We start from the raw sequence: 144179 nt of genomic DNA on the forward strand, positions 1-144179 counted from the left end.
CATAGTTAAGCACTTAGATTTTGATAAAAATTTGATTAAGTACTTAACTTAAAAAGGGTTTTGTCATAAAAACATAGTCAAATCCTTTGCTTAAAAAAAAAACTTAGTCAAATTTAAAAAGCTAAAGTTGAAATTCTTTGAAAAATATTTAACTAAATTTGAAATGCTTTTGAAAAATACTTAGCTAAATTTTGAAAAACTTTTGAAAAATATTTTGTTAAGTTCAAAAAGCTTTTTTGAAAAAAATACTTAGCCGAAAAGAAACTTCAGCTTTGAAGATGATTGTTTTGAAAGGTACTTAGATAAATTAAAAATGTAAAAATACTTAGTAATTTTTCCTGAAAAATAATATTGCCAAAAGAAACTTTATGTAGCTTTCTGAAAATAACTTTGTTTAAAAAAGAGTTTTAAATATAAGATGATGAAGGTATAAAGCTTAATTAAAATGGATTTGCTTTAATTTTTTTTTCAAAGAGTTTAACTTTTTAAAAAATAATTGAAACCACACAATTTATTTTAAAGAAACTTAGCTTGACTCCACTCACCCCCTTTATTAATGCCAAAATAAGTCCTTAGGGTCCAAGAATCCAAGCATGAAAAAACATAATATATATTTCTAATTTTTCATCTCACCCATTCTAGGTTATCAAACTTGTTTAGATAATGAGTGAGTGTGAGATGGAATTAATTTAACTTTATCACTATTTAAATATATTGTCATAGAAATTTGTATTGTTAGTGATTTTTAAAATATGTTACAAATTAATTGAGTTTGCAATCCAAATTTGAAAATATGATTTGAGGATTAAAATTTTGTAGATAATGAATTTGAATTTTGAAATAAAAATAATTGATACTTTGATTGAAATTAATTACTCTTTAGAAAATAATTATCAAAATATTTTTTTAATGATTTTCAGAATGATTTTTAAAGTGATTTTAAAATATTTTTTGAAATGATTTTTTTAAGATGTTTTTTTTAAAAAAAGATTTTTAAAAGATGTTTAAAATAGTTTTAAAATGATTTTTAAAAGATTATTAAATAATTTTTAAAATAATTTTCAAATAATTTTAATGTTTCAAATAATTTTAAATTTTTTTTAAAATAATTATTTAAATAATTTTAAAATGATTTTTAAATAATTTTTCAAATAATTATAAAATGATTTTTAAATAATTTTTCAAATAATTTTAAAATGTTTTTAGAATAATTTTTTAAATAATTTTAAAATGTTTTTAAAATAATTTTTCAAATAATTTTGAAATGATTTTTAAATAATTTTTCAAATAATTTTGAAATGATTTTTAAATAATTTTTCAAATAATTTTGAAATGATTTTTAAATAATTTTTCAAATAATTTTGAAATGATTTTAAAATAATTTTTCAAATAATTTAAAAATGTTTTTTAAATAATTTTGAAATCATTTTAAATAATTTTTCAAATAATTTTAAAATGATTTTTTAATAATTTTTAAATGTTTTTTAAATGAATTTTTAAAGGTTTTTAAAAGAATTTTTAAAGTAATTTTTTAAAGAATTTTTAAAATAATTTTTAAAGGATTTTTAAAAGCATTTTTAAAGGATTTTTAAAATAATTTTTTAAAGAATTTTTAAAGCATTTTAAAAAGATTATTAATTATTTATTTAATTTAATTTGATTTAATTTGAGTTTTAATTTGAATTTTAAATTTAATTTGATTTAATTTGAGTTTTAAATTTATTTTAATTTACTTTTTCCTTAGTCATCTCACCCAATCTAGATTTTCAATCAGGAAATTTTATAATATTGTGAGATGAATTAGGTTCAATTTTAGGGGTTGGTTTAACTTTGTGTTAGATTCAGATTTAGCTTTGGGTTCAACAAATAGACATTCTTCGGATAAACTTCTGGGCTATAGTGAGTCACCTGGACATCATTAAAGTAACCATGCCTTCGAGGTTTTCCAAATAGTCCTACTCATTGAACTTAGTACAAAACCTTGGTCTAACTAGTTAGAATCCATAAAGGGTAGCTTCGGTCAATTCCACTTAGCCAAATACATCAGGTCGAAGTCATATCTTCCTAGACATGCGATGACTAAGCTTCCCTAACGTACTATCATCCAATACTTCACCAATACCGTGGGTCAAGTTAAACCTGACCCTTTTTATTCTAACCTTAATTACCCTGCCGGGTAGTCTACTCTTGGTTACCCTTGTCGGGTAAATTAAATTTTGGAGGTGCCAGCTATTCTGGAGCCTGCCCTTGGATTTTTAAGATTTTATAAGAATTTAATTTATAAATTTGATTCAAATTTTGAATTAATCTGAATTTTCAATTTGAATTGAGTTTTAAATTTAATTTTAAATTTAATTTGATTTAATTTGAATTTTAATTTGAGTTTTAAATTTAATTTGAATTTTAAATTGAATTAAATTCTTTTTATTAATATAATTTTTCTACTAGCTCCCCCTGGATCATAGCCTCGATATGGTCCATCGAGGTAATGTATTTGATCCTTGGGGATCCAATATTGACCAAGTCCATCTTGATTAATCAGGTTGGACTTGGGTACCCATGCTTAGACTGATTTACTATTTGGTCTGTTTACTAAGGATAGATAAGATCTATATTTCCTTTTGTTTTTATATCCTAGCCCAGTTTTGTTGTAAACGGCTCTTTGTGTCCTAAGAATTAGGTTAAGGTTCTTGGAGCCCAAAGAGAACCGTTCCAACGTGTTCTTGAGTTCTTTAACTTGAGTTTTCAAATTGGAGTTTTCTTCCTCAAGTTGTTGGACTTGGGTTGAATTTCCAATTTGAACTGGCTTAGTTAAAGGACTTGAGTTAGTCACTTCCTTAAGGGTTGTTACCTCCTTTTGGAGTGACTTGACTCGTATGTTGAATTTATCCAACTTCTTTAGTAAGGAAGTAAATTTTCTGAATCATCTAAGTTAATACTAGAAATTAAAGAACTTACAGTGGGTTTAGAACCTTCATAAACGGATACGGATCCGTGGCTTTTCTCGTACTCGGATATGGATTCACTCTCGATATCTATCTCATATTCGGACTTAGTTTCCGCCTGTGAGATATGGCAAAGTAAATAACCTATAAGAATTTATGAGAATTTTTAGGTATTTTTCTGGAATTATTTGGAGGTTGTATGGAGGAGTTTAAGGGCATAAATTTTTAAACATAAAGTGGTTATGAAAATTTCCGATTAAGGAGTAATAACAACCTAGATTAATGAAACCCTACCTCTATAAACCCTACTGTTTGAGAAGCTACAGTGCCAAGCCTTAAAACGCCGACTCCCCTCATTTTCGTGTCCTTTCCTCCTGATCTCGCCGACGGACTCGACCTCGACGCATGCTCGCACCTGATCGCCGACGCCTTGCCGCAGATCGAGCCTCCGAGCTTCTCAACCCCTTAACAGAGGTCGCGACGGTGGAGCCTTCTTCAGCGAGCCGTAGCGTGCGAAGAATCTCTGGTCGGAAGGAACAGATTTGAGCTCCGGAGTCGCTAAGGAAGAATCGCCGATCCCTAGGGCCCGATCTTGGTGAGAAGTACTCCAAACGGTGGGTTCGACTTCCCGAGCTCTAAAGCTGAGTTTATCCGTCGGGATCTCTGTGTCGGTTGAGGTGTTTCCTGTCGTGGAGGTAAATTGAGGTGAGGATGGTTTAGATTAGGGTTTCTTAGCTATGAAGACCTGTGAATTGATGCCAGGTTGGTAGGATTGTATTGATTTAGATGTTGTTATGGCAGTGGCTCACTGAGAGGGGCTCGGCCACAACTTCCAGCAGCTGTTCTTCCTCCGGGAAGCAATAGGTAAGGTCTCGATCACTCCATAAGTTTAATCTGTAGATCTAAGTGTTGGATTCAATGTGTACTGGGTACTGACCAGTGTGATGGTGTTGTTGGTAGCTCTGTAGGAGTTTCGATCTGTGGATTTGTGGCGGCGGGCAGCACCGGTGTGCTTGTGCTGACGATTACACCTCCTCGGCAGTGTATTCCCGGCTTCAATTCATTAGGTAAGGCATCTTTAGTATTGGTTACAGATCTATAGTGTTGATGTTGGGTTTGGCAGTGAGCATGTGTTTATTGGGTTGATTGCGTATGTGTGTAGCCTTGTAGAGGCTCTATTGTTGATCTTTGGTAGTAGGCAGTGCCACTGTATGGTGCCAACAACATCTTCGGGCAGTGGGTCGTCCAAGGTGAGTTATTGTAAGGTTAAGTGTTTGGTTTCGAATCTTTAGTGTGGATTGATAGTTGTAGATGTGGTTAAAGAATGTGACCATTTCTTGTACTGTATCAGTTCATATGGAATCCATGCATGCTTAGAATTCCTCGGGTTGATCAGTTTCAGCTGGAATTGTGGGATCTGTGGGCACAGATAGATTAAGGATTGGGTCTAGTTTTAAGTAGTTCAGTGTGGTTGCGTTTGGATAATAAATGGAACTCGGAACCAATTCACCTGTCATGTACATTAGTACAGTTAATTAGTTGCATATATATATATTTAGCTAAAATTGATATGTTGACACAGGACTTTGATCGGGACGAGCGTCGTGACGAGATTGGCGTCGATTCAGCCTACATTTGAGGCGGGTACTTTTTACTTGTTTCTTTAGTTATTGTTCTTGGTGCATGAGTAACCCAGATAAAGTAGAGTTTATCTTGACTCCACTCATTTTATTTCTTGTGCTTGATACTTTATCCACTCAATCTTCGAGATGCTCACTTTCGTATCTATACAGTCTCTCATTGTTATTCTTGATAACTAACAGATACTATATGCCATGTTTACCTGTTTGACTACTGTTTATTTATGCTTAGTATTGAGCATGCGGATTCATGTAGCATACCTGATTTCCTGTTATATATATATGATGACTGTTGCATTATTCGCATCATGTCATTGCATGCATAGCCAACGACTTTGGCTCCCTTGTGGTTGAGACGGTCGTTGGTCTGGGCCGCACGCTCGGCCACTCATGGGTAGTGGTAGCTTGGAGCGTGTCGCATGTCCTGTCATGCCCCCTCTCGCACACTCATGGGTAGTGTCTGCTGGAGTCGCGGGCAGTAGGGACCCCGTCGCAGACGTAGCTATTCAGCTACTATGCAACTGTCCCCTCGGCCACTCGAGAGTAGTGGTAGTTGGAGTGGTGTACAGTCTGTCATTGTCCTGGCCTCTCGTCCATACTGGGGTCATGGACTTGAGGGGTGGGCGGGAGTGACCATCCGTGCATACGCTACTTTTTGATATACCTGCTTATGTTGTTTATGCTTACTTATGCAGTTCTGTTATCACATACCTGTTATATATGCTTGGACACTGATTACTATTACAGTATACTTTATATGTGATTCTGGTAGTTATGAGCAGTACTTTAGCAGTTTATTTTATCTCAGACCTTACACTGTTAGCCTAGGATATGGTTTCAGGTATGGATATATACTTTGTTTATCCAGTAACATCTGCTATTTATCTTTTCAAGACTCTATCCTTTTGTATTCCTGTTCTTTATGATACTCATGCACTGTCTATTCTATTACCCGCTGAGTCTTTATACTCACCACCCACATTGGTAATTTCACCAGGTAGTCGATAGATGATACCAGTACACCGGAGGAGGTTCCCGATTGCCGGTCTCACGTCGCTTCCGAGGATGGTTTTATGATTTTGATTTTCATTTTATTGTGAGGTTAAACCTTTGTTTTTAGCAGTGTAATAATTGGGCTGTGGACTTGTTATTTTGTATTTGGTTGTTTTGTTGAGGAGTCAAGCCGGGTCGGCCCGCAGTGAGTTTTCGTTACCTTATACTTATTATTTTTGTTTTCCGCTATGTTTGATTTTCCAGCCGTGTGGGCTGCATATTATCTGTGTGGTTGTGATTTAATTTGCATATGCATTATCTGTTGGTGATGTATACCGGTTTCATTTTTCACTGCTACAGGGGAGGTGTTGTCCGATTTTCGTCGGACAACCTTACTCTCGGGGCGTGACAATTTATTGGTATCAGAGCTAGCAGTTTACGATGCCAAATTCGTACGTTTTGGATTTTTTTCGTGATTTTATTCCTCAAAGTGACTTTTTGGGATTTGGGACCAGGCAGTGGCAGAACACCTCCAAGTTATAGGCTGTAAGATTTGTAAGTATAGTTATAAATTGTTGGTAGTATTTATTGATTGTTGCTATCAGGTATGAGACGAGGTCGGTCAGCAGCCGGTTCTCGTCGTGGTCCGGGACGACCACGGAAACAACCCATTGAGGCTGAGGAACCAGAACCAGTGACTCAGGAGGCAGATTCTTCTAGGGATCCAACTGATGTTGAGACGGTTAGTCGAGGACAGGCCCATCAGACTCCTCATAGAGATCAGAGATGTCAGCCTTAGGAGATCCCTTCGGTAGTACCACCAGTGAGAGATCAGGGATTTCAGACACAGGGGATTACTTCTGCAATACCATTAGTGGAACCTGCACTTGCTACTACAGATTGGATGCAGGATAGAGCTCGTATACCGTTGTTGGCGAGGTCCGTCAAGGATAGAGTTACCTTATACCCGGGCGGAGCTGACCCTTGGGCTGCTCGTAGTTGGTTGAGGAATTTAGAAAGCACTTTCGGATACATGAGCTGTACAGATGAAGAGAAGGTGGAATTGGCTGCTTATCACCTCCGAGATCAAGCAGTCACATGGTGGGATATGCAGAAGACGATCTTCGGGGGGCAACACATCACATGGATGATGTTTCGTGATGCCTTCGAGAGACAGTACTTCCCTGCTACTTTTTGTCTGGCTCGCCGTCAGGAGTTTCTGAATCTCAAGTAGGGCAATCGTTCAGTATTGGAGTACAATGTAGAGTTCAGTAGGTTGGCTGAATTTTGTCCTCAGCTAGTGGCACATGATTACGATCGGATGCATCAGTTTACTCAGGGTCTTGCTGCATACATTCGGATCCGGATGTCAGGTTTTCCAGGTAGTTCCAATCGGGAGGTGTTGGATCGAACACGCGACCTTCAAATCTTCAATCTGAAGATGACTCAACAGTAAGTGAATCAGGAGAAAAGTAAGGACAAGCAGCTGTCGCAGAAGAGAGGGAATAAGGGTCAAGACTTGCAAGTTATTTCCGAAGGATCTTCTCGGCCACAGAAATCAGGGCGCACCACGGACGGGTCTACCTTTTCCCCTAAGAGAAATAGGAAGAATGATAATAGAGAAACCAGGTGTTTCCAGTGTGACTCAAAAAGTCACCTCAAACCCGATTGTCCGTTGGATCACTCTATATGCTTCTATTGTAAGCTTCCGGGCCATGAGAGTCGGGAATGTACCCTGAAGGCTCGGTTGGAGACTACTAAAGTTACCTTTCAGGGAGATCAACCCACCCAGCCATGGCAGCAGAGAGGATCTCAAACGAATCAGAGTGCTTCTCGTCAGCAGAGACCCCAACCTTCTCAGGGACAGATATATCATGTGCAGGGTCAGGTACCAGCGATTACACAGTATTCTGCCGCAGTATCTTCTCATCAGGCATTTCCTGTACAGTAGGATTTTCATCCACCTCAGCCCTACTCAGCGTTCCAGCAGCAGCCTCAGTCTCAGTATCAGCAGCCGGTTCCTGCACCTTCGATTCCAGCACAGACCACCCTAGGCATGCCTCAGCTGAGCTCAGAGGAGGGTCGCGTTTATGCTGTCACACGAGAGGAGTCACAGGGAGCTAAGAGATCGGTCTTCTGAGGTATTATTTTACTTTATACGTTTATTATAGGACTATTAATAGATGCTAGTGGATCCCATTTGTTCATCTCTCAAGTATCTTTTCGGGGGGTGTTACCTACACGCTAGACACGTGACATAGCGGTATCTTTACCGTCTGGAGAGGTACTTGTAGTATGTCAAGAAGTCAGAGGTTGTTATGTGGATTTCGATGGTTAGACACTAATGGTGGATCTATAAGTGTTGGAAGTGGTGGGACTTGACATTTCCTTGGGCCTTGAATGGATGGCCGGGAAACATGCCATTCGTGTTTAACGCATTTAGGTTGTAAATTTGGGGACCAAATTTTTATTAGAGGGGGAGAATGTGAGATACGGCAAAGTAAATAAGCTATAAGAATTTATGAGAATTTTTAGGTATTTTTCTGGAATTATTTGGAGGTTGTATGGAGGAGTTTAAGGGGGTAAATTTTTAAACATAAAGTGGTTATGAAAATTTCCGATTAAGGAGTAATAACAACCTAGATTAATGAAACCCTACCTCTATAAACCCTACCGTTTGAGAAGCTATAGTGCCAAGCCTTAAAACGTCGACTCCCCTCATTTTTGTGTCCTTTCCTCCCGATCTCGCCGATGGACTCGACCTCGACGCATGCTCGCACCTGATCGCCTGCGCCTTGTCGCAGATCGAGCCTCCGAGCTTCTCAACCCCTTAATAGAGGTCGCGACGGTGGAGCCTTCTTCAGAGAGCCGTAGCGTGCGAAGAATCTCTGGCCGGAAGGAACAGATTTGAGCTCCGGAGTCGCTAAGGAAGAATCGCCGATCCCTAGGGCCCGATCTTGGTGAGAAGTACTCCAAATGGTGGGTTCGACTTCCCGAGCTCTAAAGTTGAGTTTATTCGTCGGGATCTCTGTGCCGGTTGAGGTGTTTCCTGTCGTGGAGGTAAATTGAGGTGAGGATGGTTTAGATTAGGGTTTCTTAACTATGAAGACCTGTGAATTGATGCCAGGTTGGGAGGATTGTATTGAGTTAGATGTTGTTATGGCAGTGGCTCACTGAGAGGGGCTCGGCCACAACTTCCAGCAGCTGTTCTTCCTCCGGGAAGCAATAGGTAAGGTCGCGATCACTCCATAAGTTTAATCTGTAGATCTAAGTGTTGGATTCAATGTGTACTGGGTACTGACCAGTGTGATGGTGTTGTTGGTAGCTCTGTAGGAGTTTCGATCTGTGGATTTGTGGCGGCGGGCAGCACCAGTGTGCTTGTGCCGACGATTACACCTCCTCGACAGTGTATTCCCGGCTTCGATTCATTAGGTAAGGCATCTTTAGTATTGGTTACAGATCTGTAGTGTTGATGTTGGGTTTTGGCAGTGAGCATGTGTTTATTGGGTTGATTGCGTATGTGTGTAGCCTTGTAGAGGCTCTATTGTTGAACTTTGGCAGTAGGCAGTGCCACTATACGGTGCCAACAACATCTTCGGGCAGTGGGTCATCCAAGGTGAGTTATTGTAAGGTTAAGTGTTTGGTTTCGAATCTTTAGTGTGGATTGATAGTTGTAGATGTGGTTAAAGAATGTGACCATTTCTTGTACTGTATCAGTTCATATGGAATCCATGCATGCTTAGAATTCCTCGGGTTGATCAGTTTCAGCTGGAATTGTGGGATCTGTGGGCACAGATAGATTAAGGATTGAGTCTAGTTTTAAGTAGTTCAGTGTGGTTGCGTTTGGATAATAAATGGAACTCGGAACCAATTCAGCTGTCGTGTACATTAGTACAGTTAATTAGTTGCATATATATATTTATTTAGCTAAAATTGATACATTGACACAGGACTTTGATCGGGACGAGCGTCGTGACGAGATTGGTGTCGATTCAGCCTACATTTGAGGCGGGTACTTTTTACTTGTTTCTTTAGTTATTGTTCTTGGTGTATGAGTAACCCAGATAAAGTAGAGTTTATCTTGACTCCACTCATTTTATTTCTTGTGCTTGATACTTTATCCACTCAATTTTCGAGATGCTCACTTTTGTATCTATATAGTCTCTCATTGTTATTCTTGATAACTAGCAGATACTATATGGCATGTTTACCTATTTGACTACTGTTTATTTATGCTTAGTATTGAGCATGCAGATTCATGTAGCATACCTGATTTCCTGTTATATATATATGATGAATGTTGCATTATTCGCATCATGTCATTGCATGCATAGCCAACGACTTTGGCTCCCTTGTGGTTGAGACGGTCGTTTGTCTGGGCCGCACGCTCGACCACTCATGGGTAGTGGTAGCTTGGAGCGTGCTGCATGTCCTATCATGCCCCCACTCGCACACTCATGGGTAGTGTCTGCTGGAGTCGCGGGCAGCAGGGACCCCCGTCGCAGACGTAGTTATTCAGCTACTATGCAACTGTCCCCTCGGCCACTCGAGAGTAGTGGTAACTGGAGTGGTGTACAGTCTGTCATTGTCCCGGCCTCTCATCCATACTGGGGTCATGGACTTGAGGGGTGAGCGGGAGTGACCATCCGTGCATACGCTACTTTTTGATATATCTGCTTATGCTGTTTATGCTTACTTATGCAGTTCTGTTATCACATACATGTTATATATGCTTGGACACTGATTACTATTATAGTATACTTTATATGTGATTCTGGTAGTTATGAGCAGTACTCTAGCAGTTTATTTTATCTCAGACCTTACACTGTTAGCTTAGGATATGGTTTCAGGTATGGATATATACTTTGTTTATCCAGTAGCATCTGCTATTTATCTTTCCGAGACTATATCCTTTTGTATTCCTGTTCTTTATGATACTCATGCACTGTCTATTCTATTACCCGCTGAGTCTTTATACTCACCACCCACATTGGTAATTTCACCAGGTAGTCGATAGATGATACCAGTACACCGGAGGAGGTTCCCGACTGCCGGTCCCACGTCGCTTCCGAGGACGGTTTTATGATTTTGATTTTCATTTTATTGTGAGTTTAAACCTTTGAATTTAATATTGTAATAATTGGGCTGTGGACTTGTTATTTTGTATTTGGTTGTTTTGTCGAGGAGTCAAGCCAGGCCGACCCGCGGTGAGTTTTCGTTACCTTATACTTATTATTTTTGTTTTCCGCTGTGTTTGATTTTCCAACCGTGTGGGCTGCATATTATCTGCGTGGTTGTGATTTAATTTGCATATGTATTATCTGTTAGTGATGTATACTGGTTTCATTTGTCACTGCGACAGGGGAGGTGCTGTCCGATTTTCGTCGGACAACCTTACTCTCGGGGCGTGACAACGCCACAGATGCTAGTACCGGTAGTGCGAGGAAGCTTGTCGGTTCTTTTTCGTCAGTCTCGGATTCGTCTGAAGACTCGAACCATGTTGCCTTCATCATTTGTTTCTTTCTAGCTTCCTCTGTCTTGCTTATACCTGCAACCAACGTATTACCTTCCTCGGCCAAAGTAGTATCATACTGTTCATCTAATTCAAATAAATCATTTATTAAATTATGCTTACTTACTTGGGTACCTTCGTGTAACTGAATTAGATTCTCCCACAGCTCCCTGGAGCTTGAGAATGGGCTGACGTGATTCAGCTCCTTATTCGTTAAGCCGCACTGAAGTGTATACGTTGCTTTTGCGTTTGCTTATACGTTTTTGATAAGGTTCGTGCTCCAGTTCTCGTACGGTAGTGGCATGCTGGCGTCGTCAGTTGGTATTTCGAGTCTGGTCTTGGTGATCATCCAAACATCGAACTCGGTTTGTAGGTACGACTTCATTCGGCCTTTCCAGTAGCCAAAGTCTTCGCCGGAGAAGAGCGGTGGACAAGTGGTGCTATAGCCTTCTTGGAGAGCCATTGAATCTTGCATGAAAAAGTGAACACAAAACTTGTCCCAGGACTTAATCCTGGATTAGTAGTGTGGTAGAAGGATAGAAATAGAAATTTACGAGTTTCGAGAAAAAAAAAAAATAATAAAATATTGTTAAAAAATATTTTAAAAAATATTATTTCAAATTTTGCCAAATTCAATATTTTATTAATACTAATAACCCGTGAAAAGATGAAAATGAATTTTTTGAAAATAATTTTGGAGGGAAAAAATTAAAGGCGTAAGGTTTTATTTTTACCCTATAAGAGCGAAAAAGCGATGAAAAAAATGCTCGAATGGTAGTTGTACCAATTTAGAGCAACCCCGCTCTGATACCAATTGTTGGATCGAAAGTGCTAGAGGGGGGGGGCTGAATAGCGCTCGTGGCTTTCACTCGTTTCGTAATCGTAAAACAATCGAGAAGTAGCAGCGGAAGAAGAGCAATACACAAAAGACACCAAGATATTTACTTGGTTCGGAGCCTAGGGCGACTCCTACTCTAAGGTCCGCAATCGTTGATCGCTTTCTGTGGCCAACAACTATATCACGCAAATTCAATTACAAAGGTATTACAGTAGTGCAGTAACAATAACAGAGTTATACCGACGACAGAATCAAAGTCTCGAAGGTTCGGGTCGTCGAGGACTTGTAACAGCACTTCAGGGTGTCTTTTGGAGCAGCACGTTGTAGTAGATATCTCAAGAATTCGTTGAGTTAGCTGCTGCCTCGAACACTCCTTTTATACACTATTGGAGGCGCCTCCAAGACCATCCAAGGCGCCTCTAGGCCTCCAAGTCACCCGCGTGGATCACTGCTGAACTCGTCGCACCTTATCAACTTGAAGGCACCTTCAAGCCACTCCAAGGCGCCTCAAAGCCTTGGTCCAAGGGGCCTCCAGCTCCATCCGAGGTGCCTCCAGCACTGCTTCGTGGCCAACTCACATTCTGCACCCAAGGCACCTCCAAGCCCCATGGAGGCGCCTCAGACACTGTTCATCCGAGGTCAAATGTACTTCTTTGTTCCTGCAAAATGTGTTAGTCCGAAACACAAAACCCTGCAAAACAAAGTTAGCACAGACATATTATAAGTGATATAATTGACAGTCATCGGACTGTCCGGGTCTGACTTCGAGTTTCCAACCGGAAACCCTAGGTCGACCCGACGCCTACTGTTCCCTCTACGGGGAACGCGTCCTCACCTACTCCACTCAGGAGATTGACCTATTGCCAGTGTGATCCTCCAGATCGACTGGACTTTTGCTCAGCATTCAAAGCTTCCAGACTTTCTGCTGGACTTCCGCTTCCCGGCCCGTCTAGTCTTCCACCTGGTTCGCGACACCAGGACTTTCCACCTAGGGTTACCCCCTAGGACTTTTGCCTGAAGCTCTTGACCCTCCAAGACTTTCCGCATAGGGTTACCACCCCCTATGACCTAGGGTTACCACCCCCTAGGGTTTTCCACCTGCCTAACCGCAGCTAGGACTTTTACCTAAGTACCACTTAGGACTTTCCTGCAAACTCCATGAACTTGTTAGATAACACCACAGATTAACTTTGAACCCTTTGCCATAATCAAAATTCAGGTTTGATCATCTGGTGCTCACTGCACCAACATACCGCTCCTTCAGAAGGCCAACGCAGGGACCCTTAACGAAAACCCTGGTTGTTAAGGAAGAGATTACTATAGAGAGACCCTCTGCACCAGCATCCCTGGCTACCCCAGCTTCTTAGGCCAAGCCTTTCTCTTGCACAATGCGACCTTTTGCGCCAACATCCCAGTCTACCCCAACTGCCCAGGCCGAGCCTTCTACGCCAGCCTCCCTGGCTACCCTAGCTATCCAAACCAGGGCTTCTTCCTCTCGACCATCTACCTCTACTCAACCTGACCCCAGCGAGACCACTACTAGGCCATCACAATCTCAGCCTTCTTGCCATCGCCGTTTCTGAGCCTCTAAGCCCTCAAAATGGGGATTGTGCCATCACCCAGCTGCTAAGGATAACACTATCTTACTACGGGGACAACTAGCGACTCATTGGGAGGAGAGTTTGCATTAAATGTATACTCTTCACCTGCCAGCTCAGTTGGACCGATTCTCCGAAAGAGCTACTGCAGTAAGCCTTCACTCTCTCTTATTGCTCCTCTTTCTTTTATTCTAACTACTTGCTTATCTGCACAAGCATTTGCCGAGTCGCTACTACTGAATTAGATGTTCTCCCACATACATTAGTAGAATAAGATCTTAAAGGATCGTGTTGCCGACTTGGAATCTCAATTATCTGACCCTTCCTCGATTGTATTCCAGTTAAAAGTAGAAGTAGAGACTTTAAGAAAAGTAAATGCATCCCAAGAATAGCTACTAAGTGAAGCTTTGATAGAGGCTAACCGGCGGCGGGATGATAAGAAGAGATTGGAGACTTTGCACCAGTCAGCTGAGGCTAAATGCCAAGAGGTGCTGCCCCTCAAGGAGAAGGCCCAATCAGAGTTGACCCACCAAACTGCAGCCCTGGAGGACTTCAAGCTTATGCATAAGCACGAGATGGGTCGCCTGATCCAGGAGATGAACTCTAATAATATGCTCCTTATAAACCCTAAACTATAGAAGGGATCTGGAGTCTCGAGCAACAGAACTGGGCTCCTTGCAGGAAGAGTTGTCTCAAGCCCAATCTGCCCTATCTAGCTCCGTTATTGCCTTAGAGACTTATAAGGTCCGGGAGAGCGATCGTCTACAAGAGAGTCGGGAAGAATACTTACGTTCTTCAGAGTTTGGCTCTTAAGTGGGGGATCGCTTCGTCCGGTTTGTTGCCTATGGTGTAGTAAGAGCGATCCAACAGCTCAAGGAGGGAGGGTATCTATCCCCTGATCCTCCTAAGGACTTTCTAGATCATCGTCGGATCCTCAAAGAGATGCCCGATGATGTGTTTTTTGAATTTAAATAACCCTTCCTATTGTATATGGCACATATGCCTGATGTACTTATAAAAGTTAATTTTCGCTATCCTTGGTACTACTCCCTTTTGGATTTTATATATTTTCCTTAGTCCTTACTCAATGGAGCTTGAGTTATTTAGCACTAACACGGGGACCTGAGTAGGTCTTAAAGAAGATTCAACAATATTCTAGGTCGAGTTACCCCGACTGGGCATTTTATGTCTAGACTAGTCATGCCGTCTCGATCTCAAATCTTACAAAGGAGTGATCTACTTAGGAATTATAAGGCTGGAGGTAGTAAGCACTCCATGGATGGCCCAACCTCCTACCTTGAGCATCTTGTAGGTAGTAGGCACCTACCACTAACCTTTTAACGACTTTATACGGCCCGTCCCACTGAGGTGCTAACTTAGTTACCTCTCCTACAGGGTTCGTCCTTTTCCACACTAAGTCCCCCTCTCTGAAGAAATGGGGAATCACCCTCCTATCGTAATTTTGATACATCTGCTGCTGATATACAATTAATCGAGCAGCTAGTCATTCTCGAGTTTCACTGATAAAGTCCAGTTCTGAAAGTCGTCGCTCAACATTTTTCGTGTCATACAGTAACCTTCTGATGGATGTTACCCCAACTTCTATGGGCACAACTTCTTCACTATCATAGACCAGGTGAAATAGAGTGAGCCCGGTGCTTTCTCGTGGAGTCGTGCGGTATGTCCAAAGGATGCTAGGCAGTTCTTCCACTCAATCGTTGCCTACATGGTCCAGCTTGACCTTTAAACCCCGAACTATCCCTCTGTTGGTGACCTCCGTCTGCCCATTACTTTGAGGATAAGCCATGGACGTGAAGACCTAAGTTATTCAAAATCACTGACACCATTCCTGGATCTTGCGTCCTTGGAACTGTCTTCCATTTTATGAGACCAGCTTGTAGGATGTTCTTCCATATAAATTGAATAACGACTCCCTCAATAATCCTAGCTAGGGCTTCTGCTCCCACCCATTTGGAAAAGTAGTCCACTACTGTGAGCTATTAGGTCCACCCAATTAAATAACAACTCCCTCAATAAATGATCCTTGGGGCTCTCTAGTCGATCGACTCTTCTATATTTTTCTGTAGGTCTATCTGAGCTATTAGGAAGCTTTGGGCTATCGACTTATCCAGCACCCAAGTGACTAAATAGCTGGTCATTTTATCTAGTTTATCCATCCTTTGGTTATCTGCCCAGGAATCTTAGTCACTGTGACTTCCTTGAAACTCTCCTTCATTTTCTTATATGCTTCCCTAAATAATTGTAGCTTATCACTGTTAACCTCAAAGTTGCCCGCTACTTACTGAGCTACCAGTTGGGAATCAGATTAAATGACCACCCGGGTGGCTCCAACATGCCGAGTTGCTTGTAGCCCTACCAATAGCGTCTCATACTCTGCCTCATTATTGGTGGCTCTGAAATTTAGCCTAACAACAAGTTGCATGATATCTTCCTAAGGGAATATTAGAAGTATCCCAAATCCACTTCCATGCTGGGTGGATGACCCGTCTACATAGACCTTCCAAGTTTCTTCATAATCAGGTTGATGGACCTCCATCAAGAAATTAGCCAAGGCTTGTGATTTAATCGTCGTTCAGAGCTGATACTGTATGTCATATTCTTCCAGCTCAGTTGCTCATTTGATGAGACGACTGACCATCTCTTGTTGGCGCAACGGGGTCGGTAAGAGGACGCAGCGTCTGTAAAGAAAACAAAAGCCTTTCTCTATTTTTCCAACTAAAATTAGTAGCACTATCACAATAATTATAATCTCAAAAATGAACAACTAATAAAAAGAAGAGGTAAACAAATTTGACTTGGTTACAACCTAGGTGGTTGTTAACCCAAGGTGGTTGCAAAGCTCTAATAGAAAAATCTTCTTCTCTGTAGGCGGAGAAGTCTCTTACACTCTTTGAAAAGCTTAGAAAAGACTAGGAAATGATTATAGTAGTTGTTCGCAAGTTCTTGTTCTATTTCCTAACTCCAGGGGCCTTTTTATAGCTCCTAGAAATCCAATCCTAAGCTTGAGGGTGCCTCTAAGGTGGATGGAGGGCGCCTCCAGCAAGGCAGTAGCGGATAGGGCTTTATCCGCTGCAAACGGTTAGTTTGACCGGCCGAAGGCGCCTTCCATAGCCTTGGAAGGCGCCTTCACACTATTCATCGAAGGCGCCTTCCACAGAAGGTGCAGAGGCGCCTTCAACAACCTTTGAAGGTGCCTCCAGCAGCACTTACAACTCCATTTTACTCCTTTGCTGTTACGATTTCCTAGGTGATTTCGACTACCGGAATAGGGGTCACTCGAACCCATTTTCTGACCTTCTCCTCAAGCAGGCTTTCGCTCCAACTTCTCATCCCTCAAATATCGCATACGTTCTTCTTGTCCACATGTGTACTCTTCCACAGCCCTTTCATCCATTTGATACACCGAGCCCGTTGGCTCCCTTCCCATGCCATCCTTCTCGCTACCTGCATCTTCCACTCGACCTCCTATGCTCCTAAGCTCCTGCACACTTAGATACAAGGATTAAAATAAAATAGAACCCAACCTAACTTGGTTGATCATATCTAAACAACCACGGGGTCCAACAATCTCTTTCTTTTTGATGTGCATCAACTCAAGTTAAAGTTAGGGTAATAATAAATAGTAATAAAAGAATTTGCAAATAAAACATTTTAAATAAAAAGTTTGCAATAAAGAAATTGTAAACTGACTTATAATAAAGTTAGCAAAAAAATTTAAAATTTTGATAAAATTCTAACTCCTCCTAAACCCCCTAAACTTGTACTTACTCCTCCCCCTTTGATCACATCAAAAAATATGAAAATTTAAGTTTTTTAAAAAAATACTTGTTTCAATAAAAAAAGTACAAGGAATTTAAAATAATTTCTAATTTATGGAGTTTTCCAAAAATTGAGAAACATTGAAAGCAATTATCTTAATTAATTTCGTAAGCTTATTAGTTTGTCAATTAAATATTTAATTCAACAATCGGCTTCCAGGCTATGGCGAGGCACTAGACCTTTTTGGTTATTGGATCATCAACCACTTCTAGATAAATCCTTTTTAAAGAATTTAAACATTTAATATTTTCAGAAAGCCTTAGAAAAAATATTTAATCTAAGTAAGACTTTGGAATCCAATATAGGTTCCTTCCTTTTAGGTTAACTAAGAATTTGGGGGGTACATATTCTTTGAAAATTTTTCTAAGTTGTGTTTGGTGATGTCTAATATACCAATTTAATCTACCATAAATTCTAAGTTTCGATTTTTGAAAGTTATTTGGTTTCAAGCATGCATGGTCATTTTTTAATTTTTCGATTTTTATTTTCAATTTTCAATTTTCTAATTTTTTATTATCATACAATTCTAGAGGACATGCCTTTGCTATGTTCAATTTTAACTCAGCATTTCCCTTTTCTAGTTTCACTAGATCTTTAGTAAGACTTTTAATAAAATTAAAGGGCTGCTTAGGAGATAAAGCACGTACCTCACTTACCTCAATTTCTAATGCTCCCTCTTCATCGTTACTTTCTCCTAATCATCCTCCCTCTTCATCTATGCATATTTCTGAGCCGGTCTCATCTTCTTCTTGATGGATTGCCATTAGGTCTAGTCCGGCGTATGCTTCGATTTCAAATTCAGAGGATGACGACTCTTCCCACGTGGCTTTGAGGTTATGTTTGAGCCGAGCTGGCTTCTTATTATTTTTCTTGTCTTTGTTCATCAGTTTCGGGCAGTCATCTTTGATGTGCCCTTCTTCATTGCAATTATAGCATCAGACGGCCCTTTTATTTCGAAGATGCTTTCTCATCTGTGATTTAAATTTATTAGACTTAATAAATTTATTGAACTTTCTTACCATAAGAGCCGCTTTAACTTCATCAATGGATGCTTTGGAGTCTTGATCTTCCATCTTTGCTTTTAGGGCAACATTGAAATTTGTCTTTTCTATTTCTTTAGGATCTATAATTTGAGATTCGTGAAGTTAAAAAGTGGAAAACAAGTTCTCTAGCGTACTTACCTCAAGATCCTTAGAGATGTAGTATGCATCTACTAAGGACGCTCATTCTGAAGTTTTCGAGAAAGCGTTGAGCGTATACCTAATTGAGTCTCGGTTTGTTACTGATTCTCCTAGATTGTTCAACGGAGTAATTAGTTCATTGATTCATGTTTGGAGTTGCGCTACCTTTTCTCCATTGTTCATCCTCAGGTTTGTTAGCTGGGTTCAGAGAATGTCTCGCCTTGCCAACTTCACTTCCGAGGTGCCTTCGTGGAGTTCTAGAAACTTCTCCCAGATATCTTTGGTGGAGTTATAGCTATCAATTTGATTGACCTCCTGGAGCAGAAGAACGCTGAGCAGATGGAATTCTGCTTTACCGTTCACTACGAAATTTGCTTGCTCCTTCTTCGTCCACTGATATTCTTCTTTCTTGGCTCCGTGCTGATCCGAAGGTGCTACAAAATCATATTTCATAATTAACAAAATTTTGAAATATGTTTTGAAAATACCTCCATCCATCATTTTCATTGTGTGAAGTCTCCCTCGAATTTTGGTGGGTGAATGCTTGCACCAGCCATCGTCTCGATCTTGATACTTCAGTCGGCAGTTAGTCCTTCTGAGGTGGTTGGCCTCTAATACCACTTGTTAGCGCAACGGGGCCGGTAAGAGGACATAATGTCTGTAAAGAAAACAAAAACCTTTCTCTGTTTTTCCAACTAAGATTAGTAGCACTATCACAATAATTATAAACTTAAAAATAAACAACTAATAAAAAGAAGAGGAAAACAGATTTGACTTGGTTACAACCTAGGTGGTTGTTAATCCAAGGTGGTTGCAAAGCTTTAATAGAAAAATCTCCTGTGTACGTGGAGAAACCTCTTACACTCTTTGAAAAGCTTAAAAAAAGACTAGGAAATGATTACAGTAGTTGTTCTCAAGTTCTTGTTCTATTTCCTAGCTACAGGAGCCTTTTTATAGCTCTTGGAAATCCTATCCTAAGATTGAGGGTGCCTCCAAGGTGGATGGAGGGCTCCTCCAGCAAGGCAGCAGCATATAAGGCTTTATCCGCTGCCAACAGTTAGTTTGGCTGGCCGAAGGCGCCTTCGCACTGTTCATCGAAGGCACCTTCCATAGCCGCCTTCAACAGAAGGCGCAGAGCCACCTTCAACAACCTTTGAAGGCGCCTCCAGTAGCACTTATAACTCCATTTTGCTCCTTTGCTGTTGCGATTTCCTAGGTGATTTCAGCCACCATTATAAGGCTCACCCGAACCCAATTTCTAGCCTTCTCCTCGAGCAGGCTTTCGCTCCAGCTTCTCGTCCCTTGAACGTTGCATATGTTCTTCTTGTCCACAGGTGTATTCTTCCATAGCCCTTTCATACCTCGGATACACCGAGCCTATCGGCTCCCTTCCCCTGCCATCCTTCTAGCTAGCTGCATCTTCCGCTTGACTTCCTATGCTCCTAAGCTCCTACACACTTAGACACAGGGATTAAAACAAAATAGAACCCAACCTAACTTGGTTGATCATATCAAAACAACCATGGGTTCCAACAATCTCTTCCTTTTTGATGTGCATCAACCCAAGTTCAAGTTAGGGTAATAACAAATAGTAATAAAATAATTTACAAATAAAACATTTTAAATAAAAAGTTTGTAATAAAGAAATTGTAAACTGACTTATAATAGAGTTAGCAAAAAAATTCAAAATTTTGATAAAATTCTAACTCCCCCTAAAATATGGAAATTTAAGTTTTTTTTTTTAAAACTTGATTTAATAAAAAAAAAGTAAAAAAAATTAAAATAATTTCTAATTTATGAAATTTTCCAAAAATTGATAAACATTGAAAGAAATTATCTTAATTAATTTTGTAAGCTTATCAGTTTGTCAATTAAATATTTAATTCAATAATCGGCTTCCAGGTTATGGCGAGGCACTAGACCTTTTTGGTTATTGGATCATCAACCACTTCTAGATAAAGTCTTTTTAAAGAATTTAAACATTTAATATTTTCAGAAAGCCTTAGAAAAAATATTTAATCTAAGTAAGACTTTGGAATCCAATATAGGTTTCTTCCTTTTAGGTTAACTAAGAATTTGGGGGGTACATATTCTTTGAAAATTTTTATAAGTTGTGCTTGGTGATGTCTAATATACCAATTTAATCTACCATAAATTCTAAGTTTCAATTTTTGAAAGTTATTTGGTTTCAAGCATGCATGGTCATTTTTTAATTTTTCGATTTTTATTTTCAATTTTCAATTTTCTAATTTTTTATTATCATACAATTCTAGAGGACATGCCTTTGCTATGTTCAATTTTAACTCAGCATTTTCCTTTTCTAGTTTCACTAGATCTATAGTAAGACTTTTAATAAAATTAAAGGACTGCTTGGGAGATAGAGCACGTACCTCACTTACCTCAATTTCTAATGCTCTCTCTTCATCGCTGCTTTCTTCTAATGATCCTCCCCCTTCATCTATGCTCATTTCTGAGCTGGTCTCATCTTCTTCTTGATGGATTGTCATTAGGGCTAGTCCGGCATATGCTTCAATTTCAAATTCGGAGGATGACGACTCGTCCCACGTGGCTTTGAGGTTATGTTTGAGTCGAGCTGGCTTCTTATTTTTTTCCTTCTCTTTGTTCTTCAGTTTCGGGCAGTCATCTTTGATGTGCCATTCTTCATTACAATTATAGCATCGGGCGATCCTTCTATTTCAAAGATGTTTTCTCATCTACGATTTAAATTTATTAGACTTAATAAATTTATTGAACTTTCTTACCATAAGAGTCACTTCATCTTCATTAATGGATGCTTCGGAGTCTTGATCTTCCGTCTTTGCTTTTAGGGCAACATTGAAATTTGTCTTTTCTATTTCTTTAGGATCTACAATTTGAGATTCGTGAAGTTAAAAAGTGGAAAACAAGTTCTCTAGCGTACTTACCTCAAGATCCTTAGAGATGTAGTATGCATCTACTAAGGACGCCTATTCTGAAGTTCTCGAGAAAGCGTTGAGCGTATACCAGATTGAGTCTTGGTTTGTTACCGATTCTCCGAGATTGTTCAACTGAGTAATTAGTTCCTTGATTCGTGCTTGGAGTTGCACTACTTTTTCTCCATTGTTCATCCTTAGGTTTGTTAGCTGGGTTCGGAGAATGTCTCGCCTTGCCAACTTCACTTCCGAGGTGCCTTCATGGAGTTCTAGAAACTTCTCCCAGAGATCTTTGGCAGAGTAATAACTATCGATTTGATTGACCTCCAGGGGCAGAAGGACGCTGAGTAGATGGAATTCTGCTTTACCGTTCACCACGAAGTCTACTTGCTCCTTCTTCATCCACTAATATTCTTCTTTCTTGGCTCTGTGCTGATCTGAAGGTGCTACAAAATCGTATTTCATAATTAACAGAATTTTGAAATCGATTTTGAAAATACCTCCATCCGTCATTTCCATTGTGCGAAGTCTCCCTCGAATTTTGGTGGGTGAATGCTTGCACCGGTCATCGTCTTAATCTTGATACTTCAGTCGGCGGTTAGTTCTTCGAAGGTAGTTGGACTCTGATACCACCTATTGGCGCAGTAGGGTTGGTAAAAGGACGTAGTGTCTGTAAAGAAAACAAAAACCTTTCTCTATTTTTTTAACTAAGATTAGTAGCACTATCACAATAATTATAATCTCAAAAATGAACAACTAATAAAAGGAAGAGGCAAACAGATTTGACTTGGTTACAACCTAGGTGGTTGTTAATTCAAGGTAGTTACAAAGCTCTACTAGAAAAATCTCCTTCTCTGTAAGCGGAGAAGCCTCTTACACTCTTTGAAAAGCTTAGAAAAGACTAGGAAATGATTACAGTAGTTGTTCTCAAGTTCTTGTTCTATTTCCTAGCTCTAGGAGTCTTTTTATAGCTCTTGAAAATCCTATAAGCTTGAGGGCACCTCCAAGATGGATGGAGGGTGCCTCCAGCAAGGCAGCAACGGATAAGGCTTTATCCGTTGCCAACGGTTAGTTTGACTGGCCGAAGGTGCCTTCCATAGCCTTGGAAGGCATCTTTGCACTATTCATCGAAGGCGCCTTCCATGGTTGGAAGGAGCCTTCCACAGAAGGTGTTGAGGCACCTTCAACAGCCTTTGAAGGTGCCTCCAGCAACACTTACAACTCCATTTTGCTCCTCTGCTGCTGCGATTTCCTAGGTAATTTCGACCACTGGAATAGGGCTCACCCGAACCCAATTTCTGGTCTTCTCCTCGAGCAGGCTTCTACTCCGACTTCTTATCCCTTAAATATCGCGTACGTTCTTCTCATCCACCGGTGTGCTCTTCCACGTCCCTTTCGTCCTTCGGATGCACTAAGCCCGTCGGCTGTCTTCCCGTGCCATCCTTCTCACTAGTTACGTGTTCCGCTCGACTTCCTGTGCTCCTAAGCTCCTACACACTTAGACACACGGATTAAATCAAAATAAGACTCAACCTAACTTGGTTGATCACATCAAAACAACCATGGGGTTCAACATCTCTATGTTAGCAAGGGCCTTCCTCATGGTACTATTGGTCAGGACCGTGATCGGGTGTGCTAAGAAATAAGGCCATAGGCAATGGTCCATGAGAACCAATCTGTAAACTAACTTCTCTAGGACTGTATACCGAGCCCCATCTCCTTTCAATAGATGACTGAAGAAATACACTGGCCGTTGTACATCATCCTGTTCTTTCACCAACACCACCCCCACGGCCCTAGGGGTAGCTGACAGATAGACCTAGAATGGCTCTCCCGCAATAGGTTTAAACAGTGAGGGCAAGGTCTCTAGGTGCCTTTTTAACTCTTCGAAGGCTTGGTTGCATTCTTCATCCCATTGAAACTTGGTCGCTCTTCTGATTACCTTGAAGAAAGGCAGTGCTTGATCTTAGACTAAAATATAAACCTGGACAGCGCAATTATTCTACCCACCAACTTCTGTGCTTCTTTCAAATTCTGAGGCACTTTCATGTCTCGAAGTGCTTGAACCTTCTCTGGGTTAGCCTCAATTCGCCGCTCGATAACGAGATATCCAAGGAATCCCCCCTCCCCGAGCTCCAAACATGCACTTCAATGGATTTAATTTTAGCCCATATTGCCGTAGCATGCCGCAAGTCTCCTCTATGTCTGAAATCAAATTTATGGCCAAGGTGGATTTGATGAACATGTCATCCACATAGACCTCCACATTCCATCCTATCTTCTCTCAGAAGATCTTATCCATCATTCTCTGGTAGGTAACTCCTGCATTTCGTAATCCAAAAGGCATGACAGTGTAACAAAAAGTACCATCTACATGATTAACCTGACTTTCTCCTGATCTTCCAGCACTAGAGGGATTTGGTGGTATCCCTGGTAAGCATCGAGCACGCAGATCCTTTTGCAACCCGAGGTTAAGTCTACCATCTTATCGATATTGGGTAGCGGGTAACAGTCCTTAGGGCTAGCCCGGTTAAGGTCTCGGAAGTCAATGCAAACTCTCCACTTGTTGTTGGGTTTGGACACCAGGACCATATTAGAGAGCTAAGGTAGAATTTGCACTTCTCCAATGTGCCTTACTTTCAAGAGTTGATCCACCTCATCTTGGATTATCTTATTTTGCTCAATCGAGAAGTTCCACTTCTTTTGCTTGACTGGCCGGGAATCAAACAAAAGATGTAATTTGTGTTTAGCTACCACGGGCTTGACTCCGGGTAGCTCCTCGGGGGACCAAACGAAGACGTCCCTATTGTGTGTCAAGCATTTGACCAGATCTATCTTAATCTTGATCGGCAGGTCACTAGATATTCATGTGAGGCTTTCCTGATGCTAAGGATAGAGTTGGACCTCCTCCCAAGGGATGAGTTCCTTTGCTATAGGTAGAGGTTCCTCTTGAATGACATGGATCCTGCCATCCTGGGTTCTTTGAGCCTTATGAGCCTCCATTTTCACTATGTCGATGTAACACCTACGAGAAACCAGTTGCTCTCCTCTGACTTCCGACCTGATCTCCCACAGGGAATTTAACCTTTTGATGAACGGTGGAGACTGCCACTCGGAACTCGTGCAATGCTGGCCTTCCCAGGATGATGTTTTAGGAGGATGGAGAATCCACCACAATGAAAGTGCTTCTTCATGTCCTCAATAGGGGCTCGCTACCTAGAGAAATTGCTAGCTTAATTTGACTCATGGGTCTTACTTCATTGTCGGTGAAGCCGTATAGTGAAGTGGCCACGGGCTAGAGCTGACTACATCAATTTGCACGCCCTCGAATGCATTCCTGAACAGCACGTTGACAGAGCTTCTGGTATCAACAAAATCCCTGGTCACACAACTGTTGCCTATAACGACTTTAATTATTAGGGTATCATCATGAGGGAGCTTCAACCCCTCCAGGTCTTGTGGCCCAAAACTGATATAGGCTTGGCAGCTTACACCCAACTGCATCCTAAAACGTGTATCTCTAGGCGACACTCATGAGATTTTTAAGCCCTGGCGGAATCTCCATCTGTGGGCCCCCAAGAGATCAAGCCAATCTCTCGGATGGCTGCATTTCCCCTATTCTCCTCCTCCAGGGATTCCCCTGGCTCCTTGCCCTGGCCTAACTGCTGGCTTCCTTGACCTGCATTGCAGAGCAGGGATTTACCTGACTGACCTACTGCGGCTTGTTGGCCCGCCAACAACCTCTGAAGTTGGGGCGCGATCTCAGGTGGAGGCAGGCCCAGTTCAATTATGCGCTAGGAATCATGAGTGAACTGGATGTAATCCCCGGTGGCATGAGTATAGGACTGGTGGTAAGTGCAATAGCGAGGTCCCCACTGATTGAGTTTTGGGGCTTGGATAGCTTCTACCCTTTGGGACATCCGAGAGTCCTGCCTGGGTAGGAATCTCCCTCGGGAATCTCTGGCGCACGGAAGAGGCTGAGGCGGCGATTAGGGCGGGCTCTTCTCCAGTTTGTTGGCAGGAGCAGACACCTTATCTGCTTTCCGTTGAGCCGCCTGAGCTTCTTCTACGTTGATGTAACTGGTGGCCTTCCCTAGCATCTCATCGAAGTTATTCACATGGTCTCGGATGAGGACTCGGAAGAACTTCCCTCTACCAGACCATGGGAGAAGGTGCTCATCAGTATTTTAGAGGTAGCGGACAAGACGTTCTGGGCTACCTGGTTGAAGCATTTGATATAGCCCCTCAAGGGCTCGGTAGACCTTTGCTTGAGGACAAAGAAACAATTGTCTGTCTTCTGGTACTTCCTGCTACTCGCAAAATGGCACAGGAAAATAGTCTTGAACTCATAGAAGTAGGTGATGGACCCATTTGGCAGTCCATCCAACCATTTTTGTGCCAATCCGAATAGAGTGTAACGTCCACCCTTCCTACTAGTAGGGCGGGGTTACTGTACGGGGAACATACATGCATATTAAAATTTCTTTTCTAAAGCAGTGGAAGTACTTATTTATATATTCTTGTATACCTCTAAGTGAATGTGATCATGAAGTCAATTTCTATCATAAACATGAACAAGTGTCAAGTAATGTTAAGATAGACATAGTTCATATCATGCATAAATTAACATAAGCATACATAAATGAGCATATTACTTGTCATATCATAAAGCATGCATACTTGAGCATATAGCACATCATAAGAGACATTATCATGCATGGTTCATAAGCATACATAAATGAGCATATAACATATCATAGGGAAACATAATCATGCATTAAATCATTAACTAACATCTCTTAATTCATATCATAGCATGTGAGGCACATAATGAATCATAATTGGATCTCAATCACCAAATTCCATAGGGAGGCCGAAACATGCAAGGTATTACCCTAGGGTACAAGCAAAATAAAAGCATATGAACTCTAAATCAATTTCATAACATTCATAAAGAACATCATGAGCATATTTAGTTAGGTTTTAAGCTTCCTAGGTCTTTTAATCTAGTTATGGCCGAAACTTGTAAAGCATGAACCTAGGTTACAAGTGGCATAAAAGCATATGAACCCTAAACCAATTTCATATCATATACTATAAGGAACATCATGAGCATGTTTTGTTTAGGTTCTAAGCTTCCTAGGTATTTCAATCTTGTTATGGCCAAATATTAAGGAGCATGAAACTAAGTTCTAAACAACATACAAGCATAAGAATATCATGTTAACTTCATATCATATCATAAGGAAAGTCATGAGCATGTTAAATCAAATTTTAAGCTTTCCTAGGCCCTTAATCCCATCATGGCCAAAAGTTCAAGGAGTATGAACTAAACTCTAAACAACATACAAGCATAAGAATATCATGTTAATTTCATATCATATCATAAGGAAAGTCATAAGCATGTTAAATCAAATTTTAAGCTTTCCTAGGCCTGTAATCCTATCATGGCCGAAAGTTCAAGGGGCATGAAATTAAGCTCTAAACAACATACAAGTATAAGAATCTCATGTTAACTTCATATCATATCATAAGGAAAGTCATAAGCATGTTAAGTCAAATTTTAAGCTTTCCTAGGTCTTTAATTCCATCATGGCCGAAAGTTCAAGGAGCATGAAATTAAGCTTTAAACAACATACAAGCATAAGAATATCATGTTAACTTCATATCTTATCCTAAGAAAGTCATGAGCATGCTAAATCAAATTTTTAGCTTTCCTAGGCCTTAAATCTCATCATGGCCGAAAGTTCAAGGAGCATGAAACTAAACTCTAAACAACGTACAAGCATAAGAACATCATGTTAATTTCATATCATATCATAAGAAAAGTCATAAGCATGTTAAGTCAAATTTTAAGCTTTCCTAGGTCTTTAATTCCATCATGACCGAAAGTGCAAGGAGCATGAAATTAAGCTCTGAACAACATACAAGCATAAGAATATCATGTTAACTTCATATCTTATCCTAAGAAAGTCATGAGCATGCTAAATCAAATTTTTAGCTTTCCTAGGCCTTAAATCTCATCATGGCCGAAAGTTCAAGGAGTATGAAACTAAACTCTAAACAACGTACAAGCATAAGAACATCATGTTAATTTCATATCATATCATAAGGAAAGTCATAAGCATGTTAAGTCAAATTTTAAGCTTTCCTAGGTCTTTAATTCCATCATGGCCGAAAGTACAAGAAGCATGAAATTAAGCTCTAAACAACATACAAGCATAAGAATCTCATGTTAACTTCATATCATATCATAAGGAAAGTCATAAGCATGTTAAATCAAATTTTAAGCTTTCCTAGGTCTTAAATCTCATCATGGCCGAAAGTTCAAGGAGTAACCCTAGGTTTTTAAGCAATCTAACCTTATGGAAAAATACATGAACTACTTGTACCACAGGTGAGGGGATACTTACAAATTTCTTGCTTAGTTTTTCTTAAAATAAGGTACTCTTGTGAAGAGGAAGAAGAAGCTTCTCTTCCTAGTTCTCCCTTTTCTTCTCTTGCTTGTAAGGAGTAGATCTTGAGGATTCCTTCTTGTGAATTAGTTTTCTTAGCAAGAAAACCTTAGCTTGGATTTTCTGAAATGAGAGAGGGAGAGGTTTAGGTCTCAGTGGAGGAGGAAGAAGGAGAAGGAAGGAGGAGGAAGAAGAAGGAGGAAGAAGTAGCCAAACTTTCTCTCCTTTCTCTTCTCATTCCTATTTATTCTCAATGAGGATGAAACATGTCCCAATTCATCCCCTTGACTCCTCTACTCCCTCACCCTCTTCATTCCCACAAAAATAGAGAGAAGAAAGGAGAAAGGCAACTTGTCTTTTGCTTGCTTCTTCTCTTAACCAAGAGGAAGAGGAGGAAAGCTACTTGCTTTTCTCTTATTCCCTTACTTAATAATACTCTTACTTTTAACTACAATTTTCATTCTTTTCTATTCATATATCATTCATTACTCTAGTGGTTATCATACACAAATCTATTATGAGAGGTTCATGATTCAAGTCTTAACTTCTCTTTCTTTTTATTTCTTTTTGATTCTATTTCTATTTCCCTTTTTATTCTAAAGTAGAATACCCATATGTATAGCTCAAATATTTCATGGGTGTTACACAGAATATTCAAGAACACTCGGTACTTGATGGCATCGCTGTATTGGTGCAGCAGCGCAGCATTTTGAAACTTTCGAAGATGATCCTCCGGATCCTTTCTACCGTCATACTCTCCAATAGCTAGGGGCTTGTACCCCTTCGGTAGCTTCTCCTCGAGTACCCTTAGAGAGAAAGGTGCTTGCTCCTCAGACTCCCCCCGGGGCTCCTCCCTAAGGATTATGGCTTTCCCTTTCTTTGAATCTCTGGGCAGGGAGCTCTCTGTGATGGAGGCCTGTGGTTGCTCTTTCTTATTGTAACAGTCCAAACCCTTGTGGTAATAGTCTGGGCTAGGCTCCTGATAGAAGGCTTGAGGGAAATCCTTGGACTGTTTTCTCTTAGATCCCCTATCCGAGACGCGAGTCGGGTGCTTGGAAATTGCAGGCATCTTATACGACCATGAAGCAGTGGTTTGTTTTTTGGATGGTGCTCACCTCTTGGCCTCCTTGAACAGTTCATATTCTCCTACTGTCATGGTGACGTCGATTCTTCCGGTATTCTCCATCTTCACGTTCCAGAAAAGGTGAAGGAGATTCCCACAGATAGTGCCAAATTAATCCTGTCCGGAATCTGAGTCAGACGAAGGTCATATGAACTGTTACTGGTGTCGACAAAGAGACGACTAGGACACCCTTATCGTACATGCCCAAGAGAACAGACCCTCACATGGCGCTGACGAACGATGATCACTGAGCCGGCGGTACTTCAGTACTTGAAGCTTTGCGCACACCCAGATAAGCACATGGAACGTTAGAGACCATACACCAGGGAAAAAGTCTCTGGCACAGGCCCTCCGATTCTCAAGTCAGGTACTTTTTTCCCGGAAGAACAATATACGAAGGAAAAAAGAACTGTAGAAGACAAGTGCGAATGTGCGAGAAATCGTACCTGCTCAAGGGAGAGAACCTCCCATTTTATATGACAGTGAGTACCTCTGGAAACCGACCGATGTCAGAGAATTTCGGGTGTCAGGACCTGTCGGGTGATGGAGAATGCGTGACACCCTTCCATGGACCAAAAGAAGATTCCATTCGCAGATGACCATAGACCATTGGGATATTCCCTTGACTTTTGACTGTCACGTCTCCTTAACTTTTGACTGACACGTCCCCTTGACTTTTGACTGCCACGTTCTCTTGACTTCTAACTGTCTGACCTTATCGGACCCTACCATTATGCATCGTATCAATGCTGATTAAATCATCTTGAATTAATTAAATTTTCACATGTCTATAAGAGGTTACTCCTGATATATTTTGTTTGTCTGTTGTATTAGAATCTGAGCAGAAGTTTTGATTAGGCTTTATACCTCCTTTTTTTCAACTAACCTCTAAGTTTTGTGAGTCCTTTCTTGGCAGTCATGCTCTCCAATTCCCAAGTTAAAAATGCCTCCATAGCTCTTCACCGCGTCCACTGCACATCGACCTGCACATTTACGATTTGCTTTGATAATCCAAATTCTTCTATTCTTTTAGCAGCATCAACAACTTCTCCTTTCCAAAGTTCATGGACTTCGTCATGTACATTTTTCAACAAAAGACTTGCATCAACTCAGTAATATCGCTTACACTTGAAAATTATTGATTGTTTAAATTTAACAGGTTAATTAACTTTTGTACATTATCTATTTAACTCACATATTATTTTTTATATATCTTTATAATTACATCTATTTATTCTGTAGCTATTTTAAGTCATCTTATTTATCTAATTTTCTATTTGTTTTATCATTAGTTTGCCCCTATTTTCATTCATCTAATTTATCTAATTTTTTTATCTATCTCCTTATTAGTTTGCCCATATTTTAATTGTCATTTCAATTTTTTGATAAACTAGTATGCATAATATTATTATATGTGCATAAAATATTTCGACAGAGGTACTTTAAATTAAGAGAATATGACTTTTTTTAAATTAAATTGCTCCATGAGAATGGGAACTTAAATAAGCTTGAACTTGACATATGACTCATGACTCTACTATTCTTCCCAAATCGGTGTTGTAACGACTCGACCCCTCGGCCCCTTGGATGGTCACACTAGCGGTCCAACTTTGATCCTTTGGGCGGCCACAATGGCGGTCCAACTGGCGACCCCTTATGTCGTCAACCGATGACCCGTCGGTCATGCCGTTACTTAAAAGGACTTCCCACCCTTGGCTAGTGGATTTTTGCCTTCCCCAAGATTTGAACTCTAGATCTCCAGGTTAAATACTAGAGTTTATGAATCTTGGTAGCCAAGTGAGTGGTATAAATTGTCACGCCCCAGAAGAGTCCCTGCCAGAGGAAATTCTGGCAACATCTCCCCTGTACGGGTGACAATCTGAACCATTTCTATAGACACAATATACCTCAGCTATAGGCGGTTGGAATATACACACAACCACGCAGTTTATATGCAGCCTACTCGACTGATACAATAAAACTCAACCATGTAGTTATATGTAAATCTAACAGCCGACTCGGCTGTAACAAAACCAAATACAGTAGAAATACAATGGATAACACATATAAACTAAAAACGAAGACTGCTAGCCGGTTAGGCTTACACCACACAACAAAACAACACTCCAGAAACAAAGCTGGAACATAAAGCTAAATACACAAATTTCATATACCAAAAATAAAAATAAATGAAAGCGGAGACAGGTCTTCTGATGTGACATGGGAACCGACAGGCAGGATACTCCAAGCGACCATATAAATAACCTGGTACCTGAAAAATAGTGTCCACGGGGGTGAGATCAACAACTCAACAGATACCTAGTTGACATGTATAATAAATTATAACAAATAGTAATAACTATGGAGTACAATCTCCTGGACAAAAGCTGGAAATGCACAATAGAAAAGGGCTCAAGGGAACTGTACTCAGCAAGGCCTCCTATCAGAATAGTCAGGTCGTCAGACCGAGAGTATCATAAATCCTATATGCATGTCAAACATATGCATCCATCCAAATGCAACATATAAATGCAACAAACACAATCAGTAAATGCATCAATGCGTATGATGCCAATGACATGTCCTGGTCATCCCTACTCTCCAGTCAGACGTCTCACACACGATGGTGAGACCGAGTGGGTAGGGCTGTGACAATCGTGCACTCTGCCGTCACTGCTCCTGATGAGTGACCTAGTGGACGGGATGCTGTTAGAGTACACCTATGCTCCTACCCCAAATCATAAGTGGGGGAGCTCAATGCTCTCATCTCCCAAAGCCAGTCCAGAGGAGGGATCCCTGTCGGCTACCACACTGCGTCACACTACCCATGAGCGGACCAACGGAGCCAAACAGAGTAAACTGCCTGTCGGCTACCACGCTGCGTCTCTAAACCAATGGAGTCTAACAGAGCAGAACTGTCTGCCGGCTACCACGCTGAGTCACCGGACCAACGGAGCCTAACAGCAGAACTGCCACACACCTGCCTGATATATCACTAACCCATGAGTGGTGGTGTGTGCAGATCTATGTAACTGGCGATGTGCTCAACAATAATGGAGCCAACTATCACACAGCATGCAATCATGCGAGATGGTGCATGACACTAAGCACGGCAAAATCTTGAACAGCATAGCAATATCCATATATATATAAAATGTGTACCATAGGACAATGAACCAAATCAAAGGTACACAGATCAGATAAGGTATAAAAATCTAGATCCTGAACATAATGAACACATGGTTGTGTCACTACGCCTATAAGCATGTATAATCAGGTAGGTACTAACATGAAGTGCATAATAAGTAAACAAAACAAGCATGTAACAAGTATCGGGTAGTGACCAACCGAAGCAAAGACGAGCATAATCATTAATAAAGGTTATAACCTATTAAACATATCAACATGACATTATCAAAGATAAGTCAAGGTACCCACCTCAAATATCGCGTGTGCCAAAGGAAATCTCACGTAAGATAACTCGTCGCAAATCAGAGTCCTATAATACATGATATATAGATTTAGCTAATTACATATAAATTAATTAGCTAAATCAAATCTCCAAGAAGTTAACATAAATCCACATCCAATTATAAACCCTAATTGGATCATCTAACTCCTCCCCCACATCTGATAATCATTTCTATACTCTGAATAGTAATCATTAAATCATATAACCCACATGAATCACCTTCCAACGAAATACAATAAGATATGGTTTCATTCTATCAAAAAAAAAAAATCAGATGCTACCTCCTTACACATCCCCTTCTCCTCATCAAATTAGAACAATTTAACTACTGATATGTCATCACTCTTTATCAACCCGAAAGATGAATAAAACTCACCTCAATCTCTACACGTAGCCCTTCATGAATTGCTGTTGGAAAGGGTAGTCGATACCAGATGGAGCTACTGTCATCCAACTAAAATTCTCCAAACCAGCGCTGTACCTAGACCCATACTCTAGATCAATCAAGCTTTAGTTAATCCTATAAACTAATTCAAGTTTAATTCGACACCTTACCATAGATCTGTGTCAGCAGTGCAAGGTCCCACGGTGGTCCTAGATCGGCTGCATCTGGCGGGTGAAGCAGTAGACAACGCTAATCAAAGCTAGGGCACGGATGAAGAAAAAACTAGGGTCTGTAGGTGGCTCGGCAGAACCTGGTGCTAGAGCATAGGGTAGACGGTCGTCTATCGATGCTAGGGTAGAGGACGATCGACATCGGACTGGGGTGGTCGGCGATCGGGCGGCACCGGCAGTGAAGTCACCGCCGGTTGTTGGGTTCGGTGGCAGCACAGAGGGGAGAAGGGTGTTGGCTAGGGCTCACGAGGAAGGGAAAGAAAAGAGGAGGAATCAGCAGATGGGAGGAGGAGGAAGAGAAGTGTCGGCTTCTCTCTTGGTCACGGTTTTATTGCACGAGGAAGGGAACCGTGCGGCGCCGGTTGTAAGGGTGGTTAGGGCTCAGCGAAGATGAAGAAGAGGGAGCGTCGGGGAACTACTCGGGCACGTGGTGTTGATGCGGGAAGCATCCGACGATCGAACTCGTGTTTTGATAATGGCAAAGGATTCAAAGTTAAGGTGTCTTGTGATCTAACAAGTCTGCTTGAGTATTTCAGGAAAGTCCTAGCTGCGGTTAGGCAAAGGGAAAAACCCTAGGGTGTGGTAACCCTAGGTCATAGGGGGCGGTAACCTTATGCGGAAAGTCTTGGTAGGTCGATGGCTTCAGGCAAAAGTCTTAGGGGGTGGTAACCCTAGGTGGAAAGTCCTGGTGTCGCGAACCAGGTGAAAGACTGGACTAGCCGGGAAGCGGATGTCCAGCAGAAAGTCCGGAAGAGTCTAGTGCTGAGCAAAAGTCCAGTCGATCTAGAGGATCGCACTGGCAACAGGTAAATCTCCTGAGTGGAGTAGGTGAGGACGCGCTCCCCGTAGAGGGAACAGTAGGCGTCGAGTCGACCTAGGGTTTCCTGTCGGAAATCCGAAGTCAGACCCGGGCAGTCCTGAGACTGTCACAATATTCTTGATCATATTTATACTGTCATTATGTGCTAACTTTGTGCTGCAGGGTATATTTGGGATTAATGTATATTACAGGGACCAAAGTGCAAAGATTAACCTCGGATGAACAGTGTCCAAGGCGCCTCCATGGAGCTTGGAGGTGCCTCGGGTGCAAAACCTGAGCCGGCTGCGAAGCAAGCTTGGAGGCGCCCTGAAGGAAGCCAAGGCACCTTGGACAGCTTGATGAAGGGTCCTTGGAGAGGTTGGAGGCGCCTTGAACCTGATAAGGTTCGACCAGTTCAGCACTTATCTCCGCGGCTAACTCGGCTCATTCAAGGCGCCTTGGTGAACAGTAGAAGGCGCCTTGAACACCCTTTATAAGGGATCTCGACCAGCAGCTAAAGAAATCAAGTTCCAGACTTCCCTTCTTCGACGTGCTGCTAACAAGATCATTCCGAAGTGCTGCTGCGATATTCCGACGACCCGGAGCTCCGTAACTTGTGATTTCAATACTTTTGTCGGTATAATCGTAGTTCTTTCTATTGTACTTATTTGCAATACTTGTACTCTATTCGAAATTATAGTTGTTGCCCACGGAAAGCGATCAAGGATCGCGGGCCTTCGAGTAGGAGTCGCCTTAGGCTCCGAATGAAGTAATTCCTTGTGTCTCTGTGTTTCCTTATTTTATTTCCGCTTATTCCGCTGCACGTTTTAACTCCGATAGTTTTCCGATAATCGAAAAATGAAATAGCCGCGAGCACTATTCACCCCCCTCTAGAGCGTCTCGATCCAACAATTGGTATCAGAGCGGGGTCGCTTTGAACTAGTGCAACCATCATTCAAGCATTTTTCGTGGCTTTGTCGTTTGTATAGGTTAAAAATAAAACCTTACGCCTTTCGTTTTTTTTCCTCCAAAACTGTTTTTGAAAAATTTATTTTCATATTTTCACCATTGGTTGGAATTAGCGAAATATTGCGATTTCAAAATTTTTGTAGTAATATTTTTTTAATATTATTTTAATAATATTTTTTATTATTTTTTCTCAAAATTTCTGAATTACTATTTTTTTTCTCTCTCCCGCACTACTAATCCAAGACTAAGTCTTGGAACAAGTTTTATTGTGTTTATTTTGCAAGATTGTCTTTCTAAAATGGCCCATCAAGAAGGTTACAACACTGCTCGCCCACCGCTCTTCTCCGGAGATGATTTCAGAGATTGGAAGGGTCGGATGGAGGCGTATCTCCAGACTCACTTTGAAGTCTAGATGATTGTCAAAACCGGGCTTCAACTACCAACTGACGGCGCCGGCAAGCCACTACCGTACGAGAACTGGGACGCGAACCTTATCAAAAAGGTAGAAGTAAACGCAAAAGCAACGTATACACTTCAGTGTGGTTTAACGAATAAGGAGCTGAATCGCGCCAGCCCATTCTCAAGCGCCAAGGAGTTGTGGGAGAATCTGATTGAGCTACACGAAGGTATTCCTGATACGAAAATAGGTAAGCATGTTTTAATAAATAAATTATTTGAGCAGACTAATACTATTCCGGCCGAGGAAGGTGTTGCGTTATTTGTAGGAACAAGTAAGACGAAGAAAGTACTGAAGGCAACTTGGTCCGACTCATCAGATGAATCCGAATCGGACGAAGAAGAGCAAGCGAGCCTTCTTGCTCTATCAGTTCTAGCACATGTTGAAATCGAGTCCGAGTTCGAGCCCGATTCAGAAACCGAGAGCGAATCAGACACTGAGTCCGAGCGAAGCCACGGATCCGTATCCGTTTCTGAAGGACCCAAAACCACTGTAAGTGCTCTAATTTCTAGTATTAGCTTAGATGATTCAGAAAATTTAATTCCTTACTTATTAAAGAAGTTGGCTAAATCCAACGTCCGGGTTAAGTCGCTCCAAAAGGAGGTAACAACCCTTAAGGAAACGACTGACTTGAGTGCTTTAACTGAGCCAGTTCAAATTGGAAGTTCGACTCAAGTCCAACAACTTGAGGAAGAAAATTCTAATTTGAAAACTCAAATTAAAGAACTCAAAGACACGTTGGAATGGTTCACCTTGGGTTCCAAGAATTTGGATCTAATTCTTGGAAAACAACGAGCCATTTACAACAAATCCGGACTTGGATTTAAGACCAAAACAAAATATAAATCATATCTGTCTCTAGTTAATAGAAATAATAGAAACATAATTCAAGCATGGGTCCCCAAGTCCAAATTAATCAATCAAGTTGGACTTGTTCAATACTGAGTCCCGAAGGATCAAATACACTACCTCGATAGACCATATCGAGGCCATAATCCAGGGGGAGCAAAAAGAAAAACGATCTTAAAACTTTGAAATTTAAATTCAAAATTCAAAAAACAAATAAATTCAAAATTCAAAATTCAAAAATCAAAATCAAATAAATTAAATTCAAAATTCAAAAATAAAAAATCAAATTAAAAATTCGAAATTTAAATTCAAAATTCAAAAATCAAATAAATCAAAATTCGAAAATAAATTCAAATTCAAAAAACAACAATCAAATTAAAAATTCGAAATTAAAATCAAATAAAAGATAGATGGAGGATCCAGAATAGCTGGCACCCCCAACTGAACTACCCGATAGGGTAACTGAACTTAATCTACCCGAAATGGGTAAAACAAGAGTAGATTACTCGGCAGGGCAATTAAGGTTAGATTAAAACGGGCCAGGTTTAACTTGACCCACAGTACTGGTGAAATTTTTGGATGATAGTACGTTAGGGAAGCTTGGGCATCACATGTCTAGGAAGATATGGCTTCGACCTGGTGCATTTGGCCAAGTGAAACTGACCGAAGCTACCCTTAAATGGATCCTAACTAGTTAGACCAAGGTTTAGTATTAAGTTAAATGGGTAGGACTATTAGGAAAACCTCGAAGGCATGGTTACTTTAATGAGTTCCTTGTGACTCACCATAGCCCAGAAGTTTATCCAAAGAATGCTTACTTGTTGAACCCAAAGCTAAACCTGAATCTAACACAAAATTAAATCAAACTCTTAAATTGAACGTCAATTCATCTCACAAAAATTATAAGATTCCTTGATTGAAAATTTAGATCGGGTGAGATGACTAAGTAATTAAAAACAAACTGATTCAAATTCAAATTCAAAAAATTTCAAAATTCTTTTAAAAATCTTTTAAAACTTATTTTTAAAATCTTCAAAACTTAATTTCAAAAATCTTTTCAAATTCAATTTCAAAATTATTTAAAAATCTTTTAAAACTTACTTTCAAAATTATTTGAAAAATCTTTTAAAAATCTTTTAAAACTTAATTTCAAAATTCTTTTAAAAATCTTTTAAAACTTATTTTTAAAATCTTCAAAACATAATTTCAAAAATCTTTTCAAATTCAATTTCAAAATTATTTAAAAATCTTTTAAAACATACTTTCAAAATTATTTGAAAATTCTTTTAAAAATCTTTTAAAACTTAATTTTAAAAATCTGTTAAAACTTAATTTCAAAATTATTTGAAAATTATTTTGAAAATCATTTTAAAAATTCTTTAAAAGTCCTTTAAAAATTATTTTGAAAATCATTTTAAAAAATTCCTTTAAAAGTCCTTTAAAAAATTATTTTGAAAATCATTTTAAAAATTCTTTTAAAAATCGTTTAAAAATTTATTTTGAAAATCATTTTAAAAATTACTTTAAAAATCCTTTAAAAATTATTTTGAAAATCATTTTAAAAATTCTTTTAAAAATCCTTTAAAAAATTATTTTGAAAATCATTTTAAAAATTACTTTAAAAATCCTTTAAAAATTATTTTGAAAATCATTTTAAAAAAAACAAAAAGGGAATTTAGCTAAGTGTCTCGCAAAGCAATTGTTTTCAAATGCTAAGTTTTGCTGAAAATGCTAAGTGTTTTACAAAGCATTCTCAAAATTTCATCAAAACAATTTTTTTTTGAAAAACTAAGTCTTTTTAAGGTTAAATACTTAACAAAACTATTATCTTCATAAGTTTAGCTAAGTCTTTGATAAAAGTATTTTAAAAGTAAAAATCTTAGCTAAACTGAGTCTTGATCAAATTTTTTTGCTAAACTCCCTCTTTAAAAACTAAGAATTTAAAGTGTTGTGATATCACAAAAATTTACTTAGTTACTTGTTAAAGACAAAAATAACCTTATCTCAGCTAAAAGTATCTCTCAAACTGGAAATATTAAGATTAAGCACGCTTGTACTTTAGGGCTCTGGTACCTGATCAACACCAATTAGATAATTTGATTGTTATTTAACTTGACTCATGCTTGGACTTAAGGACCAACTGACTTTGAATAAATAACCTAAACCATGTTTTTGGCTACTCTACTCCCTCCTTGTCCTAAATTTAATAAGTATTGTTTAAAATTAAGCTAAGTTTTTTTTTTAACCTAAGCTATAGATTTCAAAATCCAATACTTGCAAAAGAGCTAAGCTAAGTTCCAATCTTTATTTTCAAAATTTTAAAACTTAGCTCACTTTGAAATCTAATTTTGTAAATTCTTGCTTTCCTAAGTAAAGCACAGTTTTGCAAAATTCAACTCATTGCTTTAAAAAAATTAAAAAGCGACTTCAAAAATATTTTCTCCAACAAATTTTCAAATGTATAGTTTTACTAGATTTTCAAAAAGGTTCCACCTTCTAGTAGTTTTATAATTTCCAAAGAGCTAACATCATTTTCTCACTTATCTAAACTATTAAATGTTTTCAAAATTTTGTTAAATCAAATGACTATTTTTGCTTATTTTTGATATATGGCAAAGGGGGAGAGTAGCAAATTCAAATACTTCAAACTTAAAATAATGAATATTAAAGGGGGAGAAACAGTTAAGGGGGAGCCTATACTTTAAATTCATAAAGTTTACCTTAGCAAAATAAATTGCTAAGCTTGCTTTAAATGTTTTTTGTTTGATATCTGTTTACTTAACTTTGAATTTGAGTTGTCATAATAAAAAAGGGGGAGATTGTTGATGCGGGAAGCATCCGACGATCGAACTCGTGTTTTGATAATGGAAAAGGATTCAAAGTTAAGGTGCCTTGTGATCTAACAAGTCTGCTTGAGTATTTCAGGAAAGTCCTAGCTGCGGTTAGGCAAAGGGAAAAACCCTAGGGGGTGGTAACCCTAGGTCATAGGGGGCGGTAACCCTATGCGGAAAGTCTTGGCAGGTCGATGGCTTCAGGCAAAAGTCCTAGGGGGTGGTAACCCTAGGTGGAAAGTCCTGGTGTCGCGAACTAGGTGAAAGACTGGACTAGCCGGGAAGCGGATGTCCAGCAGAAAGTCCGGAAGAGTCGAGTGCTGAGCAAAAGTTCAGTTGATCTGGAGGATCGCACTGGCAACAGGTAAATCTCCTGAGTGGAGTAGGTGAGGGCGCGTTCCCCGTAGAGGGAACAGTAGGCGTCGGGTCGACCTAGGGTTTCCGGTCGAAAATCTGAAGTCAGACCCGGATAGTCCTGAGACTGTCACAATATGCTTGATCATATTTATACTATCATTATGTGCTAACTTTGTGCTGCAGGGTATATTTGGGATTAATGTATCTTGCAGGGAACAAAGTACAAAGATTAACCTCGGATGAACAGTGTCCGAGGCGCCTCCATGGAGCTTGGAGGCGCCTCGGTTGCAAAACCTGAGCTGGCTGCGAAGAAAGCTTGGAGGCACCCTGAAGGAAGCCAAGGCGCCTTGGACAGCTTGATGAAGGCGCCTTGGAGAGGTTGGAGGCGCCTTGAACCTGATAAGGTTCGACCAGTTCAGCACTTATCTCCGCGGCTGACTCGGCTCATTCAAGCCGCCTTGGTGAACAGTAGAAGGCGCTTTGAACACCCTTTATAAGGGATCTCGACCAGTAGCTAAAGAAATCAAGTTCCAGACTTCCCTTCTTCGATGTACTGTTAACAAGATCATTCCAAAGTGCTGCTGCGATATTCCAACGACTCGGAGCTCTGTAACTTGTGATTTCAATACTGTTGTCGGTATAATCGTAGTTCTTTCTATTGTACTTATTTGCAATACTTGTACTCTATTCGAAATTATAGTTGTTGCCCACGGAAAGCGATCAAGGATCGCGGGACTTCGAGTAGGAGTCGCCTTAGGCTCCGAATGAAGTAATTCCTTGTGTCTCTGTGTTTCTTTATTTTATTTCCGCTTATTCCGCTGCACGTTTTAACTCCGATAGTTTTCCGATAATCGGAAAACGAAATAGCCGCGAGCGCTATTCATCCCCCCCTCTAGCGCGTCTCGATCCAACACGCGGGACAAAAAGGAAAACGGAGAAGAATAAAAGAAAAGATAAAAACAAAAGAAAACAAAACATTTTCTCGCTTAAACGGGGTAGCCTAAACAAGCTTTCCCGGACCCCGTTTTTATCCCCGTAACCTGAGCCATACGAGCTCCGAAAAATTTCAGAAAATTTTTTAAAAATTTCAGAAAATTTTTTAAAAATTTCAGAAAATTACCTTATCATTATTCGCCATTTTTTGGTATTTTACATTCTCCCCCACTAATAAAATTTTGGTCCCCAAATTTCATTATATACCATCAACAAATACTAACAACAGGTAAAGAGTATAAATGTTTAACGATAAATTAAATCACATATCTCAAGTGAAAAGATGAGGGTATCAAGCTCGGATAGTATCCTCTAGCTCCCAGGTAGCCTCCTCGTCCGTATGATGCTGCCATCCGACTTTAACCAGTTGGATTGTCTTGTTCCGTAACTGACGCTCTTTCCGGTCCAGAATCCGTACCGGAACCTCCTCATAAGTGACGTCAAGCTGAACGAGAACTGAGATATCTGTCAGCACATGTGTCGGGTCGGGTATGTATCTCCTCAGCATAGACACATGGAATATGTCGTGAACACCTGCCAGGGATGGTGGTAGTGCCAGACGATAAGCTACCGCTCCAATCCTCTCCAAGATTTGGAAAGGTCCAATGTATCGCAGAGCTAGCTTACCTCTGAGGCCAAATCTCTTCACCCCTTTCCTGGGTGAAACTCGCAGAAAAACATGGTCACCTGTAGATAACTCCAGGAGTCTGCGTCTCCAATCAGTATAACACTTCTGGCGATCCTGCGCCTCTGACATCCTCCGTCTGATAGTACGGACCAACTCTGCCTCCTGTTGAGTTCTATGAGGTCCCAACAGCTGGGCCTCCCCAACCTCATCCCAGAGAGTGGGTGTCCGACCAGGCCTACTATACAACGCTTCAAATGGTGTCATTTGGATAGCCGAATGAAAGCTGTTGTTGTAGGCAAACTCTACCAATGGCAAGTGGTCCTCCCAACTGCTTCCAAAATTCAATACACATGACCTCAGCAAGTCCTCTAGAGTCTGAATGATCCGCTCTGACTGTCCATCTGTCTGCGGATGGAAAACTGTACTGAAACGGAGCTGAGTGTTCGAGGCCTGCTGCAGACTCTGCCAGAAATGAAACGTGAACCGAGAGTCTCTATCTGAAATAATAGTCAAAGGGACACCATGTAATATGATGATCTCCCGACAATACAGATCTGCCAATCGATCCAGGGAATCAGTCTTTCGGATCGCTAAGAAGTGCGCGGATTTGGTCAATCGATCAACGATTACCCAAATCGCGTCATGACCCCGTCGTGTTCTCAACAAACCCACCACAAAGTCCATGGTAATATGTTCTCATTTCCACTCAGGAATATAAATCCGCTGAAATAAACCGGCAGGTCTCTGGTGCTCGGCCTTCACCTGTTGACAGACAAGACATCTATCTACGAATTTCACGATGTCTTTCTTCATACTATTCCACTAGTAGGAACGCCTCAAATCTTGATACATGCGGGTCCCACCTGGATGGATCGCAAATCGAGAGCGATGAGCCTCCTGAAGTAGCTCCTGCAAGACCGGGTGAGACTAAGGTACGCATAATCTGCCTCGGAAGTATATAATACCCTCCTCATCTCGTGTGAACTCGGTCGGCTGTCCGGAAGCTATCTGGCTGCCAATGAACTGCAAATGCTGATCACAGGCCTGGGCCTCTCGGATCCTCGTCCTGATTGACGACTAAGCAACCATGGTAACCAGAATACCCTACTCTATCTGTCCCTGCTCCTGAAGGCCCAACTCAGAGAAACCCTGAACTAAGTTTGTGAATGAAACTCGGTGGTAAGCCAAAGTCCCTCTGGACTTCCTACTGAGTGCATCGGCAACCACATTAGCTTTCCCCGGGTGGTAGCTAATGGTATAATCATAATCCTTCAGGAACTCCATCCATCTCCTGTGTCGGAGATTAAGTTCCTTCTGGGTAAAAATATATTTGATACTCTTATGATCTGTAAGAATCTCAAATGTAATGTCGTAAGATGATGCCGCCAAATCTTCAAAGCAAAGATGATGGCGGCAAGCTCCAAATCATGTACTGGGTAGTTCTTCTCATGTTGCTTCAACTGACGAGAAGCATAGGAGACTACCCAGCTGTGCTGCATCAGAACAGCGCTCAAACCGTGAAGAGACGCGTCGGTATAGAGCACGAATCCGTCCTCTCCAGAAGGTAAAATCAAAATCGGAGCCGACACTAATCTCCGCTTCAGCTCCTGGAAGTTGGTCTCGCAGTGCTCAGTCCAAGTTAACTTCACGTCTTTCCTGGTCAGGCGTGTCAGTGGCATAGCTATGCAGGAGAACCCTCAACGAACCATCTGTAATATCCTGCCAGTCTCAAGAACTGCGGATCTCCTGCACTGATTTCGGCTGCTCCCAACTGGTGACAGCCTCGATCTTCTGAGGGTCTACCGAAATACCTCGGCTAGAGACCACATGACCCAGAAAACTGATTGAAGATAGCTAGAAGGCACACTTGCTGAACTTCGCGTATAGCTGATGTCGTCAAAGAGTCTCAAGACTATGCGAAGATGTTATGCATGTTCCTCCTCGGAATGCGAGTAGATCAATATGTCGTCGATGAAAACGATAACGAGCTGATCTAAATACGCCATAAAGATGCGGTTCATCAAAACCATAAATACCGCTGGAACATCGTTAAGCCCAAATGGCATTACCAAAAACTCATAATGTCTGTACAACAAACATTCTCAACCAAAGATCCCCGATAACAAGTCTGAAATCTGATCACTAACTATAAATCACCAAAGAATATATCATCTCATGTGAGAGCAACGCTCCATCACAAGAAATACTATATATGTGGGAGCACCACCAACAAGGTAACCTATATGGGAGCAGCGCTCTAACACAACAATCCAAAATATGTGGGAGCAATGCTCCATCACACACAATTCAAAATATGTGGGAGCAACACTCCACCACAACCATCTAATATATGTGGGAGCAATGCTCCACCACAATCAATCCATAATATGTGGGAGCAACGCTCCACCACAATAATCCAAAATAAATAGGAGCAATGCTCCACCACAATAATCCAAAATATATGGGAGCAACGCTCCACCACAACAATCTAAAATATGTGACCAAGACATCTTACTATCCAACTAGTGACTGCACGAATCACTCTACGACATATCACTGTGAGCAACCAAGGGTATCACAATCCAGTAAGCAAATCAAATCCATCGTCAACTCTATCAACATCATAGTGGGTCACCCACTAATAGGAGAATTAGTTGACAAGGCAATACAACAAATGGCATAATGTAGATACTCTACATAAGTAGAATCATCATGATGCTACCCACAATACACCTGGCACATGTGCCCACACAACATAGGTATGATCGACATAATCCTCCAATTAGTACACACCTAACATACTCATAACACATGTATAAATCAGCGTGATCCCTCCAAAAATACATTCCGAACCCGTGTGCATAGATCAATGTAGGTATAATCAACAATACACCTCAAACAACAATCACCTAATATATATACACCTGTGCCAAAAGTATAATCAACGTAATACTTTCAACGAATCATAATAGTCACAAGTGTACACACAGAACAAATATAATCAACAAGATACCTCCCATAATACACCAAACATATGTACACATAACATAGATATGAATAATCAGCATATATAACCCAAATCAACCTAGCATTCCCTATGCTACCTTCTAAGTTATCCAACTAGGTACATACAGTCTAAAATTAAAGTAGCCATGGAATAGGATACATCGATCCTCTATAGACTGATCAAACCGACAATGGTATACGGCTAATTCAGTCTTTTCCACGTCCGTGCAAGCCATGTACTCAAATGTACTCTAGATACCCAACTAAGCACAAATAACCTAAAGATTCGAACCTCTAAAAATAGAGTATGCCAATACCTACTGATCGGACCAAAAAAACTAAACGGTCATCTACTAACTAATCAAGAATACATTAATCCTCCACAAGCAACTAAAGTATATCGATCCATGACTACCCAAATCAACAAGTGTAAATCAGACTTCTTCTGACCGATGTAACAAGAGTAAATAAATTATCTACTGATGAAATTAACTAAGATAAAACGGTATTCTACTGGCTAAGTCAACATGAATATGTAGATACTATCCACTACCTAGCTAATAATAACAGAGGCTGGTATGTGCCTCCATCTCCTAACCAACTAGTAGTAATAGAAGCTAAAACTACTGGTGGTATGATATGAAAAATCACCAGAGACTGTAATCCTTGATCTCTATTAGGGTCGATCGTCATCAGTTGCTAACCCATCACATGTAATATGAGCTACAACAACCAGACAAGTACTAAATAAAAAGTGTTAATACATGTCATAACTATCATAGTCAACAATGCGTACTAATAAAAAGGTAGGATAACAGTATACCAACATACCTCCTATAGCTTGGAGATGTCCTGCCGCTGTCAGGTCCCAAAACCCGAAAAGTCACATCGAGAAAACTAAAACACGAAATCCGAAACACGGGATATAAGACTCTTAAACTGTGCCCTTATACCAATAAATTGTCACGCACCAAAGGAGTCCCTGCCAGAGGAAATTCCAACAGCATCTCCCCTGTAGAGTGACAATCTAAACCATTTCTACAGACACAATATACCTCAGCCACAGGCGGCTGGAATATACACACAACCACACAGTTTATATGTAGCCTACTCGGCTGATACAATAAAAGCAACCACACAGTTATATGTAAATCTAACAGCCCACTCGGCTGTACCAAAACCAAACACAGCAGAAATACAATGGACAACATATACAAACTAAAAATGAGGACTGCTAGTCGGCTAGGCTTACACCACACAACAAAACAATACTCCAAAAATAAAACTGGAACACAAAGCTAAATACACAAATTTCATATACCAAAAATAAAAATAAATCAAAGCGGAGACAGGTCTTCTGATATGACATGGGGACCGGCAGGCAGGATACTCCAAGCGACTCCATAAACAACCTGGTACCTGAAAAATAGTGTCCACGGGGGTGAGTTCAACAACTCAGCAGATATCTAGTTGACATGTATAGTAAACTATAACAAATAGTAATAACTATGGAGTGCAATCTCTTGGACAAAAGCTGAAAATGCACAATAGAAAAGGGCTTAAGGGAACTGTACTCACCAAGGCCTCCTATCATAATAGTTAGGTCGTCAGACCGAGAGTATCATAAATCCTGTATGCATGTCAAACATATGCATCCATCCAAATGCAGCATATAAATACAACAAACACAATCAGTAAATGCATCAATGTGTATGATGCCAATGACATGTCCTGGTCACCCCTACTCTCCAGTCAGACATCTCACACACGATGGTGAGACCGAGTGGGTAGGGCTGTGACAACCGTGCACTCTGCCGTCACTGCTCCTGATGAGTGGACGGGATGCTGTCAGAGTACACCTATCCTCCTACCCCAAATCATAAGTGGGGGAGCTCAATGCTCTCATCTCCTTGAGCCAATCCAGAGGAGGGATCCCTGTCGGCTACCACGCTGCGTCACACTACCCATGAGCGGACCAACGGAGCCAAATAGAGCAAACTGTCTGTCGGGTACCACGCTGCGTCTCTAAACCAACGGAGCCTAACAGAGCAGAACTGTCTGCCGGCTACCACGCTGAGTCACTGGACCAGCGGAGCCTAACAGCAGAACTGCCACATACCTGCCTGATATACCACTAACCCATGAGTGGTGGTGTATGCAGATCTATGTAACTGGCGATGTGCTCAACAATAATGGAGTCAACTATCACACAGCATGCAATCATGCGAGATGGTGCATGACACTAAGAATGGCAAAATCCTGAACAACATAGCAATATCCATATATATATATATATAAAATGTGTACCATAGGACAATGAACCAAATCAAAGGTACACAAATCAGATAAGGTATAAAAACCTAGATCTTAAACATAATAAATACATTGTTGTGTCACTACCCCTATAAGCATGTATAATCAGGTAGGTACTAACATGAAGTGCATAATAAGTAAACAAAATAAGCATGTAACAGGTATCGGGTAGTGACCAACCGAAGCAAAGACGAACATAATCATTACTAAAGGTTATAACCTATTAAACATATCAACATGACATTATCAAAGATAAGTCAAGGTACCCGCCTTAAATATCGCACGTGCCAATGGAAATCCCACGTAAGGCAACTCGTCGCAAATCAGAGTCCTATAATACATGATATACAAATTTAGCTAATTACATATAAATTAATTAGCTAAATCAAATATCCGAGAAGCTAACCTAAATCCACATCCAATTATAAACCCAAATTGGATCATCTAACTCCTCCCCCACATCTGATAATCATTTCTATACTCTGAATAGTAATCATTAAATCATATAACCCTCATGAATTACCTACCAACGAAATACAATAAGATATGGTTTCATTCTATCACAAAAAAAAAAAAAAATCAGATGCTACCTCCTTACACATCCCCTTCTCCTCATCAAATTAGAACAATTTAACTACTGATATGTCATCACTCTGCATCAACCCGAAAGCTAAATAAAACTCACCTCAATCTCTACACGTAGCCCTTCATGAATTGCTGCTGGAAAGGGTAGCCAATACCAGATGGAGCTGCTGTCATCCAACTAAAATTCTCCAAACCAGCGCTGTACCTAGACCCATACTCTAGATCAATCAAGCTTTAGTTAATCCTATAAACCAATTCAAGTTTAATTCGACACCTTACCATATATTTGTGTCAGCAGTGCAAGGTCCCACGGTGGTCCTAGATCAGCTGCATCTGGCGGGTGAAGCAGTAGACAACGCTGATCAAAGCTAGGGCATGAATGAAGAAAAAACTATGGCCTGTAGGTGGCTCGGTAGAACCTGGTGCTAGAGCACAAGGTAGGCGGTCGTCTATCGACGCTAGGGCAGAGGACGATCGGCGTCGGACTGGGGTGGTCGGCGATCGGGCGGCACCGGCAGTGAAGTCGCCGCCGGTTGTTGGGTTCGGTGGCAGCACAGAGGGGAGAAGGGTGTCGGCTAGGGCACGCGAGGAAGGGAAAGAAAAGAGGAGGAATCAGCAGATGGGAGGAGGAGGAAGAAAAGTGTCGGCTTCTCTCTTGGTCACGGTTTTATTGAACAAGGAAGGGAACCGTGCGGTGCCGGTTGTAAGGGCGGTTAGGGCTTGACGAAGATGAAGAAGAGGGCGCGTCGGGGAATGGCTCAGGCATGCGGGAGAAAAAGGAAAACGGAGAAGAATAAAAGAAAAGAGAAAAACAAAAGAAAACAAAACATTTTCTCGCTTAAACGGGGTAGCCTAAACAGGCTTTCCCGAGCTCCGTTTTTATCCCGATAACCTGAGTCATACGAGCTCCGAAAAATTTCAGAAAAATTTCTAAAAATTCTAAAAAATTCCCTTATCATTATTCGCCATTTTTCGATATTTTACAGGTATCGTGCCTAGCCTGACTAGAGTTGGACTATGCAAGACAAGACCCTTTCTTTGCCTTGCTCAACTGACCCTTCAGGGTTTCTATCAACAACTTGATGATGTTGAACCAAACAAATTTAAATGTCTACATTGTATTCATAGAATGATAAATAACACTAAACAGATAAACTCGAAGAGGATGATAAAGAAGTTTAGTTATTTACATTATGCTACAAACTTGTACATTTATCTCGCAACAAATATCACCCACACTGTAAGAACACCTTTTTTCTGACAGTTTTTTTTTTAAAATTTTTTGAAAACTTGTCATGTTGATTTCTTCATTACATCCTTAGAAATCTGGAGTAAGAGATGGCGACTGAGCATGTATCATTGCCACACCAATGGAGAAAGCCTGTAGGTATGAAAGAGAAGGGTGGAAGTTGATGACATATAGACCATAATTCATGTCTATTATCTTGATAGTCGATTCAGTTCTCTTTGATCCCTGAAAATTGCAAAACAATTGCTTGCTAAGCATTCAGTGAGTGCGTGAAATGTAGTATACTATATGTTGGCCATCTAGCTCTAGCTACCAGTAAGAATAGAGATGTAAGAGCTACCTCCGTAAATAGATCGACCGACTTGTTATGATCCTGCAGCTCCTCTTTTAATGAAGATGAAGAGTTCTTGGTGATGCTGCTGCAAGAAAGTACTTGTATAGAGCATCCAACATCCCAACCACCACAGTCACATTGCCCCCCAGTTCGCCATCTCGTTATGATACCTGATGGACCTCTGGTTTGGATACTTTGGCCACCGTGGAGGTCGGCTGGAACTAAGACAGTTAAATTTTTAGAAGATTTATCTCTACTTATCGACCGACTTCCATTGCTAGTTTCCTGAGAAACTAAGGGAGCCGAGGAAGCATCAACATCATTTGCATTTGATGTGCCGAGAAATTTAAGACCCCAACCACCAACTGCTGCCTCCCGATCGCAACCTCGTCGATGATCACTTAGAACAACAGCAGCCAACTCATGTTCAGGTGTGCAATCATTTTGAACTTGATCAGTCAGTTTGTTTTCATCATAGCTTCTGAAAAAGGAACTCAATTCATTGAGACTGCAGATGGAATTATTCTTCAATGCTTGGCTTGGATTAAGTATGTTCGACACCCTCTTACCCAACTCCTTGGCTTTCAGGATGAAGGAACCTGAACTTCTCGTTCCGAGTAAACTTTTTGCATTAGCATTGTATAGAACAAACTCAGTCTCCCTTGTTCTTGATCCATCTGTGCCAAAGGTTAAAAGGTTGGATACTTTCATTTTTCCAAGGATTTCCGATGCATCAGAAACACATTTTTCTGATTTGAAGTTGTTAACTGATCTTGAATGAAACGAGTAGATGTAGTCCTTTCCTTTAGCCATAGAAGATTCAATTTTCCAGGGCCTGGAAAGGTATACTTCTGAGAAGTCATCACCTACTGTAAATACAAAATAAGGTGTGCCACTCTTCCATTGATATCGAATCTGTCCTTTCATCATAGAATCGTTTGCGGTGGTTAGCGTAGACTCGCATAGATCATATCTCTGGCTTGAATCGACATCGGAGACAGGAGTTTTCTCAGAAATTTTCATCACAGAATTAGATTTTTCAAGGATTGCTTTTCTCCTGAATTGTGTCAGCACTGACCTGCAAATAAGAGCTGGAGTAGCTGCAGCTAACGCTGAGGCAGTTCTAATCTGATTTTTATCATTGTCAGAATGAGTGTCCATGGTTCCTCTTCTTCCAAGTGTTCCAACTGCAGAACCAAATGAAGAATCTACCAGTAGAGTATTGATCACGATAGGCATAGACAATGAGGAACTCATGAAGGTCCTTGCTCCTATGATTGTCATAATCGAATTAAACGACCGTTGAACCTCAGGCCTGAGGACTACATTCAGTGGCCTAGACAACGAGTCGTACACTTCGATGGGTTCTCTAAGATTATTCATATGTTTTGCTCTTCTGCGAGGTTCTAAGGCTTCGAATAAATACTTCATGAGTGTCAAATTGAAGGAAGGTAAAAGGAGTCGCTTGAAAGTTTAGTGAGCTCTAAAGAGAGATCTGTGGCCTCCATTAGCACACAGCCAAAGTATCTGCATCAGTTATAAGCAAAGGGAGGGGAAGCTTGAAAAAAAAAACTCCTATTTTCTTGCAAGTGAAAGAATTTCATGCTCATAATGAAGAATGCTGGAACATCAATGCAGCATGAGAACATTAATATCAAATATATAAAGGGTAGTCAGGTCAGGAAACTCCTGTCAATAAATACCAGATCTCAGAAAAGGATCTATTATATGTAGTATTATCCTATTTTGCAAGACATTATTTTCAAAATTCAAACATATAACCTCTACGTCACATAGTAATAATTTTACCGTTACGCCAAGACTTCTCTTTATTGATGCCAAATATATACAATACCAAAATTGTATCCAGACTCATACAAGGATTCCGATGGGATGGAACTCCCACGTAGACTAAAAACTCACAAAGAAGATTTTTTTTAAATTGGAAGATGATTTATATTTACACTACATCAATTTAAAAAGAACAATCAAATGAAAATGAGGCAATAAGACAATGTAATTGGACTGCTGCCCAAACAGTTGTACCTTCTAAACTAAAAACATACCAAAATTTCTTAACCCTCCAAAATAAAGAATAACTTTTCAACTTTGCTGTGTCCTTAAAAGCTTATTCTCCTAAGGAGATCTTATCAAAATTAATCATTACATGTCAAAACTTAGGATATAACTAAATTCTTTATTGGCAATCTAATTAGACTGTTACCCAAACTATCGCGCCTTCAAAATTAAAAATATACCAAAAAATAATCACCAACATTACCTTTTCCTTAAAAGCCAGTTTCATAAAGAGATCTTTTACCAAAATTAATCATTACAAATCAAAACTTAGCATAGTAGATTCTTGATTTGCATTAGTGTCCTCCATCGAGGACAACACGATGTTAGAGAAGCTTTCAATACGTCTCCCTACAAGTTTTAGCATCATCAACTAGGCTGTCATTTCTTTACTTGCATTAGAAACAATATCATCACTAGCGGTCAGAACAAACTTTGGCATCTGAGATTGTAGTCACATTAGGCATTTTCATTATCTCGAGAACCAAAGAAGTTGAAAATTCCAACCAAATGGATGTTCAAAATTGGATATTGTTGTTCAATCCCAGGTGATTTCTCCAAGAGTTAAGATAACTGCGTTAAAGAAAACAATTACATTCCTTATTAGGTAGGTAATAGGTATTTGTACTTGTACCTAGACAAGAAGATACGCGAGTTGCAAAACATTGTTTGTCGAGAGAATAACTTCTCCATATAAATTTTTGGATTATTCCTGAACTTATCAATATAGCATTTACTCTTTCTTCTAGCATACCGTTCTTGCATTCCAAAATGCCATTAGATTGTAGTGAGTAGGGGCTATTGTTGGGTGAATGATGTCTGACTCAAAGAAAAATTCATTGAATGATGCCCCATATAATCTCTTCTATCACTACGAATTATTTTAATCATTTTGCTAAGATAATTTTCAACCTTATTCTTTTAGTGCTTAAACACTTCAAGTGTCACTTAACGATATAAAGGTGATGCAATACTTCTTTCCACCTCTCATTTGAACAAACTTCATGTCACATGTGGCAGTATGAATCCATTCAAGAGATGTAGTGCTCCTTTCTATTGAAGAAAAATGAAACTTTGCTATTTTAGCTTCCATAGAAGTCTCACACTTGTATCTTGTGTCAAACTTAATTTCGGCAATAAATCTAATTTCGATAATTTGCACAAATTATAACTGATATATCCTAAATGGTCATGTCGTAAATCATAAGACTCAATCAAGTAAAAGTTGGAATTTTATTATTCATGGGGAAATCTTCATTAAGGGGTTACATTTGTTTGAAACAATCCTTTTTCAAGATATCGCTTCACTATAAAGTTACCATTCTTTGTAAGTATCAACTTGTCAACTTAGAATACCAACTTCATGTCGCTCTTCACAAGCTAAACTATGAGGTCTTCTAGTTTCATCTCTGTCATTGTTCTTGAGATAATCCTTGAAGTCCTATATTAGTGATAGCTTCTAGATGATCATAACCTCTTGAAGGGATTTACAAGTATTTATAATTTAGGCATGAATCCCTTGCAAAGTTACTTGCTTTTGGGAATATGATATGAGTAGGTTATGTATGTTTCTAAACATTATTTGATGCACATCTAATTGTATTTGAATATAATCTATGTTTGTTGCACCATATTTCATTATTTATGTCACTCCATTATATTCATTTAGAGATCTACTCTTTACTTTTTTTTTAATTGACTGAACGCAATTTGAAGCGAAAATGGAGCAAATACTCACATTGAAGTACTTAGAGAAAATCAGCAACCTAAGTCATGCCATATGGCACGACCATGTGCCTCCCACAGTAGTGCACATGGGCAGGTTGTGCCCCTCTCCACAGAGTTCACATGGCTGTGTCATGCCAAGAGGCACCACCGTGTCTTTATAAGCAGAGAACTACACGACTTGACTGCACTCCCCGGCCATGCCAAATGGCACAACCATGTGGTAGAGAACATGAGGGGACATATCCCCTCCCCTATATAAGGAGATTTTATCCCCTTAGGTTATATCCTTGGTTTGGGGCCCCGCCCCCTTCCTTTGGAAAGGATTTTCCCCTCTAAGGGAATTTCTAGAGCATCCATCTTGGTCGATCCGTATCATCTGTCTTTCTTCGGAGCAAAGGAGAACCTCCAACAACATCAGACTTCATGGATAAGCATTTCTCTTCTCTTTATTTTGTATTGGTTATGTCTCCCTTCGTAATGGAGTAGATTCTCTGATTCTTATGATGTATTCTAATGTGATGTTGATGTATAAACTATGTATATATCATTTCTTTGTTCAATGAAATGTTTATGCTATGTTCTATATGTAGTTTGCCTTGTACGTATTTGATGAAATGTGTGTATGGTATATGCATATATATTATGGTGGATTGGTCACTTTGTAAAGGAGAAATGATAGATTGTATGACGGTGGATCCCTGTGACAAGAACCTTTAAGTGGATTTTCTAGAATGATCCTCTTGCTAGGACATCAATCCTCTACAAAGGAATATCTACTTGGAGTTTAGAGGAGTTCTCCCAAATTAATGTTAAGAAGTGACTTATGTAATCTAGAAATGTATAATCAGGGAGCCCTATGATAGAGGGTAACCTTGAACTGGAGTTTCTAGGTTACGTCTTCTACTTAGTTGCATTAATCTATCGTTAGGAAGTAAATCAGATAACTCTAGAATTATATACCCCTTGAGCCTAAAGATAATCTTGTAACCAGACTTTCTAGAATTGCTTCTTTACTTAATGGTGTTAGAACTTAGGTAAAATCCCGATGCGATCTTCACAGGATTGTGCTGAACTTTAGTTAGAAATCTTATAAAGTGTAGGCATGAAGGTAACAAGATAAACAATACATAAGGATATTAACTAGCATCATAAGAAACCGAACTCTTAGAATCACTTCCCCCCAAACCAATTTCTCTTTCCTAATCCCTCTCACTTCTCTCTCTTTCCTTTCTCTTTATTTCTCTTCCTTCTATTTCTTGCTTACAAGCGTTCGTGACTAACCAACCTTATGATTGCCTAGATAATTTACCGTGTGAACCCAACTAGTGCTTAATCAACAGCCCTATGGGATCCCTCTCACTTGCAGTCACACATCAAGTTTTTGGTGTTGTTGTCGAGGATTTTTTCAATTAATATTAGTTGATTAGCATTTGAGTTACTCTAGACATTTTTCTTTTTGTTTATAAACTCTACATTGTCTTTCTTATTTTACTTCTACATTTTTCTTTCTTGCAATTTAAATTATGCACTTTGTTTTCTAATAGTCTTGTTTTGAAGGTGATTGTGGTAGTTTCCAAAAACCTACTAATTGTTTCTACATGATATAATGGGTTTTGGTCTAGCCAATTGTCAAATGCAAATACACCTTTAAGGGCTTTTGTCGCGCCCATTGTTGGAACAGTGAGATCTCCCATTGTACAACCTTCGATTGATGCAAAAAACTTTGAATTTGACCTAGAATTGATTGCTCTGATACAAAAGAATCAATTTGGAGGAGCACCCGAGGAGGACACATATCCACATCTATTTGATTCCATCTATTATTGTAGTACCATAATCTTAAATGGTGTTTCCAGAGATGCAAGAAGGCTAAGGGGATTCCCTTTCTCTCTAAAGGATAAAGCTAAGGCTTTGTGGTATTCTCTTCCATCAAAAAGCATAACAACATGGGAAGAGCTAGAGACAAGTTTCCTGAATGAGTATTTTCTACCAAGCAAAATAGCTGAACTAAGGAAGCAAATCATGAGTTTTGCACAGATGGATGGGAATCATTTTACACTACTTGGGAGAGATTTCAAGGACTATTGCATAAGTTCCCTTATTATGGCTTGGAAGAATGGCTGATAATCCACATATTCTATGTAGGGATATCTTTCTCAAATAAGACTCTATTAGATTTAGTTTCTAGTGGTTCTTTGATAAAAAAAAAAAAAAAACCTAGAAGAAGCATATGACTTCATCGATGATTTGCACAAAACCTTCATGATGCGTTAGATAACATCTGGATGTCATATTCTAAAGGAATTCTAGAAGTGTAAATCATGAATATCAATGTGAACGCTAAACAAGAATCTTTGCAACCACTCAGGAATGTTGAAAAATAAATAGAAGATGTCATTGTTGGGACCGAAATGTAGCTAGAGGGGGGGGGTGAATAGCTCGTCGCGTGCTCGTGGTCGGCGTTGCTTGTTCCTTCAAAGATGTGCAGCGGAAATACAAGAAACAACTACAACAATGCTAACAAGTAGATTTACTTGGTATATGTTGGTTGCTACTTGGAAAACCTAATGGTTCCACTGTACAAAAATTTTGTACAAAGGTCTGAACCTTTTCCTAGCTACCATGTGTTCTTTTAAATTAAACTTGGATCGCCTGCGGAACTTAACACGTTTGATCCAAAGTTTAATCTATTTGTTCTTTTAGGTTTAGACTTGGATCTCCTGCGAAACTTAACACGTTTGATCCAAATCACCTAGGTTATTAATTTCATTAAATATTAATTTCCAAAATTGGCTTCCAGGACTACATGGCGAGGCACGTGACCTTCTTGGATATGGGAACAACCACCACCGCCTAGACAAAGCCTTTTAAGGAAACCTAATATTTAATTTCCTTAAATAACTTTAGGTCAACCGAAAAGAACAATCAAATCACAATGAAAAGAAAAAATAAAAGAACACAACATCGAAAACAAATTCGAAATACTAGAATCGCATGCCTCTTGTATTTGGTATTTTAACAAAGAAGTAAAACTAGTATGATGCGGAAATTAAATACTAGTATACCTTTTCTTTTGCAAGCAAAAACCTCTAGGTCTTCTACCGTATTCCTCTTCTAACCTCGGACGTTGTGTGGGCAACGATCTTCCGAGATGAGAAACCACCAAAGCACCTTCTTCTCCTTTCTTCAAGTTTCGGCCAAGCACAATGCTTCCAAAAGATGAAGATCTTTTTCCACCAACCAAGCTCCAAGGAATGTAAGCTTTCTCTCCTTCTTCTCCAAGCTAAAATCCGGCCACCACAAGACCTCCAAGGAAGAAGAAAGGTTCGGCCACATGGATGGAGAGAAGAGAAAGAGAAGTGTCGGCCACACCAAGGAAGAAAAGAGGGAGAAAATAATAGAGGTTGTTCACCTTGAAGGCTCCCAAAACCCCCTCTTTTATAATTCTTAGCTTTGACAAATAAGGAAATTTAATTACAATAAAATTTCCTTAACTTTCCTTGACATGAATTAATTAAGAAAAATTAAACAAAATTTCCTAATCCCTCATGTCATGGCCGGCCACCTCATGGAGAGCAAACAAGACAATTTTCAATCAACAATTAAAAATTCCTTATTTGTCTTCGGAAATTTTAAAAAATAAAATTTCCCTTTAAAATCACTTCATGGTTGATAAAAAGAAATTTCTATAATTTTAATTTTTCAACATGTGAATAATTTATAAAGAAGAAAAATAAAATATCTTTCCAATCTACAAATAAGGAAAGAGATTTAATCTCTTTCTTTAATCTTTTGTAGAACATTATAAAAGAGATATTTTAATTTTTAATCTTTCTAATAAATTATATCTTTCACATAAGAAAATTTTAAAATTAAAATTCTTTTTTTAATTAAATAGGGTCGGCCACCTAAGCTTGGGTTCAAGCTAGGGCCGGCCACCCATGAACCAATGGTTTGGCCGGCCCTAGCTTGATCCACAAGCTAGCTTGGCCGGCCCCTACACCATGGGTATGAAGGTGGGTATAGGTGGGTATAGTACTCTATAAATAAGAAGCTACGATAGGGACCGAGAGGAGGAATTGATTTTGGTCTCCCGATAAAATTAAGCATCCCGTGTTCGCCCCGAACACACAACTTAATTTTATCAATAATAATTCATTCCACTAGAGAACTATTATTGAACTACCACACCAATCCCAAATTACATTTTTGGGCTCCTTTTTATTATGAGTGTATTAGTCTCCCTGTGTTTAAGATGTCGAATGTCCACTAATTAAGTGAGTTACTGACAACTCATTTAGTTAATATCTTAGTTCAAGAATAGTACCACTCGACCTTATCATCATGTCGGACTAAGTTCACCTGCATGGTTTAACATGACAATCCTTATGAGCTCTTCTTGGAGATATTATCAACCTAGATTACTAGGGCACAGTTTTCTTCTATAATCAACAACACACACTATAAGTGATATCATTTCCCAACTTATCGGGCTTATTGATTTATCGAACTAAATCTCACCCATTGATAAATTAAAGAAATAAATATCAAATATATGTGCTTGTTATTATATTAGGATTAAGAGCATACACTTCCATAATAACTGAGGTTTTTGTTCCTTTATAAAGTCAGTATAAAAGAAATGATCTCTAATGGTCCTACTCAATACACTCTAAGTGTACTAGTGTAATTATATAGTTAAGATAAACTAATTCCTAATTACACTACGACCTTCCAATGGTTTGTTCCTTTCCATTTTGGTCATGAGCTACTGTTTATAATTTATAAGGTACTGATAACATCATCTTCTATATGTGACACCACATACTATGTTATCTACAATATAAATTAATTGAACAACTACAAACAAATGTAGATAATTTGACCAAATGTGATTCTTTATTCAAGATAAATGTTTACAAAAGCTTAGGCTTTTAGTATACACTCTAACAGTATCCACCTCCAAAGGAGGTGACTAATCCAAGGATCCACACACGCACACACACCTCCACTAATAAACACTCCTTTACGGTAACTACCGAAGGCGGAGAAGCCCTACAAGACTCTCAATACAAGAAGAAAGGAAAGGGCAGTAAAGAACAAGCAAAAGCTTACAAGAAGTGCAGTAAAAACCCTAACCCTAACTTCTCTTCTTCGCCTCTTAACTTGGACAAACCTTCCAAGAATCTTCAAGATCTGGCGTGGAGAGCTCTGTGGAGAAGCTGTGGAGTTGCTGAGATGATCTCAGATGAACCTTGTAAGAGCTCGGAAGATCTTAAAGGAATCGAGGGCCTGCAGCTTAATACGACACCAACGGTCGGATCCCGATCGATTAGATTGCTCCCAATTGATCGGGGAGGCTTTGGATCGATCCACTAATTGATCCAGAGCACCTCTGTGCTCTAGGAATTTGCCTGGATCGATCGGTTGATCGATCCAGGGCTTATCGCGATAGATCGCAGCTTCCCAATCGATCCACTGATCGATTGGGACCTCTGGATTGATCCACTGATTGATCCAGCAGGCTTCTGTGCGCTCGCAACTGCCTCTCAATCGATCCACCGATCGATTAGGACGAAGGCTTCTCGCAGGGACTCCCCAATCGATCGGACGATCGATTGGGCTCCAGCCAATCGATCGGTTGATCGATCCAGCTGCTAGTTTTTGTCCAAAACCAAGTCTCAAGCCCCCAAACCAACATCCGGTCAATCCATGACCTGTTGGTCCATTATGCCTAGCATCTGGTCACCCTTGACCCGCTAGGACTCCCTCACCAAGTGTCCGGTCAATCCTTTTGACCCACTTGGACTTTTCCTCATCGTGCCAAGTATCCGGTCACTCCCTTGACCTACTTGGACTTTTCCCTTCTTGCTAAGTATCCGGTCAATCCCTTTGACCCACTTGGACGTCCACCAGATGTTTGGTCAACCTTGACCCATCTAGATTTCCTCGTGCCAAGTATCCAGTCAATCCTTTGACCTACTTGGACTTCCCAATACCAGATGTCCGATCAGCCTTGATCCATCTGGATTTTCCCTTGCCTGGCTTCACTCACCAGGACTTTCACCTAGCTTCACTCACTAGGATTTTCTCACTGCCTAGCTTCACTCACCAGGATTTTCCTTCTGCCTAACATCCCAATTAGGACTTCCCAGTCAAGTATCTGGTCAACCTTGACCTACTTGACTCTTCTCCAACCAAACTGATCAGACCCTGATCAGAGGGAAATTGCACCAAACAATCTCCCCAAATGAACAACTGCACATGCAGTTGTTCATATCATCGAAGTCTTGTATTGTCAAACATCGAAACCCAAACCAAGACTCAAGCTTGGTCAACCAGGTCAACCTTGACCTGAGGGATATTGCACCAACAATCTTCCCCTTTTTAATGTTTGATAATACCTCATTTAAGTTAGGCTAATTCCATAGCCTTAACCTCCTTCATGCCACTAGGTAATGAAGGCATAAGTTAAACCCTTCATTCTGCTCCTAAGAGGGCAAACCCCCTCTAGGTAATGAAGTCCTAACTTAAACCCTTCATTCTCCCCCTATTGACACACATCAACAAATGCCCCATCTTTGGACACACATCAACAAATTCACTTGTTGAAAACTCTCCCCTTTGAGACTCTCCCCCCGAAGAGTTGCTCATCGTTGTTCACAACTTCACTCGTTGTGATCAACACGATAATGAAGATCTCATACCCTTCATTATCAACAATGCTCACCCTTGAGCATTAATCACTTGAATAACCCAAATGAAGGTCTCATACCCTTCATTTTTCCTTAACCCTACATTCTCCCCCAATGTAGACAAATGTCCAACCTTGAGCATTTATAACCTTAAACAATGAAGATATCCACTCTCCATTGTAATCCAATGCTCAACCTTGAGCATGTTCTTAAAAGAAGGTTAACCACCTTCCAAGGTTCATGAAAAATAGTTTTCATGTCTTTAAATAGTACCTCCCCCTAAAGACATGGTCGTACCTTCTGTCATTGCACCAACAATGACTTGGAATCCCTAAACCTTTAGGAAACCCAAATTTAGAAGTTTTGAGGTTCAAATGTTCAAAATTTGAATCAAACCTCAACCTAAACTCCAATTTAGTCTTCCTCAACCAATCCATCCTTGTTTTCAACATGAAAATACCCTTTTTATGTATACAAATGTATTTTGAGGGGTTTGGAATGGTTACCTAGACTAAAATAGGTTCAAAATGCTGAAAATAAGCTTTCCCAGCCAAAATCAGCATCTTTGATCGATTGGAGTTGGGTTCCAATCGATTGAACCAGCTTGAATCGATCCACTGATCGATTCAGATAGTGTGGATCGATCGGTGGATCGATCCAGCGAGCTTCTGCTCGCGGGATTTGTCTTCTCAATCGATCGCCCGATCGATTGAGACACTCCAATCGATCGAGTGATCGATTGGAGGTCTGATAGTTGCTGAAATTCCATTTCAGTCAACTTCAGAAACCCCTAGAAAATTCTACAAAAATTCAAAAATCGTGAAAATTTATGTAGACATTATTTAGGGTATACTTTATCATGGAAAAATAGTTTTCTATGAAAATAAATCATATTTTCAAAGATTGACACAAACTCGAAAAACTTGTAAAAACTTTAGTGTTTTCTTCAAGTTTTGTGTCTAACTATTCAATGGTGATTACTATCAAAAGATAGTCTTCATCAAGGTTTTCCAAAAGCATTTTAAAATGTTTTTCAAAATCAATATCCCACCATGTTCCTTGGACTTAATGCACATGACTTGTACATTAGCTTTCCCAATGATGGGAAAGCACATAACTATGTGTTTTGATGAACTTAAAACTCAAAAGAATGCACTAAATCAACATCTTGAGTTTTGTTCATCATCCTAACATCTCACTTGTATCTAACGTGCACAAAACACATACAAGTCATCTTATATGTCTTTGTGAGATGTAAAATTTTGGTTTTTCCCTAATCTAGGGATCATGCACATCTATCTAGGCATTTTGTAGATATTGAACATCCACCTAGGATGTCACTTGTTGATACTACATGTTGATAAATGTCATTTGTCCTTAATTTTAAGGAATTAAACATAATGCATGATAATGCTATGGCATACATCAAAATGAAATAATTTTCAAAAGAAAATTTTCTTATAACTACATGATGTATGTATGGCATGACATGGTATTTTTTGTATTTTTCATAATAAGGTATGAGTGCAAAAAAAAATAAAACATGATGTCATGGCATATAATGGGAAAACAATCATAGCAAGGTTTAGCATAAATAAAATATACCTAGATTATCTATCTAAGTGTCCTTAAGCACATAGCTAATCCTAAAACTTAAACCTTAGATTGCCCAATTTCCTCAAGAAAATGTCAAAACCCAACTTGACATTTCTTTAATCTCTTGAATTAATTATGCCAATTGAAATTAAGCTTATTCCTCAAATGTTGGCATATTTCATTTTTCCACAAGAGTAGCTTTTTAACTTAAGGCTTAGATTTGTCTTAAATTACTAAGAAAATACCAAAGTCCCAACTTGGTATTTCTTATGTTCTCCCAAATTGTGCCAATTAAGATTACAATCGATATCTCCGGAATTAGGCACATTTTACTCTTCCAAAGAGTAAATGATAAATTCATTTCATTTTCAAAGGTTAATAATAACCTTGAAAATGCTCCTTGAGTGTCAATTTCTTCAAAGTTGGGTTAACTACCCTTCTTCTTAGAGTTGACACTCTCTAACCCATCTATGGAGTAGAGAAAATGCTCCTACGAACCCAACACCTATTGGTGCTCCTTGGATGCTCTAGGTATTCACTAGGGATAACTTCCCTAAATACCTTCCTAGTGACTTTGTTTGGCTTCTTAGGAGCCTTGGTCACTTTTTCTAGGTCAACCCTAGGGATTGTTTCCCTTGTGACCTTCTTTGTGACTTTCTTGGACTTCTTAGAAGTCTTAGTCATATTTGTTATTGCAAAGATACTTCTAGGGATAACTTCCCTTGTATCCTTGACTTGACCTCTAGACTTAGGGTTGGTTCCATAGCTATATGGAACCCTATGGTAAGTAGGTACATCCTTTTTGATTTTAGGTTTGTATCCCAAACCTCTATGGCCCTTGGATGACCCTTGTTGTCCTAAACCTAGATTTTGCTCATTTTGCCCTTTAAGGATATTTTCTATCCTTTTTAGGGTCTTTTCTAGTTTGTCAAGTCTTGACCACAAGACTTGATTTTCCATCACTAAGTCCTTAGTTTTTGATTTCCCATTAAGTCCATGAGCATTTTTGTTTCTAGGCTTGTAGATATTGACCTTAGTGTTCTTGCCTAGATTTTTATCTACATTCCTAGCCCTAGGTGTAGTGGTTTTAGCATGTAGAGCCATATGATTTTCCTTAACTTTATTATGCTCTCTATTCTTATGGTAAATAGCATTAAAATGATAAAGACTTGACTTAGCATGATTTTTACCATTGTTCAAAGGAGTAGGATTAATAAATGTTACCTTTCTTTTTACCTTGGAGGCTCCCCCTTGAGTTGAACTTCCTCCTTGAGCGTTGACCACCTTCTTCCCCTTAGGGCATTGACTTCGGTAATGCCCTCTTTGTTGGCACAAGAAGCACACAATGTGCTCCTTTCTCTTCTTTGTTGTGGGGATGGTCTCCTTGGGCTTCTCCTTGCCCTTGGGTGCCACTTGGCCCTTCTTCTTAGCCAATTTAGGGCACTTGCTCTTGTAGTGCCCGTGTTCCCTACACTCAAAACATATAATATGATTTTTGTTATTAATTAAACTATTTATACCTTCTTGTGTAGGGGTGGCACTTGCTCCTCCATGTGATGTGGATGTAGAGGCTTCCTCTTGATCCAATAGTGATGCTCCTCCATTAGATTTGACTTGACTTGTGGAGGTGGAAGCTTCTTCATCCTCTTCTTCTTTTGACCCGGATGTGGAGGCTTCTTCTTCTTCTTGATCCGGTGTCACCAAAAATAGCTCCCCCTCAATCCTAGAGGTGGAGGCTTCATCATCTTGTACATGGAACAAGGAGTATGCTCCCTCCTTGTTCCCTTCATTGCATTCCCTCGAACATGAAGCTTCTTCTTGGACTTCTTCTTCGGAAGTTGAGCATCTCTCAACTTCGGAGTCCTCCTTTTGGTCTTCCTCTTGATTTTTCTCCAATGAGTCACCCTCTTTGGATTCTTCTTGGATTGGTGCAGTGGAGGGGATCTCATGAATTGATGTCAACTTGCTCCAAAGCTCCTTGGAATCCTTGAATTCTCTAATTTTTCCAAGAATGTGGCTAGGCAAAAGATTAACCAAAAGCTTGGTCACTTTATCATTGGCCTCACATCTTTAGACTTGTTCTTTGCTCCATTTGCTTTTCTTGAGGACTTTACCCTTGGAATTTGTTGGAGCCTCGAAACCTTCCATGAGAGCAAACCATTGCTCTATCTCCATCATTAGGAAATTCTCGATCCTTGATTTCCAAAGATCGAAACTTGTTGAAGCATATGGTGGAGCCACCCTTGTGTCAAATTCAAGTCCATCTTGGAATTGCATCTTGAAGTTGAGCTTCTTGAATTTTTTGACTTTGATGAATTTGCTCCAATTTCTTCACCCTCTAGCTTTGCTTGTTTTGTTTGCTCCTTCTGGCGATGATTCCGGTGAAGAGCGACCTTGCTCTGATACCACTTGTTGGGACCGAAATGTAGCTAGAGGGGGGGGGGGGGTGAATAGCTCGTCGCGTGCTCGTGGTCGACGTTGCTTGTTTCTTCAAAGATGTGTAGCAGAAATACAAGAAACAACTACAACAATGCTAACAAGTAGATTTACTTGGTATCCACCTCCAAAGGAGGTGACTAATCCAAGGATCCACACACGCACACACACCTCCACTAATAAACACTCCTTTACGGTAACTACCGAAGGCGGAGAAGCCCTACAAGACTCTCAATACAAGAAGAAAGGAAAGGGCAGTAAAGAACAAGCAAAAGCTTACAAGAAGTGCAGTAAAAACCCTAACCCTAACTTCTCTTCTTCGCCTCTTGACTTGGACAAACCTTCCAAGAATCTTCAAGATCTGGCGTGGAGAGCTCTGTGGAGAAGTTATGGAGTTGCTGAGATGATCTCAGATGAACCGTGTAAGAGCTCGGAAGATCTTAAAAGAATCGAGCGCCTGCAGCTTAATACGACGCCAACGGTCAGATCTCGATCGATTGGATTGCTCCTAATCGATCGGGGAAGCTTTGGATCGATCCACTGATTGATCCAGAGTGCGTCTGTGCTCTGGGAATTTGCCTGGATCGATCGGCTGATCGATCCAGGGCTTATCGCGACAAATCGCAGCTTCCCAATCGATCCACTGATTGATCCAGCAGGCTTCTGTGCGCTCGCGTCTGCCTCTCAATCGATCCACTAATCGATTGGGACGAAGGCTTCTCGCAAGGACTCCACAATCGATCGGCCGATCGATTGGGCTCCAGCTAATCGATCGGTTGATCGATCCAGCTGCTGGTTTTTGTCCAAAACCAAGTCCCAAGCCCCCAAACCAACATCCGGTCAATCCATGACCTGTTGGTCCATTATGCCTAGCATCTGGTCACCCTTGACCCGCTAGGACTCCCTCACTAAGTGTCCGGTCAATCCCTTTGACCCATTTGGACTTTTCCTCATCGTGCCAAGTATCCGGTCACTCCCTTGACCTACTTGGACTTTTCCCTTCTTGCCAAGTATCCAGTCAATCCCTTTGACCTACTTGGACGTCCACCAGATTTCTGGTCAACCTTGACCCATCTGGATTTCCTCGTGCCAAGTATCCAGTCAATCCTTTGACCTACTTGGACTTCCCAACATCATATGTCCGATCAGCCTTGATCCATCTGGATTTTCCCTTGCCTGGCTTCACTCACCAGGACTTTCACCTAGCTTCACTCACTAGGATTTTCTCACTGTCTAGTTTCACTCACCAGGATTTTCCTTCTGCCTAACATCCAAGTTAGGACTTCCCAGTCAAGTATCTGGTCAACCTTGACCTATTTGACTCTTCTCCAACCAAACTGATCAGACCCTGATCAGAGGGGAATTGCACCAAATAATCTCCCCAAATGAACAACTGCACCTGCACTTGTCCATATCATCGAAGTCTTGTATTGTCAAACATCGAAACCCAAACCAAGACTCAAGCTTGGTCAACCAGGTCAACCTTGACCTGAGGGATATTGCACCAACAGTCATCAAGCTACAAAATGAGAGGTTCATTCAATTAGAGGCTAAGATGGAGAGATTGTCTTCCTAATCCATTAGACCTCAACTACAACTCGTACAACTTCAGGAGAATTCTCTTTACTCTAGCAAATCTGAGTCACAATTTGACAAGCCTTCTCCATTATCAACAAAAGAATCAGATAATCTAATCCTCACCATTCCAACTAGGGTCTACAAGCAACCGATACCATTTTCTCAAAGATTGTTCAAAGAGACGCTTCAATAACAAACCATGATCGGCACATTTGAACTGATCAGGAGGAATTTTGATAAATCATTTAAGCACCCTGAGATGTTGGAAACCAAATATACACAAGTTGCTTATTCTTCTAGAGCTCCATACATTCTACAAATGCAACCCAAGGAGAAATATATTGAATATTGCTATGCCTTAGGGAACTTTAATATAAACATGGGGAATGAAGTCGTGGATCCATAACTAGAAGAAATTGAAAGTTTGGTTGAGGTGGCGTTTGTTGATAGTAATTGTGGCGAAGATGATCATTATGAGGCTTTATATAATCTTGATCCTGATGATGGAGTATTTTATCCTACTTTTGATAGTATGGTGGATGGAAATGTAGGGACTTGTATTGAAGAAGTAATGTCCCAAGAATCACTCCATTTATCTGTACAACCACTCGATACTATAGATATTGCAGGAATTGAATTTGATAACATTGGAAGTGTAGGGACTTGGTCCCAAGAATCACATACTTTAATGGCGGAATGTCTTGAAGAGGTAACTAACAAGAAGGAGCCCAAGACGTAACTAACAAGAAGGAGCCCAAATTCTCATTACCAGAACCTCAAAAAATCACTTTTAAAGAAATAATGGTAGTAGGCAAGGTACCTACCTCAACTTGTAGGATCCCACTACAATAGTGGATGTTGCAACCAAATCATCTACAACCACCTGGAAATACTTTCAAGGAGACAAAGATGGAGGGAGCGATACTAGACCATTTTGATCTAAAGATGAAGGCTCTCTCCATTATATGGGTCATTGGAAGAAAAGTCCAGAAGCATCTTACTCTAGCCACAACGATATTTAGATAAGCCCAATAAGAGGTCGAGCTAAAGACTTAAAACAAGTATTTATTGGGAGGCAACCCAAGTTATTTCTTATTTTTATTTAAATTTTTCTTTATCCTTACCCTAACTCTCTACTTAGTTTTTTTGTCTAATATTCTTTATATAAGATTCAAAGATTAGGAGGAGTGCGACTACTCGATGGAGAAGTTAATGACTTGGGCATTTGCATGCATCATTTGGTAACTTCTTGGGATCATTTGGTAACTTCTCTTACTTTAAATCTCCTCTGCATTATTTCTAGTTTTCATTGGAACAATAAAAAATTTAAGTCTAGGGGATGTGTAGGGTTTAGATTAGTTTTTGTCATATTTCTTTTTGTATAATAAAATATTTCTAGTTGCCTCATACATCATATTATGATTATTTGCCTTTAATCAAAATACTAGCACGTTTGTTCTAGATTTCATGTGGCTTATTGTTACTTATGGTGAAAGTATATCTAGTGATCTATGTTTTTCTATCAATGTTAGCATGAAGTGAGCAATATTTTTACTGTAAGAGTTTAAGTATTAGCCTTGTTTTAGGATCTTCCTACACTTTACCTACCTTTGATGGTAGATAACTTTGAAAATATTTATAATTCATAGAACTTGATTAATACTAGTATTTTTGTGGTGACCTCTTAATTATATTTTAGTTACTAGATGATCTCAAATCATGACAACTTACTTCAAAAAATCAAAATCCCTATATTTATATTTATATATTTGTATTTGTGTTAGTGCTTCATCTTTAAAGCACTAAAAATAAAAAATCATTTCAATAAGGGGTAAACAATAGTTATTGTGAGTGGAAACTAACAATTTACCGAGACTGAGTTTGGTTACTAGGGAAATAAATATTATATTTCTCTTGATTCCGAACACTTCTTTGAGACCTTGTGTAATTTGAGATATATGAACCATGCGTGTGGCAAGTAAGTGTCTATCACTGGGAGCATATGTTAGGATGTATACTAAAAGCTTAGCTTTTGGTATAAACATTTATTTTGAAATAAAGAATCAAATTGGTCAAATGTTTACATTTATTAAATGTAATTGTTCAATTAATTTATATAGTAGATAACATGGAGTGCGGAGTCACACTTAGAAGATCATGTTGTCGGTTCTCTATAAATTATAAACAGTTGCTCACGACTAAAATGGAAAGGAACAAACCATCAGAATAGACGTAGTGTAATTAAGTATTAGTTTATCTTGACTAATAAATTACACTGATGCACTTTAAGTGTATTGAGTAGCATCATTTAGGTAAGTTCTTTTTGTACTGACTTAGTAAAAGAACTAGATCTTAGTTATTATGGAAGTGTGTGCTCTTAATCCTAATATAATAACAAGCATGTATATTTAATATTTATTTCTTTGACTTATCAAAGGGTGAGGTTTAGCTCGATAAATCAATATGCCCGATAAGTTGGGAAATGATATTACTTATAGTATGTGTTGTTGATTATAGAAGGAATCTATGTCCTAGTTATCTAGGTTGAGAATGTCCCCAAGAGGAGCTCATAAGGATTGTCATGTTAAACCCTGCAGGTGGACCTAGTCCAACATGACAATAAAGTTGGGTGGTACTACTCTTGAAGCTAGATATTAATTAAATGAGTTGTCAGTAACTCACTTAATTAGTGGACATTCGTAATCTTACACAGGGAGACTAACACACTCATGATAAGAAGAAGCCCATAATGTAATTTGGGATTGGTGCGGTAGTACGGTAATAACTCTCTAGTGGAATGAGTTATTATCGATGAACTTGAGTTGTGTGTTCGGGGTGAGCACGGGATACTCAAGCTCATCGGAAGGCCAAAACAAATTTCTCCTCTAGGTCCCTATTGTAGCCTCAATAAAGTCTCAAGTCCATCCAAAGAAAAGCCTATCTTGGTGTCCAAGAAGGGGCTGGTTCATTGCTTGGTGACCAAGCAATGGCCGACCACATATTCTCTAGAAGTGGCCGACCCTTGCCTTGGGCAAGGGGGGCGGCCACAATATTTAAATTAAGAAGGTTGTTTTTGAATTTTTAAATTTCCTCAGATATTTACAATTTGTAAAAAGAGAGATTTTAAAAATTTATAAAAATTTTCCTAATTTAAATTAGGCCACAAGATTTTAAAAGAGAATTGTAAAATTTATAAAACTTTCTTTTAAAAAGAAATATTATTAGAGATGTTTTAAATTTTAAAACTTGGTTTTAAATTTTAAAACTTTCCTTTTAATATCCACATTGAAAAAATAAAGAGTTTGTAAAATTTTATTAGAAGTTTTCTTCTTTTAAATTTTATAAAAAAATTTCTTTCTTTCCCTTTTAATAAGTGGTCGGCCACCTTGCTTGGTGCCCAAGCAAGGGGCCGGTCAAATAATTAAACATCAACAAATAGTTGTTTAATTAATAAATCAATATAGGATTGATTAATTAAAAGGAAAGAAAAAGAAAAAATTAAAAGGAAATAGGAATGAGTCTAATTTTTTATAAAACTCTTTCCATAATTTTCTGTTGGGAAACTAATATAAAAAGGGGGGAAAGGGAGGCCTTGAAAAATATAACAATTGATATTGTGTTGTTGGAGATCATCAAGTGGTCGGCCCCTCTCCCTCTCTTCCCTTTGCTCTCTTTTGCTCCTTTGTGGTGGTGGTGGCCGAATTCTAGAGAAGGAGGAGAAGCTCTCCGGGTGGTGTTCGTCTTGGAGGATCGTCGCCCACACGACGTCCAAGAGGAGGCGAGGGATATGGTAGAAGATCTCGAGGTTTTTAGCATACAAGGAAGAGGTATAACTAGTATTTAATTTCCGCATCATACTAGTTAATTTTTCTTTGTATAAATGCCAAATACAAGAGGCATTCGATTCTTGTTTTTCGAATTTAATTTCGATGTTGTGTTCTTTTTCTTTTTTCCTTGTGATTTGATTGTTCCTTTTGGTTAACCTAGAGTTATATAAGGAAATTAAATATTAACTTTCCTTAAAAGGCTTTGTCTAGTCGGTGGTGGTTGCTCCCATATCCAAGAAGGCCAAGTGCCTCGCCATGCAGCACTGGAAGCCAATTTTGGAAACTAATATTTAATTGAATTTATAACCTAAGTAATTTGGATCAAATGTGTTAAGTTCCACAGGAGATCCAAATCTAAACCTAAAAGAATATATAAGTTAAACTTGGAATCAAACGTGTTAAGTTCTGCAGGAGATACAAGTTTAACTTAAAAGAACAATTGGTATCAGAGCTAGGGTTTTGCCTCTGTGTATTTGGTATTAGTTTAATTATGCACATGTCATACATAATTTAGGCAGGTTAATAGTAGGATGTGCTAACTTTGTGGATGCAGGATCCAACTATTATGGCTTATAGTTATTATGTGTGTGTTTGGACCCTTGGACATGTCAAGGGCATTTATTATGTGTGCATGATTGTATTATAAAATACAGCAGGAGCTGTATTTAGTTTTATTAGGATTTTATTTTTTTTATCTAGATACATGTACATTCCTTTTATGGAATATAGGATCGATGGATGCAAATTTTATTTTATGTTCGATCTAGTTTACATGTACATTCCTTCGAGGATATAGGATCAAAAAATGTAAAATTCTATTTATGTCGCGGATCGAATCTTGCAATGCGTGGAACCTTTTGAGGATCAGAGTGGTGCAGCGGAACAAGGAGCAAGATGGATGCGACAACTAGACCCGGTGGCAGTGGCCAAAGATGGCAGCAGCTAGGGATGATGACACACAGAGGACAACAATAGGTAAAAGCCATAATAGTTGAAAATTAGTTTTTCTATTTATTGCTTTTGTATTGTGCTGTGTGTGAATGTTAGTGTACATGTTTAGTAGGCTAGCATCATCAAAATTCCTCACTTTAAATAACTAAGTGGGAGAGGAATTCATTTTAGTGAATTCCACGGTCTCCATTACTGGTTTGTAAGTGATGCAAACAAACTTGCGCGTTGGCTCTGAGTGCCTTCCTCCATATCGGATGAGTTTGTTTGCGGATCACTAGACCAAACTTCTATTTCGGATGACTATAGGAAATTAATTAAAAGCATGTGATCTTCACCATCGGATGGGGCACAATCTTATTAATGGACTTAGTGTCAAGTAATGGTATACACTTAGGCACGTCTAATAGTATCCTCCCCATCAGAGTCACTGCTATTATTTGTGTGACCGAAGGAAACCAACTATTAATTTTATTTGTCAAAAAGTTAGGTTGACAAGATAATAAAATTAATGGGATAAACCCTCCTTTTACAAATGTTGAATTTGTATACGTCCACACTATCGTGGCATACAAAATTCATGGTGCTTTAAGGTGTTGGTTAATTTAAAATAGTATTGTTTGAGGAATCAATATTATTCTAAATTTAGAGTTCTGACTAAAATTTATTTTGTGATTCTTAGGATGAATTTCAACCCACTGGCCATTATTCTAAAAGAAAACAGACTTACTGGTCCCAACTATATAGATTAGAAAAGAAACCTGGACATTGTTTTAACTGCTGAGGGCTATAAGTTTGTACTGTCAGAGGAATGCCCAGAAACACCTAGCAATGATTCTACCCTAGAGGAGATTCAGCATCATAGTAAATGGGTAAAAGCTGATGAGATGGCGCGGTATTACATCTTGGCTTTGATGTCAAATGTATTGCAACATCAGCATCAGGACTTACCAACAGCCTATGATATAATGAACAATCTCAAGGAACTCTTCGGACATCAGAATCGGGTTGCTAGGTAAGAGGCAATGAGAAAACTGATGACAGCCACCATGTCTGAGAGGACTCCCGTGAGGGATCATATTCTCAAGATGATGGCTTACTTAAACGAAATACAAGTTCTTGGAGAGGAAATTGATGGGGAATCCCAGGTCGATATCATCCTCCAAACGCTGCCCAGAAGTTTTAAGCATTTTTGCCTGAACTATAATATGAATAAAAGGATGTATTCATTGGCGGAACTTCTGACAGAACTTCAGGCAGCCGAAGGGTTGTTTCGTCAACATTCTCAAATTCACTATGCTGAAAATGGTTCTACTTCTAAGCCGAAAGGCAAGAAGAAGAAGAAACAAAATGGCTCAGCAAAGAAGGTGAATAAACCTCAAGGTGCAGGACAAAAAGCTGGAATAAAGAAGCCGAAGGGCAAGTGCTTTATTTGCAAGCAGACTGGACATTGGAAGGCGGACTGTCCTCATAGGAAACAGAACAATAAAGGTATATCTCATACTCTAGTAGTTGAAATATGTTTAGCGGTGTTATCTACCAGCACCTGATGTGTAGATATGGGAGCCACTGATCATGTCTGCAATTCTTTGCAGGGGTTCCAGGAAACCCGGCGACTATTTGATAGAGAGATAACTGTCTACATGGGCAATGCTACTAAGGTGGCGGCTGTTGCAGTGGGAGATGTCTACTTATCATTTGATAGGAATAGGAAATTGGTTTTTAAGGAATTGTCTTTATGTACCTAGTTTTATAAAGAATTTAATTTCAATTTCTAAACTGTATTTGGATGGAAACTCCTTTAGTAACAATGTGGTTATAAAGAGAAATAAAGTGATTATCTATTCTGGTGCATTGGTTGACAATTTATATATTTTAAATCCAATTTCTCCCACAAAGCAAAATATGGAAATTAATAACACATCTTCTAACTCTAATAAGAGAAAAGAACCTTCAGAAATGAACCAAACACATCTTTGGCATCCAAGGCTTGGTCATATTAACTTAAGTAGGATTCAAAGGCTTGTAGCCGATGGACTCTTGGGTCCATTAGAGTTGGAAAACTTTCCAACGTGTGAATCCTGCTTGGAAGGTAAGATGACCAAGAGACCTTTTAAGGCCAAGGGGTATAGAGCCAAAAAAGCGTTAGAATTGGTTCATTCTGATTTGTGTGGTCCTATGTCTATCCAGACTAGAAGTGACTTTGAATATTTTGTCTCTTTTATAGACGATTATTCAAGATATGGATACATTTACCTAATGCGCCGCAAGTCTGAGTGCTTTGATAAGTTCAAAGAGTACAAGGCTGATGTGGAAAAATGTCTAGGTAAAAGTATCAAGACACTACGATCTGATCGTGGTGGCGAATACCTCTTAGGAGAGTTTAGGAATTACTTATCAGAGGTCGGGATTCAATCCCAATTATCCGCACCTGGTACACCCCAACAGAATGGTGTGGCAGAACGAAGGAATAGGACTCTTATGGAGATGGTTAGATCGATGATGAGTTATTCAGAATTACCAAATTCGTTTTGGGGATACACTCTGGAAATAGCAGCGCACATTCTGAACTTAATATCTTCTAAATCAGTATCTTCTACTCTCACAGAATTATGGAATGGGCGGAAGCCCAGTCTAAGACATATTCGGATTTGGGGTAGTCCAGCACATATGCTAAAACAAGATGCTGATAAGTTAGAATCTCGTACAGAAGTTCGTATGTTTGTGGGGTATCCCAGAGGAATGAAAGGCAGTTTATTTTATAGTCCAAAAGACCAGAAGGTCATTGTTAGCACCAATGCCCAGTTTTTAGAAGAAGACTATATAATGGATCACAAGCCCAGTAGTAAAATTGTTCTAGAAGAACTTAGAAAGGACATGTCTACTTCAGTACTAATAGTACAAGATGAAGTACCACAAGAGACTGTAACACGTGTCACACATGATACACAACCACAGACGGTGCCTCGTCGTAGTGGTAGGGTTGTAAGGCAGCCCGAGAGATTCATATTTTTGGGTGAGTCTTCGGACTTGATCCCAGGCAAACATGAACCAGATCCCCGGACATATGATGAAGCACTCCAAGATATAGATGCAGTATCTTGGCAAAAGGTAATGAATTCCGAAATAGAATCTATATATTCTAATAAGGTCTGGGAGCTTGTAGAACCACCTGATGGTGTAAAAGTCATTGGATGCAAGTGGATCTATAAAAGGAAAAGAGGGACAGGTGAGAAGGTAGAAATCTTCAAAGCAAGGCTTGTTGCGAAGGGGTACACTCAGAAAGAGGGAATCGATTATGAGGAGACCTTTTCGCCGGTAGCTATGCTTAAGTCTATCCGGTACTCTTATCCATTGCCGATCATATGGATTATGAGATTTGGCAAATGGATGTCAAGATAGCTTTCCTTAATGGAAGTCTTGAAGAAAGCATCCATATGAAGCAACCAGAAGGGTTCATTGAAAAGGGCAAAAAGCATCTAGTGTGCAAGCTTAATCGGTCCATTTATGGACTGAAGCAAGCTTCAAGGTCTTGAAACATCCGGTTTATCAAAGTAATCTATACCTATGGATTTATTTAGTAACCGGATAAGTCTTGTGTATACAAAAGGTGCGATGGAAACGTGGTGGTATTTCTTGTACTATACGTAGATAACATTTTTGGTAGTTGGAAACAATATCAAAATGTTGTTAGAAGTAAGGGTATGGTTGTCCAAACAATTCGATATGAAGGACTTGGGAGAATGTATATATTCTTGGGATCAAAGTAATAAGGGATTGCAAGAAAAGAATATTTTACTTAGCTTCATATATCGAAAAAAATCCTTGCTCGTTTTAAGCATGCAAAACTCCAAGAAAGGTTTCTTACCTTTTGTAACTTTATCTAAAGAGATGTCTCCATAGACATCAAAGTAGATAGAGGAAATGAAGGCAGTTCTTTATGCTTCGGCTGTCAGAATCCTAATGTATGCTATGCACGAGATCAGAAATCTATTTTGTCAAGGGCATAGTTAGCAGATATCAAAGTAACCCTAAACAAGGACATTGAACTGCGGTAAAGCATATATTGAAGTACCTTAGAGGCACTAAAGATTATATGCTAGCTTACAAGGTAGTTAATTTGGTCCCTGTGGGTTGCACGAATTTTGACTTCCAATCGGATAGGGACAATAGTAAGTCAACCTCGGGGTTTTGTGTTTACTTTAGGAGGTAAAGTCATAACTATGGAAGAGTGATAAGCATAGGTGTTTTTCTGGACTCCACCATAGAAGCTGAGTATATGGCAAGCCTCTGAGGTAGTCATAAAAGATGAATGACTCAATAATCTCAAGATAGACTTAGATATGATTTTTGGTTGGTCCAAAGATTATTACAATTTATTGTAATAATAGTGGTGCAGTAGCAAACTCGAAGAAACCATGAGTCTATAAGGCAAGTAAACACAATAGAGCGCAAGTACCACCCAATACGAGAAATCGTATAAACGAGGAGAAGTTGTTGCCGCCTAGATTGCATCAGATGATGACCTATAGATCTTTTCACTAAGGCCCTTAAGGCAAGAGCTTTTAATGGGTATATTGAAGGGTTGGGAATCAGATGTATGGCAGCGGATATGGCAGCTTAGTCTTTTAGTATAAGTGGGAGATTGTTAGGATGTATACTAAAAGCTTAGCTTTTGGTATAAACATTTATTTTAAAATAAAGAATCACATTGGTCAAATGTTTACATTTATTAAATGTAATTGTTCAATTAATTTATATAGTAGATAACATGGAGTGCGGAGTCACACTTAGAAGATCATGTTGTTGGTTCTCTATAAATTATAAACAGTTGCTCACGACTAAGATGGAAAGGAATAAACCATCAGAATAGACATAGTGTAATTAAGTATTAGTTTATCTTGACTAATAAATTACACTGATGTACTTTAAGTGTATTGAGTAGGATCATTTAGGTAAGTTCTTTTTGTACTGACTTAGTAAAAGAACTAGACCTTAGTTATTATGGAAGTGTGTGCTCTTAATCCTAATATAATAACAAGCATGTATATTTAATATTTATTTCTTTGACTTATCAAAGGGTGAGGTTTAGCTCGATAAATCAATATGCCCGATAAGTTGGGAAATGATATTACTTATAGTATGTGTTGTTAATTATAGAAGGAATCTGTGTCCTAGTTATCTAGGTTGAGAATGTCCCCAAGAGGAGCTCATAAGGATTGCCATGTTAAACCCTGCAGGTGGACCTAGTCTAACATGACAATAAAGTTGGGTGGTACTACTCTTGGAGCTAGATATTAATTAAATGAGTTGTCAGTAACTCACTTAATTAGTGGACATTCGTAATCTTAAACACAGGGAGACTAACACACTCATGATAAGAAGAAACCCATAATGTAATTTGGGATTGGTGCGGCAATGCGGTTATAACTCTCTAGTGGAATGAGTTATTATCGATGAACTTGAGTTGTGTGTTCGGGGCGAGCACGGGATACTCAAGCTCATCGGAAGGCCAAAACCAATTTCTCCTCTAGGTCCCTGTTGTAGCCTCAATAAAGCCTCAAGTCCATCCAAAGAAAAGTCTATCTTGGTGTCCAAGAAGGGGCCGGTTCATTGCTTGGTGACCAAGCAATGGTCGGCCACATATTCTCTAGAAGTGGTCGGCCCTTGCCTTGGGCAAGGGGGTCGGCCACAATATTTAAATTAGGAAGGTTGTTTTTGAATTTTTAAATTTCCTCAGATATTTACAATTTGTAAAAAGAGAGATTTTAAAAATTTATAAAATTTTCATAATTTAAATTAGGCCACAAGGTTTTAAAAGAGAGTTGTAAAATTTATAAAACTTTATTTTAAAAAGAAATATTATTAGAGATGTTTTAAATTTTAAAACTTGGTTTTAAATTTTAAAACTTTCCTTTTAATATCCACATTGAAAAAAAAGAGAGTTTGTAAAATTTTATTAGAAGTTTTCTTCTTTTAAATTTTATAAAAAAAAATTCTTTCTTTCCCTTTTAATAAGTGGCTGGCCACCTTGCTTGGTGCCCAAGCAAGGGGCCAGTCAAATAATTAAACATCAACAAATAGTTGTTTAATTAATAAATCAATCTAGGATTGATTAATTAAAAAGAAAGAAAAAAAAATTAAAAGGAAATAGGAATGAGTCTAATTTTTTATAAAACTCTTTCCATAATTTTCCGTTGGGAAACTAATATAAAAAGGGGGGAAAGGGAGGCCTTGAAAATATAACAATTGATATTGTGTTGTTGGAGATCATCAAGTGGTCGGCCCCTCTCCCTCTCTTCCCTTTGCTCTCTTTTGCTCCTTTGTGGTGGTGGTGGCCGAATTCTAGAGAAGGAGGAGAAGCTCTCTGGGTAGTGTTCGTCTTGGAGGATTGTCGCCCACACGACGTCCAAGAGGAGGCGAGGGATACGGCAGAAGATCTCGAGGTTTTTAGCATACAAGGAAGAAGTATAACTAGTATTTAATTTCCGCATCATACTAGTTAATTTTTCTTTGTATAAATACCAAATACAAGAGGCATTCGATTCTTGTTTTTCGAATTTAATTTCGATGTTGTGTTCTTTTTCTTTTTTCCTTGTGATTTGATTGTTCCTTTTGGTTAACCTAGAGTTATATAAGAAAATTAAATATTAACTTTCCTTAAAAGGCTTTGTCTAGTCGGTGGTGGTTGCTCTCATATCCAAGAAGGCCATGTGCCTCGCCATGCAGCACTGGAAGCCAATTTTGGAAACTAATATTTAATTGAATTTATAACCTAGGTGATTTGGATCAAACATGTTAAGTTTCGCAGGAGATCCAAATCTAAACCTAAAAGAACATATAAGTTAAACTTGGAATCAAACGTGTTAAGTTCCGCAGGAGATACAAGTTTAACTTAAAAGAACACATGGTAGCTAGGAGAGGTTCAGATCACGCATAAAATTTTTGTATAGTGGAGCCATTGGATTTTCTGAGTAGCAACCAACAGCATAAAGAACACGGTTATATAATAACTTGACTAGGCTTAGATATTGAAAACTTGAAAAATTTAGGGTACTATGGTACTGAGCATGGAGAACTATTACATAGGTCATATTCAAACTATTCTTGTATCTTGCGTACTAATAAAATCATTTGTGAGGATTAGACTGATTCGCTAGAGAATATGATGCACTATTAGCCACATGAGTCTATATTACAGTTTTTACTTAAGAACAAGTAAAGATTTAACTTTGAGGTGTGATGTGCATAGGTTATGTATGTTTCTAGATATTATTTCATGCACATCTTCTTGTATTTCATGAATATAATCTATATTTATTGCACCCTATTTTATTATTTATGTCATACTTTTATTTTATTCATTTAAATATCTACTCTTTGCTTATTTTTATTGTTAGGACACAATTTAGAGTAAAACTGGAGTAAAGGCACACATTAAAGCACATAGAGAAAATTAACAACCCAGGACATGCCATATGGCAGAGTCATGTGCCTCTCACAACAATGCGCATGGGCAGGCGTGGTCATGCCCAGAGGCGCGGTCGTACCTAGAGGAATGGTCATGCTCAGAGGCACGACCGTGTCACTCTCCACTGAATTCAACATGTCCGTGTCATACCTAGAAGCACGGTCATGTCTCTACTAGTAAAAAACCACACAACTTGTCATGCTAAAAGGCATGACCATGCCTCTTTCTCCCAACGACCCACATGACCATGTTTTGCCTAGAGGCACGATTGTGTCTCTATGAATAGACAACCACATGGTCAATTGTGCCAAAAAGGCATGGTCATGTGTCTTTTCTCCAACTACCCACACAACTCGATCGTGCCTTGAGGCACAGCCAAGCCACCTTCTTTCGTTGGCTACATGCCTCGGGCATGCCAAATGGCATGGCTATGTCGAGGAGAACACGAGGGGGCAACCCCTCCCCTATTTAAGAGGATTTTCTCCCTTTAGATCATATCCTTGGTTTGAGGCTTCGTTCTCTTCATTTAGGAAGGGTTTTCTCCTATAGAGGAAATCCTAGAGCCTCCATCTTCGCCAATTCCCACCATTCGTCCTCCTCCAGAGCAAGGGAGCACCTCCAACAATGCTGAACTTCATGGATAAGTATTTATCTTCTCTTTATTTCATATATTAAGTTATAGGATACTATTTCTTTGTGTCTTGGTTGTGTCTTCCTTCACAATCGAGTAGATTCTCTAATTCTTAGGATATAGGGAGTATTTATGACGTAATGTTGATGTATGAACAATGTATATGCTATTTCTTTGTTCAATGAAGTCTTTATGCTATGTTCTATGTATGTTTTGTCTTATACATGTTTGATGAAATGTGTGTATAGTGTATGCATATGTATTGTGGTGGATTGGTCACCTTGTAGAGAAGTGCTAGATTGAATGACCATAGAGTCCTATGATAGGAGGTAACCCTTTAAGCGGACTTTCTAAAGTGATCCTCTTATTAGGAGACCAATTCCCTACAAACGAATATGTACTTAGAGTTTAGAGAGTTTTTCCTAAATTAATGTTAAGAAGTGACTTGTGAAATCTAGAAATGTATAGCCAGGGTGCCCTGTGACAAAGGGTAACCCTTTAACCAAACTTTTTAGGTTACCTCTTCTACTTAGTTACATTAATCTATCATTAGAAAGTAAATCAGATTTCTCTAGAATTGTATATTCAAGGATCCTCAGGGTAATCCTTTAATCAAATTTTCTAGAGTTGTTTTTTTACTTAATGGTATTAGAACTTGGGTAAAGTCCCTGGTGCGATCTTCGTGGGGTTGTGCCAAACAGAGGGTAACCCTTTAACCAAACTTTTTAGGTTATCTCTTCTACTTAGTTGCATTAATCTATCATTAGAAAGTAAATCAGATTTCTCTAGAATTGTATATTCGGGGATCCTCAGGGTAATCCTTTAATCAAATTTTCTAGAGTTATTTTTTTACTTAATGGTATTAGAACTTGGGTAAAGTCCCTGGTGCGATCTTCGTGGGGTTGTGCCAAACTTTAGTTAGTATATAGGGGCATTAACTAGCATCATAATGAAACCGAACTCCTTGAATCACTTCCTCTAAACCAATTTCTTTTTCCTAATCCCTCTCGCTTCTCTCTCTTTCTCTTCCTTCTCTTTCTTGCTTATAAGCATCCATGGTCATCCAACCTTCTGATTGTCTAGATAATTTGCTATACAAAACTAAAAAATACTTAATCAATAATCTATATGGGATCGATATTTTTAGTATCTAATGACATAGCCATGCACTTGTTGTCACACATTAGAATACAATTAAAGTCTCACATTAGAAATACATGGAAAAGATCATGAGTTTAAAAGATGAAAGATATCTCTATTGATATGAGATCTTTTGAGTCTAAAAATAAAACATAAGGACTTAAGCCAAAGTAGACAATATCATACTGTTACGCTTCCGCAAGTGCATGGATTCGTCGTCAATAATAAAGAATCTCGATACCACGAGGACTAGTTATAAGCACTAGTGATGGCACACTTAGGATTAACTACACTAGTGATGGTTGTAAGTAATCTAAGAAAAGAGATTAGAAAGTGGAAATGAGAACTAGCAATGATAAGAAATCAACCTAGTTAATAAAGAGTTCTAGGAGTTCGATTTCATTGTGGTGGTATTGATGTATCACATACTATCCTATACTCATTGTCCATCAGCATGCATTCGCCGGAAGCTAAAACAACTATCCTTAAGCACTAAACAAAGACGATCTCTATGAAATCCTATTACAGTCAACCCCTGTCACTAGGGCGAGTCGGTAGATCACAAGGACACAACTCTAATTGATGTTATCAAAGATAGAATTAAGGAGCTTAGTTTGGTCTCTTACTTCCTTGTGAAGGAGTCGCCTCTCCTTTCAAGGAAGTACCCTAGATGTCCGTGAATGAGTTACCCCTGTCACTAGGGTCCCTCGGGTGTATGATATAAGGTATTCCTTCTATGAGGTTGGCAATTCCTACACAATCAATCAACACGACAAAGCAATCGAGTAGTCGAAACAAAGCAAGCGAAATCATTCAATGAATATAAGCATAATATGAGTCTTACATCAAAACCAATCCACAATTACTCCCTCATCCTAGAACAAGGACTCTACTCCATAGACGTCGGAGAAAAACCCGAAGACATGATGTATTTAAACATACAAATTCTTAAACGCGAAGAGAGAAAGAAGAAGTATGCTTATCCAATGACAACGAGTGATCTTCGGATCCAATCCTTTTCTTCTGGAGTTGATGTGGTGATAAAAGATCGCTGGATCGATGTCCTGGACGGCGTGGAACGACACCAGAGGGATTCTCCTATTGACGGCTCGCCTCTCGGCTCTCTCCCCCCGAAAAAGGGTTAAAACCCCTTTTATAGGCTGGGGTGCGGCATGGCAGCATGACCGTGCAAGGATGTCACAACCATGCCCTTTCTTGGCTCTGGGTGCGTTGCACGGCCGTGCCAATTGGCACGGCCGTGTGATGCTAGGGCTCGGCTCTGGGGGCACGGTCGTGCAGTGTTACATGACCGTGTACTGCCTGGTATCGGTCATAGGGGGCACGGTCGTGCAGGGTTGCACGGTCGTTCCTTGCTTGACTGTTGGATGTGAGGCACGACCGTGCGGGGTTGCACGACCGTGCTCAGATCCCTCTCTAGATTGGCCACACAAACATGTCCACCCCCTAGGGTTTTCTCCACCTGGCTTCACTCACCAAGGCTCAATATTCGGTTACCCAGGGATCATGTCCTCCAGACCTATTGAATCCACTTGGCTTCCATGATTTATTGAGATTTCCCTTGACTACTCAGTATTTGGCTACCCAGGGATCAGGTCCTCCAGACATATCGAATCCACCTAGCTTCCACGATCTACCGAGATTTCCCTTACCTAGTCTGCAACTAGGACTTCCCATGATCAAGGTCCATGAAACATACTTAAATATATTGGTCAAACATTAAAAGCTTGGAGGTCGATTGCACCAATACGCTTAAGGTCAGTAATATTTACCGTACTACTCCTGTCAGTAGCGATTTAAATGACTTGTATGATAATCTAGATAATCACGAAAATACCCTTAGTATGGTTCCTTCTTATGACAATTTAGATTTGAATGATTTAGTAAAGTTCAAAAATTCAATTTAAATTAAGAAGTTAGAATTAAATAAAAATCTAAATTTATGAAGTCAATCAAGACTTTGATCAGATCGACAGTAATTTTGACTTGATCAAATACAACATTGACTGAATCAACTTAAATAAATTAATTAATAAAATCTTAAAAATTTAGACATAATAATAATTTCATTAATTTAAATATTAATATAAATTCAATTTAAAATGATAAAAATGATGAAATCAATATAAATCTAGATAAAATTAATATATTTCTTAATAAAATATTTTATAATTTAGATCTAAAAAGTTCTACACAAAAGAAAATTTTAGATACTAAAGATAATATCTCAAACAAAGATAATCTAGTAAATTAAAAATTTAAAATTTAAGGATAATTCTATAAATAAAAATATTCTAATAACTTCAACTAAGTAATCAATAATATAAACTTAAAAAAGTAAAGAAAATATAAATATAAGGATGAATTTAAACACTAGGGTAAAATCAAAACAAAATCATACAAATTCAAAAATATAAATTAATAAAAACTTAAATATTAAAATTAATCTTTCCAATAAAGACAATTTAACAAACTTAATTAAATAAAAATTAAAAACTTAAACTAAACTTAAATTTAAATTAATCAAACATTAATTAAACCTTAATTAGGACTTAATTATCTTAATTACACTTAATAAAACAAAATTTATATGATTCAGGGGAGACACCAAATTAATTTACATCTCTAAAATATATTCTACTCGTATGGATAGTTAGGACTAGACTAAAAAAATAATTTGACGCTTGTTCAACCAAGTACCAGGGTGGGGCAAGAAGTATTTTAGGAAAACTTGGACTAGGAAGTTAAGCTGGGTAAGCCGTACCCTATTTGGTCTACATAACTAAGTGATACTAACTGAAACTACTTGTCACATCGTAGACTAGTCATACCAAGATTTCTTAATAGAAAAATTAAATGTTCAATTTCTTCAAAATATTTTGTCTAGAAATAGTCATTATTTTGATATCCAAAAAGACCCCTATGCTTCGCCACAGCTTAGAACTTATTTTTGAAATGTACATTTAATTGACTAATAGTTAAACTTGAATATAAATCAAAAGATCAAATGATCTTCAAATTAAAATTTTAATATAATTCATCTCACAAAACTATAAAATTACTTTGATTGAAAACTCAGATCGAGTGAGATGAAAAAAAGATAAAAACTTAAAATTAAAATTTAATTAAACTCAGACTTAAATTAATATTTAATTAAACTTAAGAAAAACTAACTAAGAATAAGTAAAATTTAAATTAAAAATATTTTTAAAACAATTTTTAAAATTAAATTAAAATATAAAATAAATTAAAAGCCAAATTAAAATTATTTTAAAATCCTCTTATAATCACATTAAAAATATTTTTTAAAATAATTTTAAAAATATTTCAAAATTCATTTAAAAGATATTTTAAAAATTCTTTTATTTGTTTTTTTTAAATCATTTTAAAAATCAATTTAAAATTCTCCTAAAAAATAATTTTAAAAATCTTTAAAAAATAATTTTAAAAATCCTTTTATAAATCATTTAAAAAATACTTTTAAAAATATTTTAAAAATAATTTTACAATATTTTGAAAATCACTTTAAAAGGTTTTAAAAATATTTATTTAAAAATGTTTTAAAAAATATTTTTAAAAGTTTATAAAAATGTTTAAAAATTATTTTTAAAAGTTTATAAAAATGTTTAAAAATTATTTTTAAAACCAATTTAAAATTATTTTATAAAATCTTTTAAATTATTTATAAAAATCATTCAAAAAAATCTTTCAAAAATCTTTTAAAAATTATGTAAAAAATATTTTTAAATATTTTGAAAACTCTTTTATAAATTGTCAAAAAAATTAATTAACTCAATGCTAATTAAAAATTTACTTTAATTAAAAATTTAAGCTAATTTACTCTAATTAAAAATTCAATTTAATTAAAAATTTAGCTTAATTAAAAATACAATTTAATTAAAAATTAACGTTAACAAAAAAATTCAATTTAATTAAAAATATAACATTTACCCAATTTAAGTAAAACGTTTCTTTCAATTAAAATTTAACATAAATTTAACTTTAATTAATAATCTAACCTTATTAACAATTTAGGTTAACATTAATTGAATATTTAATTTAACCTTAATTAATACCTTAATTTAAATTAAATTAATTTAATTTAACTAAGTCAATTTAACTCAACCAAATTGCTTTGTCAATTAACATAATATTTAAAAAGGTTAACTACAACCTTAATTAAAACTTTAACTTTACTCTAACTCTCTCTAAATTTATCTTAGTCTTAACTTAACTTAAACTTAATTTAATCTTAATTTAAATGAATTAATCGTTTATCTCAATTTAACCTATCTTTAATTAAATACCTTAATACAATTTTAACTTTATCAAACTTGCAACCTAATTAACTTAATTCAACTTTAATCATTAAGGAAATAATTAATCCCTCTAAACTCATAAACCTATCATATTTACAAATTTAATAATTACAAATATGTTTTTCTATCTGAAAAGTAAGACACTAGGTTAAGGGGAGGAAGTGCTTTGAAAATATGTTGAGCAAGTTAATTAACACGTCTTAAATAAACTCAATTTCTAGTGTCAAATTAAGGGGGAGTGTCAACTAAAGGGGGAGATAATATTTAGAAAAAGAATTTACTTACAAAAGAATTTTCAAAATTTAAACTTATCAATAATTTTCTAAATTTACTTATTGAAAATTACTTTGAAAATAGCTTTAAAAATATTTTAAAAATTACTTTAAAAACTAATTTAAAAATACTTTGATTTTTTTAAAAAAATATTACTTTAAATATCTTGAAAAATAATGTGCAAATGTTTTGAAAATTTACTTTGAAAACTTTTGAAAAATTGCTTGAAACATTCCTTTGAAAACTTTTAAAATTCTCCATGAAATAGGCCTAAAAAATCATTATTGCATCTACTAACTTACGTCATTTACTTTTGGTTTAACTTATTTTCATATATTTTTGATGAATGTCAAAGGGGGAGAGCAAAAGTTTAAGATAAGAAAAATCATAACCTAAAAACAATGTTAAGAGAACAACATAATTTTTCATACATTCTAGTGTTGTTTTTGTTTTTGTAAATTTTTCTAACTTTAACCTAGGTTGTTAATAAATAAAAAAAAGAGAGATTATTGGTGTACTTAATTAGCGCCAATGTTCAAATTTAGGTTTTGATAAATGATAAATGGATTAAAGTTAGATGTTATGTTTGTCTAACCTCTTTACTGAATGTGTAAAAATTGATGGATCTAGAGGACTTGACACAAGTTGAAGCTTAGTTCAGTGTGAGGACCTGACAATTAGCACGAAGTCCTAATGTATGATTATTACAGGAAGTCCAGTTAGGATGTTCGATTCTAAATGATTAGCTGAAGTCTAGATGTGCAATTCTAGTAGGAAGACCTGGTGGGCCAAGAAGAAGTCAAGTGACTGCAAATGGTAAGTGAAGGTAAGTTACTGAAGGAGAAAAATCTGATCAGAATGAGTCATGGTGGGATTATAGGCACAGTTTAGTTTAGAGTCATTTCAGATGTCTAAGCTGAGATAGACCATGACTAGATCCTGGTCTTAGAAAGATAAGATCTAAGTTATAAATTGATCATATTTTTTTGATGTGCTAACTCTGTTGTAGGATAATTTTTATTGCTTGGACTAACGTGTTTTTGTAGGAAATCAAAACTGCAAGTTAGCTGAAAAAGGGTCTCTAGGTGCCCGGACTAAGTCCAGGTGCTAGGATTGGCCTGAACCTAGGCACCCAAGAAGATGAGTTGGCGCATGTTGATTGTCTATCACACGTCAGAGTCCAAGCGTTCGGACCAGTGTAGGCGCCTAGAGATGGATGATTTTTTAGAGATAAAGTTTTCACTAGGCATGGACACATCAGCGATCCAAGCGCCCATACTGGGTCCAAGCATCAGGACATGGATAAGTCGACGACGAAGCAGGATTGGATAGGCCTCGATCCAGGCACCCGAGGGTGGTCTAGGTGCCTGAAAATGACTATAAAAGAACATTCGACTAGCAGCCACAAAAAAACTTCAACACGAGCTCCAACGATCATTTTGTGACTTTGTCTTCACGTTGCGGCTTCACTATTGCTCTACTACAGCTGCATGCATTGTTGCTCTACTACAATGCTATGACACCGACTCCAAGCTTCAACTTCCATTTACTACAAGTTGGTATATTTTAATTTAAGTTGCAATTATCCATTACTTATTATTAAATAGAGGAAGTGTAGGATTATTACAATTCCTTCAATTATTTTTATTTGGATTATTCTTCCTGTGGTTCTGGAAGAGAATTTAATGGATTACCTATTGATAGATCCAAGGGACCTGAGTCTTGGAGTAAGAGTCGTCGAAGACTCTAAACCAAGTAACTTACAGCATTGTGTGTGTTTGTTTTTCATTTTTATTATTTCCACTACCCACTTGATTTCAATTCAAAAGAAAAGATTTTAAAATACACGTGATTTACTTCTTTCTCACATGCCAACAGTCCTATTGATACTAAGTCTCAAAATCTATTATTGTAGTAGAGGTATGTTTAGGAGGAGGGTCATAAGGCTGAATTTAAAAAAAATTGGAATAACTGATGCACTAAATTGTATAGAGACATGTTATACAAGTGCAGACAGAGGGGCACTAGGACATCTGAGATCCCTGATGCAGTTTGGGAGGCTTAGAGAGTCATTTGGTCTCCCCAACATTAAGATTCTAATTCATCGATTGCTTGAGGCAATCACAATTCATAGCCTACTAGGCCGAGCATCAAATCCACAAAGCATATTCTTGGATCTCATTCTATTATGAAGCATGTCTCTGACTTGGTAAATTTTAATATAAAAATTTCTTATATATGTTATTTTATTAGTTTTAATGTACTTGCATTCTCTATACAAAGGCTGCTGAATTATAAAGACCTGTTAATTGTTGGGAGGTATTTAACAAGATCCATAAGAAGGAGGATGAGTCATTTGTCAATCAATGTTCCTCAACAATTAACATAAGAATATTAACTTTTGTGAATATATTTGTAGACTTTATATGGAGGTTAATAAAATCATTATTTTGACACAAGAAGCAATGCCCGCTAGAGTTGCATAGACGTCTTAGCCTAATGCAGAAGGAGAGGGATCACAACCTCTTTCCACTGATGAGGTTAATGACATTTATTATGATGTCGTTGGTGGAAGGAAGAAGACCTCCCTCTACGGGCTTGGCTCAAAGCTAAAGTTGTCTTTGACCGAATGAGGGCCTTAGGCATCAGGGGAAGTGCTAGTTCCTCCACCTCATATAGTGAGGTATAAGAATTGCCAATGGAAAATCAGGATTTGTGATTCCCCTATTGAGTAATCATTTTAACATATGTTATCGTTTATCTTAGTTTTTAATTTTTCTTTGTGTTTTAATCAAAAATATTGTTATTACTTTTTTTAAAAAAATTATATGCATCTCTAATTGTATTATAATTTTTCATAATCATTTTCAGATGTTGCATATTTCTATTACTATATCCAAATATCCAAAATAAAAAGTGAAGTATATTTTTTTATTTTGTATTAAATTTTCATCAATGATTTCTTGTATGGATGATATAAACTTTGTACCCAGATTATAGATGTACTATGCAATAGATCTTATAAATTTTTGATGTTATTTTTTGTTTGCCCCAGGGCGTAGCGCAGACTGTGGGTGCATGACATCTTTGGTGTAATGACCAGAGGTCGATTATCAAGAACTGACGACCTGGGATTTACCCCACCATGTGTCTATGGCCTATGTACCTGCATGTACCTCTCTCCATATTCGTAGGGCAGACATTAGCGGGGCCGCTAAGATATTGGATCTACCTTTTTTTTATGTTATTTTTTTTGTGTGTGTGTATGAATTGTATTGGTTAAATTGATATGTATATTTGTTTATGTGATTTTGTATTGTGAGCTTATTGATATGTATTGTATTGTGAGTTTGTTACGAAAATCGTTGTTTATGATAATTATATTTGATTATATTTGGATGTAAACAAGAAAAATGGATGAAAATGGGCAGTTGCTCTAAAAAAAATTTAACAAAAATTAGCTAATATTCGTCGCCAATATATCAACAAATTTCGTTTATCGCTAATACATCTCCATTGCAAATTAGCGACCGATATTAACTTATCGTTGCTAATTACCGATGAATTTATATAAACTCCATCGCTAATTTATTTATGGAATCTAAATTCCGTTCAAGCTAATTAACAATAGATTTATTTAAATCCGTCGCTAAGTAGCTTAATAGAATATAACATCGGAATATATAAATCTATCGCTATTTTTAGCATTGGAATATACAAATCCGCTGCTAATCAACAATTGCATTGTATATTCTGTTGTAAAAATATCAACGATAGAATATATTCCGTTGTTAATCTATCATGGATCTGTCGCTATATATAATTAGCGACAGAATAAGTCCATCGCTACACTCAGGATTTTTTTGTAGTGGGTGACAGTGTCGACACGGTGCTCATGGCTCACAATCCGGATAGATCATTCAACCCGGCTCCGCCATTGCAAATATGTATCATATTTTAGTAGCATTTTTTTAACGTAGTAAACTTACTTTTCAGTATGAAATATTCAGATACCATTCACTTATTTATACAACGACAAATTATTTCTTTCTTAGATAAGCTCCCTTTCCTCAAAGCAATTTTGAGCATGCGCACGTATAGGAAATAAACTACTCTATTGTCATCAGAAAATTAACTAATTAAAAAAGAGGAGAAAAGAGAATAAAAAAATAACAGTCAGAACAGAAAATAAAAATCCTTCCTTCCGAACTTCAAATTGGAGATAATTAACACTGTAAAGCAGGGGAGGGGGGAAATAACAAAAAGACTTACCTTCTTGACTGGAGAGTCATCGCGCAGACCTGAGAAACAAAATTTCACCTTCTTGACTGGAGAGTCATCGCGCAGACCTGAGAAACAAAATTTCTCTCATTCTTCATCAAATTAAATAATGCATATTCATTCCTTTTTTGCAGCTGTGTTAGGAGAAACAGGGGAAAGAAATGAAGAAGAAGATGAAGAGAAGATGGTGCCAAAGGGCCAAAGAGGGAGAAGCCGACGAAGGACAGCCGTGTCGCAGTGCACGTGGGGATTTGTATGCATTCTTCCGCCGCTGGCTGGCTGGCTGGCTGCTGCTCTGCTCGCCTTTTTGTCTCTCTCAGCATGTGAGTCTGACACCTGGAGCAGAATAAAGGAAAAGTTCTTGTGCAATTTCATGCCCATTTCTTGCTTTCTTTTCTTCAGCTAGCTTTTTCGCTTTCTTTTTTGGTGCAACGTCAACGTCTTATTCCTCTCAAAAAAGAAAAAAAAAAAAATCTATTATTTTAGCGACTCCTAGTATTGGCTCCACATATATAAAAGGAAATTTATATAAATACACAAACTATAGGCGCATGACAGGATAACACATTATTCCTCTCAAAAGATTTCATCATATCTTGTTCTCTTAACTAAGTATCCAAATTGATTAGCACTAACACTTGTAAATTTATTACAATAACAATACTTCCATGACAAATTTAAACTCTTATCCATCCACTCCTAGATTTTATATGATGTTAAAATGTGAAGTATATATGATTCTCCGGTGTCCTTTGGAATCTACTTTAGGCTTCAAAATGACATTTAGCTGAGACATGTGATGGCGATGAATATGGCGGGCCACTTGATTAATTTGGGAGCAGTTGTTTTGCCTTCGCACCTCACCACCGCATCCCGGGCGACACAAGAGAGCTGCCATTAAAGAAGAATTAAAGACGAAATATGTCTTTGTCGAATTTTGTTTCAGTGCAGATATATGGATCTGAGGAAAATCCAAGGATGCATTTCTAAGAAGGGAATGAAACGGAAGAATAATTTATTCCATTGCATGTATAATCTTATTTTCACTTAAAATGCGCCTCTAATTATTATTTTGGGCAAAAATAAAAAGAGCATCTTCAATTTACAAATCTAATGAGCGTACATTTTTTTTAAATAGATGCCCCTGTTATAATTTTATTTCAAAATTAATCTTATCGGATGATTTCTATAATATGTTAAAAGTACTCGATAGCTGCTACGTGTAAAAGTTTTAAAATTTAAGATTTATTCAAAATTTGATGACTTAGAGTTTATTTCATCATACATTTGACACCTATGTATCTACTTATACATCTCTTCATATCCGTGCACTAGGGGACCGTTAATATAGCGGATCTATATTTTTGAAATTTAAAATTTATGTTTAAAATTTTTGAATATTATTATATCATAATAGTTTCTACAACTATTTTATCTCCTTCATGGGTAGTAGATATGTGAATACAGACTATCAGGATGAGTTTTCATGTATACTTCCCCGATTTACCTAGGTGATCGGTGAAAAATTTCCATGGAGTCGACCTGGCCATCCTAGGTTCTACGTTACTTGATTAATTATTTTTTTCTACAACTATTTTAGAGTTATTTTGATGAAGTTTAAATAATTTTGACCAAATTGATAAATAGCATTTTGATATAAGAGTGTTTAGATATCTTAAACCCTAAATAATAATCCTAAACTTACACTAAACACATAATAGCAGCTATTGGTAGCTGCTGTACATTATAACAATTACTGGTAGCTTCTATATAGTATAAATCTTTAATCCTAAACTTATCTTAAACATGTTGTAGCAACTACTGGATAGTTTATACACATTGTAACAATTACCTAGTAGTTTTTGCACGTTGTAATAGCTACTGCGTAAATTCTACACAGTATAAATCTTAAATTCACCCTAAACGTGTTGTAGCAACTACTGGATAACTTCTACACTTTTGTAGCAACTATCTGGTAGCTGCTATAATCAAGTGTTCGTCTTTGTTGCGATGAGAGTTATACTTTGTTGCGTAAACACGAACTCCCGACTACAACTTTGTCCTCGTTGGATCTCAGTATGATCAAGTGTTCGCGCCTCTTTTGGTATCCACACGAATAAGCCTTTCGTCTGTCTCATAAACTCATGAAGTGGAGAAGAAACCAACCAAAGTTGTGCTAGCAACCATAAGGGAGGTTTTGGCCATGGTGGAAGAAGAAGAAAAAGAAGAGCAAGAACACAAAAGTATCCTCATGAAAATGAATAAAAAACTCTTTTGTACTCATTCAGAAAATTATCTTAATGTCAATTTCCTTAATTGACATTAATATTTATCTTCATCCAATGCATGATCAATTCAAAATTAACTCCCTTTTGCTCTTCATCTAATGCATGATCAATGAGCCTAATTTAGATTAGATTTAATCCAATGATCCATCATTGTTTGGCATGACCGATCGATTGTATGGTTTAAAGTCTCTGGTCATCTATTTAACGTGATCGATCGACTATATGGTTTAAAATCTCCAATCGTCTGTTTAACATGACTGATCGACTGTATGGTTTAAAGTCTCTGGTCATCTTTTTAATGTGACTAATTGACTAGGATAATTCTGCCTGCACTTTTTATAAATATATTGAGCAAAATACAAGAGTAAGTTACATGCGTACTTGTCAAACTCTATAAGGTTGTAGATGATTGATACTCTAAGGTCTATCTAATCTTTGACCTTCAGCATCTTCTAAATAGTAAGCACTAGAGACGAGCTTTTATACCACCTTGAATGGTTCTCCCCATTATAGATCTAGTTTATTAACATCCCCAACTAGCTTGATGCGCTTCCAGACAAGATCACCTATGTGGAAAAATCTAGGAATAACCCTTCTATTATAATTTTACCTCATTCTTTGACGGTATGATATAAGTTGAGCTGCTACCTTATCTCGAATTTCTTCTATCAAGTTGAGTACCATAAGATGTCGGTCGGCATTATCTTCATCATATAAATACATGTGATCTGATTCTATCCCTATTTTGACCGGTGTCACTGCTTCACCACCATACATTAAGTGGAAAGGAGTTATACCTGTCGATTCTCGAGGAGTTGTGTGATATGCCTATAACATACTAGGTAACTCATCCACCCAGCTCCCCCCAACATAATCTAATTTAGTCTTAAGCCCTCTGATAATTCCTCTGTTTGTTACTTTAGCTTGTCTGTTACTTTATGGATAAGTTACAGAAGTAAAATCCTGTATAATACCATATCTTAAGCACCATTCTTAGATTCTTCTACCCTAGAATTACCTTCCATTATCAAAAACCATCTTATGAGGAATGTTGAATCTGCAAATAATATGCTGCCATAAAAAATTGATAACTGCATGCTCAGTAATCTTAGCTAGTGGCTCAGCGCTAGAGGAGGGGGGGTGAATAGCGCTCGTGGCTTTCACTCGTTTCAGTTTCATAAAGAAAGCAAGTAACGCAGCAGAAATAAAACAATCAACACGCGAACACAAGTGATTTACTTGGTTCGGAGCCTTGGGCGGCTCCTACTCCAAGGCCCACGATCGTTGATCGCTTTCTGTGGACAACAACTATATCTCGCAAAACTATTACAATCTAAGTACAATTAAAAGCAGTAATAATTATACTGACAACAAGAAATGCTAAATATGAAGCTTCGGGTCATCGGGATGTTGCTGCAGCAGTTCTGGAATGTCTCTTGAGCAGTACACAGAAGAAGGATCGCTTGTTTTGTTGATTCTTGAAGGAGCTGCTCGAACTCCTCTTTTATACAGTGTTGGAGGCGCCTCCATTACCATCCAAGGCGCCTTCAATCCTCCCGAGTCAGCCGCGTGGATCAGCTTCGAACTGGTCGCACCTCATCCACTTGAAGGCGCCTTCAAGCCACTCCAAGGTGCCTCCACGCCGTGGTCCAAGGCGCCTTCAGTCCCCATGAAGGCGCCTCCAGCTCCTCTAGACAGCTGGCTTCGGCTTGCACCCGAGGCGCCTCCAAGCTCCATGGAGGCGCCTTGAACACTGTTCATCCGAGACTAAACTTGATCCTTTTGTACCTGCAAGATATGTTAGTCCCAAAACAACATCGTACCCTGCAAGACAAAGTTAGAACAGATATAAACATGATAAATTAAATGTATGACAGTCATCGGACTGTCCGGGTCTGACTTCGGATTTCTGACCGGAAACCCTAGGTCGACCCGACGCCTACTGTTCCCTCTGCGGGGAACGTGTCCTCACTTACTCCCCTCAAGAGAGATTACCTGGTGCCAATCCGGTCCTCCAGACAGACTGGACTTTCTGCCTAGGGTTACCACCCCCTAGGACCAAGGGTTACCGCCCCCTAGGGTTTTTCTCCACCTAGGGTTACCACCCCCTAGGACCTAGGGTTACCACGCCCTAGGGTTTTCCTTCACATAGAGTTACCACCCCCTAGGACCTAAGGTTATCGCTCCTTAGGATTTTCTACCACCTAGGGTTACCACCCCTTAGGACCTAGGGTTACCACCCCCTAGGGTTTTTCACCTGGCTAACCGCAGTTAGGACTTTTCTGCAATCTCATTTAAGTACATTGGATAACAAGGAATCTTAACTTTGAATCCCTTTGCCATTATCAAAACTTAGGTTTGATTGTCGGATGCTTCCCGCACCAACAATCTCCCCCTTTTTGATTATGGCAACAAAAATTCAAAGTTAAGTAAAACAAGATGCACAAAATTAAGATGAGCATGCTATAGACAGTTCAAGCATGATTTAAGCTAAAACATAGTGTGTAAGGCTTCCCCTTAATGAGAGCTCTGTTTTTCTTATCACTTAATTTTGAATTAGTATTTTGAATTTGTCTTACTCTCCCCCTTTGCTATTTATCAAAAAAAACTTTGTAGGAGGAAAGAGACAAGATGAAAGGTCTAAGTTTTTAAAACCAATAAATTACATTTTCAACCAAAAAGTTGTACTTTAAAATGACATTTCTTGTAGGTTTTACTTGGAAATTATTTTAGTGTTGAAGAGCTCTTTTTACTTAGCCAGAATTTGTACAAAGTTAGGTTTAATTTTGAAATTTTGAAACAAACGATTTTCGAAAGGCAAGATTAGAAAATAGTAGGCTAAGTTTTGCAAAAGAGAGATTTTGAAAGGCTTTGTTGAAAAAGTTAATTTTGAAGTTAATTTTGAAAGTTGGGTTAACTTGAGATCTTAATTTTTGAAATAAAATCAAAAAGTTAATTTTGAGGAAGGTTATAGAAGTCAAAAAGACATTTTTAATAATTTGAAAATCCTTAGAGGCAAGGGAGGAGTAGTAAGCTTAAAACCGCAATGTCCAAGCATGAGTTGAGTTAAATAGATTGTAAATTAATAAATTTCCTTTAGCAGGGTATCAAAGTCTTAAAGTGCAAGCTGAGTTAATTTGAAATTTTAATATCCTCCACCAACTATCTAACCTTTAGCTACTGGCTGAATACCTTGAGGGCAACAGTTTTCACTTGGTTAGTCAAGTTAAGTTCGTAATCCAGTTAGTTTTGACTAGGGTTGGATTATTTAACTTGATTAATGTAACGTTAATTTTTAACGCTCAGACTCACTATGATGCACAGAGATAAGCATTCTGGAGTCCAGATTGTACCCTATGCATCTCACGCCGGTCTAAGTTTCTTTCAAACACAAACAAGTTATGTCTAGTGTATTTGTGAGATGCTCTGGCTGGAGCTAGGGGAGCATGATATCTAAGAGGAATATACTAGGCTAAGTCCAAATTTTGAAAGACTAATAAGATTGGGATTTTGAAAACATTATTTTCCCTAGAATTTTAAAAGATAATTTAAAATTAAGCAATTTTGTAGATAAAAGGATTTAAAATTAGATGTAGGAAATTTGTTTGAAAAACAAGATCTATTCTACCCAACACATATTAAGCAAAATAGAAGAACATAAAAAGACTGGTAAGCAGAAATAAACAGAGTAACTGAATTCTTATAAGCATAAGTACAACTAGACGAGGAAATGAAAGGGTTTGTGTCCAAAATCCAATGCATGAGATAAGAGCGTCAAAGAGTAGGGTCATCAGCTAGATGGTCGTCAGCTGGAGGTGGTGCAAGGGGCTGCTCGGGTGCAGGCTGTCTCTGACGACGTATCTCACCCCAGAGAGAAGCGAATCCGACAGCTATCTCGAATCGTAGGGATTGGAGGAAGCGATGGCTATCTAGAACAGCTCGTCACGTCTGAATGGACTGAACCTCGAGATGAGCGAGTCTGTCCTCGACGGAAAGTGGTGTCGAAGTCGAAGGTCCGGTTGAAGTGGAAGGCCCGGCGGAGGTGAAAGGTAATGGATCTCCGAAAAACTCCTCGGCTAAGAAGTCGAGCCACTCCTCTCCCTTGCCCAGGACAATGTCGGACGGTGCATCCTCGGCCTCTGGATCAATCGGGACAGCGACTGGCTGTGGTCGACCCCTCCAAGCTAGAATCCCCTCATCGGTGACATAAACACGAGCTAATTTAAGGTTACGCTGCCCAAACTCGTCATATAGGGTAAGAGGGATGACTGTCCCTCTGGTAGTGTCTATCCTAAGGGTCGAGAAGATGTAGGTTAAAACATGGCAGTAGGGTATATGGACTACATGAGATGTGACTGTACTAGATGCATAAATAATATTCTGGAACCTATGTAATGCTATGTCTATGTCTAAACAGTGACACAAAGCATATAAAAGGAATGAATGCTAGGGTCGCATCTTCGGGACGCCCCGAGATGAGATCGGCAAGATGCAGGCTGTCAGGACTCTATACATGACATAGTCTTGAACCCTAAGAAAGATTAACTTAAACTCAGTCAAGCCAAATGGTCTTTCCTCCCCAAAAAAATACATATAGATGGTATCTAGTGTAATATGGGAGTAGGGATTAAGTTAATTAAATTTTGAAAAAATATTAAGATTTAATTTAATTTGAAAAATATTAAGTTAATTAAATTTGAAAAATGTTAAGTTAATTAAATTTGAAGAAATACTAAGTTAATTAAATTTTAAAAAATATTAAGTTAATTAAATTTTTGAAAGAATATTAAGATTTAATATTAAGTAAATTAACCGGTTTTCAATTTAATTGAATTAAATTAATTTAATTTCAGTTTATTTAATTTAATTGAATTTCTATTCTAATTTCAATTTTAATCATCTCACCCGATGTTAGTTTTTCAATCAGGGGATCTTATAATTTTGTGAGATGAATTAGGTTCAATTGTAGGGTTTGTTTTAACTTTATGTTAGATTCAGGTTTAGCTTTGGGCTCAACAAATATGTATTCTTTGGATAAACTTCTAGGTTATGGTGAGTCACTTGGACATCATTAAAGTAATCATGCCTTCGAGGTTTTCCAAATAGTCCTATCCACTGAACCTAGTAGAAAACCTTGGTCTAACTAGTTAGGATCCATAAAGGATAGATTCGGTCAGTTCCACTTAGCCAAATGCATCAGGTCGAAGTCATATCTTCCTAGACATGCATAGACTAAGCTTCCTTAACGTACTATCATCCAATACTTCACCAGTACCGCGTGGGTCAAGTTAAACTTAGCCCTTTTTATTCTAGTCCTAATTACCCTGCCGGGTAGGTTGCGTTTAGTTACCCTGTCGGGTAGATTCCTTTTGGAGGTGCCAGCTATTCTGAAGCCTCCCTTCATATTCCTTTATAACTTTTATTTAATTTAAAGTTTGAATTATTTTTTTAAAAAATTATTTATTAAGATGGTTTTTATTTGTTTATTAATTTATTATGACAGTGTTTCTTTTTGCTCCCCCTAGATCATAGCCTCGATAAGGTTTATCAAGGTAATGAACTTGATCCTTGGGGAGCCAATATTGACCAAGTCCAACTTAATTGACCAAGTTGGACTTGGGTACCCATGCTTGGACTAGTTTACTATTTGGTCTGTTGTCTAAGGATAGATAGGATCAATATTTTGGATTTAAAACCTAGTCTAGTTCTATTATAAACGACTCTTTGTGTCCCAAGAATCAAGTCAAGATTCTTAGAGCCCAGTGTGAACCGTTCCAAAGTAGTCTTCAAATCCTTGACTTGACTTTTCAAGTTAGAATTCTCTTCCTCAAGTTTTTGAACTTGAGTTGAGGTTCCAGTCTATACTGGATCAGTCAAGGATTCGGTGTTAGTCACTTCTTTAAGGAGTGTTACCTCCTTTAGAAGCGACTTGATTCGAACTTTGGACTTAGCTACTTTATGCATTAAGTAATTGATTAAACTATATAAACGACATTTACTTACAGAGGGGTTTGGCCTTTCGGAAACGGATGTGGATCCATGGTTTCTCTCGGACTCGGCTTCCGATTCGTCCTCGCTTCTGGTGTCGTCTCGTGCTGTCAATGCGAGGAAGCTTGCCTGCTCGACTTCTTCATCGTCGGATTCCTCGGACGAAGATTCGTCCCAAGTTGCCTTCAGAGCCTTCTTCCTTCTTGGTTTCTTTGGATCCTTTTGGTTCGGGCAATTCACCTTGATGTGCCCCTTCTGATTGCACCCGTAGCAAGTCACCTCGAATTTGACCTTTGAGCTTGTTTGGGCTTCTTTAGTCTGGATAGCCTTTTTGACATCCTTTTTGTTGAAGCCCTTCTTTTTGTAGAGTTTCTTCATCAGGTTGACGATTTCGGTTGTGAGCTCGTTGTCGTCTTCCGAATCTTGTTCCTCTTCTGATTCTTGTTTAGTTCTATGTTTTGATTTTGACTCGCGTGCTCTTCCTATCTCTGTAATCAAAGCCAACCCTTTCTTGGCTGGACGTGAGTTAGTATGTTCATAAAGCTCAAACTCAGAAAACAACTCATCTAATTTAATAGTAGAGAGGTCCTTGAAACCTTGTAGGCATCTACAATGGTGCCCACAAGGTGTTCCTCAGAAAGGCGTTTAAGGAGTACCTTATGATGTCCCGGTTATCTACCTTCTGTCCGATCGCATGGAGTCCATTGAGTAGTTCTTGAATTTAGGCATGGAGCTGGCTAGCCATCTCACCTTCCTGCATTTTTAAGTTATACAATTTATTGAATAACAAATCTCGCTTACTTACTTTGGTATCGGAGGTCCCTTCGTGAAGCTCGATCAACTTCTCCCATAGCTCTTTGGCACTCGAGAATGGACCGACGCGGTTGAGCTCCTCCTTTGTTAGTCCGCACTGGAGGGTACAAGTTGCTCTTGCATTTGCCTCCACCTTCTTGATTAATGTTGGTTCCCAGTCCTCGCAGGGTGTAGGTTTACCATCTTTATCAGTTGGTAGTTCCAATCCAGTCTTGACGATCATCCACGTCTCGAACTGGATCTTCAGGAAGTTCTCCATTCTGCCCTTCCAGTAACCGAAGTCCTCTCCGGTGAAGAGTGGGGGACGGACAGTGTTGTAGCCTTCTTGTTAGGCCATTTTAGATCTGCCGCAGAGAGAAGAAAGAAAAATATCCCAGGACTTGATCCTGGATTAGTAGTGATGTATGAAAGATAATAATTAATTATGTTCTCGAGTGGTGTTGCACCAACTTCGAGAAAAGAGTACGATAATGAAAAGAACTTAATCAGAAAATAGCAGTTATGCTAATTTCCAATTGACTCCGAAAAATAGAAAACACCACAAAAAAATTACGTGATTGGTGGTTGCACCAGATCAATGCTACCCCGCTCTGATGCTAATTGTTGGATCGAGAAGCACTAGAGAGGGGGGGGGTGAATAGCGCTCGTGGCTTTCACTCGTTTCGGTTTCGTAAAGAAGGCAAGTAATGCAGCGGAAATAAAACAATCAACATGCGAACATAAGTGATTTACTTGGTTCGGAGCCTTGGGTGACTCCTACTCCAAGACCCGCGATCGTTAATCGCTTTCTGTGGGCAACAACTATATCTCGCAAAACTATTACAATCTAAGTACAATTAAAAGTAGTAATAATTATATCGACAACAAGAAATGCTAAATATGAAGCTTCGGGTCATCGGGATGTTGCTGCAGCAGTTCTGGAACGTCTCTTGAGCAACACACGGAAGAAGGATCGCTTGTTTTGTTGATTCTTGAAGAAGCTGCTCGAACTCCTCTTTTATACAGTGTTAGAGGCGCCTCCATTACCATCCAAGGCGCCTCCAATCCTCCTGAGTCAGCCGTGTGGATCAACTTCGAACTGGTCGCACCTCATCCACTTGAAGGCGCCTTCAAGCCACTCCAAGGTGCCTCCACACCGTGGTCCAAGATGCCTTCAGTCCCCATGAAGGCACCTCCAGCTCCTCTGGACAGCTTGCTTCGACTTGCACCCGAGGTGCCTCCAAGCTCCATGGAGGCACCTCGGACACTGTTCATCCGAGGCTAAACTTATTCCTTTGTACCTGCAAGATATGTTAGTCCCAAAACAACATCGTACCCTGCAAGACAAAGTTAGAAGAGATATAAACATGATAAATTAAATGTATGACAGTCATTGGACTGTTCGGGTCTGACTTCGAATTTTCGACCGAAAACCCTAGGTCGACCCGACGCCTATTGTTCCCTCTGCGGGGAACACGTCCTCACCTACTCTCCTAAGGAGAGATTACCTGGTGCCAGTCCGATCCTCCAGACAAACTGGACTTTCTGCCTAGGGTTACCACCCCCTAGGACCTAGGGTTACCGCCCCCTAGGGTTTTTCTCCACCTAGGGTTACCATCCCCTAGGACCTAGGGTTACCGCGTCCTAGGGTTTTCCTTCACCTAGGGTTACCACCACCTAGGACCTAAGGTTACCGCCCCTTAGGGTTTTCTACCACCTAGGGTTACCACCCCCTAGGACCTGGGGTTACCACCCCTAGGGGTTTTCACCTGCTAACCGCAGTTAGGACTTTCCTGCAATCTCATTTAAGCACATTGGATAACAAGGAATCTTAACTTTGAATCCCTTTGTCATTATCAAAACTTAGGTTTGATCGTCAGATGCTTCCCGCATCAACAGTTCAACCTCCACCCATTTCAAAAAATAATCCACTGCTACCAATAGAAATATCCTTTGAGTAAGTGCTAAGGGAAAAGGTTCTACTATATCCATACCCCATTGATCAAATGGATAAGAAATAATAGAGGTTTTGAGCAATTCTATGGGGTGATTGGTATATTTTGATGTTTCTGACAAGATAAATAGGTCCTCACCAACTGATCTACATCAAAATGTAGAGTAGGACAAATATACCTTGCCAATAACACCTTCCGTATGAGAGAACGCCCTCCTGCATGACTTCCACAAGAACCTTGGTGTACTTCCTGAAGAATATAATGCACATCATCCAACCCAATAATTTAAGTAACGGACAAGAGAAGGCTCTCTTATAAAGATGATCTTTGATCATAGTAAATAGCTAACCCTTTTCTTGAGTGTACGTGCTTGCTCTCCATCAGTGGATAGAATGCCTTGCTTTAAGAATAGGATGATCGGCGTCCTCAAATCGCTTTATATTTCTAGATCATCTTGTCATTCAATGCAAGCCACTAATAATGTCTGTTCAATGGGCCTATCCAAATTCCAGGGAACTATAGCCGAGGCTAATTTAGCTTGCTCATCCACCATTTGGTTATCTGAATGGAAAAACTTTTGTATAATCACTTCTTGAAATTCAACTCTTAATTATCAAATATTTCTGCATATAACTTGAGGCAGTCATTGTTGATTTCAAAATTATTGGACAATTGTTGGGCAACTAACTAGGAATCTGAGTAGATTATAACCCAGGCAGCTCCTACATGTCGTGTGGCCTGCAATCCTATTATTAAGACCTATACTCTACCTTATTATTAGTTGCCTGATAATTTAACTGACTAGATAACTACATCCGATCTTCTCTGGGTGATATACCGAAAATACTCATCCCACTAACTTGTTGGGTAGAGGATCCATCAACATATATCTTCCAAGTTTCCTCCATTTTTAGGCCTTGTATTTCTGTTATAAAATTTGCCAAGGTCCGAGCCTTGATGGTCGTTCGAGGTTGATACTGTATATCATATTTGCTGAGCTTCATGGTCCACTTGATCAATCTTCCATAAGCTTAAGGGCTAATAAGTACTTGACCCAAAGTACTATTAGTTAATACAATTATCTAATGAGAAAATAAGTGCGGGCGTAATCTTCGGGCGGTTAGAACCAATACATAAGCTAATTTTTTTAGTGCAGTGTAATGCCACTTGACTCTTTTTAATGGATGACTAAAGAAATACACAGGTTGTTGTTCTTTCTCCTCCTACCTTACTAATACTGCACCAACAGCTTGCTCATTAGGTAACAGATAAACCCACAAGGTTTCACCCACTATTAGTTTGGCTAATACAGGTAAAGAAGACAAATAATTCTTTAACTCTTCAAATTTCTTGTCACAATCAGTATTCCATTACAATTTTGTTGCTCAGCAAAGTATGTTGAAGAAGGGTAAACTTTGATCAACCAACCGAGAGATAAAACGAGATAGAGAGGTGATTCGGTCGGTCAATCTTTGTGCTTTCTTCAAATTGTGAGGCGGAGCCATATCCTGCAAATCTTGTACCTTACCAGGATTACCTTCAATTCCACATTTAGTAACTATATATCCCAAAAAAATTTCACTTTTGGCCCTGAACAGACACTTGCAAGTGTTGAGTTTAAGATTATATTGTCTCAAAGTTTTGTAGGTTTCTTCTATGTCATCAATCAAGTCTACAGCCTGAAGAGATTTGATCAGGATATCATCCACATAAACTTCCATATTTCACCTGATTTATTTTTTGAAGACCTTGTTCATGAGCCTTTGATAGGTAGTCCCTGCATTCTTTAGTCTGAACGATATAATATTATAATAATAAGTGCCTTCAGCAATTATAAAGCTAATATTTTCTTAATCCTCCTTGGCAAGCGGTACTTGATGATACCCTTGATAGGCATCCAGCATACAGATAAATTCACAGCCATAGGTGGAGTCCACAAGTAGATCGATACGGGGTAAAGGATAATAATCCATCAGACAAGACTTGTTAAGATCTCTAAAATTAATACAAACCCATCATTTATTTCCTAGCTTAAATATCAGGACGACATTGTCTAGTCAACTAAGAAATTGAACCTCTTGAATGTAACCTACCTCTAATAACTTATCCACCTCTTCTTTAATAATTTTATTTTGATCAGCCTCAAAATCTCACTTCCTTTGTTTGATAGGACGAGCATCAGGATAGACATGAAGCATATGCTCCATGACTATAGGAGATACACCCTTCACTTCTTTAGAGATCCAGGCAAATACATCATTATTGTGAGTCAGACACTCCACCAGTTTAGCCATAAGTTCAGGAGTCAGGTCGACCGCTATATGAGTAGTGGCTTTTGGTCGACTAACCTAAACTTGCACTTCTTCCTTTTCTTCATACACCAGAATGGGCAGCTTTCCTGAATAGTATTAATCTCCATCCTTTGTACTTTTCGGGTGGCATTAGCCTCAGTCTTCACTATCTCCACATAGCATTTATGTACTACTAGTTGATCGCCCTTGACTTCCCCCACTTGGTCACCCATAGAGAATTTTATCTTTTGCAGAAGGTTGAAATGACTGCCCAAAATTTATTAAGGGTTGGTAGACCCAAGATGACATTATAGGCCGAGGGTGCATCCACCATTATGAAAATTAATCGGCGCATCCTCATCAGGGGCTCCTCCCCTAAGGATATGGCCAACTTTATCTGGCGAGCGGCTGGACTTCGTTGCTCGTAAACCTATGCAGAGGAGTTGACATAGGCCGAAGCTCACTTGGGTCAATTTATAGTTAATCAAATACTTGTTTGAAGATAATGTTAATAGAGCTACCTTTTTCAATAAAAGTACAGGAGATATTGTACTTAGCTATGATAACCTTAATTATTACCGTATCATGATGGGGTATTTCTACTCCCTCTAGATCTCTGCACCCGAAGCTGATTTTAGGCCCAATTGCCTACTGCGATTTTCTTCCTGCCGAGCGGATGACTGCTCTTGTTGTACTCGGGTGGGCATTTGGGCTTGCTTAGCCTGGAGTTGTAATGTTCCTGGCTATGGCTCGGTCGCCTAGTACTCAATCTTGAGTGGGCTATTTCATCGTGGATATAGTTGACAATTTGGAGCTGGGGAACAATGATGATATCTAGTATTGCCGTCTCCCTGATTCCGTAGAGTGTAACAATCTTTCATATTGTGAGTGGTTGTCTAATGATACGTGCACCACCTTCGAGGAGCTTCCCGAGGAACCCCCAAATGTTGCACGGCCTGGGGCTGCACCTTTGGATGATGATACTGATGACTTGTATGAGGTCCTTTGGGTGGAGCAGGTAACCCTGGGCATTCGTGGGTTGGAGCGGAAGCGGGTGTGGCACCCTCCTTCTTTCGAGCAGCTTGAGCTTCTTCAACATCAATAAATTCTATTGTCTATTCAATCAATAGGTCAAAGTTTAAATCTTTAAAGAAATCATTATCATTAAGTCCCTAGAAAAGACATTTACTAAAATCTCCATGATGGCCATTGAAACATCCATAGCCACCTGATTGAACCTCTTGATATAGGCTTGAATGGTCTCCTTGGGCCCAGTTTAAGTGAGAAGAGGCTCCAAGGGGTTTTATGATATCACCGATTGCTAGAGAAGTGGTGGAGAAATACCTTGTGAAAGTCCTTGAAGTGATGAATAGCATTATCTGGCAACCGTTTGAACCATCATTGGGCTGCTCTACCAAATATGGTGAGGAACATCCGACACTTTACATCATCCATAAATTGCTGAAGAAGGGTGGCGTGCTCAAATTTAAGGAGATGATCCTCTAGGTCTATTGTTCCTGAATATTCTCCTATGTTCAGGTTCTGATAACGTTTAGGTAATGGATCATCCAGCACCCTTTGAGAGAATGGAGTAGCAATTTACTCAAGAGAGCTATCACTGGCTACAACTTTTCCTTTGTACCTATCTCATATAGGTACCTCTCTAGAAGACTCTTGGAGTATTATTCCTTGGCCCAACTATTCTAATAGCGTACGAAAAAGTGCTCAGAAGCACCTGGGTTGGTGAGAGAGGTGCAGGGAGCAAGTGAGCAGGGCTCTCCTCCTAAACCCCTCTCTCCCTTTGATGAGTGGTTGTTGATGTTTCTAGATTTAGTGGCGGCAACATACCACCAGTGTTGGCTTATTATTATTATTGAAGTAATTTATGCACTTTGGCATTGATTTAATATCCTGATCTTCCTACGTTAAGGTGACGGTATTGAGTTTTCTAGCCTCCTCCATCGTAAAGCTTCAGATTCAGGTGAAGATTCCCACAGATGACGCCAAACTTGATCCTGTCTGAAGGCTATGAGATGGTGCACTGCCACCGATGGATGGTTAGTCAAAGAGTAATGAGCTTCTCATGATCTAAATGAACTCCCCAACGATCCTGCGCATAATCAGATGAGCCAACAAAGTGTTAGTGACCTAAGACCAAGATGAGAATCCCTGGCTAGGCCCTCTGACGCTCAAGTTAGTCCCCTCTCTTATAAGTGGAAGAAGAACAATAGGGAAAGTACAAGAAAGCAGGACTTCAGGTGTAAATGTTTGCGTACGTTGCCAACGGAGGGGATTCCCCTTTTTATATCACCTCACATAACCTCTGCGATCGTGAGGTGGTCCCAAGTTTGTTAGAGTTTATTAGGTGATGGAAGAAAGTAAAATCTGGGTGTTTCATGATAGTCCGAGGAATCCTTTTTCTACCCACAGATATACCTCTTTTGTCATGTATGCTTCGCATCATTATTGAGGTTATTAGAGAAGAACACTGTTACAACTAACTCACCAATGGGAAACCAAATAGTTTTCACAGGAGATTTCAAAGGGATATTCCCCGACAATTATGACAAGCTGTCAAAGTGATGTTTGTTGTTTTCCTATTGAATGCATCTCAGCCGCTCCACAAGGTCATCCGAATTATTTGATAGTGTATTAATCTGCTTGATCATACATTAAATACTGCAAAAACTTACTCAGAAACTAATATAGTACCTATATTATGCCATAAGTTTACTTGAGGAGTCATATAATAAAGTACGTATGTTAGAGCTATATTTTAGAGGTATTATATCTTCAGGTAATTTAAACCCGTCCGACCTTTGTCAGGCCAGACATATGTAGAGAGTCATATGTTCAATTTATCCTCATCCGAATGATAGTGTATGTATAAAGAGTTTTAAAACGAAATATTATTAAACCCGTATGGGCCTTGCTTAGCCAGGTGTTTACAGAGAACCCTATGTGTGTTTATCCTTTACCCATCTGAACGTGTATCAAGGGCTATATATAGGATTAAGTATCTCTGGGTCCATTCAAGCTTTACCCGGCCAGGTGTTCATGGAGAATCTTATGTCTGTTTAGTCTTTACCCGACCGAACGCATATCAAGAGTTGTATATATAAGGTTAAGCATCTCTGGGTTCGTCTGGGCTTCGCCTGGTCAGGTGTTCACAAAGAACCTTATGTCTGTTCAACCTTTACCTGACCAACATGTATCAAGAGTTATATATATAAGGTAAAGCATCTCTGGGTCTATCCAAGCTTCGCCCAACCGGGTGTTCATAGAGAACCTTATGTTCGTCTAGCCTTTACCCAACTGAACCCGTATCGAGAACTCTATATATGGTTAAATATCTTTGGGTCCATCTGGGCTTCACCCGGTCAGGTGCTCACAGAGAACCTTATGTTCATTCAGCCTTTACTCAGCCAAACTTGTATTGAGAACTCTATATAAGCTTAAGCATCTCTGGTCACGTCTCTTATAAATGCCCATTTATGGGTAAACCCCCATGTGGCATCACTACTTATTTTCTGTAATCTTTTCTGATAATCCCCGCTTTGTGAACCGTGATGTGTGCTCTGCCTCACAAATCAACAATATCTTCTTCCATGTAAACCAATGCTCCTTCTCCTTCTTACCATTTTCATCGAATGGCTACCCTTAAATTGTACTAGATAAAAACCCTAAACAACCATCATTCTTAACACTTTTCCCTTCATCTTCTCTGATACCCTCCTCCAGCGATTTCTTTTCTCTACAACACTCAGCATTTCCTTGCTTTTTCACACTTCCCTTTTTTGTCTCTTCTTTTCAGAATTCTAGTAAGTGATCTATCTCTTTCTTATTCTTGCGTTTTCTCATGGTAGAAGAATCATTTTCCTCTTGGTACATTCATACTTGCTCGAATTTTAACAACTCTGATAGAGCCACCCTCCACCTCTAATACAAAATCCCTAAGGATTATCACATCTTCATTCCTGTTCCCAATGCTTACCCTCATCACCCTCCTACTAATCACATTACCTTCTTTAAGGATCAATTAATGACTGGTCTTCCTTTTCCTCTTGCTCCTTTCATGTCAGAGGTCATTCAATACTTCGACATTCCCCTGCAAAAGTTTACTCCTAATGTTTTTCATTATATGTGTGGGTTATACATGCTGTTTTGACTTTTCGACATTTTCTTAACCCCCAGTAACCTTTTCCTATTTGCTTATTCTAAGAAATCAAAACCTGGGGTGTTTATTTTTTAACCCCATCCAAAGATGGTCTTCTTCAAAGAAATGTCTTCTTCCAATAAAGGTTGGAAATCTCACTTATTCTTCATGCGACTGCCCGAGCTTGCCCCTTGGTCTACCAAATGACAAACCTTTTTTCCCTCTGTTTTTGATCTAAACAGACTCAAACAGGATCATACTTTTCTTACTTATTCTAATAAATTGATCGTCCATCATTTTTTCATTCACAAATGGTTGCGTGAAGATCTCCTATATTTGTTTGGCTTAAACCCTATTCAAAAGAGGTTGCCTAGTTCTTTAAGTAAGTTATGACGCTTTAGCCATTGTCTTATTACTAACTAAAGTATTTTTTTTTTATTTTGTACAGTGAATGTTGTTTTTGAAGCTCTAGTCAATAAGGCAATTGTTCTTGAGGAAGAAGAACTTCTTGCTAAATAGAAAGAACTTTTAGCCGAGTAGGGCTTTCCACACAGTGTTCCATTTGGCGAAGCTTCTGGTAGTCAGGCAGTCCCTTCTAGCATAGCCACTACTTCTTGGGAACCACCTTCTGATTTACCTCCCCTACCTGAGAATACTCCCTTAGAGGAAGAGGTCACTACTAAGAAGAAACAAAAAAGGTGAAAACTTACTTTGGCCTCCTTTCCTAAGAGGAAAACACCTTCCGCGCAAGAAGATCCTACCCAGGGGTACTTGGGAAGCAATCTCCTGAACCAACTTTGTCCTCCCTTTATTCGGTCCTTTCCACTCCACAACCTACTCAAATTTAGGAGACTATTTATGTACCAGGTGACACCACTAACCCCAGTTTCCTTATGTCTTTCTAGGGAGAATGTCTCTTGCCTACACATGACTCACCTTTCTACATTTTCTCCTTACCCTCTGTTCAAGCTTCATTATCTTCAACATCTGCTCCTTCCCGTACTCTCCCCATATTATTAAGAGTTCAGTTAATGAATGCTTGGGAAGAGACAAGACAATAACTTGGTGAGCTTACTCCCACAGAATTATCAGACAGATTTTTATATAAACAAACTAAGGTAACATAACTTTTAATTAACCATATCTCTTCCATTTTAGTTACTACTAACAACATCTATTTTCAGCGTTGGCTGATGAGTATGAGCATAGCTCAACACTTGCATGATTTGGCTCAGGAAAATGAGTTATTAAAGTAATAAATTTCGGAGGCATCTTCTACCCATGCTTCTGAGCGAATACAAGAATTGTCTACTCAACTCCAAGAGCTCAAAAATTAGCACAAGTCGAGCTTGATAAAGAAAATCAATGGCAAACAACCATAGATAGTCTAGAATCTCAAATTCAATCAGAGACCCATCTCTGATTATACTTGAAAATGAAGTTAGATGAACAGATTGCAAAGAGTCAATAGTTATCCACTCAATTGTAGACACTAAAAGCTACACATGCTTCTCAGTTATCCATCAAAATCTCTGAGCTAGCAACTCAAGACATCGAATAAGATTCTTTATGTTCTAGCTTGGCAAAAGCTCAGACTATGCTATCTACCCAAGAGACTGAGCTGACAAACACTAGGGTAGAATTGGAAGCTTACAAGGCGGGAGAAGATGAATGATTTGAGGAAAGAAAGAAGTTGCTCCTTAAATCTCCTAAATTTAATAATCCTATCGCAATATCCATGATTAAAGCTTTTACGCATGGAGCTGAAGGGGTCATAAAGTAGTTAAAGGAAAGAGGCTACTTAACATCCCAACCCCTTGTCGATTTTCTTGATCACAGGAGGTTACTAAAAAATCGCTCCTCTTATCTTTTTCTTAAATTGGTGTAATTTGTTATGTTTCTATTTTCTAACCATGCTTGTTAAAGAATATTTTAAAAATCTGAGTATTAATATTTCTATATCTACTAATAGCAACGTTATAAGGTATGCCTTAATACTTTTCCAAGGAACACTTTGTGGGTATCCATGGTGAATGCTTACAAAGTTTCTAAGGATCTTTCTTTAATTAGATTAGATGAATTATTTTTTGAATTTGAACTTCACAAACAAACTAGTGCACTTTTGATTGAGAAAGGTATTGCGTTGGTTGTAGGTATAAGCAAGATAAAGGAGTCTAGGAAGAAGTACCAAATCAAACACAAGTTTGAAGTCGAATCTAACTCGGAAGAAGATGATAAAATTACTACTGAACTCGTTAACCTAGTTCGGAAACTATACAAGAATAAGAAGGGCTTCATAAGATGTGAGATTAAGAAGATCTAGTCAAAGATGACACAACCAAGTCCAAACATAAAGGCCAAGTCTGAAGTCACCTACTATGACTACAATAAGAAGGGGCATATCAAGGCGAATTGTCTAAACCGAAAGAAAATGAAGAAGCAATGGAAGAAAAAGCGCTGCAGGCAACATGTGATGAATCTTCATCAGAAGATTCTGATGAATATCTTGAATAGACAAGCTTCCTTATGCTTCTGGCCTAAGAACAAGTCAATGAGTCCAAAACTGAGGCAAAATCAGAAGTTGAGTCCGAGCAAAACCACAGGTCTGTATCCAATTCAGAAGGTTCCCAAACCACTGTTAAGTATTTCTTTAATTAGATCATATAATTGGCCAAATCCAACCTCCGGATCAAGTCACTCCAAGAGGAGGTCAAAGCCCCCAAGCTCCTTGACCGAACCTGTTCAAGCTGGAACCTCAACTCAAGTCCAACAACTTCAGGAAGAAAATTCTAACTTAAAAAATCAAGTCAAGGAACTTAGGGATGCGTTGGAATGGTTCACTTTGGGTTCCAAGAATTCTGATTTGATCCTTGGAAAAAAAAAGGGCGGTATATAATCGATTCAGACTCAAATGTAAGGTTAAAAAACAATTTAAATTTTACCTATCTCTAGTTAATTGAACAAATAAAAAAATAGTCCAAGCATGGGTCCTCAAGTCTAACTTGGTTAATCAAGTTGGACTTGATTAATATTCGATCTCTAAGGATCAAATCCATTACCTTGATAGACCTTATCGAGACTATGATCTAAGAGGAGCCAATAGAAAGACCATTTTCATTATTTGATAACTTGTTTGATGTTTGCTTTACCATTTTCCTTATATATACTTAGATTAGGGTAGATAAATACTTAGGCTTGATCGACACTTAACTAGTTAGGCCTAGGATTTTAAAAAGAAAATTAAATATTCAATTTCTTTAAAAGACTTTGTCTAGAAGTGGTTGTTTCTCCAATAACCAAGAAGACCTAGTGCCTCGCCACAGTCTGGAAGCAAATTATTAAAATGGATATTTAATTGACTAACTGATAAATCTTAAACTAACTCAAATGTAAATTAATACTTAGATTTTAATCTAAATTGAAGATAAAATTAATCATCTCACAAAATAGATAAGGTTCCTTGATTGACAATCTAAAAAAGGATGAGATGAACTTAAGTTTAAAATAAAAATTAATTAATCAAACCTAACTAAACTTAAATTTAACCAAACTTAAACTAAATCAAATTAAATTTAATTAAATCTTCATAACTTATTTTCAAATGTTAAGTAATTTTAAAATTTTAAAAACTTACTTATTTTCAAATGTTAATTAAGTTTCAAATCATAATTAATTTTTAAATTTTGTTTTCAAGACTCAAACTTAAATTAGGCTTAAATATCTTTTAAATTTCAATATTAACCATTTTCAAAAGTTCAAACTTAAATATTTTTTCAAAATTTAAACTTAAATACCTTTCAAATTTTAATCTTAACTATATTCAAAACTTTAAACTTAAATATTTTTCAAAATTTAAACAGAAATATCTTTCAAATTTCTATCTTAATTATTTTCAAAATTTTAAACTTAAATATTTTTCAAAATTTAGACTTAAATATCTTTTAAATTTCAATCATAACTACTTTTTAAATTCAAACTTGAATATTCTCTAAAATTCAGACATAATATTCTAAAAACTTAAAACTAATTGTTAATTAAACTTAACTCTATCTCACACAAACTAATAAGCTTAATATGTTTGATAACTTAGAAAAGGTGAGATGAAAAATCAGGAAAATAAATAATTATTTTAACTTTAATTACTTTTATTACTTATGTTGTTAGTCTTACCTATTTTTTTGAGTATTTTTTATGAAGAAAAAGAAAGTGGTTTTTTAAAAGTCAAGTGTTTTTTAAAAATATTGTTTTTAAAAAACAAACTTTTTAAAAGCTAAACAAAACTAAGTTCTACTTCAAATTGTTTAAGTTTTTAAAAGCTAAATTCTTTTTCAAAACTTTTAAGTATTTTTTTCAAAGATACTAATTCTTTTCAAAAGGTAAAGTCTACTTTAAAAAGATATCTTTCAAAAATGAAGTATTTTAAAAGTCAAGTTCTTTTTAAGGCTTTTATAAAAATGCTAAGAACTATAGTTAAACTTCCTACTTGATTTTTTTTTTCTCTCCTTCTCAAAGTCTTTTCAAAGTAAAATTCTACTATCTCAAAAACAAAGCATGTTTCAAAGTATCTTTTTTAAAAGAATAAGTTTTTTTTCCAAGTTTAAACCTTATCACAAATGATGTGCATAGATTATGTAAACTTTTATGTAAGTTTTGATGTACATCTACTTATATTTCATGAGCATAATTTATGTTTATTATACTATATTTTATTGTAATATTATATTTCTACTTTTTTATCGAAGATATACTCTTTGTATGTTTTCTTATTGGCATGACGTTATTTGGAGTGAAAACGGCATTGATAGACAATTTAAAGAACAAACGGATACAAAGAGGCTTGGACGTGTGGAATCTGCACGACCATGCCACTTACCAGAGGAGGAGATGACCCCAACCGTATGGATTTCACACGACCATGCAATGAAGTAGAGAAGAAGATAGCTCTGGCCGTGTGTATTCACAGGACCGTGTGGGTTTCTAAAGGCAAAGCAGATTCTGGCTGTGTGAATCCACACGGTTGTGCCACCTGTTCAAATTATGGTTGTGTGATTTCACACCGTTGTGCCATCATATCAAACAGTGGCCGTGTGGTTTCACACGACCATGTCACGAGCCATGCCAGGCTCATGCCCAGCACTATATAAAGGGATTTTCTTCCCTTTTCACTTATCTTAGGGATCTTGGATCTTGGGGAAGGATTCTCCCCCTTAGGGGAGCCTTAGGTTTCATCCTCGCTGATCTTCATTGATCAAGCTATCTCCGGAGCAAGGGAACACTTCCAAGGACACCACGCTTTAAGGATAAGCGTTCTCTTTTCTCTCAATACATGGTTTGAGTTATAGATGCTATATTTATCATCTCTTAGTTGTATCTTCCTTGTAATGGAGTAGATTCTCTAGATCTAAGATGTAGGAAGTAGTTATAATGTGATGTGATATATGAACTTACATTTGGATATATTCCAATGCAATGATGTGTTTACTACTTGATCTATATATTATGTCTTTTATGTGTTTAACGAAATGTGTGAATGGTGTAAACATGTAGATGTGAGAGATTTGTCTCTATATATGTTAAGGTTGCTACTAGACTAGATAATCGAGGGACCCTTAGTGACAGAGGATACTCATTCAACTAGACATATTATGCCCTTAGTGGCAGAGGGGATTGATACTTACCCACTTTTTAGAGTCAAAAGATCATAACATAGGGACTAATTCTTGTTAGGGCATTCTAATTGAATTGGATACTCTAGTGCTATCGTTAGGAAGTGACTGTGAAATCTAGGAACATATGACTAGGGGATCCTAGTGACAGGGATTCCCTCTAACCGAATTTCCTAAGTTACCTCTCTACTTAATGGTGTTAGAACTTAGGTAGACTCTTTGGTGCAACCTACACAAGGATTGTGCTAGACTTTAGTTAGAATCCCTACATGAATGTAAGCATAGAGTCAGGTAGATGAACAATACATAAGGACATTAACTAGCACCATAACGAAATCAAAATTATAGCATCTATCATCCATCCCCTTCCAAGATCATCTCCTATTCCTTCTCTCTTCTTCTCTTTAATCTTTCTCTTAATTTAGGGAATTCACTGTGCAAAATCAACTAGTGCTTAATCAATAGTCCTTGTGGGATCGATATTTTTATTACTTGATGACACCCATATACTTGCGGACTCACATCAAATTTTTGACGTCGTTGCTAGAGATTATTCACATTAGCATTAGTTAATTAACATATGAGTTATTCTAGACTTGTTAATAGGTTTTTTATTTATTTTTCTATTTTTATTTCTGCACATTTCTTTCTTGCAATTTAAATTTTGCATTTAATTTTCTTATTATTAGTTTATAGTTCAGCTTTTCCTTTCCTTAATTTCTGCATTTTCTTTCTGAAGGATTGAGAATAAGTGATAGAGGGGGTGAATATTGCTCATTTAAAACTTTTTCTTTTCTCATAAAAACAAATCAAAGTAAGCAACGGATAATAGAATAACAAAAGAAAGATAAGTGACTCGTGTGGTTACTTAGTTTGGAGTCTATGTCGACTCCTACTCCAAGACCCACGATCCTTGATTGCACCGTTGATCAATTCACTATAACTCTTCTTTTCGAAATCTTCTGAAAGAAATAATTTATACAAATGAAGTATAAGATAGTAACAGTCTACTATCTTATATGAGATTAAGTACAGTGCAAGATAAATGTAAATATACTGAAAAGAATAACGATGAAGATCGACGACACTTGGTTGGAGCAATAGCTTGCTTCATGATGAGTAGCAAAGCAATAGGACAAATAGAGACTATGCACAGAGATGAACTAAAAACTGATGCCTTGCCTTGGACTTCGAGCACCCCTTTTATAAGCATGGTTCGGTCGACCGAAAATCCATTTAGTCGACTGATCCTTTCAGTCGACCGATCAACCTATCAATCGACTGAACATGTGTCCTTCCTTCTTTGTTGAGATATGATCTTTGCGCCATAAAGAGTATTAATTATTCGATTGACCAATCACTTTGTTCGGTCGATCAAACAGAAAACTTTCCCTGTTCACTGAGATTCTTCATTAATGAGCCTTTAATTACATTTAATTTTTGGCCGACCGATCACTGTATTCGGTCGACCGATCAAGCTGACTTCTAACTTTACTTTTGATTAATCTGATTTGTGCCATGTTGACTTGGTTCGGTCGATCGATCTACTGGTTTGGTCGACCGATCAGGTATTTGACTTAACTCTACTTTGGTTTAATCTCTAGTCTGAGTCAACCTAGTTCGGTCGACCGATCCTTGGGTTCAATCAACCAATTAGGCTAGTTCCAGCAAAACACAGTAATACAAAATATGTTCTTGTAAAACAAAGGTTAGTACAGTATAATGTATGAGTAGTAAGATGCATGAATATTATTTGACAATAGTACTGTCTTGATCTCAATTTGAAAATCTTCCCGGTTTCTTCAGTTGGATCAACAACCTAGGGTTTATTTCTTTTCAGAACATAACCTTATTGTCGCTCCTCTCCAGTTGCTTACCTCAACTTACCTGCCAAATATTTAGTCCTCCATACCTGTTTAGACTTTCTCTGCTCAGTGTCTGATTGTCTGATCCACTAAGACTTTTCCTGTAATACTACATTAGCCAGTAGAAATAATAGTAATATAGAATATTAAGGTAAAACTAAACTTAGATTTACCGAGATCCAATGGTTCGGTTGATCGTGATCAACCTTTCTTGGAGTTCACTCCTCCAAGACTTCCCATTACTTAAGATTACCTCCCCCTAGGATTTTCTCCATTTTTGTTTACTCTATAGAACCTAGAGTTATCTCCCTCTAGGATTTTCTCCACCTGACTTCAATCACCAGGACCTAAGGTTACCTCCCCTTAGGGTTTTCTTCACTTGGCTTCACTAACCAAGACTCAGCATTGGATCGACCCACTAGGGATTCGATATTGGGTCCTTTAGACCTATTGAATATATCCTTCTACTTGGCTTTCACGATCTACTGAGATTTTACTTGCCTAGCTGCAACTAGGACTTCTCTTGCCTAACTTCTCACTTTTACCTAGTCACGACTAGGACCTCCCTTGATCAAGCTCTATTAAACATATTTGTCAGATATTAAAACCTTGGAGATCAATTGCACCAAAACTTTCTTACTCTTAATTCTACATTTTTATTTTTTCCTCATAATTTTTTTAGATATCTATGAACACTAACATGTTAAGTAAACCTTTAAGAGAATTCTTTATACCCATTTCTATAAAATTTTTATCTCCGATTGTGCAGTCTCATATTAAAGTAATAAGTTTCTAACTAGACCTATAGTTAATTACCATGATAAAAGGTCACAAATTTGGAGGAGAAGTATCAGAAAACCCATATCTACACCTTGAGACATTCCTAGAACTTTGCAACATGGTAAACTGTGAAGGAGTATTAGCAGATGCAATTCTATTGATGACTTTTTATTTGAATATCAAGGATAAAGCAAGGACTTGGTTATATTTTCTCCATCCTCAAAGCATTACAAGCTGGAAACAATTGGAGCATAGATTTCTTAATCACTTTTTCCCTCCAAGCATAACTGTTTACATGAGGAATTGCATTATAAATTTTGCTCAGGCAAATGAAGAATCACTATTTGAAGCATGGGATAGACTCAAGAGTCGTGCCCTCATCATAGTTTAGAAAAATAGCTGACTCTGTGCATATTCTATAAAAGAATTTCTTTCTCAGATAAGTATTTATTAGAGGTTTGGAAAAATGGTTTTCTCAGCTGGAGGTTCTTTTATGAACAAAAGTGTGGACGAAGCATATACATTAATTGATCAAGTGATATTGAATCTCTAAGAATGGTCAGATAAAAGTTGGATGAAATTTTCCTTGAGAACTTTTGAAGTGCAAGCCATAAAGGTAAAAGAGCCTGTCAAACAAAATGTAGTTCAACCTTCCATGAATTTGAAAAATCACAAGTCACGGAATGAGGGGTTCAAACAGTTGGAGGTAAAGATTGATAGCATAGTTTCAAAATGGTTCAAACGTGACCTCCCTCCTACATAGACAAGGTCTAGTGAATAGTGTAATGATATTAAGTTGAGAAGTGGCATGAATCATAAAGAACTTATGAAAAAAGGACTTGTATAAAATTGAGGAGAAGAACAATATAAGATCACAAAAACTCAGTTCCATTACTCTAGAAATTGCCCAAAGGTCATAAGTACCTTTCCCTCAACGGTTGATCACACCATCACTAGACAACCAAGTTAAACCTCTACCACGAGCTCAAAAGGAATTAAAAAAAAATGATCATTCCTCCCCGAGCTAGTGGAGGCCAATGAAAATAAAGACTTTGGCAAATTTTGTGATACTAATAGGGTTGAGTGTAGATTTCTTAATGTGTATAAAGATGAGAACTCTTCAGATGAGAAATGTAATGATAATTCAATGGTCAACAAGTTTTCATATCTACCTCCTAGGCTTACAAAGCATTTTAATAACATAGAATTTTTAGATGATGATTGTGATGTGGTAGATCAACTTAAGTCTACATATGAAGTTAGTAGTCCTCCTATAGTTGATTCTCTAGCTGAGGATATTGATGTTGGTTTATTTTTTGATATTTGTGTTGATGATGATGTTATGGAAGGAAGTGTAGGAAGCTGTGTTGTGGAAGCATCATATCAAGAATCACCTCCTTTTTCCACACAACCTTATGAGATTATGAGAGTTGCAAGAGTTGATCATATTGTGGACCAATGTGTAGGGGCTCATTGTAACGAATTTTCCTCATTAGGAGTTCTAAAAGTTCTTAAAAATATTTAGAAATACTTTAGAAAAATTCTAGAGATTTTTAGGAATTTATAGAGTATTTTTATGTAATTTTTGGAGTTCGTTTGGTATTTTTACCAAACGGAAGAAGTTTAAAAAAAAGAAAAGAAAAAGAAAATATTGCAGCCGGGTTTTGAACGCAAGACCTCGGACTTAGCCCGTGTCTTAACCGAACCCAACCAACCAGCTGGTCTGCAAAGGTTTTGTTAATTATATATGGAATAAAATGTATATAAGGTATAGTTAGGAACATTGGAAATTAATCAAAACAGAAAGTGCGCGGCTAAGGAATCGAAGCCGTGACCTTAGAATTGGTTAAAATCCGGCTGACCAAGTGATCCAACCGTATGTTTTGTTTAAAAAAGGTAAGAAAATTTATTAACAAGTTAACAGAATATGAGGTTATAAGAGAGGGGAACTTAAGGCCTTAATTTTCCGTAACCAAAACCTAATTCTTTTCCCTCCTCCCGATTCCGTCTGCGTGCGGCGTTTCTGCTCGGGCGACAGCGAAGGAGCTGGGTTTTTGGTCTCCGGCAGCCAGCATAGGATCAAAGCCGAGAGTCTTCTACACCATTGTGATCTTCTCGTCGAGGAGAGCTTGTGGGCGCGAGGAGGAACCGGGAACTCAAGTATCTCGGGAACCCTAGAGCCGCCTTTTTCTTTCGGTAGTAAGCTCAAGAACAGCAAGGTAAGTCGCTACTCACCTGCAGTAGGATAGTTCCGGATTTCGATTCGTTTTGGTGTTTCCTTGTTTGTTCGATTTTGCCGTGAAGCTTCTCGGTTTTGCTTGCTGCCGTGAATCCCTAAAGAAAGAAGAGAAGGGATTTGAATGGTTTAGATCTGTTCTAGTTTAACGAATGAAATAGATAAACATGGAAGAGAAGGGTTTTGCTTGCTGATGATCTCTTCCATGTTTTGCTTCCACGTTTTGGTTTCTACAGATTTCGGATTTATGCTGTAAAAATCTATTTAGCACAGCATTCACCTCCTTTGGTTCCCTGCCGTGATGTTCTTGTGGGAAGATGAGAAGGGGTTCCATTGGGTTTGGCAAATAGTTAGGCTTCTGATAGCAAGCAAGTTGATTTTCTTAGGTTGCAATTAAGCAAGCTTGATTCCTTTTGTTTCAATTCTGCAAGTTTTATTCCTTTTGTTACACATGCAGCAGGTTAGTTAATTTAGTTTTCCTTCAACAAGTTAGCTAAGTTTCAGTCATAGTTTTTGGTGCTAGTTAGTGGGCATGAACAGCCCTATATATATATATATATTTAGCATCTGTTTAGACCCTTTTGTACTATGTAGTGGCACGAACAGCCCATTAATCCTATACTGGCTTCAGAGCTTGCTTTGCAGATTTTTGATTTATTCTAGCATGTTGTTTAGACCTTCCTATTTGTTGTTAGTTAAGCATGTGTAGTTCTCTTTACTACTAGATATACATGAGCAGTTTCTTTAGTTTTTATTTGTTATTAATTATAGCATGAGCAGTATTGATTTAATTCCTAGTTTTGTTTGCTATGTGTTGAGCATGATCAGTTTCCTTTGCCACGAGATATGCATGAGTATACTTTCTAGTTTTCCTGTGCTATTAGATCAACCTGAGCAGTTATATATATGTTGTTTATTTCAGGATTTTCAGAATTGTTTTCCTTTGTATTAAACCTGTTGTAGCATGTTTGAAGAAGTTAGATATGCTTTCTTTTGATTTGCCTCTGATATAGCATGCTTATAGAAGTCAGATTTTCTTTCCTTTGATTTAATTCTGCTGTAGCATACCTATGTTCTTTTTAAGAGTTTAAGAAAAGTATAAGAAAGATTAAGAAAAGAAAGAAAAGGCCGAGGCATTAAGTAGATCCCAAAAGTCAAGACTTTAGGGATTTTGGCACACAAGGTGCCTATTAAAATGCCAAGGCATTAAAAGAAGAAGTAATTAAGATTATAAATATTTTACTTTTAAGAAGAGGCTAGTACCCGACATCCAAGAGCTTGTCGTTAAACAAATCCAGGTGTCCAATTCCGAGGTTTAGTAGACCGAGGTCTACTCTTTTAGGATTGGTGGCTCGCTACCCCAACCTATTAGGGAACGCGCATAAGATGGTACTACGCCTGGGCCCAAGAAGAAGTTGATTATTATTTTGAAGTATTATAAGTATAAGCTTTTGAACTAATAAAACAATGTGTTTACAAAAGTTTACAAGTATTAAAGAATAAGTTTAAATAAGTGAAATAAAAGAATAAGTTTTTAAGTAAGTTTAATAAGAATCAGAAAGTTAAATTCTTTATGCTAGCATGATAGTATAGACTTGTCTTACATGTTTAGCCTTTCAGTATGTTTCTTTACTATTAGAAGAGCATGAGTTAGCTTACTGTTATTTGCTATTTATGAGCATGAGTAGCTTTACATGTTAGCATTCAGTTTTAGCATGTTTTTATTTATATACATGCACATCGAGTTTTTGTGAGTTAGATAGCGCTTACTAAGCAAATTTTGCTTATAGACTACACTTCCTCTTACTGCAGATACAGGAAAGGAAAAGATATAGAAAGGAAGGCGACAAGGAGGTGTTCGAGGGATGTGTGATGCCAGGACTATGGAAGCCTTGGGACTTAGTTTAAGAATTTATTAAGAATGTATTAGATGAGTCATTTAGTCTTCTGCTGTTAGTTAACTGTATGTTTTTATTTTGTTTCCGCTATTTATTACTTGCATGCTTTGATTTCATTAAACTGCGTGGTGATGTTATTCCTTTTGGTTGTGAAAATATATGTTCCAGCCGCCTGTGGCTGAGTATAGTTTGTTTGTATTGTTGATTTGGTCACCGGTACAGGGGAGACTCTGCCGAAATTTTTCGGTAGGGTTTCCATGTGATTTTTAATCATACCGGTTAAGTAGAGTTAGTAGTTAAGTAACGGTCATCCTTAGAGAGTAGTAGTAGTAAGAAGGGTGGTCGTTACAGTTGGTATCAGAGCAGTTCCCATTCTCCAGCATCACACATCAGCACCATCCTTGCCGTCTTCAAGTAAGAAAGTATTTAAGTTTTCTTTTATACTTTTCTTGTTAATTGCAGTATAGAGTATTTGCTTAGAAATGTTTAAGTAAGATAGAAGTTCTTGATTTCTTTTGTTTACATATGTATATATGTCTAGAAAGCGTAGGGACGATTTTAAGTTTATCTACATAACTAGATGTCAAGAAGAGGACGTCCCCGTATCGTTCGTACTGAGGGCCGAGCACAGGAGAACGAAGAGCCCAGAATAGCTGAACCGAATCTCCCTGAAGTTGTTGCTCAACTCCAGAGACAAGTGGCGGAGCAGCAACAAGTAATCGTCAATCTGATGGCGAATCAGCAGCCAGTCCCTCCCACTCCTCCAACTATTAATGTGGAAACTCCAGTGGTAACTGAGGTTCCACCAGCCGCCTTGGGAGTCCCCACAGCACCTAGAAGACAAGAAGCTTACCTGATACAGTGGTTGAAGCTGAAGCCAGAAAGTTTTTCAGGCACGACTGAGCCCTGGGATGCTCAGGCTTGGTTCAAGACACTGGAGAGCACCATGGAGCTTCTTGATTGGCCAGAAGTCGAGAAGGTCAAGTGTGCTTCTTTCTGCTTATCTGGAGATGCCCGTATGTGGTGGGAAAGAGTGAAGAGCAAGAGAATAGTCAATCAGATGAACTGGGTTGATTTCGAGACGGAGTTTTACGAAGAATTCTTTCGTCAACGAATCACCAACAAGCATTATGAGGAGTTTATAGAATTCAGACAAGGTGATCTGCCAGTGGAAGAAGCAGTTAAGAGGTTCAACAGGCTGGCTCGCATCTGCCCAGAGTTAGTAAGTACGGAGAAGGAACGAGTCAGACTGATGCTTAGGATGTTGAGACCAGTGATAGCACTTAATGTGAGTAGTGGAACACACCAGCCACAGACTGGCGAAGAGCTGGTCAGCAGAGCATTAGTCGCTGAGCATTATTTGAACAACATCAAGGCACAACGAGAGCAACACAAGCCAGACAAGATAAAAAACAAGACAGTGGAGAATCAGACACCCCAGTCAAGTGATCAAAATTGGAAGGGCAAGGGTAACAAAAGGAAACAATGGAATTTTGGAGGTAGCCAAGAGGAAGGCCCAGCAAACAAGCAGATCAGGTTTCCTCCCTGTCCTAAGTGTGGAAGAGTACATCCAGGAACCTGTCTTTTGGGTACAACTGGATGTTATTCATGTGGTCAAGAAGGACATCTAGCTAGAGCATGTCCTAATAAGTTTAAGGCACCTCAGCAACAGTTAGTGCAATATAGAGACGAGCCTGCACAGTTACACCACATGGCAACATCGCTAGAAGGACCCTGTCTCAGTCAGGGACGGTTGGAAGCCCCACCCGTTCCAACCAATGCCAGAGTATTTTCTCTTACTAAGGAAGAAGCTGCCGGTGCCCCACAATAGTCACAGAATTATTCTAAGTTCGAGGACAAACTTTTTATAAGGTATGGAGGATTGTAACGACCCAATTTTCCTCATTAGGAGTTCTAAAAGTTCTTAAAAATATTTAGAAATACTTTAGAAAAATTCTAGAGATTTTTAGGAATTTATAGAGTATTTTTATGTAATTTTTGGAGTTCGTTTGGTATTTTTACCAAACGGAAGAAGTTTAAAAAAAAGAAAAGAAAAAGAAAATATTGCAGCCGGGTTTTGAACGCAAGACCTCGGACTTAGCCCGTGTCTTAACCGAACCCAACCAACCAGCTGGTCTGCAAAGGTTTTGTTAATTATATATGGAATAAAATGTATATAAGGTATAGTTAGGAACATTGGAAATTAATCAAAACAGAAAGTGCGCGGCTAAGGAATCGAAGCCGTGACCTTAGAATTGGTTAAAATCCGGCTGACCAAGTGATCCAACCGTATGTTTTGTTTAAAAAAGGTAAGAAAATTTATTAACAAGTTAACAGAATATGAGGTTATAAAAGAGTGGAACTTAAGGCCTTAATTTTCCGTAACCAAAACCTAATTCTTTTCCCTCCTCCCGATTCCGTCTGCGTGCGACGTTTCTGCTCGGGCGACAGCGAAGGAGCTGGGTTTTTGGTCTCCGGCAGCCAGCATAGGATCAAAGCCGAGAGTCTTCTACACCATTGTGATCTTCTCGTCGAGGAGAGCTTGTGGGCGCGAGGAGGAACCGGGAACTCAAGTATCTCGGGAACCCTAGAGCCGCCTTTTTCTTTCGGTAGTAAGCTCAAGAACAGCAAGGTAAGTCGCTACTCACCTGCAGTAGGATAGTTCCGGATTTCGATTCGTTTTGGTGTTTCCTTGTTTGTTCGATTTTGCCGTGAAGCTTCTCGGTTTTGCTTGCTGCCGTGAACCCTAAAGAAAGAAGAGAAGGGATTTGAATGGTTTAGATCTGTTCTAGTTTAACGAATGAAATAGATAAACATGGAAGAGAAGGGTTTTGCTTGCTGATGATCTCTTCCATGTTTTGCTTCCACGTTTTGGTTTCTACAGATTTCGGATTTATGCTGTAAAAATCTGTTTAGCACAGCATTCACCTCCTTTGGTTCCCTGCCGTGATGTTCTTGTGGGAAGATGAGAAGGGGTTCCATTGGGTTTGGCAAATAGTTAGGCTTCTGATAGCAAGCAAGTTGATTTTCTTAGGTTGCAATTAAGCAAGCTTGATTCCTTTTGTTTCAATTCTGCAAGTTTTATTCCTTTTGTTACACATGCAGCAGGTTAGTTAATTTAGTTTTCCTTCAACAAGTTAGCTAAGTTTCAGTCATAGTTTTTGGTGCTAGTTAGTGGGCATGAACCGCCCTATATATATATATATATATATATATATATATAGCATCTGTTTAGACCCTTTTGTACTATGTAGTGGCACGAACAGCCCATTAATCCTATACTGGCTTCAGAGCTTGCTTTGCAGATTTTTGATTTATTCTAGCATGTTGTTTAGACCTTCCTATTTGTTGTTAGTTAAGCATGTGTAGTTCTCTTTACTACTAGATATACATGAGCAGTTTCTTTAGTTTTTATTTGTTATTAATTATAGCATGAGCAGTATTGATTTAATTCCTAGTTTTGTTTGCTATGTGTTGAGCATGATCAGTTTCCTTTGCCACGAGATATGCATGAGTATACTTTCTAGTTTTCCTGTGCTATTAGATCAACCTGAGCAGTTATATATATGTTGTTTATTTCAGGATTTTCAGAATTGTTTTCCTTTGTATTAAACCTGTTGTAGCATGTTTGAAGAAGTTAGATATGCTTTCTTTTGATTTGCCTCTGATATAGCATGCTTATAGAAGTCAGATTTTCTTTCCTTTGATTTAATTCTGCTGTAGCATACCTATGTTCTTTTTAAGAGTTTAAGAAAAGTATAAGAAAGATTAAGAAAAGAAAGAAAAGGCCGAGGCCTTAAGTAGATCCCAAAAGTCAAGACTTTAGGGATTTTGGCACACAAGGTGTCTATTAAAATGCCAAGGCATTAAAAGAAGAAGTAATTAAGATTATAAATATTTTACTTTTAAGAAGAGGCTAGTACCCGACATCCAAGAGCTTGTCGTTAAACAAATCCAGGTGTCCAATTCCGAGGTCTTGGCCCTGGTAGACCGAGGTCTACTCTTTTAGGATTGGTGGCTCGCTACCCCAACCTATTAGGGAACGCGCATAAGATGGTACTACGCCTGGGCCCAAGAAGAAGTTGATTATTATTTTGAAGTATTATAAGTATAAGCTTTTGAACTAATAAAACAATGTGTTTACAAAAGTTTACAAGTATTAAAGAATAAGTTTAAATAAGTGAAATAAAAGAATAAGTTTTTAAGTAAGTTTAATAAGAATCAGAAAGTGTTTAGAATTCAGAAAGTTAAATTCTTTATGCTAGCATGATAGTATAGACTTGTCTTACATGTTTAGCCTTTCAGTATGTTTCTTTACTATTAGAAGAGCATGAGTTAGCTTACTGTTATTTGCTATTTATGAGCATGAGTAGCTTTACATGTTAGCATTCAGTTTTAGTATGTTTTTATTTATATACATGCACATCGAGTTTTTGTGAGTTAGATAGCGCTTACTAAGCAAATTTTGCTTATAGACTACACTTCCTCTTACTGCAGATACAGGAAAGGAAAAGATATAGAAAGGAAGGCGACAAGGAGGTGTTCGAGGGATGTGTGATGCCAGGACTATGGAAGCCTTGGGACTTAGTTTAAGAATTTATTAAGAATGTATTAGATGAGTCATTTAGGCATCCGCTGTTAGTTAACTGTATGTTTTTATTTTGTTTCCGCTATTTATTACTTGCATGCTTTGATTTCATTAAACTGCGTGGTGATGTTATTCCTTTTGGTTGTGAAAATATATGTTCCAGCCGCCTGTGGCTGAGTATAGTTTGTTTGTATTGTTGATTTGGTCACCGGTACAGGGGAGACTCTGCCGAAATTTTTCGGTAGGGTTTCCATGTGATTTTTAATCATACCGGTTAAGTAGAGTTAGTAGTTAAGTAACGGTCATCCTTAGAGAGTAGTAGTAGTAAGAAGGGTGGTCGTTACAGTTGGTATCAGAGCAGTTCCCATTCTCCAGCATCACACATCAGCACCATCCTTGCCGTCTTCAAGTAAGAAAGTATTTAAGTTTTCTTTTATACTTTTCTTGTTAATTGCAGTATAGAGTATTTGCTTAGAAATGTTTAAGTAAGATAGAAGTTCTTGATTTCTTTTGTTTACATATGTATATATGTCTAGAAAGCGTAGGGACGATTTTAAGTTTCTACATAACTAGATGTCAAGAAGAGGACGCCCCGTACTTACTGAAGGTCGAGCACAGGAGAACGAAGAGCCCAGAATAGCTGAACCGAATCTCTCTAAAGTTGTTGCTAAACCCGCAGACAAGTGGCGAGCAAAGAACAAGTAATCGCTCAACTGATGGCGAATCGCACTCCCTCCCACTCCTCCAACTATTAATGTGGAAACCCAGTGGTAATCGAGGTTCCACCACCGCCTGGGAGTCCCCACAAGACCTAGAAGACAAAAGCTTACGACATGGTTGAAGCTTGAAAGTTTTTCAGCACGATCGAGCCCGGGATGCTCAGCTTGGTTCAAGACACCGAGAGCACCATGGAGCTTCTTGATTGGCCGAAGTCGAGAAGGTCAAGTGTGCTTCTTTCTGCTTATCTGGAGATGCCCGTATGTGGTGGGAAAGAGTGAAGAGCAAGAGAATAGTCAATCAGATGAACTGGGTTGACTTCGAGACGGAGTTTTACGAAGAATTCTTTCGTCAACAAATCACCAACAAGCATTATGAGGAGTTTATAGAATTCAGACAAGGTGATCCGTCAGTGGAAGAAGCAGTCAAGAGGTTCAACAGGCTGGCTCGCATCTGCCCAGAGTTAGTAAGTACGGAGAAGGAACGAGTCAGACTGATGCTTAGGATGTTGAGACCAGTGATAGCACTTAATGTGAGTAGTGGAACACACCAGCCTCAGACTGGCGAAGAGCTGGTCAACAGAGCATTAGTCGCTGAGCATTATTTGAACAACATCAAGGCACAACGAGAGCAACACAAGCCAGACAAGATAAAAAACAAGACAGTGGAGAATCAGACACCCCAGTCAAGTGATCAGAATTGGAAGGGCAAGGGTAACAAAAGGAAACAATGGAATTTTGGAGGTAGCCAAGAGGAAGGCCCAACAAACAAGCAGACCAGGTTTCCTCCCTGTCCTAAGTGTGGAAGAGTACATCCAGGAACCTGTCTTTTGGGTACAACTGGATGTTATTCATGTGGTCAAGAAGGACATCTAGCTAGAGCATGTCCTAATAAGTTTAAGGCACCTCAGCAACAGTTAGTGCAATATAGAGACGAGCCTGCACAGTTACACCACATGGCAACATCGCTAGAAGGACCCTGTCTCAGTCAGGGACGGTTGGAAGCCCCACCCGTTCCAACCAATGCCAGAGTATTTTCTCTTACTAAGGAAGAAGCTGCCGGTGCCCCACAATAGTCACAGAATTATTCTAAGTTCGAGGACAAACTTTTTATAAGGTATGGAGGATTGTAACGACCCAATTTTCCTCATTAGGAGTTCTAAAAGTTCTTAAAAATATTTAGAAATACTTTAGAAAAATTCTAGAGATTTTTAGGAATTTATAGAGTATTTTTATGTAATTTTTGGAGTTCGTTTGGTATTTTTACCAAACGGAAGAAGTTTAAAAAAAAGAAAAGAAAAAGAAAATATTGTAGCCGGGTTTTGAACGCAAGACCTCGGACTTAGCCCGTGTCTTAACCGAACCCAACCAACCAGCTGGTCTGCAAAGGTTTCGTTAATTATATATGGAATAAAATGTATATAAGGTATAGTTAGGAACATTGGAAATTAATCAAAACAGAAAGTGCGCGGCTAAGGAATCGAAGCCGTGACCTTAGAATTGGTTAAAATCCGGCTGACCAAGTGATCCAACCGTATGTTTTGTTTAAAAAAGGTAAGAAAATTTATTAACAAGTTAACAGAATATGAGGTTATAAAAGAGGGGAACTTAAGGCCTTAATTTTCAGTAACCAAAACCTAATTCTTTTCCCTCCTCCCGATTCCGTCTGCGTGCGACGTTTCTGCTCGGGCGACAGCGAAGGAGCTGGGTTTTTGGTCTCCGGCAGCCAGCATAGGATCAAAGCCGAGAGTCTTCTACACCATTGTGATCTTCTCGTCGAGGAGAGCTTGTGGGCGCGAGGAGGAACCGGGAACTCAAGTATCTCGGGAACCCTAGAGCCGCCTTTTTCTTTCGGTAGTAAGCTCAAGAACAGCAAGGTAAGTCACTACTCACCTGCAGTAGGATAGTTCCGGATTTCGATTCGTTTTGGTGTTTCCTTGTTTGTTCGATTTTGCCTTGAAGCTTCTCGGTTTTGCTTGCTGCCGTGAACCCTAAAGAAAGAAGAGAAGGGATTTGAATGGTTTAGATCTGTTCTAGTTTAACGAATGAAATAGATAAACATGGAAGAGAAGGGTTTTGCTTGCTGATGATCTCTTCCATGTTTTGCTTCCACGTTTTGGTTTCTACAGATTTCGGATTTATGCTGTAAAAATCTGTTTAGCACAGCATTCACCTCCTTTGATTCCTGCCGTGATGTTCTTGTGGGAAGATGAGAAGGGGTTCCATTGGGTTTGGCAAATAGTTAGGCTTCTGATAGCAAGCAAGTTGATTTTCTTAGGTTGCAATTAAGCAAGCTTGATTCCTTTTGTTTCAATTCTGCAAGTTTTATTCCTTTTGTTACACATGCAGCAGGTTAGTTAATTTAGTTTTCCTTCAACAAGTTAGCTAAGTTTCAGTCATAGTTTTTGGTGCTAGTTAGTGGGCATGAACAGCCCTATATATATATATATATTTAGCATCTGTTTAGACCCTTTTGTACTATGTAGTGGCACGAACAACCCATTAATCCTATACTGGCTTCAGAGCTTGCTTTGCAGATTTTTGATTTATTCTAGCATGTTGTTTAGACCTTCCTATTTGTTGTTAGTTAAGCATGTGTAGTTCTCTTTACTACTAGATATACATGAGCAGTTTCTTTAGTTTTTATTTGTTATTAATTATAGCATGAGCAGTATTGATTTAATTCCTAGTTTTGTTTGCTATGTGTTGAGCATGATCAGTTTCCTTTGCCACGAGATATGCATGAGTATACTTTCTAGTTTTCCTGTGCTATTAGATCAACCTGAGCAGTTATATATATGTTGTTTATTTCAGGATTTTCAGAATTGTTTTCCTTTGTATTAAACCTGTTGTAGCATGTTTGAAGAAGTTAGATATGCTTTCTTTTGATTTGCCTCTGATATAGCATGCTTATAGAAGTCAGATTTTCTTTCCTTTGATTTAATTCTGTTGTAGCATACCTATGTTCTTTTTAAGAGTTCAAGAAAAGTATAAGAAAGATTAAGAAAAGAAAGAAAAGGCCGAGGCCTTAAGTAGATCCCAAAAGTCAAGACTTTAGGGATTTTGGCACACAAGGTGCCTATTAAAATGCCAAGGCATTAAAAGAAGAAGTAATTAAGATTATAAATATTTTACTTTTAAGAAGAGGCTAGTACCCGACATCCAAGAGCTTGTCGTTAAACAAATCCAGGTGTCCAATTCCGAGGTCTTGGCCCTGGTAGACCGAGGTCTGCTCTTTTAGGATTGGTGGCTCGCTACCCCAACCTATTAGGGAACGCGCATAAGATGGTACTACGCCTGGGCCCAAGAAGAAGTTGATTATTATTTTGAAGTATTATAAGTATAAGCTTTTGAACTAATAAAACAATGTGTTTACAAAAGTTTACAAGTATTAAAGAATAAGTTTAAATAAGTGAAATAAAAGAATAAGTTTTTAAGTAAGTTTAATAAGAATCAGAAAGTGTTTAGAATTTAGAAAGTTAAATTCTTTATGCTAGCATGATAGTATAGACTTGTCTTACATGTTTAGCCTTTCAGTATGTTTCTTTACTATTAGAAGAGCATGAGTTAGCTTACTGTTATTTGCTATTTATGAGCATGAGTAGCTTTTCATGTTAGCATTCAGTTTTAGCATGTTTTTATTTATATACATGCACATCGAGTTTTTGTGAATTAGATAGCGCTTACTAAGCAAATTTTGCTTATATACTACACTTCCTCTTACTGCAGATACAGGAAAGGAAAAGATATAGAAAGGAAGGCGACAAGGAGGTGTTCGAGGGATGTGTGATGTCAGGACTATGGAAGCCTTGGGACTTAGTTTAAGAATTTATTAAGAATGTATTAGATGAGTCATTTAGTCTTCCGCTGTTAGTTAACTGTATGTTTTTATTTTGTTTCCGCTATTTATTACTTGCATGCTTTGATTTCATTAAACTGCGTGGTGATGTTATTCCTTTTGGTTGTGAAAATATATGTTCCAGCCGCCTGTGGCTGAATATAGTTTGTTTGTATTGTTGATTTGGTCATCGGTACAGGGGAGACTCTGCCGAAATTTTTCGGTAGGGTTTCCATGTGATTTTTAATCATACCGGTTAAGTAGAGTTAGTAGTTAAGTAACGGTCATCCTTAGAGAGTAGTAGTAGTAAGAAGGGTGGTCGTTACACTCATGCAGAGATAGTAGAGTCCCAAGAATCATTATCTTTTGTTACATTACCTCCTGAGCCAGAGCTAGAACCATCAGTTGATTCAGATGAAATCTCATCCACATGTTTAGAAATTTCAGATACCTCTCAGCAATGCAAGGTTAGTATTTCAAGTGATCTTTTAAAAAACTTTATAGAGGTACCTATAATTAACTTTGTTGGATATGATTCAATTTTTATTACTTATTCAACATATCTCAATATGGTTATGGTTCTATCTTATATAATATACTTATGGGAGATATATTTTTCTTTAGGATGTACAGAATTTACTTGGGCAGAAAATTGGAAGCTCACACTGAACTATCTTTTTCCTCCGGAAAGAACTCACAAGGAGGGGAAGATGGAGAGATGGTGGTACACTACATTGATCTCATAATGACAACTCTCTTTATAATAATATGGGTCATTGGAAGAAAAATCTGGAAGTTTCTCACTCCGGTAAGATCACGATTTAAGTGATCCAAATAAGAGGTCGAGTTAATGACCTTAAACAAGCACTTCTTGGGAGGCAACCCAAGTTCTTTCTTGTCTTCTTTTATGTTTTTGTCTTTTCTAGTTTCATTTCATTCTTCATAATAAACTCATATCCTCTACTTAATTGTTCTTGTCTATCTTCTTTTATAGAACTCAAATATTAGGAGGAGTATAACTACTCGATGGAGAAGTTAATGACTTGAGCATTTGCACACATCATTTGGTAACTTCTCTTATTTCATACGTCCTCCATATTACATTTCTAGTTTTCATTGGGACAATGAAAAATTTTAAGTTTGGGGAATGCATTAGATGCATTGGATTTAGTTTAATTGTTGTTATATTCATTTTTTTTATTCCATAATAAAATTTTGTTAGTTACATCATTCATCACATTATGATTATTTGTTCCTTAATGCAAAATACTAGCACGCTTGTTCTAGATTTCATGTGATTTATTGGTTACCCATGATGCTAATATGTTTAGTGATCTATCTTTTCCTATCTATGTTACTATGAAGTGAGCAATGGTTTTACTATAGAAGTTTGAGTATTGACCTTATTTTATAATCTCTATACACTTTGCCTTGTCTTGATGGTAGATAACTCTGAAAATAGTCATGATTCATAGAACTTGATTAATACTAGTATTTCTATGGTGATTTCTTAAACTACAATTTGGTTACTAGATGAAGCTTGAATCATGTCAACTCATTTGGTAAAATCAAAATATCTCAACATTTACATATATGTGCATTTGTGTTCAAGTGTTGCATCTTGCAATCACTTAGAAAAAAATGATGATGAAAAAATGAATGAATAAGGGATATAAAAAATAGTTATCGTGAGTGAAGACTAGAAAGTTACCTCTTTGAGACTGAGTTAGGTTACTAGGGAAATAATTGTTATGTTTCTTTTGATATCGAGCATATCTTTGAGACCATGGGTAGATTGAGGAGGATGAACCAAATGTTTGGTAGGTAAGTGTCTATCACTAGAAGCACAAGAAATACAATTTTATGATGACTTAACTAGGCTTAGGAATTGATACTTGATAAATTTAGGTCACTATTGCACTAATCACAGAGAACTATTACTTAGGTCATACTCAAACAACTTTTGTATCTTGCTTATCAATGAAATTATTTGATAGGATTAGATTGACTTGGCAGAGATTTTGATACACTATTTAACCATATGAGTTTAGATGTAGTTTTTGCATGAGAACAAGCAAAGGTTTAAGTCTGGGAGTGCGATGTGCATAGATTATATACACTTTTATGCATGTTTTGATGCACATCTACTTGTATTTTATGAGTATAATCTATGTTTATTACACTATATTTCATTGTAATATCACATTTCCATTTCTTTGTTGGAGATATACTCTTTGTGTATTTTCTTATTGACAGAACGCTATTTGGAGTGAAAATGGTGTTGATAGACAATTTGGAGAACAAATGAAGACAAAGGGGCTTGGCCGTGTGGAATCCATATGACCATGCCACTTACTAGAGGAGGAGATGACTCCGGCTGTGTGGATTCAATACGGACATGCAATGAAGTAGAGAAGAAGATAGCTCTGGCCTGTGGATTCACACGGTCGTGTGGGTTTTCAGAGGTAAAGCGAACTCTACCGTGTGGATTCACACAGCCTTGTGGATTTTCTAAAACCAGAGTTGACCTTGGCCATGTGAATACACACGATCGTGCCACTGGTCCAAACTATGGCCATATGGTTTCACACAGTCGTGCCATCAGATCAGAATGTGGTCGTGTGGTTTCACATGATTGTGGCATGGGCTATGCCAAGTAGGGGTAAGCAGTCAAACCGACCAACCCGCTCATACCGACCCAAACCGAACTGAAAAAAAAATCGTCGAATATAGGGCTGGATGTAAGGTCCTGATATTGCATTATATGATCTAGTAGGGCCGGATAGTTTTTTATCCCAATAACCAAACTAACCCGATCCACGATCACTCCTACTTGTAGCAACTACTGTCGATAAGATGATACACGTTGTAGCAGCTATTGCCGATTAGCTGGTACAACATGTAATGATAATGTCTATTATCATTTTAAAATATTTTATTTTTTATTATATTTATATTTATATTTATATTTTATATTTCATTGGATATAGGGTCGGATATCCAAGTAACTAACAAACTGTCAGATATCTAATATATAAAAATCGCCGGATATAGGACCGAATGTAGGTCCTGATATTGCATTATCTGATCTAATAGGGTCGGATAGTTTTTACCCCAATAATCGAACCAACCCAATCCACGATCACCCCTAATGTCAGGCTCGTTCCCATCAGTATATCAAGGTATTTTCTCCCGTTTTCACTTATCTTGGGGATCTTGGATCCTTCTTGGATCTTAGGAAAGGGATCTCCCCCTTGGGGGAGCCATAGGTTTTATCCTCATCGATCTTCACCAATCCGGCAACCTCTAGAGCAAGGGAATATCTCTAAGAATGTCACGCTTCAAGGATAAACATTCTCTTCTCTCTTAATCCGTATTTTGAGTTGTAAATGCTATATTTATCATCTCGTAGTTGTATCTCCCTTATAATAGAGTAGATTCTCTAGATCTATGATGTAAGAATTAGTTATGATGTGATGTGATGTATAAACTTATATTTAGACATTTTCCTATGCAATGATGTGTTTACTACTTGATCTATGTGTTATGTCTTTTATATGTTTGACGAAATATATGAATGGTGAAAACATATAGACATGAGAGGTTTGTTGCTATTTTAAGGTTACTACTACTCTGGATAATTGGGGGATCCTTAGTGAAAGAGGATACCTGTCACGCCCCGAGGGAGTCCCTGTCCGAAGAAATTTCGACAACACCTCCCCTGTACGGGTGACAATCTGAAACATTTATACAAAGCCCTCCGGGCCACATATACCTCGGCCAACACGGCCGGAACAATAACAGTAATAAAAATATAACACAAAGTCATCCACGCAGTTTATATCATCAGCCCACTCGGTTGGAACAAAAATCCAAAACACAGCAGAAAAACGATAGAAACCCAAAATATATGACATGCTAGCCGGCTAGGCTTACACCACACCACAAAGCACCACTCCGAAAATAAAACCAAAACACAAGCTAGATACACAAATACCAAAGTACAAATGGACAACAACGAAGACAGATCTTCTGAGGTGACATGGGGACCAGCAGACAGGATACTCCAAGCGACACCAAAACCAACCTGGTACCTGAAAAAGATAGTGTCCACGGGGGTGAGTTCAACAACTCAGCGAATACCAATAGACATGTCTAGTAAGATATATCTAACAACAATAAACATGGAATACAACTTCCTAATTATATATAGGAGATATGCAAAAATGAAAGGTAACTGAGGAAGCTGTACTCACCGGGAACTCCTATCCAGTACAAAAGGGCTGTCAAACCAGATACACAATATGCCTCCTGTATGCATCTCAAACAAATGCATCCACCAAAATACAGCATATAAGTGCAGCAAACACAAGCAGATAAATGCAATAAATGCAATAAATGCATATGATGTCAATGACATGGTCACCCCTGACGCCAGTCAGTCATCTCACACACACAATGGTGAGAATGAGTAGGTAGGGCTGTGACAACCGTGCACTCTGACGTCACTGCTCCTGATGAGTGGCCGAATGGACGGGATGCTGTCGGAGTACACACATACTCCTACCCCAAACCATAAATGGGGGAGCGCAATGCTCTCATCTCCCGGTACACCATGACGGAAAGGGATCCCTGACGTGCTACCATGCTGCATCACACTACCCATGAGCGGACCAACGGAGCACCGAATAAAGCAAAACTGACGTGCTACCACGCTGCGCCACGCTACCCATGAGCCGACCAACGGAGCACCGAACAGTGATGAAATTGGCGATATGCTCTACAATAATGGAGCAGTCTATCACGCAGCATGCAATCATGCGTATGGTGCATGAAACTAAGCATGACAATATCTTGAACCAAATCCACATATATATATATAAAATGTGTACCCTAGTACAAGTAAGTCAAATCCACAGATCTAGGGTATACAGGTCCTCTATGGTATAACAACCTAGGTCCTGAACATATCCACCTCCATAAAATATGTACCAACAATGTACATGGATCAAAGCAAAAGGTCTAGGTATACAGATCAGGTATGATATAAAAATATAGATACACATGTCAGATGATAAAAAAAAATCCAGAGTCTAGTCCTAAACTCAGTAAAGCATGGTATGCCGCTTACTCTAGGAACTAAGGTACTCATGACAATATTCACAAGGTATAAACATGGATATATAACAAGCAACAAATAGAACATGCTATGGCTATCAAACCGTGACATACCACAAGCAAACATGATCATTGCTTGTAGCTATAAAATACTATGCATATCCAATTGACAATATCATAAAAGATAAGTCAAGAGGTACCCGCCTCCAATAGCAGGTCCAATCCAGTCAAATCCAACGTCAAGACGCTCGTCTCGAATCAGTCCTGTAAGACCAATGTATATCCAGGTTTAGCTAATTACATATAAATCAATTAGCTAAATCAAATCCCCGAGAAACTAACATAAATCCAGATCCAATTATAAACCCTAATTAGATCATTTAACTCCTCAATCAATTCTAACTAATTCATTCGAATTAGGACTTGCAATAAGCATAATCAATCATAGCAACTTACCCAATTTAGTCCTAATTCAACACATATATCAAATTTCTACCCGTTACCTCAATTCGCAGCCGTGCTTTGTGTCGGAAGTCAGGGTTTGCTGTTGGAATACTTCACGGCAGAGCTTTCCCTGCTGCTGCAATCACAAAGTTGCTGCCCATATTAGGGTTGTTACTGCCAGCAAAGATTAATTGCTGCTGGATTGAAGTAGCTGTAGTATTAGGGTTGTTGTTGGACAACAACGAGGAATGCTGCTAGAAACCAGATACACCACCAAGAATTTACTTAATCTGATCAAGATTGAAATCCAAGAAATTAACAAGGATAAACTGCTCACCTCACTACTTGGAAAGAAAGAGGCGCCGGCGGCCGTGGACCCAGTCTAGGGCAAGAGCGCGGCTGCTTGGCGCTAGGAGAAAGGGAAGCTTCGACCGGTGCCCAAGGACCAGACCTAGAGTAGAGGGAGACGGCGGTGGTGGCGTCGGCTAGGGCAAAGAAGGAGCGGCTCTGCTCGGCGACCAAAGGAAAGGGCTCGCGGTGGCCGGCTGTCGGCGCCTGGAAGCAAAGAGACAGAGAAGCCTCACGTCACCGACAACAGAGGAGTCGGCAGAGGAAAATGGAACTCTGTGGGTGCGATCAGCGCTAGGGCTCGGCACAAAGGAGGCGACCGTCGGAAGAGGAGAAACAGAGGAATTGGGAGAAGCGGCTGTCGGCAGAGGGAGAGTGGAGAAGAAGAGAAACCACTCGCGAGAGAAAAGGGAGGAGAAACGACGTCGAAGGGGGTTAGGGCACGCACGGGTTCGGTGGGGAGAGGAAGGAAATAAATAAAAAGAAAAAGGAAAAGAAAAGGAAAAGAAAAATAACTTTTCCTCACTTAAATGGGTAGCTTAAACAGGTTTTTCCCGGGGCCCACTTTTATCCCCATAAATTCATCCATACGAGCTTCGAAAAATTCTCGAAAAATTTCCAAAAATTCTGGAAAATTCCCTTATTATTATTCACCATTTTTCCGGTATTTTACAATACCCATTCAACCAGATATATTATGCCCTTGGTGATAGAAAGCATCAATACTTACCCACTTTCTAGAGTCAAAAAATCTTAATATAGGAATTTATTCTTGTTAAGGCATTCTAATTGAAGTAGATACTATAGTGCTACCATTAGGAAGTGACTATGTAATCTAGGAACGTATGACTGGGGGGTCCTAGTGACAGAGATTCTCTCTTAACCGAACTTCCTAGGTTACCTTTCTACTTAATGACGTTAGAACTTGGGTAGACTTTCCGATGCAACCTACGTGGGGGGTTGTTCTAAGCTTTAGTTAGAATCCATCATGGAGTTAGGTAGATGAAAAATGCATAGAAATATTAACTAGCATCGTAACAAAACTGAAAGCTTAGCATCTATCATCCTTCTCCTTCCAAGATCATCTCTTATTCCTTCTCTCTCTCATTCTCTTTAATCTTTCTCTTACTCTCTCTCTTCCAACCAACCTTCTGTTTGTCTAGGGAATTTGTTGTGCGAAATCAACTAGTGTTTAATCAATAATCCTTGTAGGATCGATATTTTTATTACTTGACGACACTCATATACTTGCAGGCTCACATCAACAAAAACTTAGTATTTAAAAAACTAAAATGTTTAAATTTAGTAATATTTTCTGTTCTCCCTAAATTATTTTTGATAAATTACAAACGGGGAGAGAATGGTCAAAAGTTAAGGGGGAGAGAAAGTTAAGGGGGTGATAAATTAAGGGAGAGTTAAATTTAAAAGCTTGTTTTTAAATCTTTTTTTAATGTTTAAATTACTTTAGTATTAAATTACTATATTTTCCCCCTAAATTGCTATATTATTTTATTTAACTTTTGAATTAGACTGTCATAATCAAAAAGAGGGAGATTGCTTATACAAGAAGCACTGAACGATCGAACTTGTATTTTGATATTGGCAAAAGGATTTAAAAGTTAAGTTGTCATGTGATCTAAAAATTGTGATTGAGTTTGCAAGAAAGTCCTAAGTGATCTTAGGCAAAGAAAAAGTCCTAGTTGAGACTAGATAGGTGGAAAGTCCTAGTTGTGATTATGCAACGAAGTCCTGGTCTGGGAGACTGGGTAAAGTCTTGGCAGGTTTAGGACATTGGGTGAAATTTTAGAGTCAAGGACGCTAGGTGAAAATTGTAGGGATCGCGGACACCAGGTCGAAGACTGGACGAGTTATGGAGCAGACGTCAAGCAAAAAGTCCTGATGTTTCAGATGCTGAGCAAAAATCCAAACGGTCTAGAGGACTGGTCTGGCAAAAGATAATTTCTCTTGAGAGGAGTAGGTGAGGACACATTCCCCGAAGAGGAAACAGTAGACGTTAGTCCAACCTAGAATTTCAATGAAACTCAAAGTCAAGATCGGACAGTCCGAAGGCTATCAAAATCATACTTTATATATATTATTTATTGTCTGGACTAACTTTATTTTTTAGGAAAGAGGTTTTCAGCAAAAAGCTGGTCTGGACACCCGAGAAGGCTTCGGTGAAGAGGCACCTCCTGACGGTGCCTAGCCAGGTGCCCTGGCAATCCGAGCGCCCGCAGTTGCTCCAAGCATTGGACAGCTAAAACTTCATCTTCTTGTTGAGCTGGTGAACTTTGATTGTTCAAACTACAACACAATCCAGGTGCCCAGGGGTGGTCCGGGTGCCTAGAGATGGATATGTTTTATCGAATCGAGTTTCAACGAGAGCATGCCACTTCAGCCTTGTGGGGCGCCTAGGGGAGGTTCTAGGCACTCGGAGTGGGCTATAAAAGGAGGATTCAACCATCACCTCAAATACATCATTTCAAACATCTTTTGCTGTTGCGTGCTGCTCTGGAAACGACTCGATGATGCCTAAACCCTACTCCGACAATTGACGAATGAATTTATGCTAATTCTCTTATTGTCGGTGATTTTATTTTATGGCTATTGTAATTCAAATTTGTAATCTTATTCGAGCTATTAGTGATTGTCCAACGAAAGCACTCTCACGTGTGAGCCTTAGAATAGGAGTCGTCATAGGTTTCGAACTAAGTAAATCTTGGTGTGTTAACGATTGCTTATTTTTCTTCTCTTTATTTTGCTGCCTCTTATCTCTCCGAGTTTTTCAAACAAAACACGTGAAAGCCACGAGTGTTATTCACGCTCCTCTTACGCAACGATCTTATAACTATTACTTGGGTTAGGTGTGATATAGTCAGTCTGGTGGAGACTGACATATAGATCATGCCTTTATCCAAGTGGTTATAAGATGAGTGAAAGGAACAAATACACTGATATTTGTTTTGGGATTAATTATGTTTTTTTGGTAAATTGGAAATCATGATATACTACTAGGTGTCACTTATGATTAATTTATAATAAATGGTTAATTATAAACAACCAATATAATCAGAAACCTATTGGATGACACGAACTATGAGTATATTTGAAAGATGTAAAATAAGTTCGGAAATTGAATTCTCAGGTTGAGAGAGAAAGAATCTAGTAGGACAAGATGAAGGACAAATATGAAAGATACTTATCGGGCTGGAAGTGCAAGTGGTTAACGCCTCTTCTAAGTGAGATGGATCCATTATGATTTAGTAATAAACAAAATTGGTTTAGTTTAGTTATGAACCCAAATTGGTTTGGTTTTAATCTAAGATGATTTAGTTTTTGAACCAAGATGGTTTGATTTTTGAACCAATCTTATTGTTAATGGATCGGATTGACTTATTGGGTATGAATTTAAACTTGCTTATCAAACTCATATGGAGGTGTATATAAATCCCTCCATGAGAGATACTCACTAATTATAATCAAATTATAATTTCTATGTTATGTATTATATACTTTATTAATTGAGTTTATAATCAAATTATATGTACATATAGAATGTATATTCAAATAGTAAATTTTATTTATCAAATAAATAATGTAATATTTAAGATTATCTTAGGAAACTCTTAAGGGTGGAAAAAACTATCATCTCTATTAGGGGCTAAGTACAACATTTATAAATTATATAAATTGACAAAATTTAAAAGGGTGTTACTAATTATATGAATTGTTAATAAGATATTAAAAAAAAAAAATCAAAAGGACATCTTACCATGTTTTTCATACAAACGTATCCTTATATATTTCAATATTATTGTAATGATTATACAGAAACTGCTATAACCTATTGCTATAATAGGTAAAAATAAATAATTCAACTTGGCAATCTCTTTATAAGAAATACTTCTTCTATATAAAAATGTTATTTACCATCTTATCAAAATGGCTCAAAGTTATCAAAATCACTTCAATAGGATTAAATTCATTATAACAATAATTAATTAATTGTTATAATATTATAGCAGTCAATTATTTGTTGCTATAGTAATGTAGCAGTTAATTATTAGCCTTTAAAATATTGTAGCAATACTAATTGATTGTTATAAATTTTTTATAGTTAATTTTATCATGTTAACGCGATTTAGATGAAGTCAAATAAAGTTGATAAAGATTTTTTTAATATAAAAGTGATTTATGTATATATTTTTTTATTAAATTAAATTAAATTTTACACGGTGGCAACACCTCATAAAATTAAGTTTTACACGCAATTATATTACAAGTGTCACAACAGAATAAGAGTATGTTTGATATGAAAAATGCTATGGGACGTTATTTTATTTTTTTATTTTTTTATTTTAAAAAAAAAAAAAGAGAAAGACCTTTTTGATTATTCACATAATTAGAGATATCTTTTAATTTTGTCCTATCTAAAATTTTAATATTGGTCAAATTTTCATCTGCAGTGGAAATCTAAGTGTCAATATGCCGTCTTCGATCATGATATCACAAAAAGATATTTAAATTATTATTTAAATATTTACGATTCGAATCTTAATTATGATGAATTTATAAAAAAAAATTCTTTTAATGAAGGGTGTAATCAAAAAATATTAAACTTCTGAGATGATCATCACGTATATTTCTCAATTTATTTTATTGATCAATAAAAAATTTCTCTGGAACCAAATCGATTACCCTAAAAATAATGCATGAGACTAATTAAAATTATTATTTTTATTTTTTTTCTGAATGTGAATATGCCAAAAGAGTAGGTCACACTCGACTACGACAAGCTTGAACAACATCCAAACTAACTAAATATAAACAACATATTTCCTATTTTTTTTACTTTCTAATTTTAAAATTTTATAATTATCTTATTTTATTTTATACAAATTTAAAAGGACAAAAATAAGAAGATGTCCCTTTTCATTGAATCGTCATTTTTTATCAAAAGGATCGTTCGTCCGTGGTTCAATTTAAATCAAACGTTATAATTTTTTAAATTTTAAAATTTAATATTGATATGATTATAAAGAGGAGTTCATCCCTCGGAAGGTCAGTGTCAAGTTCAGAGTTAAGGTGGTCAAGCGATGATAAGGAGGGACTCATCCCTCTGAAGGTCAGTGTCACGGTGGAGTTCAGAGTCAAGGTGGTCAAACACCCCTATATCACTGGGCGCTCGGACAATCTGCTCGTCTGATTGGGAAAATGAATACCTAATCCGACATCATAATAGCTCGACGAAGTTCCAAGCTTCCGACGCTCAGAAAGACTAGGTATCTGTAAGGGCACGTCGAGCGGCTTCCCGCTTGGCCAAATAGTACACTCATCCGAGCAGAAAGTGAGAACCTGAGCCGAACGGCCATCCCGCTCGGCCTAGTAAAAGACACTGCTAGCTGGATATTATCTTTTTGGAGGCATGTGTCACTAACAGGCGACATGGTCGGCGGTTGGTTTAGACAGAAGATCGTACGACATAAGCTTCCACTATCACTTCAGATATATGCACGACTCGTTAAGGTATTGTGTCAGGGGCACTTTATTGATACATCTTTTCAGAGAAAGCTTCGAGAAGCATGCATGTCTTGGGAAACGTGCATGCGCGCTACAGGAGCCCTATGTAAAGGAGGTCCAAGCTTCAACGGAGGTATGCGATAATCTACTCACTACTAGAAAAATAACATATTACGACACTTTCTTCGTGACATTTAATTTTAAATGTCACTATAAATATTTTTTAATGACATTTACCAAAAAAAATTATTTTAAATATAAAAATATCATTTTAGACAATATATAGTGACAGATTTAATCGATGTCACCATATGCCATCCTAATAATAACATAATTTAGTCATCTTTTCATTTTTGCCCTACCCTAACCTAACGCTAAGTCCTCACGATGCCGTCGCTCCTCTCCCTTTCTCTTCCCTGTCGTCGCCGCTTCTCTCCCGTTCTCCTCCCTAATCTATTTTCATCGTCATCGCTCCTCTCCCTTTCTCCTTCCTAATCCGCTCTCACCGTCACCGCTCCTCTCACCCATGCTCACACATACCTGTGCTGCCGCCGGCCTCCATCGCATGTCGCCACATTCCTCCACAGCATTGCCTCCACCGTGATTTTGCCCTTCTTCTCCCTAACCCATTCTCATCGTCGTGGCTCCCTAATCTGCTTTCACCGTCGCCTGCTCCTCTCACCCACGCTCACTCATCCTTGTCGTCCTTCCTCTCATTTTCTCCTCCCTAACTTGCTATCGCTATCTCCTCTCACCCATTCTCTGGATTTGTGGTAGGATCGGAAGCCGAATCCTTCATTTAGACGGCGGGTGTCAGTGGTGTACACGCCCACTCAACTGAGAAAGGTGATGCCTTTTTGCATCGTATCCCTTTTCAAAATTTGCTCATTGTTGTTCTTATGTTTCATAGATCAATACTCTATAACTTTCCCGATAGCTTAGCATTTTAGTCTAATGGTAACTTCCGATGAAAGGAAAAACTAATTTTGCTGCAACGTCCTTGACCTTTGTTTTTTTTTTCATTCATTTTTATCTGCCTGAAATTGTTCCTAACCAATTTTCTCCTGCAGTAAATTTTTCTCAATTATTCCTTTTTTCGGTTGGTTTCTGATGCTTTATTGCAATATTAATCATGAACTCTAAAACTAGATGTCGGCCGGTGGGACTAATTTCCTCCCAACGGACATTTATGATATGGGAAAAGGATGTCATATGCAAAAGTCTAGTTACTATTGTTAACTACCTAAGTGTTAACATGATCAACGGGATAAATAAACAAGTAGATTAAGGATGTAATCGAGATGGTGTAGCTTCATTTGCAATCGTAACTGTTGTTTTAGCATTCAATTTTCTAATCGGACAGATTGTCTTGAGAATTACACTGCTTTACTAAATGTTTTTTATATATATTTGTCAGCTTCTCAGTTCTTGCCAAACAATACCCTTTTTCTTATAATTCAAAAGATGTTCTTTCTTTGATCTTCTGAGTTGCCATAGTAAAGATATCAGTGATATTAGAATTATTTGACTAGGGTAATTCTCATTGTCAAAATGCAAGTTGTTGATCAAAACGGAAAGGTAGCTCAGCCACATTCAACTAAAAAATGTTTTGATCATGGAGATGATGTTGCAAATAAGGAACCGGATAAACTAGATGTTATTTCTGGTTTATCAAGTTTTTCATCAACCTCATTGTTGTCTGAAGAACTCGTTAAGAATGGTGAAGAGTTAAAAATGTTGAGGGAACAATTTGAAGAACTTCAAACAAAATTTCTGGAAAAAGATGAAGCTTTAAGAGACTGTAGCTAACTAATACGGAGGTACTTAACTTTGTATACACATGGTCCCATTCTTTCTATCGTTAAATTTTATTTGTTGGAGAGTATAAGTTTGTTGTTATGGATCTAATTCCTTTTAAGATAGGCATGTATTTAAAAACTTGATTAAAAAAACTTTTCTAGTATGCTGGTCTCCACAGGTCTTGTTTTGTGACTATAAAATTCAATTTACATCAAGTTGTCACAGGTCTCAAAGCCAACGTTGTCATTCGTTCAGTTGAATACTTAAGTCTCCATCACTGTCACACCTAATATGAAGCACAATCCTGTTATGTTGTATTGTTCAATGCTGCCCTTTGAAATAAGCTCTCAAATTTTAATTGTTCAATACTTAAGTCTCTACTTTCCCTTCATCTGTACTAGTTTAATAGTTGATCTTAAATTCAAGGTATATTGTGAATTCATCCATGATTCTCAAGTTTGTTTCTATATGTATCATATGATGGTTGTCATAATGTCCTTTCAAATTTCTTTTCTTTGACTCAAGCACCTATCTTTTTAATATACAGATTAAGCTTGAAGAAAGGCAAGCTGCTCTGGAGAAACTAGAGTTGGAAGTGACAGAGTCAAACAATGATATATTTGTAATGATCAAGTGAGCCCGAATAATATATTTGCTCAAATCATGGGACCAGATAAACATGGTCGAGTACGTATGCTTGGTGATGGTATTAGCCCATCTGATTTATGGGGAGTAGTTCCTAGTCGTGGCACATGCAATCGACTAGTTATGAAACAGAATGCAAAGTTAGAATAGATGAATGAACAAATCAAAAAACAAGGTCAACATATTACAATGTTAGAAACAAAGGTTTCTGAACAATCAAGCACAAATTTAATTATACCTTGTGATCTTTTACAAAGGTTTGAGGATCCACTTGGAGGAATGATAGCTTGGCCTTGTCATCTGGTATGATTTAAACCTTTTAGTGAAATAATATTAATTTTTTATATTTATCTTGTTATTAAAATTTTAAATAAATATGAAATGTATTTGCAGTTGACAATAAGCGAAGATTTCTATTAGTGCATATAGAATGATACTTTATATTTTTCTCGTTTGGTATGATTTTCAATCTTTTAAATTATGTTTATTAGGTTTATATTTTCATTATTTAATTTACTTATACAAATTTATTGATTTTATTTGTAGGTGACAGGTACTTGGATTTTGCATATGATGGTTGAAGATGGTTGATAGTAAATTAGTTGAGTTTTTATTTTATAAGACTTTGTTAGTTTTAAAACTTAATGATTTATTAGTATTTAGTTAGCATTGGATTCAATATTTTTACATTAGTATTGCATTTGTACTTTTATGATGATGGGATGAATTGTGATGATATGGTGAATGAATTAGATATTTTGGATATAAAATATTTCTATTCTTATTGTGGTGAATTGTGATGATGTGTAACTTTTTCTATTATGTGATGAATGTTTTGTATTCTGAATAAATATTAGTAATTTATTGTGGGGTATTCTAAATGTTTCTATTTAATGTTTTTATAAAATATAATAATTAACATTTAATAATGTCATTATAGATTATATAAGATGACAGTTTAAAATATCTTTATAAATTATCATTACTAACATATTTTATTGTCCTTATATAAAAATTTAAAACATTTATAATTGTCAATATAAATTAGTTTAGGTGACATTTATATTTGTCCTTATTTAGATAATAAAAAGACATGCATAAATGTCCATGAAATATTTTTTCGTAACATTTTTTATTGTCATTATATTCTTATATTTAAGACACTTTTGAAGTTAGCATAAATATTTTATAATGACATTATACAAATGTCAGGAATACTAGAGGGTTTATGCTAACACCGCATTTCAATACATTTTTTGATGATGTCACCATAGCTTCAGTGTCACTAAAAGTATACTATAAGGGCATTTATATGTGTCCTTAAAGACCTTAATTCTAGTAGTGACTGTTGTTGCTACTGTTCGTTACTTTGCTTTGCTTACACACACTGCTGGTGATTGACTTGAGCGTCGGAGGACCAACGGGCGGGACCCCTTCCCTGGCTCAGTACTGACGCAATTATGGTTGTAGGGTCGCGCGATGTCAACACACGGTCAACCGGAGTGCCACATCCCTATCTTCCGTCACCTCGACTATCAGACAGGATCATATTTGGCGTTGTTTGTGGGAACGCAACCTGCATCCGATCTGAGAGGATGGAAGACGCTAGATTGTTGGGATCTTAGATGGCTAGAGGGGGGGTGAATAGCTCCTTTAAAAACTTAAACGAAAACTTCTACACAGATAATCGTTAGCACAGCGAAATTAGACAACTAAAGGAGAGAAAAACATAAGCACACTAACACTAGGATTTACGAGGTTCGGGGATAACTTGCCCCTACTCCTCGGCGTGTCCGTAAGGTGGACGACTCCTTGATCTTCGGTAGATCGCACCCCGGATAAATTCCGGCTAAAGATCCTCCTTCTCGGTGGAGTAACCTCTCCACAAAGATCACAAGAGTAGATTTGAAAGTGAAGCACAATTACTTACAGAGTGTGGCTAAAGGATTGAACAATTTAACTTACAGCCACGAAGCAGAAAAACAACTACAGGAGGAATCAGCCAAGAGCTCAACAAAAACGCACAGCCTCTTGCTTGAACGACAGAGAGAGTTTTTTTTGAGTATTTTTTTCATCCTCTCCTCTTCCTCCTTCTTATTTCTCTGCTTTCTTCACTGCGTTTGCCTACATCGAATCACTGCAAACCAGTAGCGTATCACTGTCGCCAAACCAGGCGTCGCCAATCACGCTTCTTCCTCATCTGAACTCACACCAATACCATCCTTGGTCTTCACTGGTGTCTCTGAGCTCGAACCAATAAGGAAGAATCAAGCTGATCGCAGCCAGTGAGCCAACTGAACAAGCCAGTGAACGTTGACGCTTCTTTTGCACAATTTGCAGCGATAACCAGTAGAAAAACCATTTTGTTTTATTCCTTTGATAGTCATTGATTTGAATTCAAACATCACCATGGTACCTGCAGCCTGTAACTCAAAAAGCTCACAAGCAGATGTTAGATCAGATGCATCAAAAATGAGTCAGAAATCTCAGAGAAGTAGCAGGAGACATGCGACATCACTGTGGATCGGTCAGCAGACCGATCCATAGGTTTCTGGACCGATCAGGAGATCGGTCCGGGAAGATCCTGATCGGTCTGTGGACCGATCATACTATGTGTGGATCGGTCCACAGACCGTTCCACGCTTTCTCAGCGTTTCTGATCACTTCTTTCTGATCGGTCTGTAGACCGATCGGATAACCCACAGAGTACTTCTGTGTGGTTACTGATCGGTCACCAGACCGATCAGATAACCCACAGAAAGTCTGTGTGGTTACTGATCGGTCACCCGACCGATCAGTGATCTTGGAGTATCACTGGATCGGTCTGCAGACCGATCCAGACGACCAAGGTATCACTGGATCGGTCTGTAGACCGATCCAATGCTACCGAGTGAGTTTTGCAGCTTTCCAGCCCGAAACCCTGAGGTCTTTCTGGTCCCGAGACCGAGCTACCGAGCCCTCTCTGACCTAGTCCGGAGAACGAGCTACCGAGCCCTCTCCGACCTCATCCGGTCCAGAGAACGAGCTACCGAGCCCTCTCTGACCATTCTGTGCCAAGTCACCATACTTGGACTTTTCCCGTGCCAAGCTCCCTGCTTGGACTTTTTACCAGATGTCTGGTCAACCTTGACCCATCTGGATTTCCCTTGCCTGGCTTCACTCACCAGGACTTTCCCTCCCAACTGATCAACCTCGATCAGTAGTCATTCTGAGTTAAATTAATATCTGATACAAACTTAAATCAGTGTCAACATCAAAACAACAGCCAGGTCAGACTGTATCAACAATCTCTCCCTTTTTGTTGTTTGACAACACGATTTAAGTTTAGATCAGAATTGTTCAAATTTTCATAATTTTAGGGAAATCAAGATCCTCCCCCTAAGACAGATACAGTACCATGTAAGAATAGGAGAATCATCCCCCTAAGACAGATACAGTACCATGTAAGAATAGGAGACTCATGATTCTCCCCCTAACTCAAACTTTCATTTAATTCTAAACTTAGTTACCTTCTCCCCCTTTGTCAAACACCGAAAAGGTGCGAACCAAGTAAGAAAATGTTAAAAGACTCCCCCTTAACCCATACTGTTTTCTTTCTTAATCCCCCAAAATGCCTCTAAGTGTATTACGAGACAGTGATAAAGAGATAAAGGACAAACAGGACATGCAAGTGAACAACATATTAATATCCAATAGAAAATGAAGCATAATAAAGAGCAAGCAAAAAGAAAACGGA

General features: G+C 38.2%; 1 protein-coding gene across 5 annotated transcripts; it reads right to left on the minus strand.

Moving 5' to 3' along the window:
- Nucleotides 1–48077: 48077 nt before the first annotated feature.
- LOC122025046 lies at nt 48078–87831 on the minus strand. Of its 5 annotated transcripts, none has more exons than XM_042583830.1 (3): nt 87503–87831; nt 48501–49989; nt 48078–48385 (listed from the first exon to the last, which is right to left on the minus strand). In XM_042583830.1, the coding sequence occupies exons 2-3, from the start codon at nt 49923–49925 to the stop codon at nt 48230–48232; spliced, it is 1581 nt and encodes a 526-aa protein (XP_042439764.1). In that variant the 5' UTR covers nt 49926–49989; nt 87503–87831; the 3' UTR covers nt 48078–48229. The 5 variants fall into 5 exon arrangements, with proteins under 5 accessions (XP_042439764.1, XP_042439759.1, XP_042439746.1 ...); XM_042583825.1 differs by having other exon boundaries at nt 48501–49996; XM_042583812.1 differs by having other exon boundaries at nt 48501–50021; nt 87551–87830.
- Between the last annotated feature and the right edge of the window lie 56348 nt (nt 87832–144179).

The sequence above is a fragment of the Zingiber officinale genome, chromosome 1A, assembly GCF_018446385.1.
Source record: "Zingiber officinale cultivar Zhangliang chromosome 1A, Zo_v1.1, whole genome shotgun sequence".
Taxonomy (NCBI): Eukaryota; Viridiplantae; Streptophyta; class Magnoliopsida; order Zingiberales; family Zingiberaceae; genus Zingiber; species Zingiber officinale.

Excerpts from the sequence above, each read along its gene's own strand:
- LOC122025046 (XM_042583830.1), bottom strand. The coding sequence starts at position 49,925 with ATGAAGTATTTATTCGAAGCCTTAGAACCTCGCAGAAGAGCAAAACAT. Across the intron at positions 48,386-48,500 it reads CGGTCGATCTATTTACGGAG|GGATCAAAGAGAACTGAATC; the intron begins GTAGCTCTTACA and ends TGCAATTTTCAG.